The sequence below is a fragment of the Hylaeus anthracinus genome, unplaced genomic scaffold, assembly GCF_026225885.1.
Source record: "Hylaeus anthracinus isolate JK02 unplaced genomic scaffold, UHH_iyHylAnth1.0_haploid 11985, whole genome shotgun sequence".
In the NCBI taxonomy this organism is placed as follows: domain Eukaryota; kingdom Metazoa; phylum Arthropoda; class Insecta; order Hymenoptera; family Colletidae; genus Hylaeus; species Hylaeus anthracinus.
In genome coordinates, this window is record NW_026534333.1 from 10,656,483 (window position 1) to 10,800,661 (window position 144,179).

Consider the following 144,179-nt stretch of genomic DNA (forward strand, 5'->3'; position numbering starts at 1 on the left):
TTTCGCGAGAACCTTGGCCTCCGAAGTTCGCGTCGCTGCGGTTTTATCAACGGAATTAGCGACATAAAAGATCTGAGAAATTTCGTTGGCTTTGTGACAGAAACAAGACTGCGATAACAAACTTGCGAGCTCGCTACAGAGTTGCACGAAGGGACAAGAGATTCTCGCGACTCGGTTCTTTTTAATTAATTTAAGTTGAGATTTCAAGGCTTAATTAAGCGTTGGATGAGATTAACATCGAAGCATTTTTTTAATTTGCAATTTGGATCATCGTCTTACTTGTGTTTTGATTTTGAATTCTTTTAAGGAGATAGGCTTTTTTCTTTGTGAATAAAACGTCGAATTTTTTGGTTGATATTTTTAGTGCTCGAGGTTTTTTTAAGTATTTCTAACAAACTGTATTTAAAAAATTATGGCGTTACCGTCCTGTTAGACTGATCAACATGTATCGAAATTGTGCATACGTATGAAATATATGTTTAGCTATGACGTGAACTAGCATATTTTTAATGTCATAGATATTACAATTTTTTGCAGAGCACTAAAAGAACAAATTTTGTGAAAATAATCGAAAATATAAGTTCAGAGTGCTGACATTGTGCAAATTTTTATTCAATACGTTTTTCCTGAGTATACACTGTATAGCCACATCTATAATGGATAAAACAAAATCATTTTTCATTATTTCTTACAGTGGAATATTCTACGTAACTTCGAAACAAATTGAGCAAGACAGTTGTACAATTCTAAACCTTTCTGTCGATTACTTTATCTACAAACAAATTATAAAAATTACCACAAAATCGATGAAGAGAAAAATGTACCGATACAAGCGCATTATTCGGATAGTATTAAAACTCGAAACTGATTAAACAAAATTCCTTACGGACGAATTGAAAATGACATTACGTATATTTCGAACTGCTGAAAAGAAACGAGCACTGTTCGAATTACCAATGAAATACGCACGAGACACGAAACGAGATTCCATTCAGATACGGAATGAAATTTTCCTAGTTATTCCATGCGACGGATTAAAAAGTTTACTTTGAAACAAAATTAAATTCCACGCCGAAGGAAGATAGATAAACGTTCCTCTGGTTCTCGAATACACGGTAATATCGCTTGGACGAATTTATTTCTTGTGTGACTTAATGATGAGGTTCGCGAATGACCGCGTGTTTAACAACCGCCCAACTAGCGCCTCGATTAGAGTCGAGACATCCGCAATATCAACAGTTCTCAAACATCTTTGATGCCTGCATTCATGTAAACTGCCACACTGCAACGTTTACTCAGACCGGAGCTTATGTAATCAGAAGTATGCGAATTGAATGCGGTCTCGAAATACTCCGACCTTATACCTATGTAATTTTACCTTCAACCATCTTTCTGGAAGTTTTAAAAACAGCATATTAAACGTCTGCTATCGTAGCAGTGTTTCCATTCCGTAAAGTAAATTATTTCAGGTGATGATAAAATGTTGATGGGAAAACGAAAGATCGCGTAGTGCGAATTTTGTATTAATCAATTATTATTATCGTCGACAGATGTCTATTTAAACTCGTCTTAGTAAAATGTCTCACTATTTGCGCTCCTGGAAAAATAAAACGAAAGAATATTTTGATCTTCGAAACCATTCTGCATATGTTTATACTTCAGATTAAATTTAAAGTTTCGGTTCTATTTATTAAGATAGAAATTGTAGGAAATTTATGAGAAGGTATACGAATGCAAAAATATATAAAGCATCAATGATATACATACATGTTATACCATTTACAAAAAAAAAGCATACTATTATTTAGGTTACAGCTCTTTTTTCTGCGTCTGAGAAAATATTAATTTCCATAAATATACGGAGTCGAGGCATTAGATATCATACCAACAAGTTAAGTTAAATAATGTTACCTTTAATTAACTTCGTCTGCTCGGAAGAAATAATGAAGATTTCGATATCATTTTTCATTGAAAGACATTTATACCATGGTAACGTGAACATGCTAATTGCCCAGATATATTCATAGACGGTAGAGCGTGCGAGAATTTCGACGTCGATGAATTCCTTCGTTTCCTGGCGCGTGAAACTTTCCAGCGGGTTCTACGATATATTTTCATCCTGATTCGCAAGCTACAATCAACTATCATTCGAATCCGCCACAGTCCATCAGTTCTTCTCAGTGCGGCTTGAGCCCCGAATAAAAAATGTGCTATCCGTCTGCACGGACCCTCTGTTTTTCCCTCGTAGTTCCTGCCTATATTCCGGAATTTCCGGTAATGCCGGTACGCTCCACCCTGCCCCCGTATCTCTGCCGAACTTATATTTCACTTCCAACTTTTTTCCTTATCTCGTGTATTCGGTGCCAGCTACCTGCGAGCCAGCCGTGTCGTCTTTCTATTCGTTTCATTTACCAGTCACACTTCATGACACGATAAAGTTTCTTCGTCCCATGGATACACCCGTCCCCGTGATCCCGCGCCGTTGCTTTCCAGAAATTCGAGTTTTATTGAATCGGGAAACGGTCTCGACAAAGGAGGGCGAAGCAGCGCGTTCAGGTACTCACGCAAAACGGAAATGGCTGACTTTATAAAACGATAACGAAGTGGTATCGATTCGCGTATATGAGCCCGCGTTGCAGGGATTCTTCTGCAGGCTCTGTTTTCAGTTTATCAGCTTTCGCTCGACGTTTACGTTCGATATTAAAAATTATATGCATCTCTGGCAATAAATCTAGCCGTGCGAGCGGTAGAGGCGACTGGAGCCAATCGGAAAGTTTCTGACGAAATAGCTTACTGAGACTTCGTTTTATATGTTCTCCGTTTGGTAATGGGATTTAATTATAGACAGATGTCATCAACAGAGCGTTATTGATTTGACTTCATAAATACTACTGAGACAGTTATAAGTACTTCATAGCAACTATTCAGTTAGCATATCAAATGTTTAGTTGTATTTTTGATTAGGCATCTTCATTCGGAACCACCATTACACAGTTTTTACGGTTGACATTTTCACGTTTATTTATCAAGATTAATTCTGTGCAATTGTTTTCTTTATACATCCCAACGAATATACCAAAAAGATAAGAAGGTATTGGACAAAAATGTTCGATGTATAATTGAATAAAACATTTTTATATTATTAAGAAATTGGCTTTTTATTTCACAAGTAAAACACAAAAAACAAAATTACTATTCAAACAACCCAATGTATAAAAATTTGGAGACACGTGGAACAAGGTACTATTAGACGTTTTAAGTAGATTACGACTGTGTCTGATCAGACGTGCGAGTTGAGTAAAACCATGTCAGGTTGGAAGTTTTAAGTAGAATACGAACGTGTCTGATCAGACGTGCGAATTGAGTAAAACCATATCAGGTTGGAAGTTTTAAGTAGAATACGACTGTGTCTGATCAGACGTGCGAGTTGGGTAAGACCATGACAGGTTGGACGTTTTAAGTAGTATAAGACCTCGCGTGGTCGGATAAACTGTCTAGTAAGACCATACATGATCCGACGAGAAGAATCAAGTACGTATTATATTTAGACTAACAAATGAAAAATAATGAGGTAAATAAAATGTTTCGACAAATGAAAATCCTGCGCGGTATTTGGTGTTTAACGTTTCATATTTAATATCTGGTATTAAGGAATTAGTGATTGATATATGGTTTCTTATACTTACAACTAGTACATGATATCAAGCATTTCTTGTTAAGTATTTATTATTTAGCACTTGCAATAAAGCACGTACCATGTAGTATTTGATATTTAATGTATATTGTACAGTGTTTTATGTCTGTTAGTATTAATCGTCTGGTATTTAGTATAGAGTATTTAAGACCAACAATATTCCAGAAGTTATAGAAGTTTAAATTAAGACATTATACCGTGTAAAGTTTGCGAGAAGCATTAAGTGAATGCAATTATGCAAAATTTGATTAACTCGTGGACTATTATTGAATACTCGAATTACATAGGGTGTCGAAACATAGAAATTACACGGAAGTAAAATCCGAGTGAGATAATAAGAGGAAGTAGAAAGAAGTTCTTCCTGAAATAATTGGAGTTTCCAGAACTTTCGACACAGCGTTAGTCAAAATTACCGCGGTATCCGTTTTCAATAACGACGCGTCCCGCTTTTAATATCCACAGACGCGAAATGCCACGGGCACCGCATACGGAGCATTTCAAGGAAAGTAAAAATCAATCGGCAAAACAGCCCTAAATCATAACCGAACTGAATATTTGAAGTTCGTGGCATTCCACCCAACATTCATCGGCATTTTCCAACCCTCTCTCGACGTTCCTGACTTGCAAAGCGGCGACGCCGAAAGATCGATCGCCCCCCCCCCCCCCCCCCCCTCTGTCAGATAGTCAGACAGTCGATCATTCTGTGTTTCGATCTGACAATTCCCGGCTCGAACAAATGCCAGCTAAATTGCAAATTAGCCTTCGTAAGATGTAATCGAGGGACTTCGTCGTTATTAACACATTCACAGCTTCTGCTTCATTTTAAAATCTATTGACGATTGCCTCGTATTGTAATTTCACGTCAAATTTATATGCGTGGAAAGCGGACGACTTTATTTAATATTTAAAGAGATGGCTGACTGTGCTTTCATTTCAAGGTTTTCGAATATTGTTATATTTACATTAACTGTGGATTATGTATTTTATTTATTACCAAAGAGGATATATAGATGAAACTTTGACAAAATTATAAACACTGAAATTAAATAAAAATATCGAGTTAATTAAGAGGAATTCGCTTTTTTCTAATACAAAGATAAAGGACGTCTACAAATGATGCAATTATCAAATTCTTTATTTTCATCGTGAACTGCTAGCACTTGGAATTAAAGAATTGGAAATACTACATTGGAATTGGAAATAAAATTGGGAACAATAAATTACATATGGATAAAAAGAGTTGTACTACGCAGTACAACGCCATTTATATGAACCGCACGGAGGAGGAACAGTTCATGTAATCGGATTGATTCGTGTTATATAAAAGCGATGTTTGGAAACAGTTCAGATAATAGAAGTCCGATAAAAGTTCGCTGAATCGATAATCGACGAAAATTTCGTTCGCTTGTTCGCTTCTAGGAACTCGTTGAGAAACACTGGACCAGTACATAGTAATAAACGAGGCAAACACGAGTCGCGAATACACAGTCGTTGAATACGAATCTGCCTTCACTCGATTCCTCGGTCGAGCGGTCGGCGATATTCCTGGCAACGGGCTGGCGGAGAATTTTCGAAAAGCAAAAGTGAATCGCGGTTGACCGAGTCCGCACAATTCTAATCGACGTGTAGCATCGATGAATTCGTCCACGTCACCGGAGTTCCGTGGACGAGCAAAACGATAAACCCCCCCGACCAGTAAAACGCTCGTCCCGTCTCGTCGTGCGCATCGCGCCTGCCATTATTATCAAACCCGCGACGGCTGCACGCTCGCTGACGATTTTCATTTCCTCCTTTTTATTGGCCCGTTAAAAGTTACGTTTGCACCACCATTTATGCCTGATTAAGGTTTAACTCGATTCGCGTCCCGCACCTACGGGCCGGCATCCAACCCCTGCGCCACGGCTTTCATCCCCTGTTACCCGATTTTAAACGCAATCCAATGGATGTCATTTAGCCACTTTACGCGCGAGATGTTTCCAGTGGCGCGGCGAGAGGTGCAATTTTTTAACACCAGCTGATTTACTTTGTGATGGTAGAGGACACGGGGCGCATTTCTGCGCGAGAGTGGCGCGAAAGGGAACGAGACTTCTTTGTGTACATTATTGGGGGAAATATTGTAAATTGCAATAATGTTATTTACTTCGGAAGCTACGAACTCAAAATATTGGATGATTGCATAAGTTCGTGCTCGATTGTCGTAGACGCTGCTATTACGACTCCGTTGTTTTTGTTTGGTTTGGTTTACCCATTGAATAGTATAGTATCACGTGCAAAATTAGATTGTAGAAAAGAATGGCGGCTACATAATTGATTAATAAAATCAATTTCCTCGTTAAATTACGAATCGAACGACCAACGAAATCGACGAACCCCAACGTTCGGAAAATCTGCTGCAACTTTTCGCCTTCGAGCCAATAAATTGCAATCGATCGACCAACGAGAATCGTTTACCATCAACTTTCGGAAAGTTCCCTTGCGCGGCGTTAAATGTCAAGGGGAACTCCTTACTTACTATTAATATCCCGGTTCAATTTCCAGATCAGACGGTCGAATTTTCGGAATTTCCCGGTCGACGTTACGCCCGTAAACATTTATTTTCATCAGAATCCTATTTTCGTGGGAAACTACTTTTAAAAGCCGGCCAGGTAGAAACGTGACAGAGAAATGGAGGAGCGTTGTGCGCGAAAGTGCCCTAAACAAAAAAAAAAAGGAGGAGCGGAGGGAGGCAGCAAGCCGTTAAATGTATTTTCCTTCACTTTGGCGTCGAATTCGCGGTAACGCGATACAACGTCGTCGACTCGGGATTCCGCGAGGGCGTTTCTAAACAGAAATCTTCGGTCGAACACCGATAACCTTTTAATACGGCAATCGTCTATCCCTTTCCACGGTGACTAGAAACCGCAGCGTTAGCGAAATCTCGTCGGGGATCGGATTTCTCCTCGGATATCCTGATAATCACCGCCATAATTGAAGCGCTTATTTTTAAAACGCCTGGGAATGGCCGTCCAGTAGAGACTTTCTTGTCCCACGAATGATTTATCAAGCTTAAATTATAGGTCGATCTGTTATACTAGCAATAATTGGAAAAACCGTGTTCGGAATGTATGGAATACAAAATTTAAAAAAAAAAAAGAAAAGGCACAAACAATAGTAAGAGACGAATGGAACAAACTGTGGACCTCCACCGAAAGAATCGAAATCCACGAGATCGTGCAAGATTTTTACCAACCCACAATTTAAGCAGAAAAGAAAGAGTAATCATGACTAGACTCAGAGAAGGCCACTCTAATATAACACATGAATTCTTAATGAAGAAAACAAATCTTCCACGATGCGATCTCTGCAAAGATGATACAACGAAAATATAAATGGAAACAAAACTTGGCTCTGACATCATAAGATAACGTACGAAACACCATCAAATATTTGAGAGACACCAACTTGTTCCACAAAACGTAGTATATGCTCGTCGCTAATGACGATGTCGATGGGACGTAAAGCCTCTATTTAAAAAGAAGAAATAAAAAAAGAATAGTATTCAAACCTCTTTCTTTTTAATAATCCAGTTCATTATGTATACGTATAATATATAACAGACAGTCTCATAAATATTCGTACCCTCTGTGTCTATTAAAGAAATTTATGTGAAATAAATAACAGGTTTGATGTTTCCGAATCAATTTTTCTTGTAGATATTTATAATGAAAGATTCATTTGGAAATACCAAATCTGTCATTAAGTTAAGACAAATTTCTTGAATATACACAGAGGGTACTAATAATTACGAGAATGGTTCTATACATAATTATTATACATATTATATACTATCTTTCTTTCAAATTCTTTCCATTTCATTCACCGTTAGATACCACGCGAGAATAGATATATTCAAAATTTTGTCCAGAAAATTGCTGATAGTTGATTTTCCAGAAGTTCCAGAAAGTCAAACAATTACACACGTTATCGTCGACAATCGAATCAACGATCGCTATCGACGCAAGGAAAAATAGATTCTTCGTTGCGTTCTAAAAGAGATAGAAGTCGATGCGACATAAAACGATCGCGTCGTCATACCATTCTTCGCTCGTTCATTGTGTGTACACGCGACGTGTGTGATATTAATAATAGAACTGAAATAGGCGTAATGGCGCCTGAAATCAATTATGTCGAAGAAAACTGCGAAGAAAAGAGGGATTACAGAAATGGTAGAAACTTCAAAGGGGAGCAAAAACGTTCCAATTTACCCTGTGCTGGTTTCCATTGACCTGAATTCTTTGGTTTTCTGCCCGCGCCTACCACGCTCGTCTCCTTTCCTATCGCTGAGAAAAGTTTTCACCGTCTATTGTGCCTTTTGTGTCCCACCACCGCTATCATCGCCGCGTATTTTGTTTTTGCGATTCTTTCCTTTTTTTTTTTCAAACCTACCCGCATATCCGCTGACAGGTTCCGCGAGCACGGCAACAGGAAAGTTCTTCTCCCTTACATTCGTTCCTGCCCCCTTTCCTCCCCCGGCGTCGCGCTTATCCGAGGACATATTTCACTGTTTACCCTCGATGTTTAACATTTTACTGAATCGCGGAATATTCAGGTCGCGTGTCGAATTCTTTCCCTCCTTTTACGCGAGATGGCGAGCGTCGAGCGTCGAGCGCGAATTTTTACCACGTATTTGATATTCGATGCGCGACATTTTCTTTCTATGAACGCGTTCATTTTTTCTTTTTTTCTTTTTTGCCCCTACCGTCTGAAATTACTACGGAGAAATACCTCTGGCTGTATGGAGTTGAATCATCGGTAAAGATAAACGAGCAAGCCTATAGAGGTTGATACTTTAATGTAACGACATTATTTCTGTTCAAACTGAAATTATAGATGGACGGTGTAGAAGCAGAGAATTAATTTTTACACCTAATAATTGTCGAGAATACTTGTAGTTTGTTAGAAGAACAACAGTAAGGGAAATTTGTTGGCTATTGAACTTCGTACGTATACATACACCTCCGCTCAGAAGTATGTGAACACTAAATATCTAATAACGGTTGCAAATCTATCAATGTCAATTATATTATTTATCTTTCGATATGTTTATGTGGTATTAGGGAAAATATTTTATTAATATTTTTTTTCACTATCACATTAGTAATGATAAAAAGCTTTAGAGATGACTAGATAATGTTAACATTTTTTTTTACCAAACTTGGATACTATTAATTCGTTCATTGTATCCGAAGTAATATTATCTCATTTATTTTGTAATAGTTCGCCATAAATGTGTTTGATACATTGAACATATAGTTCCAATATAAAATTGAATATGGCAGTCAAAACATTTAATATCATTAAATTGTTAAATACACATTCAATATAGAATTTAACAACAAAAGTTGTATACTAATAATTTACGATGTATATTAATTATTCATTGAAGGTAGGAAGTGTCCACATATTTATGAGCGATGGTGTAAATTGTAATGGCCATCAGATTGAGACTATATGTATGTATAGAACATGAATATGTATATAGAAATATGTATATAAATTTATTATGACGGAGATCAGTTTGACAAATTAGAGGATTCGTAATTTAGCCTAAGAAAATGACGAATAAATATTTTTACTTAAACTACAGTTACAAACGATTGAATGTAAAGACACATATAAAAAAAGAATGTAGTGCTACAAATGTAATAATCCTTGAACCATTCATCTTCTTTCGTTGTCGTTTCTTTTTTTAACAGCACTAACAGTGAAGTTATGACTCGTTCGACTTATTCGATCCACCATGTATAATGTAACGCTAGACGGTTGAAAATGGGTGAATACAATTTCATAGAAGACACTGCTACGCCCATATCGATGCTCATTAATACATCGTTGGCCATCGAAATAACGTTACCGACGTTCCGCCGTTGTAATTATCGTAATTGGACCTCGCAATAATTATTTATCGGTCGACATCCGTTACGCTCGATGTAATCTATGGAAACGTATCATCCCCAGCTATTTCCGCGGCAAAGGTATAAATAAATAGCCTGTATTCCCACGCGAAAAAGCACGTCGGATCGCGCGACCGGTCGGATGCGTTTCGTTCGTTTGACGATTGATGCGTTTCACGTGGTTTCGCGAAACGTGGCTAATTCTAACCAGACAAATGGAAATTGACGTTCGAGTAGCTTCGTCTATTATCGGAATCAATATTATCGGGAATTACAAATCAACTATTACTACCTTCGGTACCCGTTCGCATTTAGTGGTTTATGGTAATTAATTTCCCACCGTGCCGCCGAATTGCCGTGTATCTTTTTCTTTCGACTATTAATTACCGGCCGTCATGGCTAATGCGTGGGGAATTAATATAACGCAAAGTAATTCAATGATCGATGTTACACTTTCAGGAACAGCTGTCGAGGAGGGCTGTTTTGGAGACAGCGAGTCTTGGAGGTAACGAGTCAAGAACCATTTATAATTAACGCCATGGCCGAGCTGACGTTGTTGGGTATATAGGATGACGTTTCGAATAATATCAATTAAAAATAACATGAATGCCAACCAACAACAACAACAAAAATACACGGTGATTTTTCAATGTTCCATCTGTGTTTCATCTGTGTTACAGGTTGAGCGATACTCTCGAAGGCTAACAATGCCAGAATAGAACAAGATACGATCTATAACAATAATGGAACTGGCACATCTGCCGTTGCGAATCCGTATTTTTGAGCTCTAATGTTCGACGCGTCTAGCGTAAAGTTTAATTTGATAGGATCCACGGTAGAAACTGACCGTTTCCTTTCCCTCCCCCCGTCCCGACCTTTAGTAGAGTTAATGTTTTACGCTCGCGAATAATGGATCGCGCAATCGTTATCGGAAATACGGGTACCATCGAATATTTAAAAGCCAACTGGAAACGTTGTCTGATGCTTGAATTGTAAATAACGATTCGAGCCCTTCATAAGGATTCATTACCGTTCGTATTTCTGGCTACACGTTCAAAATTACAAATTCAAATTTATTTCTTGCGTTACCACAATTCAGAACCTCCGATGGAGGGTTTCTTTGTTGTGCTGACGTTAATTCTTGTATATGAAGTAATTGTTCTCAATTAAAACATTAAGAATTTAATCGAGTTTTTTTAGAAAATCAAAGTGCATCTATAGAACGAATTTTAAATCGGAGCTCGAAATCTATGAAAAATGATTCGTGCTACGTAAGAGATTTTCTAATAATTACAGTGTGGATTTACACATTTTCAATAAAAACGCCTGACTTGCCTACATTTTATTTTTTTTTTTTCATTTCAAAAATATTTATAAACTCCTCCAAGAATTGTAAGATTATTTCATCTCGCTGATAAGTTCTTTGTTTTCGATTCGAAGAATACCATTTGTGCCCACGTTGTGGCAGTCGTGGAAGCACCGAGGTTACAGCTTGTTTGATTTGTTATCATTGGAGAGCGTGGTCTTGCATATCGTGTCCTCGGGGAAGGACATCGACAAACAATGTTATCCTTGCAACAATGCGTACCAAAATGGTCTCTATAAACGCCCGAGTATATTAGGATAACGACCCTAATACAGTGATTGGTTTTGTGTTAATGTAACATTCGTGGCGCAAATCGTTTTACGTAGATATTATTAGCAGAGATTAGTAAACCCAAGTGTCAATGTTTATTGATAATTAACTGTCTCGAAGAACCACGAGATAAATACGAAGTGTTGTTATCACAAAATATTACAGTACCAACAAATGATGCCTCGTCAATACACTGCGGATGTTTATGCAAATTTATATCTTTATAAATTCAGAATGAAGATTTAAATGCAAGTATATCTTACCTTCTAAACAGTGTAAAGCAAATTTTATTACTAACATTTTATATATATTTACGTTCGCGCACACCCCCACACATTTTTCCATATCGTTACTTGTTATAAATGCATTAACATCAACAATCTATCAATAATTCAGTCGCTGGAGCTACCCCGATTTTTCTCTTTGAATTAATCATAATAAATCAATTTTACGAGTCGCACAAGATGGATTGATGCGTGAATGAGTAAATATCGAGACTCGGGCAACGTACGATTAGCAGAGCAATTAATAACCATCGTAATGGTTAGCTCCGCGGTTAGGGGAGGCGAACGAAGGACGATAAAGTTTTACTTACGAGCGTCGTGATACCGAGAAGCGTTTTGAGCACATCGTATACGAGGGAACGATTAAGGATGCGCATTAGACGGTCGTCGCTCGGCCGCTTAATAGCGGGCCATCGTGGAATTCATTAAGCGATTGTCTAATTAAGTTAATCGACTCGGGGTCGTCTTGCCATCATAAAAGTCGCGTTGCGCGCCTCGATGCCGCCGACCGACGCGTTTCCAACGACGGAGTTGTTACTTTACTTGCGGATAATGGCGATAGAAGTCGCGACGCGGATTATTTGATAGGGGATAAGGAGGAATTGCGTGGCTGGTCGAATAAATCGAGCATATTATTCGTTTTCTTACTCGTAACCTACAGGATACTCTCGAATTCATGGTATAATTGGAAAGGGGATGATTTGGAGAACAATGTTTTTCATACAGGACTTTGTCCTTGAAGAATATTAGAGAGCATTAGAATTATTACTTGTAGAATATTAGTGACAGTATTGCTTACAGTATTATTTACTATTATTTTTATGGATTATCATACGAGTATTCAGACAGGTGCAGTTTAACAGTGTTTTATTAGACGTAAAAATTAATTCTGTGAAACGAACACATTCCAAAAGAGCATAATTGTAAAAATAAATAAGTAAATGTTTCATTATTACAAAGATTTGTACTTTAACGTAGAAGAATGCCGACAAAATATTTTTATTTAAACTGCAGTCATAGATGACCAAATATAAAGGTGTATAATTAATTTTTATACGTAATAATTTTCAAGTTCATTTAGAGTGTTAAGAAAAATGGACGATATTAAATGACTACTAGACTCCTGAATCTACTATTATTGTTACGTTATAACAAAAAAAGGGACACTAAACAGAAGATACTACCGAAGATCATACATGAAAAGTTTAAGATAACCCTAAAAACAGAAAGAAAGTACGCGAAAAGAATCTCGTATCGACAGTTTGACGTACAACTTGAATTGCAACGTTCACGATACGAAAATATTTCTCGATACGCTAACGACAAAAGTACCTAGCGGTCGGACGAGTTACATGGTTCACCCGGTATGTACGGTAGTTTCCATTTAAATACCTCAACCTATATAATCGCCTCCCTCGGTCTCCGTCTCTGTTCACCGTTATGACAAAGAGGGAAAGGCAGAGCGCGGTCCAATAAATTAGTCGGATGCGGTTTACTCGTGTGCACATCGGTGCATTTCGTGCGGTTTTATTGCAACTGCATTGGTTTTTTTGCGTACGATTGAAAATGCACGCCAATTCTTTCCGGCAAAAGTTATTATGTAACTTCGACCGTGTTTCCAGCTACCAAAGTTTTCCCGATGATTTATCGCACAATTTTATTTTTTCACGGATCTCCACTGAATTTTCCATATTTGCAGAAACTGCTTCCCGTCGTACGTTCGAAATAATTTTATTGCCAGGAACAGAGTGATAAATTATCTCAATTTATTTTTTTTTTTTTGTATTTTTTACGCTTGGTATTGCTTGTGGGTACCTTAGTTTGCTTTGGTTAGTTTTAAGGCATGCGTGTACGAGTGTCTGTCCTCTGGCAAATAATTATTAATCATTTGTTGAATTCTTTTGTTTGTTCGTAGGTCCATATTGAGCTCGTAACATCGTGCTCCGGTTCGGTCACTATTGCTTCATGTGATAAGTGTAGTGATCAACCATGTGATTGGCCGAGATCGGTTGCCGTCCTCTAGTGGATCTGATTTGAGAGAGGGTCAATCGACGCCTCCGAGGAATCTTCTACTCTCTGTACGAGTCAGGCAAAGTCCAGGCTCCCGGCGCAGCGCAGCTCAAAAGAGCCGTCAGGCGGATGCAAGTCGTGTCCTGGACTCCTGACGTTGTGCAGAGAGTAGTACTCCGTTTCGGGACTCTACGACCCTCAGACATACCTGGTGTCGCCAGGGCAGGGCAACCCGACGCGGTGCTATCTACGTCGTACACTGTAAGGTCGGATCTGGGCCCTCGGCAGCAGGTATGCAGGGAGTAGAGTACTGGCGGAGACGTCGATCGTCTTTCTCTCGAATCAGACCCACCAGAGGAAACGGGACTGATTCAGTAAGTTCATTTTCATGGTCGCGTCGTGTTGCTCCTCTTAGTTCAAATAATTATTTGGCAGAGTTAGACTTTGGATATCAAAGGGACTTTGTTTTCTTTGATTTGTACGGTTTCGTACTTAGTATTAAGCTCGTCAATTCTATGTAGAGTATGCATCTACGTATGTATACTCTATGTAGAGGGAGATCGAAGGAAGTTTGATTCCTTCTATCTCCGGGTCTCCAGTCGCAGCAACCTCCACGTGGTGAGACCTGGTAATCGATATTATTCGTGACGAACAATCCTTCGTCGCGAATAATACCGAGCTAATGACTGCGAACTTGTAATAAGATCGTTAGATATAAAAAGTGTATAGTGTAAAGTGCAAAGTGTAAAGTGAAAAGTGTAAAGTGTAAAGTGTAAAGTGCAAAAGTGAAAGTGCAAAAGTGTAGTGGTCCGTAAAAGAATAAAGTATCCGGTGGTATCGTACATTGATCCGTTTTGAACTCTAACTGATCGCAGACATAATAATAGCCCCTTAAATCGTGTACTTAAATATAAAAATACTACTTTTTAATAGTTCTCCAAATAGTATTAAAACCCGTATTTAATTTAAAGGAGAAATACCCGGTGTACCTCATCCCACGACAAGATCTGATCGATATCAACGAAGATACGGACCCGGGAATCGTAAAATCGAAAGGAAACCGAACCTCGAAGCCTTTTAACCTCCTGGTGCCGTCGGTTGCCCTCGCATTTCACCATTTGTCGCGCGAAGAACCAGGCGAAAAGGCCAACGAATTATTCGAAGCTCGATTCATCTAGAATGGATGCGATTCGCACGGTACGCTACAGTGTTTCCCGAATTCCTGGGGGCGCAAATGGAAACTGACGTTCGAGTAGCTTCGCATCGTTGCTATTGGGATTATTGTCGCGGGCGAAAATATCGCGGGGACGCGCGCATCTGTACGCTCGGGTGTGATTGAGCCGATTGCTGTGTTCGAATACAATAGCGGCACGAAACTATCACGAAAACGACCAAAATAAAAGAAATAAAGATAGGAGAAAAAAACAAACGCGAATCGAACCAGTGGCGAAATGAACCTCGCGCCATTGTTATTAGTCGCTGATCCGACTACGTTTCGCGCTTCCAGCGTGTCCTTATTATCCAGCAACATTCCCTAATGGCCCGTGTTTCGTTACGTGCCCGCAGCTCTGCGTCTGATTTTCGATTCCCGACCGTTTTAATTAAAAATTTCCAATTAAACGCGACATATAATTAGGAACGATCGCTTAAATTCGAATCACACCCGCGCGGCTTTAATAGCCCGCGTCGGATTTACGAGCCGTTTCAAAGCGGATCACTCGCGATCAGGATCCCTGATCGTTGCCGAATGCTTATTACGACCGTTGCTTGTTCGTGCTTGCCGTCATATACAGGTTTAATTTAATGTAAAAGAAACGACATTATTTTCTGGTCTTCCTAATAACAATCTTTTTGATCTACATATTTGAGACACAATTGTTAGTGATTTTCATATTACTCAGTCATATTTATTAAGTTAAAAGATTTAAATTTATTGATGTTCAAGTCAAGATTTGCACTTCAATATTTCAATATAGTAATTAATTACAAAAGAATTCCGTCCACAAAAATTCGATATTCCATTCGAAATACGTGGGAAAACTTTCTTGAATTTTGAATAAGATTACTAGACGAAAAAAGAAGATTCATTATTTACTTTCATAAATTATCCGACACATTGAGTTGTAATTTAAATTCAAAATTGAAATTCCTCTGAAATGACAAACCCTAATACTCATGTTTCCCAAAATATAAGTGTGTAACCTCAATCTCCACTAATTGCTCCTGGCAGATGTAATTTTTATTCTCTGTTTATTATCCATCCCAAATAGTCGATGTCTTTTGGAGGATCCTTGAAAAAAATCGTTTCGGAATGAACCGAGCAACAGAAAACGGCATCCAGCGGATCGATGCCAACACGGATGCTTCCGGCAAGGCTTTTCTTCCTGAAACTTTATTCTCCTCGTTGCCGAGGTCGATGGAAAAATTGCTCGTTAAATTAAATTCCTGCGGTGGCTTCGCTGCACTGCCTACCGACCTGACCTCGGATAAAATTGAGCCGGCTTCAAATTGGTACGAGCCTCCTTTCGCGGCGTCGATACAATTTTGTTTTCCCCCGTCAACAATGGAAAGGCGATTTTCAACGTTTTTCGTTACTCAGAGTTTAAAGATATTAGATCTCGAATAATAAAGGAATTATTATTGGGACGAAAGTGTTTTAATCAGATGAAACTTTTCCATGGTAAACTTTTCCATATAGTTTTACGTTACCCACTGTGCAATCTCGAGCCATAAATTGAGAGCAATTTATTACTTAAGATCTTCTACCGACACCGTATACAGCAAACAATTTATCGATAAACCATTCGAGTTACTTGGACCGTGAAATATATAAATTGTAACTGAGACTATAAATTTGGACGCTCATAAGCGAGAGCCATTTCTCGTTTAGCGTATTAAACGTTTCCAGTTCGTTGGAAAGTTGATGCATTGTTTAAACATTTTCGCCTGCGTTGTACAACATACGATGCAACGAATAATATAGTGCCGAGATGAAACCACTACACTTACCTTTTAATCTCTTCACACCCTTGGACACAAATGTGTGACGTTTAGTTTTTTATAATTATAATTACTGTCAATAATAAAAAGAACAAAAATTTGATAATAACAAAAACAAATCGTTCCTGAAGAGACTAATAAAAGGATGTATAATTGGATATTGGATTCTTTCCAAGAAATATGTAGTTTCTAATGTGCTATATTATACGTTACGAACAAATTTTCAGGAATGTCCTGCTTTATTTTTTAAACAAAAAAAAACAGATTGTATTCCTACATACAAACTGTGGATATTTATGCAAATTCATATCTCTATATAGATAAATGAAAATCAGAAACTTAAATTAAAGTATGTTTCGATTTCCAAATGTCATAATATGAATTTTCTTTTTATATTTTGTATATTTATGAATTTGTTCAAGTCGTTGAATATTTATATTTACATTTGCCATGAATGCATAAATATCCACGGTTCAGTAATTATTATGGTTTCAAAATTAACGTTGACTCACCACAGCTGCCACTCAGACTTCTTTCCTCTTTTCTGCACGACGAGTTTTCGTTGATGTAAAATCATCCGGCTGGGAAATGCGGTCCAGGTGTTAATCGATCAGCAACAGTCGAAGAGCAAAGAAATGGTAACGATTCGGCTCGCTTCAACATCTGCGGTCAAAGGTAATTTAATTAACGGAATTGTTAAGCAATAGTATAGCATCGTAACGTAAAAAAACTAGCGAATATTTATTTATTTTATTTTAGGTTCTTCGCGTGTGTTATTCAAAAGAAGTGTAAAGAAGTGTATCAATAAGTATATTTTTTATTAAAATTAAATTATGATTTTGTACGTATAATATAAAAATACTGTCACTTTCATATCTGTTTGTTTTTTAAATTTTAGTTGAATTAAATTGTTTACTTTAAATCTAAGATTTAATACAGATGTGTAACCTAGGTTATTATTTTGATAATAAAAAGTGATATTAAATTTGTTGTTCTAAAAAGAAAATCCACGATCTTCTTTTGCAATAATTCGTGACTCAAAATTTATCTCTTGAACAATTGCAATCAATTTGAACTACGAGACATCTCTTAGTTGGCTGTGAATGGGTTAATAATACCTCCTAGTAACTCTCAAGATATTATACAAATAGAAAAAATTTTACTGTTTTTATTAGTGCAAGCTATTACAAGCTTGCAAGAGTTCATTAATATTAATTAAAGATTCCTTATCGATCACTCCTGAAATATATATTCCAACTGATTTTTCCATTTCCTTCTCTTAATCTCTTTTCCTTTCCTCGAAACCGCATTAAAGAATCCTAACGATAGACTTAGAATAAAACTAGCCACCTCTAATAACGCCCATAGAAGACCTGAAACTTTATTTTCCACTTTCTGTCAAATACCACAGATTCTATCGAATAAACGAGTATTTAAATTCCACCTGAAGAAGGTTTGCCAAGAATTTCCGTTCATCGAAAGGGGTATGTGAGGAAGGTGACGTTTAAGAGGCAGCAGCTTAACAAATTAGCAACGCGACCTCTTCAAGACTCTGGACTTTTCATTCGACGGAATCTTCAGGCTTTCAACGCGTCCCGGGTACTCGACACGAAGAATGAAGTCCGTATAAAAAACATTCCTGAAGATGTCCTTTGCACGTCCGCCACGAAATTCCACGACGCGCAGGGCGCCCCGACGGCGAGGCTGGCACTCGGTTGAATTTTTCATTAAATTAACGGCGCAACAGGTCGTGTATGACCGCGTCGAAGAGAATTGTTTAAATGTTGCACGAAAGAAGCGACGCCGATCTTCCTTTTTTTTTTTACCCTCCCCTCCGCCCTCGCTTCTTTCCCTGGCGTCGAATTAACGCGCAACAGGTGAGTCCGCTCTTTCCGCATAACTCACAGAGACGGATATTTCGAATTTTTTTCACCGTCATTCTGTCGCGGCGTCTTTTTACAAAATGAATGAGCGAGCCCTTCGCCAAACCTCGCTAGGAAAACTGCGCTGCTCGAGAAGGCTGTTGCGCCTTGAGATCCCTTCGCGACCATTCACGTCCTAACTCGACGAGAATGCCATGGCGTGGGAAATAATGTTTCGAGAATACTTGTACGAGCACCGTTTATCATTTGAGACATTATGTGTCATGGGTGGACTGCGGATCTTTATGAAAAATAAAATCTTCGCGAAATAAAATAAATAGGAATTTATTTTATTCTGCAAATATTATAACATGAACTTTACTTTCAATCTTTTTTATAATCTTGCATGTTGTTTGCATTTTGTAGTTTCTTGCACATTCAAATTTCCTATAAATGCATAAAGATCCGCAGTCTAGCCATGGGTTATCTGAGAATGTATCAAAGGGATCGAAAAGTGATCGAAATTTTATCAACATTTATTTGTTAAAGAAATCTTAGAATCAACTAATCAACGAAATAATTTCCATTATTTTCTAACACTTTGTGTCGGCGTAAACGCAGTTGTTCGATTCCTTTCTTAAAAAAGTCCTTCGATTTTTTATTGAAAAACTTTTTCAAGTCGAAGACATTTTTATTACTTTTTGGTCCTCCTAGTATATCTGTGTTGAATTTACATTTAACCCTTTATGGATCGAATTTTTTTTTTCTGCAGACAATTGAAAGGCATTTAATGTTTCAGGTTAATAGTACTGCTAACCGTCATCGATATTGTTATAGGTTATCAGAGACGTTATGTAATTAAATCTATACGTCTTCTTACGAAAAATAGTAAAATTATTTGGTAAAATTTTGATATAGAGTCAGTCCCATAAATATTCGTACCCTCTATGTTTCGTTATACATATTTATAATGAAAAATTTCTTTAATAGACATGGATGATACGAATATTTATAGGACTGACTTATTAGTGAATTATTAGAAATACGTATGTAATCATTGTTCTTTAATTGTTCTAAAATATTTCTGTTCATCCTGTTTACCGACTAACAACCAAAATTAATGACACGTTAAGATTGATCATGTAAAAGTTAATAAATGTTCGTTACACGTACAAAATGTTTCGTAATTTAAAAATATGAAGACCGTGCGCAAGAGTGGAAATAATACTGAGAATACTTATCGTTAGAGCTTGCATAGACACAAAAGTAAGAATACCATGAAATGATCGTTTGTTTACACGGTGCTTAAAACGAGCAGAAGAAGGGAAAAAGCGTCTTCTGCTCGATTGAGCGTGTACTATGCGTCTCTTGAATTGAAAACCCTTTTCTGAACGTCTTGTACATACATAAATAAATAGGTGATATTCTTCTTGCAAAGAACAGTCGAGAGGATAAACCGAGAAATCTCGAGACATTCGCCAGTAAAATGAAAACAAATGTTCTCGGGAAAGGAGATGAGCCGAAGAAACAACTCCGAAGGGATTGAAACGATATCCGAGCAAATTTTTATATCGAAGTCAAAGGAATATCGACGAACCGTTGCCGCGGGATAAGACGTCTCAGGGGTTGTAATTAAAAAGGAATTACTGGGCAGACGGGGAAGTGTTTAAAGGATCAGACTGTGGGGTAAAAACTCGTGGGAGATTTACGGTATTCTTTAGCGTAATTAAATGTCTATTGAGAATTTGAAAGTAGTAGCTACGTATAAAAGGAGCTTGAGATACTTGAAAGATTTAAATGGAACTGAACAAATTAAAATAAACGTATTGTATGAACCAATAGTACCAAAATAAGAGTGTATTGTTATTTTTACGAGTTCATTGTCATTCACGAATTCTAATTATTTTCTAAATATTTAATAATTCTTATTATTTCTTTAATAAGTATGTCACCTTCAGGATTAATATTTTTATTTCCCTCGTGGAAAGCCCAGTTATCCATGGGCGTCGTATTAACGTATTAACACGATTAGTATCATTTTATTGTACATCTTGATTTGCATCGCAATAATAAACTGACTACTACAAATTTCATAAGAGCCCAGGTACAGTGCTTGCATAGTTTCCGACTCTCTGTAAGGAAATCCGTAAATAGTCCTCCGATAAGGGCGCAAAGGTTGCTTTCGTTCGAAAATTGAGCTCATACCTGGGAAAGGGACGACACCGGAAATCGAAAAGTCGAAAGATCTCGGGGGTGGCCAGCAACAATTTGCAAATCCAGCGACGTAAGTACCAACAGGTTTCTTCTTACGCGTACACGCGTAAAATTTTTCATTCGCCAATTTTCGCTATCTCCTCTTCTCTCCCCATTTGTCCCTCTTTCTCTCGCTCTCGCACGCGCATACCTTTTACCCCTTCGCGATTCTCCAAAAACGATCGAGCTTCGTCTCGTCTCGTAGCTGGGTGCAACAGGTAGATACTTAGTATCCTTTTACGAAACAAAATTAATTTCCTTGACGCGATGGCGTTTACCAGAATGACACCAGTGAAAGAAAGTAAAACGTGAAACTCCACCCACCCCGAGCCAATGATGTTAATTAAAGCACAAAATCAAGGGAAAATCGAAAATTCCTGCGACGTTACTTTCACGACACATTGTGAAGACTAATTAGAAATTTAACTATAATTCATGTTACTTTATTTCGATCTACTCGCGTACCATAGAAATTTCACTAAATGATACACGAGTGAAATATAAAATAATTTATATAGAGTGTCATTATGCCAAAAAATATGAGGACGATCGAATGGACTGTTCATATAAAAACTTGCAATTAGCTGGCAATGATCTTATACGAATCTCTAATTATTGTGACCAGTGCATATGTACCAGGATAATAAGAATTTTTATAAAGTGATCATAACGAATCATGGACATTTCAGGAAACAAGTTTAAATAACATTCTATTCGACAAGACTTTTGTAAAATTAAGAATTCTTACAAAGTACACAATCCAATGGTTAAAAATGAAAGGAATATTGTTTGTCTTTGTGTGCTCAAATGAATTACCAGATTAAAATCGACATCACAAATTAGAATTAAATTTCATCGTTTTGAATTTGTTTCTCGGAATACTCGTAACTCAATTTAATACCAAGTACTCAATTTGATATAAATTAATAAGTACATAGAGATTCTCGACTTTCCTATCGGTTCAATAGAGAGTTACATCCATATTCAATCGAAGGCACAAACTAGCTTTTCAAATTGAACGAAATATACAGTAAAGCGTGTTACAAAATGTTGAAAACAATCTACAAGGATAATTGAATGAACTAGTTAAATAATTGCAGTATTCGAATAGGACATGCATAAATCAATAACGTCGTTTAATTTATGCACAGAGATTCTTTATGTTCCTATCACTTTAACGACGAACACACTAATATTCTACAAATAACAAGTAACGCGAAATTACGGAAATAGTAATGATAATCCCTGTAGATATTCCAATCTCTATGAAATTTAAAATATTTTCACTGTTTCCAGAACCTTCGTTCGTTTCTCAAAATGGATGCCACACTAATGCAACGCGAAATGAAATTCACTTTCTTTTTCGATTACTATCACTATTATTTTTCCAAATGTTCACTTTCACCCGATTTCAAAGTCTCGAATCCTCTCTAAACTTGCGCTCTACGTACCGCATTTCGTCAATAATCTTTCACGCAATACTTGTAGCACTTTTCCTAGAGCACCCACGAATATCGAATAAAAATCGTAGAAAACATTAACGAAAATCTCTGTCCCCGATAGAGTACCAGCAGCCGTAATTTCCGGACAAATAAAGGCAGCCAGTTAATCGAATGACACCACGTCGAGCGTATTATTACAGCGAGTACGTTAACAGCGGAAAGGAAGTAACGATTCTATCACGCCCGTATAAAAGTGACGATAACGATGGAAAAGGCAGAAAAGGTGTCGATAAACGTTGTAATCCAGTGGTGGCACGTTCCTGAACAGGATTACCGTCTATAGACAGAAATGACAATGTTCAATATGTCGGTAAGGTAATTTCCTATGAAAGCAACGTGCAACAGGTAGAGAACTCGAATCGAGGTCGGAAAACTCGAATCGCGTTGCTCTAGAGCAAACGGGACTTCGGAACAATGACGAAATTCCTAATTGGCCGGTTGCGAACGATGTACGAACCGTGTTAATCGTTGATCGCGTTCAATCAACACTTTTGTTGCCTAGAAATTAATCGTTGCCTCGGTGCGAGACATTGTTGGACTAATCGATTTACCGAGACATTCCTTAGTCGCGCGTTTAAACATTTTTTGTCGATCAGAAATAATACTCTTTGAAAGACGACGCAACACTTTGAATAATTTCGATAAAGGTTCGTAACTGCGTGGTAAAATCAATATCTGCGAAAACATGGCGTTGAAGAAACATCTCCGAACGTCTACATACCGTCACAATCAGCTCGCGATAATTTTTTCCAAGCGTTCAACAACTCGAAGTCCCTCGTTTGATCGTATCTCGTCACTCGACCAGAACTCGTCTCGCTCGGTTACTTCCGAGAGGCTAAAAGAATTGCTCGAAATGCGACGGAAACCCAGTTTGCACCGAGAATCAAATGACCGTGCCGGGTGGAACAGATCAGCGCGAACCGCTGAAAAATGAAGCCCGTCGACGTTTTAAGTGAAACGCGTCAAGCAGCGGTCAGACTGGGAATCTCGGTCCAATATTCGGTATCGATTTTTCGCAACGCGTGCATAACCTCGTTTTCAGCGCACGCTTTGTAACACTTTCGACGAACGAGCAGCCATGATTTAGAGAATTAATATACGTAATTGGGAATGAAATCGGTGAAATCCCCTGGCAAAACGAATCCAACGATTTTATGGTAGAATTTAACGCGGAGTAACGTTGAATGCAGACGAATCTAGGTTCTTTTTGGTCACAATATTATTTAATTATTTCGTTGGGAGTTGGCGGAAAATTGATCGTTTCTTCGGTAGCAAGAATATACTTCGCTAAGGAACTCTCGACCAGTTGTCGAGATCCTTGTCGAGCAGTAACACTTTGGAAGAAGTTATGTAATTATTAATTGGTAAGGACTAGCGAGCAACGAGTGAAGTATCGTCTGAAAAAGAACGTGTCGTTGTTACTGCCAGGGAAATTATTAATTCGTCAAGTTCGCTGGCTTCTAGGTTGGATGATCACAGAATGTCGGGACGCGGGATGATTAGACACGGAGCGAAAATTGTAATTAAACGCGAATCGAGACGCGATTGATCAGAGAGCTCGATCCGAACAAGCGATTTCGAATCTGTCAGACGACGTTCCTCTTTCCCAGAACATTTCAATTTCACATGGCGCCCAAGCGACTGCTAATCAAATTTATAATCGAAATCATAGTCTGGCGTAAGCATTTCTTCAATTATGTTTATGTAGCTGTGTAATACATTGAATAACACGTAATGTAGCACATAATATTGGCCAATAGACGTTAACGGAATCAAGCAAAATTAGTCAGCCAAAGAGTGATAGAGAAACTGTTATCCAAAAAGTGAGCGAAAGGTCAAAGACGAGGGTTGGGTAAGATAAAAAATAAAAGTGAAGCGAAACTTACTGTTTAGAAGAAAGTAATTAAAATAGAATTAAAGCACACAGGCAAATATTCTGTTGATGAATGATACAGGCTATCAAATATCAAGCTTTTTTCTTTAGATTTCTTATTGCCCGTAGGAAGCGATGAAAAATTTCCATGCTCGATATCTGTTCTATATCTTTCATTAATTATTTACTTCCTTATGTTAATTCCCTACAGGCCAGAAGAAATTTCAAAGAAAATACTCAATGCTCGATAATTCAAGACACCATGCAACCTTCGTTTTGGACGTATGAGACATTATTTTGACATACCGAATAAGTTTTTTTCCAAAATTTGACATACATCCAACCCTCGACTTCTATCCCGTTACATTTCATTCTTTCTACGACTCTACAACTCAAAACAAAATAAAATGAATGCTCGTAACAGACTATAATTTGTACTTGAAATCGGATCTACGTCCCGCAAGCAACCGTCTACGGAATATTGACTCTCGATTGAAGAAATTCAGGGACGAAGAAAAGGAGGATGAAAAGAGAGCGAAATCGAGAGAGAAATGGAGACAGAGGCACGCGGCGGTGGTAAAGCGTTTTCTGAAGACATTGTTACATGCCCGTCTTTTCCGTTCCTCTGTGCGCAGAGATGCCAGGCGATGCGTTTCGTTGCACACCGACTCGCAACGATCGCGGTGAACTGTTATTTTTTTTTTTCGTGCGGCTGCCATACTTGATTTGGAAGAGTGTCGTGGCGGAAAAAAAAAAGTGAATTACGAAGTGTCGAAGGACAATAAGACAAGAAAGAAGAACCGCGCAGCGATCGCAGAGGTGTCGGAGGACGTTCTATGCCTGTCTCTATCTCCGTAGGTACTGAAGCGCAGTTCGATACCAAGAGCGGTTATATTCCTACCCCTACCTCCGGTATCCGAGCGGTACGCATCGCAAGATGGCTGGCCATGTTTGCAAAATGGCGCTTGCGCGTGCAATTCCTGCTTTAACCTCCCCTAGCCACCCCGCTGTTACCCTCGTTCTCGTTTCCCTTCCTTCCTTCTTGCCGTTTCGTCCGACACAGATAGTGATGGGCCCGATCCCAGCTCCCGGCTGCTGTTTTCTATCGATCCGCGGTCCGGCATATTTGCGAATTTTTCAAATTCATTTTGCTCAGAGTTAGAGAATTTTTATCCGTCTATTTTTCCTTCGGATAGCCACCAGTTCCACGGTGAAATTTAATTGCAATTATACTCGACCTACCGTGCAACATTCGATGTTATTTCGCTTTATTGCTCCGTAGGGATTTTGGCATAGTTTGCGTTTGTTTCGCTTTTAACCTCCTCGCGCTGGGTAATAGTTAATTTATTTTGCGTGATACGTGGCACGTTTTGTGTAGGAAAATTTATTTACCACGGATGTTTCGATTCGCGATTGTGAACATTCTTCCTATCTACGCTTTCATATATTTTTGTTAAGAACGTTGAATTTCATTATGCAACTGTTAACACGGGAGACATACGTGTTAATTAGTAAAAGGATACTTCAAATGCCACGAAATTTCAAAAATGAAATTGTGCGTTTGAATGGCAATTCAGCGCCGATTCAAACAGTTTTCCGAATGAGCGGAGAATTCATACCCCGGGGAATAAAATTAATTAAAAACCAGACAAATGGACGAGATTCGTCGCGTTACGTTCCGTGCCGAATTTTCCAAATTTTATTTTGTCTTTATCATTTTGTCTATATCAACCGGATGTATTTCGATTATGTCCATACTCGTTCAGTTTATTTAATGTACATCAATTCGGCAAATAATTTCCAGTAGTCAATAATTGGCTTTGAAAATTCTCTAACAGAAAATTTTAATACAAAATTAAGCGGTTTTCGCGTATTGATCCGATGAGTTGCATGGATGTGTGTATTACCTTAAGAATGTTAATGAGTATCGTACAAAATTGTGTTTCAAATAATTATCAATAATTTATGGATTAGACTATATATATATTTATTTTTTCTTTTTTGTAACAATATACTTGTGTTTTAATATCCTAGCAATAGAATTTTCTTTTCTTTTACTTTTCTTCTCTTTAATATAATTCCGTATCTGAGCCTTCTCAAAATGTCCCAAAAGAAAGTGACTTTGGTAAATGGGGCCCGTATGGGACTAGAGTAACTCCTTACCCACAAAAATCATCTTAATTCTTATCACAACATAGAATTGCTTAGGATAACTCTCCAGACGTGCGCCGTTGCACTGGTAGTTCGAACAAATGTAGAATGGTATGAATTTCAATTTCAAAACGGTCCCTTTGTTTTTATTTCGGCTTGTGTGCCCCGTTTTCTTTCTATAATATCGTTTATGTAAAAATATATCGAAATGTACTCGTTACTTCATGCGATTGATCTCGTAAATTCATCAAATTCTTTCAATTTTATTGTAAACATGAAACTTTAACTTGACGTTAAATCAAATTTATACGTTCGATCAATAATCGACTGTTCCACGATTTAGAGAATTGTATCGATAAGAAAAAGATGCCTGCGTCCAAAACAAAATCAATTACAAACCATGGCTCTCTGTTATCGACAAAATTAAAAGGGCTAATTAATCGACACGAGATACGTTCAAAGGACATTTATCACGCTCGTTGTACGCTTGCAAACCTAAAATATCGATTGAATAAAACGTACATCGATCCCAGTTGAATCACGTTTGATCCCATCGCTAACAGACACATCCCCTGCCGTTCGTCTACCGGTTCGCGCGACCATCGTCATCTCTCTTTCCTTTCATTCGATCATCCCGATCCCTTCGCTCTCCCCCCGCGGCCGTACCCGCCCTCTTCTTCCAATTCTTCGAACGGCCGATCTCCAACAACCCCCTCGCCGACACCTCCTGAAGCACTTCGCCTATGATTATTTCGCACTGTTATGGAGTGTCCTCATTCGACCAACAACCGAATGCTACCCAAATATTCCTCTTTTCTACCGCGTGGATTTTAATCGATGTTTCGTCGTCCGTGCTACACTTCTCGGAGAATAATCGGAAATACGTGGGACAGGGAGAAACATTTCGATGGAATCTTTCGTTGCTAAAAATGTTAAGGCTACATTTTTAGAAATATTTTACACATTTATATAATATATTTTTCGACTGGGGCGTTATATTAACTATCAGCTCTAAATCGCAGATTGAACTACGAATAGTAATTAAGCTAGGCTGCGCTCGTGAATTCCAACGTGTTGGCGATAACTTTTGCACTGCTAAACGCGCTGCATTCCAACTTAGCAAAATTTTATGAAAAACTGAGAGAGTCCGTGAAATATATACATTATTTCATATAAATGCAACATTTCTCTGGAGTAAAGCACGGTAATCTGTGGAATAATTTAAGAAAGCTGAGTAAAAGGGGATTCGGTATGACTCATGTCCGAGAACAGTGTGGCGTGAGACTTGGAATAACTTCAATAAGGAGTCATACTACATGGAAGAATCAATATCTCTGGAAGCCAATGATGTAACACCCAGAAATTTATCTGTGCTGCACTACTATAACGTACTGCAATATTCGATACAATAATCTCTATTAAAAAATTGACATTTCTTTTAATCTGTCCGAATTTCCTTGCATCTTTGACAGTCTGGCAGAAATAGTTTAAAACAAAATGAAAATTAAACAAATTCCTGTTCATAACACTGTGCTGCACTACTTTCCAATTAGAAATAAATAATCGTGCCGCTCGCTGGACTAGGGCCGAGTAAACCACTGAAAAATGAAGTCTGTCCGAGTTATAAGTGGAACGAGTCAAGCAGTCGTCAGACGGCCTGTTCAAGTTCGTGACAAATTTTCCAAATCACGAAATACGTATACTGCAATCTTGAAGTGAGTGTGTGTTTTTTAATTATGTTTAACCTCTTTTAATGTTGAACATTTCATTTTTTCTGCCAGCAATGAAAACAAATTTCTCTTGGATTTTTTACATGCTTCCTCACGATACTTTATGCATTCATATTGGGAATGTATTGTTCCATATTTTATTACACAAAGAGAAGACGAAAAAATATCTCTAATATTTAATTTTAAGAGCTAAGTGTTAATGAAAACAAATCTGGATAGAATTCATAATTTGGATGAGAATACAAAAATAAGTAATACGACAAATGATAGATTCCATAGTTTCTAATTGTCTCGAGACAAAATTTTTGTCCTGTAGACATTTCCATGTGAATTGAACGATTTAAATTTCAAATAAATGATGTCTAGCAGAAGTGTTTCTAATGATTCGACAAACGGAATGTATCAATTGTTGATCGATCGAACAATTAAAAATTTCGTTTCGGCTCGTTCTACTTGCCAAGTACTGAAACTGACTTCATAACTTGGCGTTAATACGCTCGTGCAAATTTAAACAGGACACGAACCCGATTCTTGGAACAGTAGCCGACGAATATCTATCATTATTATGGGACATCCTGGCTCGATCGATAAGCGCTACAGACAAATTCTTGTCCGCGCGCGATCATTTTTATCGCGGGCTTATTACGAGAAAACGGCACGGATTCAGCCATTTACAAATACGGTCGGGCATGTCCCAGCGTTTGGGTCGATGTTTGAACATTGGTTTGCGAGTGGACCAAAATTGGAGCTATCAAATCCAGGTCTGGATTCCAAACGGAATTGTACCGTAATAAACAGAGTTGACTTCTCGCAATTAGACTCGTAAACTTTTTACTATACGCGAAGAACAGGTTTTTCCAATCGTTCCAAAAATTGCCGTCACAACGGAAAATGGTTGATGGACTCCCTATTTTCAATAAAATTTCTTGAATACGTGTATTCATAAATTTCATGAGTTTTATATTTTTTCAAACGATTAGGGCTGTCTCCACAAGGAAATGTAAATGTCGCAGTTTGCATAAATTATTGTGGAAGAAATATTTTTGTAATAAATGCGTTACTTCTCGTGCACTCATCATGTGTCTATTGAACATTGACTGTTTTGTTTCGCTTAAAGTCAGGTCTGAAGGGGTTAAGCAACACGAATAACAAAAAGAAAATTATATTCATTCGAAAAATCTATTCTTTGTTCCAAAAGAAGAGAGTACCTCTGCAACAGTCTACGACAAAAAAAAAGTCAAGTTCGCACAAAAAATAGTATTATTTGTCCCTCAGGAAGAAAGCACTACCTTAACAACTTCTGTAAAAAAAATTATATTCGTACGAAAAATCTATCCTTTATCCCAAAAGAAAAAAGGACTTCTTTAAGAGTCCACGACAAAAAACAATTATGTTCACACAAAAAATGTATCGTTTGTATCAAAAGTACTCCCTTAACAGCTGATTGCTAATCGTATCAACTACGATTCTCTGTAAAATATCGTAAACCAGGCGTCTGCGCTCCCCCGTTCGCCTCTAGTTACCAAATTTTTCCAGCATCCGGCGAAACGTTCTGTCTAATAATAATTCCACGATGGAATCATAAAGTGTCCCAACTGTAGCAGCGAGCAGATGCCAACGGCAGCCGCGTCTCTTTCCGTGTGTACGCGCGCGTTCCCGTTTGTATTGTGCGCGTTTCGACCGGGCACATCGAGCACAAGGGGATTCATTAAGCGCGCGTGGACACGCGTGTACGTACTTTGTCAGTCCGTCGGGATGGATGCTTGTGACGTTATGATTAACGCGGTTGCATTTTGCGCATGAGACGGCCGCGATTGCGAGCTGAATCGATTAAGCTTTTCGCGAGCGTGATCCTTGCCTGATCACCCGGCTCGTTTGACGATGTTCGAAGCCGGGTGGGTCTAACGGTTTCCTTGAGTAGGCGTTCATGCGTGTATTTTGTATGTCCAATTTTGATGCGCGTGGTTTTGACTTGTTCTATTCTGTTGAGGCGCTTGTCCTAGGATATTTAATATCGAAAATAATAAAGTTCTGAAGCCAGATCAAAATTAGAAAATATGTTTGGGAATATCAATGTTGTAAATATGCAAGGGTATAAAAGAACAAGATTTTTCTTGCAAGGTAGACGATGTACAACCAGAAACAGAATTTCAAGTGAAGTGAATTCAGCGGTCGCGAATGTGTTAAAGTATTAGAAACCATTGTAACAAATGACACCTTCACCATCGTAAGTCCCAATTCCGTTACCCTTGAACGCAACAGATTAAACCTTCCGCGTGTCGCGTTCAGGAAATTCGTGCACACATGCCAGGGTTGCCGAGGATATCGACGTCTCTGCCTCGTCTTCTCTTTTTTTTTCTCCGTGTTCTTCCTTGCGGATCATTACACCAGACCGGATATCCAGTCCGAGAGGATCTCGGAGGCTCACTTTCCGGAACACAATTAAAGACCGGATGCACGAGACCCATCCCCGTGGAAAGGAGGGCAGCCAAGGTTGCACGAACAGGGTTCGGAGGGGGTGAGTGCAATGGTAGGACGCCAGGAGTGGGCGAGCCGAGTTTTCTCGACCCCTTAAATTTCGGCTTATACCACTTGTTGGCGGTGCACACGAGCAACAGATGACACTACGTTCTCCGCTCGTCTGCGACACCCTCATCCCGTCGCGTGGATTGTAATTCGATTTCTTCCTTTTTTTTTTTTTTTTATTTGTTCTACGCGCATACGGAATCACGGAGTTTTGTTTGTTCTAACAGTTCGCGGTTCCGTTCGTACGTGACTGAGAATCTGGAGGAAGACTCGTCAGGACACCCTGGATTTCTTTGTCGATTTGTCTCTGTCACTCTCGCTCCCTCTAGGGGAGAATTGGCGAAATTGTACCATTTAGGATATTGTATTCTGCGTTTGCAGCCGTGGTTCTGAATTTCGAGCAAATCGACGTTGGTAATTTTAGCTCGTGCTTTGAGGGGTTTGATGATTTTTAAACAGCAGAATCGAAAATGTACAGTTCGTTAATCTAAAATATTCTCTTATAGTATTATGTGGATCGATAAAAATAATCGTAACGTTTAAAAGAGTAAAAATGTCATTAACTGTAATATATTCCCTAGGAATTCACGTTCTCGCATTTAAATATTCGTGGAAATTAACAAAATGGTGAGTATGTACAGTTTTCGATCGAATTTCGGACAAAGAACTGTTAATTTTTTATTTACATTGTGAAAAATTGTGAGGTTCTTAGATATTCAGAGTCCTAATCTCGTAATAAATATAGTAACATCTGTAACCACTCGAGTCAACAAGAATGTTGATATTCATGAATTTTTTTCTGGCGTGTAACCTTAAAAGTGTCATTCCCCCTTAACAAATGGAAGACAAGCAACGTTAAATCCGCTACTTATTTAATACGAATTCGAACGCAAATTATAGATAGATTTTATATTTCTTCGCAAGTGTATGTCACTTGAATCGAATACACGGAGTTTCTACTCGTCGTCTATTATTCGAATAAATTTTGTCCATACTGCAGCACACTAATTTTCCGAGTAACGTATTAAGTGCTTAAACATTGTCTCCGTGTTAGCGAACGTTGGCAAACATTGTCGCCGTGTTAGCAATTTAGCTGAGGGTTTGCTACGCAACAGAGACTTTTGAAGGAAATGTTTTCTCCGAGTATAAAGTATAATTTGTGTGATTGCTTATTCAAAGAGTTGTTTGGACAGTGGCTCCTCTGTTTTCACGTGCTCCGGGTGTAACGATATTCTGTTATCTTTACGTTTAATTTTTGCACAACGCATAGAGAAACAAACTTTCCTTTTCCATTGCGTATTCGTATTTTTCACGAAATATCAATATATAGAGAGGCTGTATACATGTATATACAACGCTTAGGCGAGCATTAGAATCGATACATATTCTAATGGGGTTTCTTCGCAAGCAAAAACACACGGTTGATTCGTCTCAAATATAGAGCATGTACATATGTATGTATTTATTTAATGCATCTCCAAGAGGTTTGCATGGCCCCACTTCTGTTTACAAATTTCTTACACCTTATTCTTACTCTAACCTTAAGTTCCTTAAGTTAACCTTAAGTATCGTAGTCTAAAACATAGAGTTTTATTATTATTTACATAGTGAGTATTTATAGCCTTGTTCCCACGTGTAATACTAACCTAAAATATACAGAATCAACAATTAAATGTTTATGCCTCCCTATATTCTCTCTAGCTACGATTTTATAAAAATCCACACCAGCAGATTTTGTACTTAAGAATTTCTATCCACTTATTCACTCCCAACGCTCAATGCAATTAATTTTAATTACTTCCCAAGTTACACCGTCACTCTACCTGTTCACCAATTCACCTCCTAGGCATACACGACTCACTAAGTCATACACGAAGCTTAGACACGCATAACAAAATAATAATAATAAAAAAAAAAAGTAAACTTTGCAGATGAATAACATACATTCAACATTCGATAAAGAAAATCTATTTACTACCGATAGTTCGCTTTTCATTTAAAGATTTCCTTCAACGTCGCCACTACCGATAGTTTCTTTTTCATTTAAATACTTCCTTCAACGTCCCCAATTAACTCACGCTCCCCTACGTAATACTCCCTGTGCCCAAAACAGATTCACGGGTACGAATATTACGAACTGTGCGTCTCGCGACTGCCCGAAGTGCCTCGAAGTTGTCTCGGAACTTATCGGCCGGTCTAATATTTTCAAAGTTATTACCCTCCCACCCCCGACCCCCACTCCACCCCCGCCTCCTCAGCTCACCCGTCCTGTAGAGCGTTAATTCGCCGATATCAACTCCGTTCCGCGTCGCAGCCAAGGGACAAGTAACGGTAATGTCGTTATAATTACCCCGCAACCGGGAACTTCAGGCTTTGAATATTCAGCAAGCGGAGGCGGCTAGTGGTTTGAGTCAGCGTATAAGCCAGCCAGCGGGCCTTTTAATTGATTCGGCGAAGTAAACCGTGGAAACCCCGCGTGCGGCAATAAGATACTCCGTGAAAAATTGGCAGAGGAAGCAACGCGGCAGAAGGATAGGGCGGGGTGAGGCGTCGGGTGGGTGTTCGGGATCGTCACAAAGGGTTTTCGATCAACCCTCGAAAGGACGGTCATCTTCTTGTGTGCGGGCGCGGTGAAGTAAGAGAATCGGATCGACGGGGAGGGAAATATCGACGGAGGAAAATTATTAAGGCAGCGCGGAGACTGCGTTCCCATTGAGACGAACGCAGATTGTCGCTTTAAAAGTGATACATCCACCCCTCCTCCCGTCAAAGGGGAATGTAAAATGCAGGGAATGGGTAGATCGAGCGAAGTTCAGGGTTCGCCTGTGGCTGCGACATGAACGGGAACATTTATGAAGGCTTGGATTATAGAGGTTTACGTACAAACGTCGAGGCGTGTTCTATGGACGAAGATATGGTAGAATATTCGGTACAACGGATAGACCGTGGAACGTGATCGGTAGATCGCGGATGTTTATGCAAATTCATCTTTTCGCGGACAAAGAGAATGTTATGAATGTTACGCGAGAGCATCGTTTGTTTTCTAAACGTTACAACGTGTATATCGTTGTTCATATTTTATGAACGTGTGCATTCGTCCACGTCAGTTTGAACTTCTCTGTTGCTAGTAGGCTGATCGAAATTTTTGTGTTTAACCCTTTGCACTCGAGGCCTTTTTTTCTGGTATCTACCAGCAACTAGAGATGTTTCTTAGCGTTCTATTGCTATGAATTCTAAGCTATCTAGATTTGAAAACAAGGTCACCTTTACCTCGCCGATATTCATTTTATTGACACTTCGAGCTCCAAAGGAATTAAATCTGAACTAATGAATTAAATATGAAACCTAATGGTGACTGAGAGTCACCTCTCGATTGCAAAGGGTTAATTGTTGAGAATAAGCACTATGTGTTTGTATTTGCGGTGCAGTCCCCTCCCTAACAAAGGTCAGTATTATCTGAGGAACACACCAGTTTATTGCAACCCCTGAGCGTCACGGTGTTTCCGAGTCTCGAGTCAGTTCGCATCGATATAATATTGTTTGCATGTACAGGACGGAGCACGTAACTGAATAAAAACTTCGGTAACTCGTTAAATATCGATTTTAACGAAAATTGCTCTGGAAAAATGTATCGATACGTACGCAAGACCGTTTCGTTGCAAGGCGTATGCTTCAAATAGAATGCAGCACTATCATACACTATCTTAAATATTGATTCCAGAAACTTGATTTCATCGATAACAATTACCGCATAAAGTAGCATGACTATACTACAGGGTACAACCATGCGCGTACCTCGGTCCCGACCGAATTAATAATAGAGTTAAAACGTGCCCGCCTCAAATTTCAATGCATTATCATTCAAGGGAGTGAGCAGTGAACGCGCTAGAAGTTATACACAGCTGGTTCAATAATTAGTCCCCGCTTAGATAATTATTTCGGTCATTACTTCTACATTAAAATAATTTAACGATGGGTGCTCTAATCATTTGCGTCGTTAAACGCGACTCGACAAACAAGTCGGTGATTTGATTTAAAGAAATTATCAGTGAATTCTGCAAACAGCGAATGTAAAACCGAATATCAATGCGTAGAATTTTCTTGAATTCGGTATGGAGTAACTGGTAGTAAGAGAAAATATATTCTTCGACGATAATTAAGGGGAGAAACCATCTCGTACGCGTGAAAATCATAGATATTGGTTTTTAGCAATTTGTTTTTCGAACAAATTTAATTTAATGGAAGATTTGTTTGCCAAAAAAGTGGGAAAAAGGTAGTCGCTTTCGAGGGCAAATATTTCGATTGATACCTTTTATATACTTTACTATCGAAATAAATGCTTAAAAAATACGAAAAAGCAGCGGCTTTCAATGCAACCTCCTAATACTTGGCATGACGGACTCCTCGAGACCCATCAGACGAGATAAAAAAAGTGTTTATACCCATTGAATCTCTGGAATAGGCATCGATTGATATTAAGGTCTTTCATATTTAACGGTAATAGAGTGACATCGAGCATTTCCGCAGTCAAAGTTCGTTATTACCCACCTACTGAGCGTCCGATTAATAATTAAACCGACTGGATAATCGGCTTGGTTTCCGATACTCAGCCTTTAGAGTGGTCGACTGGACCACAGAATCCGATTATGATCCGCGCGATAGCACGAAGAGACGATGAAGTCGACGGTAATGGAAAGATGGAAAGGGCTGAAAGGACGAATCGGGGAAGGATCGAAAGTTCGTATCTGAAGTGGGTCAGTAACGTTCGCTTCAAACGGCTTCGTTCCTTTCCTCTCTATCTCGCAGTCACTTGGTGCAAATATTCTTGTCCTTGATCTCGCCCCTTTGTGCCGGTACCCTGGGTGAATGATGCGATCGAGTATGTGCGAGCGGCACTGATGCATCGTCGATTAGCTCTCCCTTTGCGGGGGCTCCGTTTTCTAAAGGGTTGTAACATTTTATTTCACGATCGTGGCGTGGAATTTCCTACGAAGCGATCCGAGTCTGTTAGGACATGAATTTGAAGAGTTCTACACCAGTGTTTCTCAAGCTATCTACGAGCACACGCCCCGTAGAATAAAATATATTAACGAAACTTCATGGTAAAATTACGGAGTTTCTTATTTTTTTAATATAATTTAGAAGTGGACTGTCAAAAATGTTAAATTAAAATTTAATAGCTGTTTACTAAAACCATGCAAGACAACACACGTGGAAAAGAATAATAAAAAGAATAAATGGGCTTGGATTATTCTTCTTGGAATTCGTTTAAAACGACACGATAACAAATTGTTTTTTTCTGTAAATAACGCCAGTGGTTATTATCCTACTTAAGATCGTAGTAACTACTAAAATAATACATATAAATTCATAATTAAATATTCTAATAATACAGCACAGTAACATCGTCACACGATTCGCACACATCACGAGTCAATATTAATTCGAATTCGTGTGTAATTTAAAAAGAAAATTAGTCCCTAAAGAGATCATCTTCTCAACAGTATCATAACCCTTTCATGAAAATCAAAGCAATTCGCAAGCCTTCTAATATTATTCGCGAATCCTGAATACACGGACACCTCGGCCAGAATTTGTTCTATGACGTTGGTACGGTATAATGAACACGTTATTAATCTTGAAGTAAGTAATTTCACCCGTCCCTGAAATGACGCGCGAGAGATTCGTATGAAATACCGCGGTTGCAGAAAATGCTGGAGAAACCAGGGCACGACGGAGGGTTGGCGATGTTTGATGAAAAAAAGAAAAGTAAATCGAACTTCCGGAATAAATTGTTTTCGCGACGCGCTACAAATTTTACTCGATCCGATGGCGGAAGTCTGTCGAGCATACGTCACCGTTTTAAATCGCGATCGATTGTAATCATTCCGCGCGCTAGCCTCGCCGATATTTCAACACGCTCTAATTAAACACGCGAAAGGAGACTTTAATTTCGCGGCTACGCTCGCTGATTCCGTGGCGGCCCGTAACGTTTGCGACGTGCTTGTTTTTTTTTTTTTTTTCAGGGGATGACACGTCGGTGAAAATTAGCCGAGCGCGAAAATTAATAAGTTTGCAAGATAGTATTTTCATACGTTTCCCCGACGTTGTTTCGCGATCATTTCATTCCGCGATCGTTGGAAACGTGAATGCTTTCATGATTGAAAATGAGAAAATTAATTGCAGTCGAGTATTGTATAAAATACGAGTTGTTTATTTCGAAAGTTAATTTGTTTCAAAATTGAAATAATTATCGATGCTAAATTTTGAAAAGATTTCAACTCAAAGGCCAAACTTATTTTTTCCCGGAGTTATCAAAGTTATGAACGTTTTTTTTTTTCTTTTTTAGATAGACCTGCATACTTTTAACCTTTCTATATTTATATGCTTTAAATATTCAGTTTCTAAATTTAAAAATTTCATATCGCCTTTCCCTCCGAAGAGGACCAGCTTTGACTAATAAAAATGTCGTAGAGTATTCGTTACTTTTACCAAGAATGTTTTCTCGTGCAATGAAAAACAAAATTGGTCTACACCTGCGTCACGTTTCTTATCATAGAGAATGAGTAATAATTTCCAAGTAAACGATTCGTGGAGGTGCAGCGCTGGGATCGAAATCCAATATGTGGTATTATCGAAATAACCTAATTTTTTGATTGCTTCGTCCGCTATCCAGCGAAGCCACTTCAAAGCTACTCGAGCGCCTTGGTCTTTCTCGTCGTTAATAAAAAATCGATTGCTGCTTTCACCTTATTCCCTCGCGTCATTCCTTCGCACGAAGGAATCGCTGCAGGAAAGCCTGTAATGTCACTATGTGCCCCGCTGCTTTTCGTCTGTTTCGAAATGGCCTCTCGCTGGGGGCTGAGTGGCTCTAAATGCGATCTATTTACGTGGCAATACCTAAGGAATGCCCCGACGACTAAATTACTTGGGGTCCCGCTGTGACCTAATGCACGTCTCAATTTTTATTTCGCGATCTTTTGGCACGTTGCTATGGTATCGCGAACGAGTCTTTGTTACAACGATGGCTGAACCTGAGGAATCGAGGAGACTGAAACTTCAAGTCCAACATTTTAAGAGGGAAGCCTATTTATTAACCTGTTTCATGCTCTGTGCGAGTATACTCGTGAAATTATTTTGTTCTTGTCGTGCTCGAGACGAGTTAAATCGCACGAGCTTATAGTTAATGAGTAGACTGCGGATCTTTATGGAAAACAAAATCTTCGCGAACGTGCGTACAAAAAATTAAACCTAAATATTAATTTGTTTTATTCTGCAAATATCGTAACATGAACTCTACTTTCAATCTTTTTTATATTCTTGCATATTGTTTGCATTTTGTAGTTTCTTGCACATTTAAATTTCCTATAATGCATACGAATCCGCAGTCTAGTAATAAGGAAAGATTCTCCAAAAGTGCGCTTAACGAAACATGCATTTCTAGTTATACAGCGGAATCCCCGATACTCTAATTCTCTATTATTTGAATACTCTGTCATTGAAACTTCCCATTAAACGAACACTTATCGATTACTTATTACAATAATAACCAAACCAAGAACCTTAGATGCCTCAAACATGTTAACTATTGCATGTGAAATATTAAATAACCGTTTTAAATAGTACGTCAACGTATTCGAGTAATCGAACTCCTACCATTCCTCGCGATTTTAACAAAACAACGCGCACAGTTACCGAATCGATCGATACTCTCTAATTCGTGTTGCGCTTCATCGCGTTTTGAGCCGGTTATGAAGCACTTAACGTTTACGAATGAGGCTGGCGTGATAATTCACGTCCATTTATTCTCAGTGTTGTAGAGTCAGCGTTTAATAGCGCATTCGGTGAACGAGCCAGAAGTTAAACATATTTCGGCACTCGAACCACGAAATCCGTGGCTAAACGCGCGAAGAGGAAGCTTATGCGCGTACGTACCGGGAACTCTGGGGATAAATTTCCTTGGCACACCTCTGACGGCTGTTAACTCCGAACAAACCCCCAGTAATTCAGCCTTTAAGTCAATTAACTTCTTCGTTAGCGACCGCGCGACGGATGATTAAGGCGCCGTGTAACTTGCCGCGATAACTTTCTGTGGTTTATTTGCGGTTTATCTTCGTTCATACGCGCGTATTTCGACTGCCTGGATGCCCGATAAGGATGTTTTCCCTTCTGCCAAACTGCGTGAACAACATTCGTCCAAGAGAGTGCCCTAATTTATTTACAATAGAATGAAAGCAAACGTAATGTCGTAATAACATGTAGTAAAACGAATAGTTGATATAACCGAACGATAGATAATAATATACAGAAAAATTCAAGGCATGAACTAATAACAAACGCACAATTTTCATTGACGGAGTGTTTCCAAAAACACAACTGACCAACCGCATTTACGACACAATAAAAACAAACATAGCCAACGAACGTAATGTTATGGAAACATGAAATAATAAGACATTCGATAACGAAATGATTGATAACAACACACAGAAAAATCCAGAGTACGAATTAGTAGCGAACGCGCAATGTCCGTTAGCGTATCGAGTTTCCAAAAACATAATCGACAGACCACAATCAAGATGGATTCTTCGTGCAATTTGGAAGTTAGCAAATGAAAGAGTAGAAACGCGGTCTCGCGGTGCTTCAATTACTCGAAGATTCGCCCTGAAACAAAATCACTGATTGGACGAGCCAGAAGGAGACTGCCGCGTAATTTCCTATCGGGGCGAGTACAGTCTTCCCGCCCCGGTTAAATGACAGATTCTCGGGTCTGTCGAAATGAAAAAGTTCGCCAGAAAGTTTCTACCACGAAGCGTCGTCGGTCGATGAACCAAACTACGCCGAGGACACGAATCTCAGATACGACGGCGAAGGAAACGCGACGATGGCGGGGAAAAAAAAAGGAACAGAAAATTACAGACGAGAATGTGTACTATCACTTGAGAAGGCTCTTCATTTGTGTCATCCACTTCCGTTTTCTTTCGCTGTTTTCCACGTCTCCTCATTCTCGTTTCGACCGCCTTCTTTTACGATCGCTTGAAACTAAAACGAAACTTCGTTTGTACCTGGGGACGAAACATCTTACGAGCTGGACCACTGTTTAATCTGCCATAACACGAAACGATAACCACACTACTGCAGGTGAAATTCGAAATCAGGGGACTATTCTAGTGTAACGGGTCTGAAATAAGGAGACCATTAGGATTTTCTGTGTGAAGAATTATGCTATAGATTGTTTCAGAACTTTGTATGTCTGTATGGTGAATTTTTTACAAGATCGTGAGGTGACGTTAAAAGAATCGCTGTCCATGGTTGCCATGATGTAAACAGTTCTATAGTTCTTTAAAATAAAAAAATATACCCGTATATTTCACTCCGTACACCACTTTAGTTCGAAACGACCAATTTTATCATTGGATAAAGTACACAAGAAAAAAATATTTTTAAGCAGTCACACTATTCTTTCTGAATTATTCGGACTCCGTTACATAAATCAAACAGTACGAATCACGTCACTTCAAATTCTGTTCCTAGTTATAAACAAAATTACGAAAATCTTCTTACTTTATACACTACATATTTACAACATTGATATTTCGGAACATATTTTGTCATTTTTATCTTCGCCCTGACGATACAAATTTTTACGATGTCTAGCTTCACAATTTTATTACTTTCGTATTATTTTATTATTTCGTGCTCGGTATTAGCCCTTTGCACTCGAGAGGTGACTTTCAGTCACTATTAGGCTTCACGCAGCAAATCTACAATACCTAATGTTTCTTTAGGTTTAATTTCTATGGAGCTCGAAGTGTCAATAAAATGATTGTCGGCGAGGTAAAGGTGGCCTTATTCTAAAATCTAGATAGCTTAGAATTCATGGCAATAGAATGCTAAGAAACATTTCGAGTTGCTGGCAGATACCAGAAAAAAAAGGGCTCGAGTGCAACGTGTTAGAAACTTAAACTATCTGCCGGTCGCAAATGTGTTAATGATTAAATGGAAATCTACACCTACCCACGAAGCATCATTTATGTACGATATATGCAAAGACGAAGCTCGCCACGCAAACACGAATTTCTCTCGCTACCCTTTCGATTTTTCTCCCCTTTCAGCGTTCGATGCACAGCTTCCTCCGTCACTCCTTTAAATTCTTCCCCCCGGTTTCCCTCTATCCTCCTCCTTGGTCTTGCCTTCCTCTTGGCCGTATAATCCGCAAATTACTAACCTAACCCCCGCGAGCGTCTTAAAGACCAATCCTTGTTCGTGGTAGATTCAAAGGAGGTAATACCCGGACCAGACTTGGCAAGGATCCGGCGGGGAAAGCCTCGAAAGAAGGATGAAATACTTTTCTCCTCGCTATCCGTTTCCTTTTTCGTCCACGAGCAACCACGTACGCGTCTTCCTTTTCGTCGCGAGACGGGGTCATCCGAAATGCCTCTGCTCCCCTTTTCGACGCTGCTTCGGCGAGCATTTATCGTACCGAAACTACGAAATTTTGTTTCAGATTGGTCGAAATGTTATTCGAGAACGTGCCTCTACTCGACTCGAAAAAAATTCCTTCGAGAAATGGCAGACGGAATCGCTCGAAGGAATCGACCGCGCCTTGGGAATCGTCGAAAGAAGAAGGGGACTTTAATCCTAAGCCAGAACTCTTTAACTACAGGCTGCATCCTAACACGTGGGAGCCACTTCGACGGTGGATCGAGGACACGATAGCAATGAAAAAAGTTTATGCAAACATACGCTCCATTTGGCATTGGTCCCGAGTCGCAGCTACTTTTGTATATCCTCGACCACTCTCGATCACGAGACTGCGGATTTTATGCACTTATGGCGTGTGCAAACGTGACACACGTATGCCAAGTGTATCGAAGGATATTAATATTATTATATCAATTTGCAAATTCGTATTCGTCTAAACAATATTTAATTCTTGTTTCTTCTTTTAAGATCTTCAGATTAGGAATTCTTTGAAATGATCGCAGATCGTTAAAAAAATTTCAAATTTCATTTAGCTCGTTATTAAATAGAATTTCAAGTGACGCTACTTTCTCTATTACAGAGAATTCTTTTAATTCGTGAACGAATATTTTCTGTTTGTGTCGCACTTCACAACCATCGCGAGAATAAAAACAAACTTACAGAAATGGATAGGACATTTCGTGATTTTGCAGAAAGAAAACAACTAAACTACCGAACTAAACTACGAATTCTATAACCCAGACCGAATGGCGTACTATCCCTGAAATGGATGGCATCGGTCGCCTCGAAACACCACCGCCATATGGCGTCAGAAGCAACGCCGAACGTCGGGAGGCGTTGCACTTTTTTCCCCTCTTTCTTTGCTTTTTCCTGTCTATGAAGCCCCGTCGAACGCATCCAATAAAGGTAAGGTTAACGATGGATCGTTAACTTAATGAACGATGGGAACACACCGTTAAACACACGCCCACACGTGCGGAGAGGAAAAATGTCTGCCGAGAAATTACAGTTGACAGACATTGTCCTCGTCATCCTCGTCTGCGGTAATGGCCGATCGAGAGCACCTAGCGATATCGATCATTCGTCGACGTTCGAAACGTCTTCTACAGGGCCAAATATCGTTTTATCTTTCTTTATAGAAGATCGTCTGAGGAGGTATTTTAGTCTAGAACTTTCAAAGAATCTGTTTTCTTTTCTGTTTTTGTCATTTTCTCGTAATGTATACAGTGTATACAGTGGTGTCCAGAATAACAGATTGTGGGATTGTAATATTTGTTAAGATCCTTCTTAAATTCGAGTACTGGCTAACAACTTTTTAGTAAAACAATGGAAAAGGAAAGAATGGTAACTAGCAATGAAGATAATAACAAGGACTGTTAACTCGAAAAAGAATGTGCGAGCTACGTACTTCGAAACGGCCTATACAAGATCACCTGTATTATGTTTAATTCGGTATCCATCTGGAATACCAGGACTAGGTCCCGACACCTCGCACGACCCATTTTAAAGAGCCATAGTCACTCCCGGCAATTATTGACGTCACCGTAAATCTCCTCATTAGCGACCGCGCCCCCTTTATCGATTACTTTGCCTTCCTCTTCAACGAAACGCGACAAATAAAACGACCGTTCAAGCGAAACGGCGAAAACGAAAATAGAAAATATTTTATCCATTAATTTATCACCGAGTTCATTATGAATTCATTATGAATTCTAACGGATATAATATTGCGCGAATACTCGATGACGCGGCAACGAGCAGATTTCACCGATTAATATCAGAAGTTTATCAAACTGCGAAACGACTTATTAAGTTATCAATGCTATTATCGGGTTCAAATTATCGCTGTATGGTATCGGATATTAGCTGTCCAATAATCATGCAAATCATTTCGAATAAATCATCGACAGAAGCAGGAGGACAGCCTTCGTTATGTAAACTACTTGAGCGAGCTACTGAATTTCCTATAAATACTTTTTAATAGCACATTTATGTTTATTCTCTATATTGATAATCGTAGATTTTGCAGCAGCGTATTTTTGTGCTAGATTTGTCGCAATTTCCCTGAACGTTCAGGTTTCTTTCGACTATAACGCATTTGGTATTAATTGATTAAATGTGAAAGGGTGAAATAAATTTTATCCAAAGTTTCGTCGACCGCAAGATCGCGTAAAGAGCCGATCGAGGTGGCGTTTATATGATTGCGCGATAAATTTCGTCTGTTTGACGGAGCATTCTCCCCTCGGTGTCGATATAACCGATTTTACTGCCTGGTGGAGTCGAGATCCTTTTCATTAAAGCTTTTACTGCCCGCTAAATACGCTGAAACGCGGAAAGTTGGGCCAGAGAATCGGTTCGAGGGAACGGAAAGAGGGCCACGGGAAGAAACACGGAATAACACCGTAGCGAAGAACAAGGACGGAAGGGGAAAACGAAGCGAGGGAAAATTGAAAAACAGTAGGAAAGAAAGAACAGGGGAGAAAGATGCGTATACCAAGAGACGAAGGAAGAGGGGGAGAGTATCTCCTTGTTCACCGAATATTAACCTGAATCACTGCGCAACACTCTCATTCTCTCCCTCGCCATCATTACTGGCGGCTAATAAAGTCCCAACGAGTGCGTGCAGCACTCTGTTCCATAAGACTGCGCCAAGGTTCTCCGTGAAATCGCTTCTCGCTGACTCCTTTCAAAGCGATTCGAGGCTATTCGCGAAATATAAAAGACACCTCTGACTGGCTGGCGCGCGAGCGCGTGCAATTAGCAGGTGAATGACTTTCGGCTCGACTTGAAATTGTTCTGCCAGAAAGTCGAATCCCCTGACGTTACGTACCATACTTTTTTTTGCCAGTGACGAGCAGAAAATCACAGAGAATCTGTGCTGAGACGAGAAGTTTACTTATTTTCACGTATCGTATCTTTGTGTATGTCAAATTAAAATTGCAAGTAATGAATACTATTCGACTTTTGTTCCTTTCACATTCCTGTATTTGTGTCTCGGTAATGGTATTCGTCATTTTTATTTCTGGAATTAACAAGCAATTTAAGCTTTTGAAAATTAAAAGTGGCTGAATTAAGGAATATAAGAAATAAAACCCGATGATGACGACTTTTGGACCAAAAAGGTTTAGAAATACTGGTATAAAGTAACCATCGAAACAACGCGACTCTTTTCGTTGGAGTACGCTCTAGATACGTATTATTTAGAATTGTAAATGTAATATTATTCAAATGTGTGAATATAAAACTACAAAAATTGAGCTAATGTGCCAATTTCATCCTAAGGTAATTTCATATGCAAAGCCTCAATTATCCTCAGAAACATATAACATATCTAGAATTACAAATATAATATTATACATTAATATGTACATCATATAACATTATAGAAATGTGTAAATATAAAACTACAAAAATGAAGCTAATATACCAGTGTCACCCTAAGGTAATTTCATATGCCAAGCTTCAATTATGCTCAGAAACAGGGAGTTTTCACCGTGAGCGTGACAATTTAATATGTTGTATGTAATAATAATAATAATCGTAAAGCGGCATCTTTCCAAGCGGCACGGTTTAATCAGCATGACAAGCGTTTATCTAAATGAGATGCATCGTACCGTGAACTCCGTGTAATTTGCACGTCCTAGCGCGACGCACGGCGATGCATTTGAATCAAAATTTTCTATTACAGCGCGATACGACGCAGAATCGCATGAAAAACATGTTGCGCGCGAAATACAGCGATAAACAGACGCGTGGGTACATTTGCATGCTCTTCTCGACGCGATGAAAGCTACTTTTTGTGAAATTTCCATGAGCGAACGAGGTAAAATGTTGTTTTTTACCTTTCAACGTAAAACCAGTTTAACTATTCCATCGTGCTGTTGTTCCATTTACCAATTACCTCGAAAAGTATTTCGCCAAGTGTCTAAAAATTAGGTTACTTTTACCAAAAATGAATAATAGCTTGTAAAACCAGTCGAACTATTCTATTATTGATTAATAATTATTACAATGTCTATTAATTTTTATTTACAGTAAAATATTAAAATAACGAACTGCTTCCACTGTCCATCATACACTAACTTGTCACAATTGACAACAACAAAATTAAACTGATTCTACTAAATATTTTGCAGACATATTAGTAACGCGCAGCGTAAATATTACAAAATGAATATATTTATGAAACGATAGTTCCCTTGAAAGAATAATTTTGTTCGATTACAAGTATCGAAACGTGGCATCGTAAGGTACAGCGACGCGTTCGTCTCTGTCAATTTATCTAGCAGACTATGCCAATAAATAAACATTTCCGTGCCAAGAACCCCGAGGGCAGGGACGCTAAGCGCCAAGGACGGTATTATTTCGAATCGCCAAGACGTTCTTTGGATTTTTAAAGAACGACCACTTTGTGTCAGAACGTGCCTGAAGAGAGTGAGACGAGGTCGTCGTCGTCGTCGTCGGTGTAGGACGTCGAGAGGAGGCCATAGGCGTCCAGACGGCGACGTCGTCGCCGGCGCCTAGCGTCGTGCTAACTAGCACCCCTAGCGCACACACCCACGCTTTTATTAAACGTCGCCCGTCGGCTCGCAGTATACGTTTCCCCTCATAAAATTGAACATGGCGTACATACCTATACGCGCGGGAGAGCTCGAAAGAGAGCCTGAAATCGCAGGAAAAGGAGAGAAACGCCAAGAGTATGAGAGAAAGTGTTCAGAGAAACAGGCACAAAGAAATAGGTACAAGTACAAATAGAGCATGAAAGTCCGACAAAGTGAAGCGGGAAGGGAGGAACGAGCGTGTGAAATAGCCGAGTAGAAACAAAATATTGAGTTACGATTTCTGAATGTTCAATCAAGTTCATCTATGTTTCGTATTCGTGGAATACAGGCAGTCCCGTAAATACTCGTACACTCAATGTCTATCGAAGAATCTTGGCTAAATTAAATAATAGTTTTGATATTACCAGATGAATGTTTCGTTATAAATATGTATATGAATAAGCTTATATTGGTATATATTTACATGTACATACATCAACGTATTTATACAAACGTACACTTGGAAACATCGAACCTACAATTTAAGCAAATTTCTTCGATAGACATCATATGCAAAGCCTCAATTATCCTGAGAAACATATTACGTATATAGAATTATAAATATAATACATTAATACGTACATTATATAACATTATAGAAATGTGTGAATATAAAGCTACAAACATGAAGCTAATATACCAGTTTCACCCTAAGGTGACAGAGGGTACGAATAATTATAGGACTGACTATATCGTGGCGCGTGCGCTGTTATTTGTCTGCAACGCAAATTTTTAATAAAGGAGAGGAAATTGTACGCGTTGAATTACAATTTCTGTATTCACGATTGAGGGGGTACTCCTTTTTTTTTTTTTTATCAGTTTCTAAGGAATATTCGTGGATTTTTTGTAGGCAGAGTACTCGACTTCAACTTTTAGAATTCGGTACGCTTATTTATACGCATATAAATAAGCGTCACTCGCGGAGGATGTATGTTATCGTAAGGAGAAAGAGAGGTCAGTCCTGGATTAAGGGGATTGTGGTATTATGAGTAAGGGGGACGTGGACGGTATCGAGTGACATATGCTTAGTCGCGGATCTTACGAAAGCTGACTGAAACGTCTGACCCACTACAACTCGTAATTCCTTCTAGGACACATCTCCTCTCTCCCGTCTCTACACAGTGTCCTGTAACATGTGGAATCCACTTGAGATGTAGATTAAACACTAAACGATTCAACAACCAGCCTATTTAGAAGCAACCTACAAATCGAATAAGATATTTCTCGTAAGGGCTACTTAAAAAATGAGGTATACACCGAGGCTCCGACTAAAATGATTAATAGAAAGGATCATGTCATCGCTAAATAATAAAATATCACCAAATACAATGAACGATCTAAGACAATCGTTCCTTTCCTCTGGCATTTATTTTCCATCACAAAAAGCCACAATAATTTGAAGATACAAAAGTTAGGTGGGACACCCTGTAAATACCGAAAACACGGTCAACCCATTCACTGCCAACTACGAGATGTCTCGCAGTTCAAATTGATTGCAATTACTCAAGGGTAAAGTTTATAGCTTTTCGAGTCATGAATTATTGCAACAGAAGATCATAAATTTTCTTTCTAAAAGAACAAATTAAGTAACAATTTGTATTATCATAATAATAACAGGCAGTTAACGTGTTAATAGATTCCTATGAATCGATAGAAATAGCAGTTATGTCCACTAACGTTTCGCTGTAACAAAAGTATTCCTTGCTGGTCCAAACCCAAAAAAAGAATTACTGGCAACGTAATGCAATAAGAGCGCGGGGGATAAGAATAGGAAAAGCAGGTAGAGCCACGAGGCAAGAGAGAGAAGCATAAAAGCGTGAAAGAAACGGGAAAGAGGGTGACAGGATGGAAGAGACGTGGAAGGAAGGGGGATTAAAGTGATCCGGTGAGAATCAGGGCGGAAAGACAACGTGAGTTAAGAGATTTATTAGATCCCGGATCCGAAGTATTTTAATTACGGACAGAGTAACGCAACGAAAAGCGAAATTATTTTCCCACGGCAAGGGCGCGGGAAATAACGTTAACAGTTAACGAGTAGTTTCGATATCGACGTTCCGCCATCGTAATGGGGTACTCGCGACGTAAGGATGGTAAAGTGGGTATTAAACGCAGATAGAATAGCCGGGTGAAGATAAGGGGTAGGAATTCATGGTGCAACGAATGAAATGAGATGTAAATACGGTTTATTTTTCAACGGTCCACTATTTACCCCTTATTACTTTCGATGCACCGTAAAAGGGAGCGTCGTTGGCCGTTGGAGGGGATGCGTTTCGAAAGTAAATTACGCGGAAATATTTCCGGCGTACGTGATACCATTGCGTGGAGGAAGATCGTTAAAGGCTTTGCGAGACCGAATACAACGAACGCGTTTGAAAGCATCTTTAACGCTAGCTTTACGAAGATTTCGTATCAAACTTTTATTACTGAAGTAATACTAAAGTATTACTGATGTAATGAAATACCAAAGCAAGTCCCAATTTCCAACGCGTTACCATTTACTTAGACTTCGCTGGAAATCTACTTAAAATAGCAAGAATCGGTCATCGTTAATCACCGTAATCGGAAATTTCCGTTCGAAAAATTTCCCCGTGGAACGTTAGCCGTGTAAATATTGAAATTTCATCCCACAAATCATGCGAACGTTTTTCCAGCAAGAAGTTCGCCTTCAAACGCGCCCTTTTTCCCTGGCCACAGAGCCCCACGCGCTTTGCACGAGCCGGAATATATACATCTTAATAGGAATGGACAGTAAAGGGTGAACTCCCGTGCAAAATTTATTAAAACCCTCCTCTCTCTGTCCGGTTAACCGTCCAGAAAGCGGCGAGCGTACGTGAATTAAAGGCAACGACATGCTGAACATGTCCTATATCTGGTGTGTCAAAGGAACCACCCAGCGCAGAGTTAACAGGGTTAGATCCCGTCCCCGTAAAGTCGCTGGAGGCCCTCCAGTCGAGGGTAATTAAAAAGAATGACCACGAACAAGCTGACTAAATTTAGAATTCGGTGGCGAAAGCGCTCGCCGAGTTCCACGGACACCGATCGATCGCTGCTATCTAGGACAATTCTTCCTCGAGATTCGACATCGATTTTTGACCCATTGTGAAACGTCTGTGTCTGCCTCTTATAACAAAAGCGATCTCATTTTCGTGACGAACGATAAAGTAACAACTGAAAGTCTAAGTACGTGTCACTTTTCGTGATTCAGAAACGGGGGTTGAGCTTTGATAATTACGAAAACTCCCACTAATCCTTGTAAAAAGCCTCGATAAGTCGAATTTTTGCTTATTAAACCTTTCATAGACAAAATTTCGATAAGACGAAACCACCATTACTCGAAGATTACAGCTCTTCCATTGATGTTTGTATCGCCGAGGTTGTACTGTACGTTTTTTTTCTCTTTTACACGTCATATTCTTATCCCGGCGTTCTCTGGCACCCCAGTTAAGGATGCCAGAAGTCCTTGAAGGCCCAATGGCCCTAGAAGAAGCTCGGATACCTCGGGTACGGCCAAATCCGTACTGCAGCTGCGGCCAAGAACAGCTACAGCCCCTGAGAGCAACCCTTTGCGACACTAAATACTTAACAACTTCCGTTGAAATACTATAACTAACAAGAATTACACGAAATACCATTCTTTATCACAGTATTTTGCGAAACATAACGTCAAGCCAGAATTACACAAAATACCAGTCTTCATCATCGTAATTTGCGAAACGGCACTTTAAAGTTAGATGGGAGAGAGTAATTATATTAATTAAGAGGGTAATTAATTCGAAAGGTTTGGCCGATAGCGATAATAAATCATTCTTTGTTGACCAGTACATATCGTTAAGCCCTTCATGCACAAATGTACGGATACGGTTACAGATCTAGCGACGCTCGTTCTGTTAATGGCATAATGGAATAATAAATATCAAGTACATTTCATCTGTGCTCGTTAAACTGTTTCTGCCTCGAGTAAATTAAACTCGTCTTCCGTAAGTTTAGTATTGGAAATTTCAAATTTAAGAATATCGCTCATTCGAACTATAAAAGAAAATCCATAATACTTGAGAACAAAAATGCAAAGAATCGGAACGTTTAAGAATTATGGCAGAGTATTGATAAATTTTAACAGAATCCAATGATATTTGCAAAGCAAAAACATACATGCTCTTATAATTATAACTTCCATACAGGAAATCACTAAACTAGTAATAAAATCGCATCAACTTTATAAAAAAAAACCCTATTTAGAAGGTTAAGTTACATATTAATTTTTGTAGTGAATTAATATCAATGTAAAAGAAACAATCATCACTTTCAGAATGTACTGAATTTATAAAGTCATTTCATGAATATTACTTATAAATATGCCTTATAATATGAAATTATCTTTCTTCAAGCACCATGCATATTCGCCTTAAAGTTCATTAATGCATCATTTAGTAACTAAAATCGTTCCATACATTTTGATAACTCAACACCATTTTCATCAAATTACTGAAGATGCTATCAGAATCCTATTGTAACAAGAATTGAAACAAAACGTTTAACATGCTTACCATTTCTTTTACTGCTGGTAACTAGAGATAACTAGAGACCAGAGGATCCGTACTGCACTCTGCTGGTCTCTACTGCAAACTACTGATAGCAATGTTCCTAATTCAGTGAGGACTTTTTCTATACGCTATACGACAGTTTAGATATTTTATACTCATTGACTAAAAGATTATATTTTACGTTATATCGTAACCTACTATATGAACTTGTGTGAATTTGTGTGCATCATGAAATTTCGATTAACTTCATTAATTTATAATAAATGTAAGAGCATTGTCCTTCAAGACACCAGAAATTATGCGGGTCATAGCAAGTGGCAGAATATTAAACATGATAAGCAGGCAAAAGATATGGCAAGATCGAAATTATTTCGTATGTTAACTAACAAAATGAGGGCTACGATAGCAGGTGTGTTTTTTTTAAATACGACTGAAAGTACTAAAATTAATTCAGAAATATGAGTAAAATTTGAAGAAGAAACATTTTTGATCGTGTTCAATGTAACTTTTCACTATTTAGTATTTATTTAAACTAAATCGAATTTTCAATGGGAGGAAGCTTAGTGATGAAAATAAAAGTTTATAATTTTTCTTTCCAAGAGACCGGAGTTTCAGATCCAATTAAAAATACGAAATTGGCACAACTTATCAATCAAGCTAGAGGTGTAGATATGCCTTTGGCTACCATAAACTCAACTTTAAATAAGATAAAGAATAAAGAAAACTTTCGCTTTGAGATAATCCCAATTCGTACTCCAAGTAAATGCACATTAGTGTTACACATTAACACTGACAATATTTTTAGAACAAAATCACATATTAATGGTATAATAAAAAAATTCAAGTAAGTATTTTGTTCCCTTACATTTTGTTTTAATTTTCAATCTACTAATTTTGAATAAACAGTTCTAAATATGTAGATGCTTCAGCACTCCAGATGTTTGAATGTCTAACTATAATCATAGCTTCGAAAAACTGTAATTTAGATCAAGCAGTGGAAGATGCAATCCAAATTAATTCACAAGATGTTGAAGAAATACAAGACGATGATAAAACATATTTTCAGGTATAGGAAATCAATTCTTTTAACTATTCACATTTCATTGTGTTAAATTTACATTTTTGTTTTTGTTACAGTTCAAATGCGAGTTTCTATCGTCTGATAAGAGTAAAACCCAGCTAATGAGTTTGGGTTATTCTATAAGTTCAATAGAAGATACATGTATAGCTCAAACTACCGTTGAATTAAACGAGGACGAGCTTAATAGTGTAAATAAACTAAAGGAAAAACTTATACTTGTAGATGGAGTTGAGAAAATAGAGGATAACATAGAGGAATCTTAAATTAAAATTAATCCTTTTAGGATGAAACAAATATTTACTAAATTGTCAATCCTTTCTTGTAAATATACTTTATAAAATAATTATTATTGTCTGTAAAAAATTAGCATCGGCTCAAACTAAATAAAATATTCTGTATAATTACAGATCGCCTGTTTATTCCATGTTCATAATAAATATTGTTATGAATCATTTTACATAAGTGAAGTGATATTATATACAACACATTTTAAATATATCAAATTTTATATAAAAAGCCTATTCACTCCTTTATTGTATATCAACACCATACCCCTTTATTTCATGTACATTAGAACCTGGAAAATGTGCAACAGAGTTTCTATGAAAAAGAGATCTAAACAAATGCCTTTTTGACATTTTTGCCTTTTCACTCCATGAATTAAACGTTTCATTTTTTGTAGTATTCGGTGTATTGGCAGACGCATTTGTTACTTGGTTTACAGATTCTTCTTTTAAGGATTCCATATCATGAATGGAATTATCATTGTCTGGAATAGACTCATCCATCGATTCTTTATGTTTCTTTTTCTTTGGTTTTCTTACTTTAGGAGTAAGTTCACATACAACATTTGCATTTTCTTTATCAGAGATTTCCTTTTCGAATTTCGTATTTACAATTTCCGTACTAAACTCGTTTATATCTACATCAGCTTTCATTTTCTTTTTCTTTTTTGATTTTATCGTTTCTACTTCTGCCTTTTCAACATTATTTGGATTATTAACTTCTGTTTCAATTCTAGAGATTACTTCTCCGCGTTTCTCTACACTTAATTCAATATTTTTCTTTTTCTTTTTCTCTAGCTTATAGGAAGTTTCTTGATCTTCCTGATTATAAAGTTCATCTCCTTTCTCAAATGTTGTCTTTATGTCTGTATCTACTTCTTTTGTACTTTTTTCTGTATTATTTTTACAGGTAGCAACAATTTCTTCTATTTTCTCTATCTTCTTCTTCTTTTTCCTTGCCTTTTTGCTTGAAGGATTTTCTTCTGGTATGGAATTATCAAGTATATTCTCTTTTTGTTTATTTTTCTTAATTTTAATTCCACTTTCACCAGTTTCTTTATCTTCCTCTGGAATTTCTACAATTGTTTCCAGAACAGATCGACGGTTTTCTTTTCTCTTTTTAGAACTTTTACTTTTTAATTCATTAATTTCATTGTCATGTAATTCTTCAGACATTTCTTCAATATTTAAAGCCTCATTAATGAAACAAGATGATACATTACTATGAAGATTATCTTCATGTTTTTTTTTCTTTTTAATTTTCTTATTTTCAACCTCAAATTTATCTAGTGTAGCTCTTTCTTTCTTCTTCTTTATAGAATCAGTATTATATTCTACATAATCATTGAATGTTACTCTTTTTTTATCATTTATCTCATCATCTAAGTCTAAAGCAGAATTCGTAATGCCTAGTTCTGTTCTAGATACTTCAAATTCCTTCCTACTAAAAACTTCGTTAGGTGGACCTTCTAAATCTAGAGCAACATTTATAAAACCATTCTCATACATACTCTTATTTATATCACCGTGTTTACATTTTTTAGAATTATAACTTGATTCATTGTACTCAGAAATCTTTCTTTTTTTAGAAGATTTAATTTTGCTACTAGAATTGCAAATATTTTCAGGACTATTTAATGTTAAACAAGGATTTTCAAAAGCATACTCGCAAGTATCTTTTGTTCCTTTCATTTCCTTATTGCTATGAGATTGTTCTTTGTTAATTGTTGATACAAAACCAAATCCAGTATACTCAGGTTCACTTTCTGAGTTGGTATCTTCTTGTTTTTTATTTTTAGGCATTGCAGAAAAATTCTGATATTTTTTCATAAAATAATCAGTCATGTTACCACCATTTATAGTGATAACACCACCTCTATTTTCTTGAGAACCAACTGAACTTGGTTCAGAATTTTCCTGATAATTACTTTCATCCTCTTTAATGTTATCACTTATGTTCAACTCTTTCTGACCAAATATATTGGCTAGATCTTTTGAACTGTATTTATTTACATCTTTTCCCCTTGTGAATTTTTGATAGCTAATAATAAGGATTTAAAAGTAGAGAAGTCTATACATGTATATATGCTTAATGATTATTACACAAAGTACTTACTGAACACGAGCTCGACTGAACTTAGATTTCAACTCCAATGATTTTCCACTTAATTCACTTCTAATTTCCTCTTTTTGTATTACAACATGACTTTGACTTCTTTGTAGCTCTTGTAAAAAGTCATTAAAACCATCTTGATGTTCTGTCCATGCTTTATCTAAATGATCTTTCTTAAACCCAATACCTGTAACAAAAAAAAAAAAATCTCAAGAATTCAGTGTATACCAAAACATTGAAGTTAAAAACAATAAAATATCTAATACTCTAACCGAGTGTAATAATTTTAAGAAATAGCAATGATTTTTCTTTTAAGCAATTATAAGTTTCTTTTTCTAAGTGTCACTTCCCGCGTATAGTAAGTTTCATTTCTAGGTTAGGTTTGATACATCCATGATAAACTTTATAAAGAAATCGAACCATTTGTAAATGTACACATTACCCGCAGTGTCTTCTTTAACGGACACGCGCACGTGCTCGGTAATTCCCTGTTCGTTTGCTCCAAGTCCTTTTCCACTCGTCCAACCCATTTTCTCCAACATTTTCTGCCCAAATTTGTTCGAGTCTGTAAAGAAATATCCACACGTTTGCTGAATTACATTTACTAAATATCTGTGAATCGTACTGTGCAAGTGTAAGTTTAAATGACCTCTGAATTAAATGGATTTAAATGTACGCGTACCTTCGCACCATTGTTTTCCTCGCGGGTTCAGTGTCCATTTTTGTTTTCGGCGCGGTTCTGCGAGCATCGACATGTTCACTGAACTCTCGGATTGACACTTATTTAAAGTCACGGATCGAACATCTGTCGATCAGTTGTGGGTACTTTTGAACAAGTGAATTACTTTCTGGTAAATGTTTCACGAAATCAAAGAAATTTTGAGAAAGTTTCAACACGACTCGAAACAAACGAGCAAGGAAAAGCAACAAAAAGCAACGAACGTGGTCTTACTGTGGCCCTACGACAGTGTCGCAAGTGACACGACTCTGAACTAAAAACGGTGCAACCAGAAAGACCACTGCTCACTAAGCCGCTCTGTGAGCGGGTGAGTTTACAAATTTCTCGTTCAAACATAGCGACTTTTCCCTGGTATCTAGCTATCAATTAAAACGAATTTGCACTGAACTATATTAATACAGGTAACACTATATTATACTGGTTTTAGTATTAGTGGCGCCATCGGTGGAAAAACGCCCAAGTTTGTAGTGAGAATAGTTCGCACTGTTAGCTGCTAAGTAGCGCCACTGACTAAAGAGTCGATAATCTATTGCTACAATTTATAAAAATGATAAATTTGGCATATTAATACATGCTCTTACCATTTTATTATTCTGTACATTTATTATTCTATTTAAATTGAAGTTACCTTTAAAAAAAAATTCGTGTACGTTACGTTTATTGCAAATAGTGATTATAGATATACAGTCTAAATTCGTAGACCCGGGTACATATGTAAAAGCAGATATTGAAACAATATATTGTAGTGTTATAAAGCAAAGAATGGTATTAATTATGCATTTACGAAAAATAAAGAATAATTTATTCGAATGTATTAGTGGCGCTATCTTATAGAAACGGTAGGAACTATTTTCACTACAAACTTGGGCTTTCTTCCACCGATGGCGCTACTAAACTAAAAGGTCGATGATTATTGCTACATTAAATAACTATTTGTAACATTAACAAATTTTACATATTAACTAATATATTATAGTGTTATAAAGCAAAGGTTGCATTAATTATGCATTTATGCAAGAGCTTTCTGTAAAACTACTGTAACACAATTAAATGTAGCGCCTAAGTTGTGCGCGTTTACAATTTTCGATTTAAATTTGAATTCTTACAGTGTATCGTTTTACAAACTTAGCTTTATTTTACTCAAAAACATAAAATTCCCGTAAAGTTGTTACTATAGTTTCTCTAACATATGAAATCCATCACGTACACAACATTATGGTTCACTACTCATTTTAAACGGTGTTTGTACTTTGAATCGAGATTATAAATGAATGCGAAACAGTATTATCAACGTCATCATGCCTATTTACCTTTGAAAGATACCGTAACTTCTTCGGTTCCAAATAAAGCAGACGAGGCGTAAGAAAATATAAGAGAGTCTGAAATCGGAATCGTTGATAGTGATCACTGCAGCTCTGAGTCACTGAATCTACCGAACAGTATTTTTGAACTACTGATGTTTTCGAATGCTTGGAATGACTTTATCGATTAATAATTTTCCACCAAGTAACATCAGATTACAATTACAATTACCAATTTCTTATTTTTTAATATAATCCCAAAATCCTTCATTTTCATTCATACGTCGATTACAAACTCTTTGTTTATACGTTATTCCAGTAACCTTTTGTTCACGCTATAGTTTTATTTTAAACATTTCAGTCAGACTATTTATATATTACACGTTTTAAATTTAATGCAAATTTCTTACTATTACTCACAGAGTTTGAAAACGACTCATCCCAAAGCTCGTTATAAAGATTGCAAGTGTATGCAAATTCTCTGCGTTTACCAAGCTCTACTAACGTTTACACGTTATTTAGCCAGAATTTGTCCTATGTTTTCGTTAAGTGTATTAAATGGCTCCTTCAGCACGTGTATGTTATCTGGTTGGTAGTTGAACCGTCATTATCAAGGAGCAAACGGGGGACTGCGGCCGATAAGGGCCATCTTCCGTTTGTCAAGTAGACGCTCGTCAAGTTTTCATTCGTTAGTATTGCTCGTGCTTCCGTTTGGAAGGTCTGCCGCGCTGGCTCGTTGCCCGTTAACGGTACGCGTTTACTTTCGTTTACCACAGAAATTTTGCCGACCTCGAACAAATAAAAAGGATCCAATTTCTATGCAGCCTTCTATCGTACTAACTGAAGCGCCCTTCCGGTTCCGTCGTTAAGGTACCTCAGAGATGGGTGAAATTTTATTCGAATAATAATACCGAGTAAAACCAAACGTAGAGATATAACAGACTGACATCTATCGTTTACTCGATCCAACAGTTCAATTTTTATTCGCCCATCGCGAAATATTTCATTCTGTAATTCAAATGTTAAGTTTCATTCAACTGAACATTTTTATCCAAACAAAAGTTGTATCTACTCTGTAGTAAAATCATTTCTTCCTGATTCGAGCTCGTAATTTTGGTTGCTTTTCGATATATTTAACCGAAGACATTCTTGAAGTACAATAGTAATTTACGATTGGAGTGATCTTATGTACCCGCGAGTCTGGTAAAATAGTAGTGATGTATCGTGAAAAAATGACGGTGCACGTAGCTGTATCTTTGTTTATGTTGCGATATTGAGAAAAATTAGAGCCAAGGTATTGGAGTTTTTGGATTACAATTAAAGTGGAATTTTGTGTTTAATATCATACTAACGCTTAGAGGATCGATTCTTAATGATTGTGTCGCGAAGATGATTACGACTATGCAGTGAATGTTTGACAACAGATCTAAGGAATGTTTATGCACTGAAAATGCGTCTTTGATAATTAGAGGCATACGAATTTTATCAAGAGAAACATGTTTTATCCAAGAAAACAGTGTCATAACTTGTTTTCAAAATTGAAATTCTTTTTCGATCAATTAAAACTGCTCTCGCTATCGCAAGTAGAATCTTCATTATGTGAACATTCTGTTATACAAACCGTATGTGATACGATTAAGAAACTTAAATGTTGGGAGACTTACCATTATCGATATAAAAGAACAGAAATGAAGGAGCACCCGTAAGTAGATAGATTATTAGGTGAAAAATTTCGAGACTTTTGGATCCATAAATTTCATTCATTAATTTCGTTAAGAACGCAGTTTTAAGCATTTCTTTTTTATTCTATTTGTATTCACTTTGTTTTACTCTTTCTTAAATATTAACTAAAGTACGGTGCTAACCACTCGTTGTTCAATTGTACAAAAATTCTTCTACCTGAACACTTTTGTTCTCCGAATTCGGAAGATACTACTATACATCGAACACGTGTTTATTTAATGACGTTAAGTAAACACGTGTCGGTGAATGTAACGTTACTCCGAAATACGGCGACACGTGTTCGTTATCTGGATTCTACTATTGGTACTCCTAGTTCGCTGTTTATGTAACAACACAAACCACGGTTCCATAATATATTCTAACTGCGCTAACCGTATAAGGAGATTTTCTGATAACGAGGTTTGTTAAGAATTTAGGAAGCCTTTGCTATTACAACGAGCATAAGGTCATACGTAAGATGCTCTCACAAACAGTCATTGGGCTCACAGATCAAATTTCATAAACTATTCTATGTAACTATGCAGAAAACTTTATAGAGATTATAAAATTGTTAAATTATAAATTATAAAAAACATTTAACGAGAAATCTATAAGAATAATAATCGATGGTAGATGTTATTTCTTCAGTACGGTACGTTAATTCATATAACTTGTTCCAGATAAATGAAATGTCGTACTGTGTTACACTAGCAAGTAATGATAAGACGAATGAAAATAATTGTGTGGAAATATGTATAGATCCAGTTTAGTAACTAATGTTGTATAGTTAAGCACTTCAATAATTATATTCTCTATTCTATTTATAACTATTGCACCGCTAATACGTAATGTTTACATGGAATCCCTTCATTCAGTTATTAATATTCTACCGAAATTCACAATTCAGGGAGAGTCTTTAAAGATGAATTACGTTTAGTGCCACTCTTCCAGGACGTCGTCGCGTATGTTAATCCTTCGTTAACAGTTTCCATAAGGTCACGTTACTTTTCACATTTCAAAGAACGGCATATATGAGATATTCTCCACCGAAATTGTGAACGCGTGTAATACGTAAAATTGTATAAATAGAAATCGAATGGCAAGCATAGAGGATTATTTCGAACCCGAGTCCACCGTATACCGAGCTTACGTACTTAATAAATGCTACCGGCACGAATACACAGGTGACACAAACGAGTTTCGCCATACTTTTCCGTTAAGTTCCCAAAGGCACGGAGGTTGGAGGACGCGTCGTACGGAAACATGTTTGACCGCATAAAAAAGTCTACGGTTTTATTTTCCTCTGGCACGGATTAACCGACCGGCAGTGTCTGCTTTCAGTTGAATATCGAAGGAGCAGGGTCCAGCTCGACTGCCGGGAAAAATGGACACGATGAAACCCGGCTGGTTCAGCGAAATCAATGATCTGTGGCCAGGTGTCTCGTTGTCACTCGAGGTTGTCGACATACTCCATCGGGAACGGTCGCGGTATCAAGACGTGATGGTGCTCCAAACGTAAATATCGATTGTGGTTTCATGGGCAAAATTCTTATTCGGATAAACGAGCTTTTCTAATCATTGACTCGACATATGTCACGATCTAAAACGTAATATTTACGTTTGACCATGATTTAATAGATCGAACGAAAATGACCGATTGTTGTATGGTGTTTGTATCTGCGATCGATTATCGTCGTCTTTTTGCTTCGAATATGGTGAATAAAATCATTAAATTAAATAAATAAAAAGGGGAAAAAGTGGTTGAAGGGTGATATACAGTGTCCCCATTTGTCATCACAATTCACTTTCTGTTTTAATGTGGTAAATAAAATTGTGAAATAAAAGATGTAAAGAAAATGAAGAAATTATTCGATGAAAATTGTACCTGTTCAGAACGTTATATGGTGTTTCTATTCGTCATCCATTACCATCACCGTTTATTTTCATTCTAATATAGCGAATGAAATTGTTAAATTAAATAAATGAAAAGAAGTAAAAATGTTTGATAAAATAAACGTGACAAAGAAGCTGAAAAAAAAAAGAACGGAGAAGTTGTTTCGAATAAAATTTTGCCCATTTCTATTATAGTTCTTCCTTCGTGTCTAAAACAAACGGCTTTGAATTTCGGGTGACGTCAAAGAAGACGAAACATTTGCTCGTAGCTGACCTGCTGTTTTATCTACGTCGCTCTTGGGTTAGGGATCTTTGACAAATCCCAACAGTTCCTTCGAATCTCTGCCAGTATCAAAATGAAAAAATAAGCTCTGATTAGTGATAACAATTAAAATGTATCGAATAATTTGCTTGCCACCGAGAGTAAATACAACATCGATTTTAACGTATCGTTCTTGTTTGTGCATCCTTATCAAGGGAAAATAGCCGTGTTTAAAAAACAGATTAGTCCAAATAAAACGTATAAAATAAAAGATTTATATAATGCCATACTCACGTTAGTAAATGAAAAAAATAAAATGAAGTATTCGAAGATAAAACCGGGATCCGTTTCAAAAACCTAAAAACAGTTTAATGTGACGTGACGTTAAAAATAAAAAGACAAATTAATATGATCGTTACCGTATTACTAAGAAATATTTGTAAGATTGGACAAAAACGAAGCAAGAATAGAACAAAAGGAGGAATTAAAAGTTTACCGCAATTAATAGCTTTTATTTCTCTGTGTCATTTTTAGCAAAAGTAGCTATCGCGTTTCTATTGATTGCTTTCGTATTTTTAATAGATTCTTTAAGATGTAACGAACGTGTACCATTAATACAAATTTATTTTGTTTAAATTCGAAATTTTAAATAACAAAGTAAATGAACCTGAGAAGGAAGCACAATTAACGAATGGCAAATAATTTATAATGAAGAAACAATTGTTTCAATTTCATATATACAGGAAATCACATGGAAAGGCCCTAATTTTAGATGGTATCATACAATGCACGGAGAGAGACGAATTTTCATATCAAGAGGCGATCGCCTTTTTACCGCTGTGCAGCCATCCAAATCCAAAAACGGTAAGATTATATATTTAAACGAAGTTACTCGATATTTAAGGTGGCCGAATAATCCATTAAATGCAATAAATTCAAATTTGAATGTTAAATTTGAATTTAAATGAATTCATCTGACTTAACTTCGTTTACTGAATTTCGTGGCAGGTTTTAATAGTTGGAGGTGGAGATGGAGGGGTTGCTCGGGAAGTCGCGAAACATCCGGACGTAGAAGGGATCGTGCAAGTCGAGATTGACGAAAAAGTATTGGAGGTTTCCAAAAAATACTTGCCTCTGTTAGGCACAGGACTGGATCATCCTAAGGTCACTCTTAATATAGGCGACGGCTTTGAATTCTTGAAGAAACATGTGGGACAATTCGATGTTATAATTACGGACAGCAGCGATCCTGTCGGTGAGCACGTCTTTGTTATTCGAACAATTATTTCTGTACGTCCAAATAAATTCTACTGTTATAATCAATTCGATGCAACGCATTCGCAAAAAAAAAAAAAAAAAATAGCGCAAGTATTTCTGATCTCAGACATTCGTGAACAAAAATGATTTAGAAGTTTTTACGTTTAGGTCCAGCTGAGTGTTTATTCCAAGAATCGTACTTCAGCGCAATGAAAAATGCGTTGAAACCTGGTGGAATCGTTTGCAGTCAAGCAGGAACTGCATGGGCCAATCTCGATCACGTAACTCAAACTCTCCAACACTGTAAATCGGTGTTCCCGGTTGCATCTTATGGAATCGTGGCGGTGCCAACTTATCCTACAGGACAGATTGGTTTTGTCCTCGGCAGTTTGAGTGCCGTGAGTATCAATTTCCCATAAAATTAACAAAATACATTCCTGAAGCTCGATATCAAATTCAATTTAACCATGATCAATGAATCAGGTATTCGAATATTTTTTTCTTTCGGTAGAAATCGAAAGTTGATACTTTACATTAGTGCTTTGTAACTATTTTAAACTGACAACACGGTTACAAAAAAGATTCTTAGTTTTTCAAGTTCGTGACGTAGTTTAGAGGGATATTAATAACAAAAATTTAATTTTTCGAAAACGTGCGAAAATGAGGACAGACTAACGTAAGACCTCTGTTAATGATTTATTTACATTACTTTTAAAACTATATCTGTAAACATGGAAATAATTCGTGGTCTTGCTCAAATTGACTAAAACCGCAACCAATATGATATTAACTATTATTAAGTATTCCGGTGAAAATATTAATTTTCAGGAAACGAACTTCAAAGAGCCAAAGAAAGTTTTTAGTAACGTCGATCTGGATAAAATGAAAATGAAGTACTACGACGACGAAGTGCATCGAGCTGCATTCGTTTTGCCAAGGTTCATAAGGAAAGCATTGTACCAAATAGGTGACAACTATACAGTTTGCAAGTTGACCATAGAGAAAAAAAGGGCTGAATCTGATTGAATAAGAATATTAATTAAGACAATTGCATCATTGTTATTACATTATCACCAGCTGCATCGGAATTGCACGGAATCGTATTCACAACGATTAATTCATACTGAAACGAACAAGCTAGAGTCGTCTAATTAGCTAAATTAATTAATCGAGTGACTGTATGTATTGTGTAAGGCAATTCGAGGCAATGAGAATAACATAACAACAAGGTGTTAGAAATTCTTTATTACCTGAATGTAATAGGGCTAGTATGTATATTTGCGAACTTCACTGTAATATAGTAATAAAATAATATTTGTTATACTGATCAGCGTTTGCTGCAACTTAATCATAATAATTAATAATAAGAATGAAGGAATAATAATATAATATAATATTACAACTTGTATAACATTCCGCTATAATAATATACGCATAAGATTAAATCGATTGTTCGAAAAGTAACGATTGAAAATATTCTGTGTATATATTTGAATTGTCAAAACAATGCTGCAAATGTTAAAACTGTAAAGACGCCATCGTTGCTTGCTTTCTCTTTAATACATTAACGATATACATAGAATATATAATATATCATCTATCGCATAATTGTCTTGTATAATTCATTATCTCCGTCATTTATGTATATATACTTTCTTATATATCATGGCACACATCTATATAATAGGTATACGTATATAAAATAAAAATACGGTTGGCGATCGTTCTCAAAATATATGATACTAAATGCAATAATGTGTGTACGTGTAAATACACGCATACACGCACACATATATACATACACGTCGTTACTTTGGAAAAGTTCGATAACAAAAATCTGCTTTTCTTCGTTTCTTTTGAGACGATCTCTTTTCCGAAATAGAATTTTCCCGTTATTTTATTTTTATTATTGTGATCGTACTACCGAACATTAGTAAAGCATTTGACTTTTTGGTAATATTGAAAAACTTCTACGTTCACTACGAGCACGTGAAAAAAAAAGCGGCATCTCATAACAAAATAACACTCAGGCACTTTTCGTATTTTTTTTTCGCTTTTTAATAATCTTCCATCGTTCGCGAGGACACCCGAACATCGCGTGGAATACCTAACGTCTATTTACAATTATATCTTCGAAAGGCTAACAATAATTGCACTAATCGATCACTTGGAACAGGCCTGTTCTTCAACCTTTTCACCTATCCTATAAATCTCCAAGCTTCAGTGACTTCGCTAAAATATTTTTCTTTAAAAGCGTATATTTATTCCAAGCTTTGAACCTTTTTGACGTTTCTTCAGTAAAATTATGCAACGGTTTAACCCTTCATTAGAATTCGTTTGAGTTTTTCAAAGCTTCAGCTCGGATCCTCCAGCTGGAGGATTCGTGGAGTTATTCAAAGCACCACACTCTTTGATCATTCGAATTCTGACAAAATCCTGGTAAATTGTTTATAACCGTATCCTCGAAATGTGTTCGTGGGCCTCAGCCATTTTACTTTCAAGTTGAGTTGCGTTAAACTAACATTTTCATTTCTTTTCCGTTACCTCGTAATCATTTAGTTCCTTACAAACTTGCGAAAAAGCATACTTCGTGCCGTAATAAAAATAAATTGATCGTTATCTTTTTTACAATATAATACGTACTCCACCTTTCCCTTTCTCGCTGTTCCATCGATCACTCCTCAACCATCGCATCAAGTTTTACTCTATCAGAAGATTATTTTTATTCCAGCATGTTCTACGTCTCATTCATTCGGTACGCTATAATTTATAAGGTGTACATGTAAACTGTTCGTCGCGACTTCGCAAATTCAATTCAATTCTGACACTCCAAGTAAAAAATGTACGTATTCTATTCGACAGAAGAATAAGAAAATTCGAAATGAATCACGAGTGATGGACGATGCAAGTTCTCACAAGAGATTATTGAAGTCTTGGTCGATTAAATTCCATGGAATTGATTCTGGGAACAATGAGTTCCCCCACTTTATCTTCGTATAGAAATAAAAAGAACTCTGAATTACAAAATCTAGACGAATCTCACGATAGAACTGCGAAAGTCGTGGCAAATATTTGCTTTTTTTTTTAATACCCTGTACAATATTCCACTCGCTCGTTAAATATTTTTGTTGTCGGACAGCTCTGACTGAAAAAGGCTGACGTTCGATTCGTCGATGAAATTATAGAAAACGAGCCATCGTCGTTGAACGGTTGACGAAACACGCACGCAAACAGCAGGGAACAGCGAAACGAATATGTGTAAGGTAAAAAATACAGGCTCAAGCGAACAAATAGCATCCAGAACTAACAAAGGCAGGCTTAAAGATTAATGTTAATCCCGAGAAAAAAGAAAATGTTAAAGGGGGAGAGGATGAAAGCGACCGAGGGTCAACGCCACACGGTCTCGGTAAGTTAATAAAATTAAATGATATGTTGCTTCTCTTGTTAATCCGTGGCCTTAAACTTAAAATTACGATAAATTAGAACTAAATTAAATCGGACGTGGCTTCACTGCGGCGTTCGACGGTTTCTAATCGCGTGTCAACGGGAGGGCTTCGCCGATTTACAGCACGAAAGCTGTTTCGTTGTTGGTTGAACGAATATCTTTCTTATCCGTTACGTCGTTGTAAAATATTCTTTCAAAATATTATCAAAAATCAGGCGGCCATAGAAAAAGTTCTATACATAAACTCTTTGGTCGATATATAAATTTTTTTTTTCATAGTAATTCATCACTATAAATTACCAGCGACACTGTTAATAAAATTCTCAAATACATTTTAAAAAAGTTTCTCGAAAGTTAAAACATGAATATCAAATTATATCAAAAGATCAAGAATTGTTGCTTCGTATTTATACACGATTTCTTCATAAAAATCAGATTGTTAAACGAAGGATCAATCTTGCCTATTACACTAAATAAGTGTTCATTCGATAGTGAGAAAATGTTTCAAGTTCACTTGGGTGAACGGGACGGTTATTGTCCATTTGAATCGAGCCCATAATTCTTCTCAAAAAGGCTAACTTCGAAAGCACGCGTTATTTCTATCTAAGGACACTTCTCTATCGATTATCACAAAGATTATCATACAAAGGCGCCGAAATATATTTTAAAACGCTGGAGGCGAATCGTTTTTTAATTGACCTGATCGCTTTACGCGTTTAATCGTATGCTTTCAAATGGAATAGTTTAACTCTTCGTACCTTTGTGTTTAGGCAATCTCGGTTAATTTATTCCTTCTCGATTTCACTATACTACACGATACTACAGTATCAATATTCACTGACGTTAGAAAAACGAACGGGGCTCAGAAAAATGTGTATAATAGTTAATCCTAATTCTTCCGTGCTCCTTAATTTCTAATATCGATTGTCTGTCAGTAAGCAGAAAGAACAGACTAAATGAAAGGTTACCGAAAAAATGATCTCCGGATGCATCAATCGTAATATAAAACGTTGAATGAATACAAAATTTCAAACGTTTCGTATTCGTACGATATTCGCTTATACCCTCTACATTTTAAACGAGATCAACTACTTTGATTTCAAAAATCTCTGGCTTCTCAAATTACTTTCGTCGTTTCCGTATCGTCAGAGTAGATAAATTTCAGAATTACTTTAAAGTTGCAAGTATCAATTCTGTCTCTAAGCACGTGAAAATATGTACTTGGGTTAATATAATACGTTCAGAGTAAAAATAGGCAGTTAAATATGACAATATTTAGTTTTACCTACTCGATCAACGATACAATCAGCAATCGTGATCTGAAATCTCGTCTCCTGAACGTTTTCATGCCCAACCCCATCGATATTAATCAATTCCTAATCTCTTGTTATTCGTTAATCGATCTCGCCGCAGCTTGTCCTACCCAAAATCTGTCTATATAATAATTAATTACCATCAGGGACGCTTCTTTCCCTCTATTGTACAGAATATTACGAAGATCCTACGAGCAAAGTAAATTGCTCGATCGTGCATCAAACAACAATTAGTGATGCGTCCTCCACACTGTTCCGTTAGAAAGAACATTTGCTATTCAAAGACATCTTTATCAAGATGCTCGGCTCTCCAACTTTCTATTCCTAATTACGTTTCCCAGAATCGAAACGTCTTCGTGTCCGACTCCTGTCGACTGGACATGGTCGTGGTAACGGTTTTCTTCTCGGTGACCTTGTGCGTCGTTGACTGCTTCGTGGTGCGCTCTTCGTGGGCGTCGTTATCGATAGCTTTGAACGTAGACATCTCGTTACCAGAGGTCGCGTACTCTTTGGTCTCCTCCGTAGACACGAAGTTTGAACTAGAGGTCTTGCCAGGGGTGGAGGTGTAAACCTTCGTTGTGATCGTCTCCATCCTGCCACCAGGAATAACTTTCGTTTCGACGTTCTTGAAGGTCTGGTTCTGAGGAAGACCGCCGAAACGCTGTGCCTCTACATGTTTGTCGGATCGGAAGGTGCTCATGGGGCTGTGCCCTGAGAATCTATCCACGGAATCACTGTAATATTTTTGCTCCTGGTTCGGGGAGTAAGACTTCCGTTCGTAAGATCGATCGTCGGCGGAAGACTGTTCTTGGGAGTATTTCTCGTAAGAATGCTGCTGCTGTTGCTCCTGGAAAACCTTGCGCGTGGGCGAGACTGAAGAATAGGTCATGGTGTGTACAGGTGGATAAGGCCCTTCCATGTGTTTCCTCTCCGTGGTACCGTAACTCTCTTGATTGATTTTTCTCTCGATCGAGCTGTATTGTCCAGGTGTGCTGTCCGCGACAATTTGCTTGTCCATGGAATAAGGGCTATCGTTATACCTCTTCTCGACCAATCCGTACTGGCTCTCCATCGTGGATCGATACTGATTATCCTTCATCTTTCTTTCCAGGGTACTTTGCGTGGAGTGAACCTTCTCGGGGCTGACGAGGTCCTGCCTATCGGCAGTGAGTTGACTGATGGTGTTCGTCGCGGATTGCAGTTGCTCCAAATTGTGATTCATCTGCGAATTAGGATCGTAAGCTCTAGTTTCATACCTTGTCGTGTAACTTTCGTAGCCGCTCTGATCCCCTTCCGTGTCGGTGTCCCCCATGTCCGAACGATTCTTGTATTTGGCTTGTCGAATGGCGGTGAGCCTGCCTCTGGCTTCCTCGAGTTCACGCTCGATGCGTAGAACCTCCGATCTGGCGTTTATCTCCTGCGCGATTCCGCCAACCATTCTGCGATTCAGAATCAACGAGCGATCTTCTTCCTGCTGGATGGCCTGCTGCGCTGCTCTCACCAGGTTGTCGGTAGCGCGCTTCACAGCGTTACCTGCCGCCTGTAGACGCTTCGTGCTGTCGCTATCAGGGTCTGCTTTCACCTTGCAAGCCACTAACAGCTGTGCTGTGCTACTGGCGACCTGTTTCGCGCTGGAGATTAACTTCTCCTCGGAGCTGACACCCTGTACAAGGGCGTTCGCCGATTCCACGAGGCTGTGGGTCGCGGCTGCGACCATTCTCGCGGCAGAGATCAATCCTTCCGACCACTGGCCATCGTCGGAGCTGGTCAAAGGTGTTCGAGAGACTTTTCCTGTCGCTATCAGTTCTCTTTGAGCCGCGCTCGCTGCTTTGATGAGCGCTGATGTCGCGGCTGCGATCGATTTAGCCGCTTCTAGGATCATCTCGTCGAAATTCATGTCCTCGTTGGCCTCCTGTAAAATGAGAGATGAACAAACGAGGGCATATATTATTTATGTTGCGATCTTACTAGGTCTCAAATATCCTTAACAGCCTCGAGAGGGTATTCTAGTCTAGACTTAAAAAGAAATTTATTATTTGTTGACATTTTCTTAAAGCGTAGATCTTTAAAAAGATATGCGTCGAAGGATTTTGTTAAATTTAGATAATTAATCGAGTTATTAATTTAAAGAGAACGATGTATCTGATATGAAACAGTTTAGTAGTACTCATTATCTATCTTTGATAACTAAGGTTCGTAATGTTCCCAGTTTTTACATTTCCAATACTTCTTAATAGTACTTAGACACTTATATAATGAAAATAATTTAATTTTTTTCACTTCGAATAAACAAAGCGGCTGACACAGTAGCAACTATGCTTATTAAAAGGAACTGTACTGAGATCACAAAAATAAATACATACAAAAATAATTCATTATGTATTTAAAAAAAAAAAATTGAAAGAATATTTGAAAATTGACGTGATAAGCTAGAATACCACCTTAAGGTAAATGCATCGTGGTTCGTAATAAGGTAACTACATTACTATCCAACACGTTCCTGTGAATCTTACCCTACACGAACTTTCGTCGATTCCTCTGACCGCCATAATAATATGTTTGATTCCTGGTCGATTATTTAAAAAACAACCAAGAATATCAAACATATCTTACGGAAATCAGACTTGACCTTCAGTTCTTCGCACGATGCTTCCATTTCTCTTTAAATGCAACAAATGCATATAATAAAGAGAAAAAACAAAACTTTTTCTATAAATAAATGGTGTCGTGAAATGAAAACTAACTCCACTAAAAAGAATACTCGAAGCATCGATCTATTTTAAAATCCTCTCATCAGCGCCTGTAATAAATACCCTAGTACACATTTCAATAGAAGAAATACTACAACGTCATTTAAGAATTAACGTATGTATTAAGTTGTCCTAAAAGTTTCTTTCACGACTTACACTCGGCTGTTTTGACTAGCAGTGTTTATATTATCATCTTATCTCTTAGAAGATGATGTTACGATTTCGAAAATGAGATCTCTAATATTGAGATTTGAGAATCAGCACATCAAACATTATTGCTGGTTGATTCGCTGCGTGAAATCTAGCGGTGACCGAAACTCACCTCTCGAGTGCAAAGAGTTAATTCCCTAAAGTTGCATAAACATAAAGTACTGTGTATATTTTACATAGTGACAAAAAGAAAGAAACTTTTGTTCCAGCCATATCTAACGAGTATTTAAAAAGGACCGCTAATGACGACGTCGAAGAAGGCTCACCTGTATGCTTCTCCTTGGTCTCAGACTGGCGAGTTTCTTAGCAGCCGCATCGATGCTGGCGGCAGCCCCTAGCAGCTCGTTCTCCGCGATGACTTTAGGGTCGTCAGGGTCCACCCAATCGTTGCCCTTCAACAATTCGGCCACTGCCACCAACTCGGTGACGCTCTGGGCGATCTTCCGCGAGATCGGCGGCAAAGTGTGCTTGGCGTCGCCAGATCTTGACGCTATTTGGAGAATCGCTTGCAAGAGCTCTCTGTAATTGATCGCTACGTCGTGGCCAGCCTGAAAGGTCCTGTCCCTCAGCTCGGCAGTTTCCGCGCAATTGTAAGCAGCACCCTTGCAAATCATCAGCATGTCGCTGATTGCCTTTCGTCCCATGTTAGCAGCCGCGATTATGTCGTCCTGTTTGCAACTGTTTCCAGCGGACACCGCTTTCGCGGTCGAGACGGTGATGCTCTTCGTGCAACGGACCAGATCTTCGGGGGTCACGTTGGTCTTCTGCATCTCGGGCATGTTGAGAGCGCGGATCTCTTGAGCTATGGCCTCGATCGTCGATTCCAGAGCCCTGGTACCGCGCGTGTGCTCGTCTTCCACCGCTTTCACGGTTTTCAGCAAAGACGTCACATTGGTCACCATCACCTGAAGACGAAGAAACGAGACAAATTATAATACGTTCTGTCGATGTCAGTGACAGAATGCTACAACGACATATCGATAGTCTGGGTACTGTTTTCAATGTACTCATCGAGGACGAATTGATGAACTAAAAATCACATAACTCGTGGGGTTGTTCGTGTTACTGTTACGGATATTCTTTACTATCGAGACCCAGATTACGTGACTTTTAGGGCATTGTGTAAATTTATAGAGATGTAGAACATTTGTTAAGGGGTTAATGCGCGCTTGTTATAAATGCGTATAATTACGTCGGGCGTGCCGTTTCGACAATTTGACGATAAGATTCTGCTATACGAGAACTTTAGTTTTGAAAAATTAATTTTGTTAGCGTAATTCTAACAGTGTTGTTGTTGTTGTTGTTGTTGTTACATTCAAGAAGAAACGTTGGAAGAGGTTAATTTTGTGCCACTAAAGGACAGAGCATCAGAAAATGGAGAAGCATTACGTATTACAGTAAATTGTTTCATTTTCCTAATACCTAAATTAATGATTTTCTAAGTGTATGATTTTATAAAATTTGATAAAATTTGATAAAATTTCAGATTTTTTTGACATTGTATTTTACATGTATCACTGCAAACAGTATACAATACTCTTTTAATATTTTACAAGTGGTGAATGATTTACTTATCAAATATAAAAATAAACGACTAGTTGCAATGTAAGAAAAATTTGTTAATGTACGAATCTATCAAATTCTAAAATTTACGTTTTGTGAGGTCATCGTGAAAAAAAAGTTGTGCATAAATTAATTGTTTTGTAATTAGTTAACGAAGCATTAGGCACGGTGCTATTAATGGTTAATACACGCACGTTTGCAACTGGAATGTACGTACCTAAAGATGGTTCGTTTTAAAAATTCTTGCCACGGATGATTAATGACTCGTTTAAAGGTATAATGTAAAAATTCGATGATTTATTTTGTCGTTACAAAAAAAAAAAGAAAAAAAGAAGGAAAGATGAAGTATGGTACAAAGTACAGGCTGACTCGATATCGTGAAAGTAATACTGACACTGAAGCACGATACAATAGTTTGCGTAGTAAAAAAAGAATAAAAATGTAGCAGAAGCGTATCCTATCGCTATCATTCGATTATCATTAAATCCTCGAGAAAAAAAAAGGATCTATCTAAAATATAAATGCTTTTATAATGAACTTCAAACAATTGAAGAACTGTAAAATGCAAATTTGCGTACAAATTCGTCATCAAGTTCTCGTTACAATTAACTGTCACTCTAGGTATTAGAATAATCCTGTCTAGCTGAAATAGTACATTGAAATCCATATTTTCTACTTAGAAAATAATCAGCTATCGATACAGGATTATTTTTACCCTTTTGGTGCTGTACTAGGCGACCATTACGAGTCGTAGTCAAACTTCCAAGATGTGTGCTGCTATATGAGCAAAAATAAAATACCGTTTAAATGTGTTCCTCAAGCGGTTGAATTATGTACCGTTTAATCGTGACAAAAACAATTTCTTTGACGGAGGATACGATAACGTTCGTTCAATAGAGAATTACCAGACTCGATGTAATCGTTCGCAAAGGAAAATAATAATTTGAAGCTAGCTAGTGCACCGAAAGGGTAAGGCTGCAATGTTCGATCGGAGTCGCGACTCGAGAAAGAAAAAATCAAGGCTTCCGCTACATGAGCAACAGCAAATCGGAAATTCGCTGAGACGGTTGGTCGCTATCTGAGGCTGAGAGCAGACGTATCAGTTCCTCCTCTTGATCGGACACGAACCACTCGGACTCCGAGCCGCCGGCGTCACTCAGAGGCATCAGCTGCTGGTGTAGCTGCTGTTCTAACACCTATCCGAATCGCCCAGACCAAAATCGTCAATGAAACTCACATTAAAGTCCACCGTTCGTGACGAATGTTTTACTACGTAATCGCGTAAAAAAATCTCATCATCATCATCAACAAGCAAACAAAGCCGGAGATTCTCTTTACCGGCGAAGCAAACATCGGTTTCTGTATCGCACAGCGTCTACATACTTCCCGGTTAAGGAAACACAGATCGAGTATGTCACACACACGAAAGAAAAGAAGGAGAGTGCAAGGTGGACTTTAATAACGTGAACGTGTTCATTTGGTCGAGGCGAATGACGACGTACGCTGCCCTTACGAGGCTCGAGAAGATCGGCAATGCCCCACGAGCGAGATCGCCGAACCTTTTCTCCTCTGTATCTATCTTTCTTTAGTGGAACGTCAACGAAGTCGGTTAGAGGCGATATCAAAGAAAAATCTATCGATTAAAGTCCACCCCAAAAAATAAATTACAGGGAACTGGTTCGTTGTTAAGTGTAAAGTTCGGATTCGAGACACTGTTAGGTTTGCGGGCGGGACTTTACGCTTTCCTGCGTCGTTAATCCCCTCTCTGTTAATGTGGTTTCTGCTACTGTTAATGTTATCTAGTAAAGCGTTTCCCATTCTAAATTCTAACGCACATAATCATTACCAGCAGTTCATTTCATTCGCTGACTAATTATTTTTCTTGATACATCAAATTTAAATCGACCTCGTAGGGCTATTTTTTTCTTGTACTTTCAGCAAACTGCGATAAATGTAGCTTTCAAAGGTAGAAAAGTATGATTAAAAAAAGTTTCAACAAAGCCCTAGTTTTATTTCAGTCAGAGATTTTACAATTAGTGCATTTCAAGTTTAACGCGATGGAACCTTGACTTGTTTGGTATACACGACGAAACCTTACTTAAACATTTCCTAATTCCAGACTGGGAACGAGAGTAACGTTTAGTCACACACAAGTATCCTTAACAAAGCTCTACTTCCTGGTATCTCGACGCTGCCATTCCGTTACAGGCCTCTTCCACTCAAGCGTCTCAGTATCGGTTAATACCAAGCCAACAACAGGAGACTCCTCGGCCAACCGCAACAACGAAGTAAACACGAATAAAGCGAGAAAACGCAAGCGACAATGAAATCAATTACCTTTGCAGAGTCCTTCAAGTGCGCCATGCTCGGATCGTTGATAGGCTTTCCGCTAGCCGCTTTGGTGGCGTGTATAAGATCGCCGAGAGCAGAAGCTACATCCTTCACCGCGTTTATCAACATTACTTGAGCTTCGGGATTTTGACTGCCCAAACTGGCTGCTCCATACTTGACGACTTCAGCAAGTTGAACGATCGTCGATACAGCGTTCTGCGCGGCAACTGCCAACTGCTCTTGCGAAGAGGCTGCGCCCGCCACGAGTGTTTTAGTGTCCTCCACGAGAGCCTTGGCCGTTTTCAAAATATTCTCTCTGTGATCCGCGAAAGTGTCGCCTTCGTTCTCCGCGTGCAAAGTTCCAGCTGTGGCGAACATGATCGTGGTGTCCAGATCACCGATAATGCCTGACACGGTGCTGGCAGCGTTGATGCAGGCTTGCGTGCCTCGGGAACCAGCTTGAAGAGCGGCTAGCACCTGAGACACCTTCTCTGTGACGATTTTGCTGTTCTCCGCGACCTCTCTCTGAGCGTAAGCGTCGCCTGGCGACATTTGACACGTTCCTGTAGCTCGAACGATGTCCGCGCAAGCTCGACCAAGTTCCTGAACACCTGTGCGAAGTCTCGCTGAGACATCCGCGTTGGATGCTGCTGCAGAAGCGCCGGAAGTGTCGCGGGCCAATTGAGTGTACTTGTGGGAAATGTCCACTGCCAGGGGACCTAGTTTGGCTACGTCGGTGCTGGACTTTGTTGACTGAAATTGAGAGAAAGTGGAGGTTGGTTAGATATCGTTGGGAATCTTTCACTGTATCGAATGGAACTAGTTTTTAACATAACATAAATAATATCTTATTCCTTATATATATTTGACAACATCCTCCCCTGAGAAACACCGGTCCATCTACTCACCATTTCTTGCGCCAGACGAGCAATCTCCTTGGCAGCTTCCACCATTCTCGTCTGATAATCCACGTAAGAATCAACCGTATCGATCGTAGACATCCTGTGATCTTCCAATCTCACCATCGCCCGTGAGATAGTATCTATCAAGCCGGTAACGATGCCATTAGAAGTCGAAATAGTCTCCAAAGTGTTCTGCAGTTCTTGCAACGCATCCTTGGTTGACTCGACGGTTTCGTCGACTTCCGTGTGCAGGTTGACCGCCTTTGGATTGCCACCAGATTCCTTTGCTACGCAGACAAGCTGCAGAGCAGACTCCGCGACGGTTTTCGTTTGATCGAGCAGCACCATCTGCTGCTTCGAGTGCACCATGTTTGACGCAGCACCGATAGCACCCGAGACGAGGGGCTCGCAGTACAAGGCTACCTGATTAACAGCGTGCCCTATATGCTCGGCCTCGTATTTCGCAGCCGTTCGAACGGGCTCCAGTTTCTCGCGCAGTTCGCTAGCGCTGCTCTCCATCTGATCCGTGAATCCCTGTACAGTGTTTTCCCGTCGCGGAACCAGAGCTTGGGAAACGGCGCTGAGAGACGCGGCATCCAGTTCTCGAATCCTAGCGGACAGCTTGTCGATCGCGGCGTCGCATTCCTTTTGCCCGGGCGCTTTGTCCCGAATAGAAGCAACCAGAGACTTGATAGAATCGCTAACGCTCTTGCTGTGGTTGGCCAACAGCTGCCAAGTAGGAGGATCTTTTGGACTGACCGCCAGACTCTTAGCAGCACGCACCATTGCGCAAGAGCCATCGATGATGGCTTTTCCGGCGCTGGTGATAGGCTCCTGCGCAGCCCTAGCCGCGATGGAGATCTTCGCCGGTTGACTCGCGAATTCCGAGGATCCTGCGAACGTGCAGAGACTATCGACTGCGTCCAGAAGTGGTTTCGTGGCCTCCGCGCACTTTTCCCTGTTGTTCTCGTAATTGTGATCGAGCGCTTTAATCTCCTTCACCAAGACGGAGGTGGAGTTAGCGACGTCCTTAGCCGACTGAACAAAGTGACGTTTTGCGACCGGGTTGCTGGTTTTATTCGAAGCTTCGCGACAAGCGTTGCAGAGAGCACTCGTGTATTTCGCGATCATGGTGGCCGCTGAGACGACCTGTTGTTCGGTGCTCGTCGGGTTTCCGAGGTTCTGGCAACCGGTGTGAATAGCTTGAGCCGCTCTCAAAAACTGTGCTTGATCGACGAGACCTGGCTTCCCAGCGACAGAGGTCGGATCGCTCACTCCAGCCAGGTACGCTGCCTGAGCTGCTGCTTCGATCAGTCCGCAGATGGACGAGGAGACCCCTCGAACAGCTACCGAGAACTGCTCGTGTTCCGACTTCTTCGCGTGATTTGCTATGCCTGTCATTCCATCACCAAGACTCTTGCTCTTTTCCATTACGGTTTCGAGGCACTCGAAGTACGATGCGTCGGAAATCGGTTCGCTGGGGTTGTCGAGGAGCGACTGCATCGATTGGATGTTCCTGATCGCGTTGTCGCATTCGTTTTGGCCAGGTGCTGCGGAGGTACATACATCTACGAGATAGTTGATGGAATCTGTCACGGCACGTGCGGCAGCTGATAGCTGATTTTTCGCGTTTGGCGCGCCTGGGTCGGCTGCTACCGATTTCGCTGTCACCAGCAGCTTACTGGACGTCATGCTGACATTCTTCAGGGACACGACCATCTGGCTTCGAGTTTCGATCGTTGTTTGACCAGCCATTTCCATTCCAACGTCCAGCAGGTCTCCGAAAGCGTTGGTGAATTGTTTCGAAGAGTTTGCTAGCTGCACCGGGGAACGTACCGACGAAACTACGCTCGATGAAGCGTCGTTCAAGTTGGCTGCTGCGTTGTTTAGGTCGCTTTGTAATTGTCTGTAAAATTAAATAAAAAAATAACTGTGTGAGAACGAAGTGAGCTTTAACTTCGTTCGAAAGCATAGCTGAATGTATCTACGAATTGATTATAAGAAGATATTATTAAGAATATCTTTGTAATTAGGGGATTATAGAGCAAATGAATTCGTTAATTAAAATGATTATCAGTTACAGCAATTGTTCCTAACAATTGCGGTAAGAGAATTGTTAATAATTGAGTGACTTTAGATAAAAGTTTGAAATTCATAGATCGAATTGACTGGCTCGGTAGTTTAAATATTTAAAAAATATCAAATATATTATATAATAACCTTTACTGTAAATATGTTTTAATATCTTCTGTAAGGTGAAATTTGTAAAATTACATTTACCACAAATGTCTAAAAGTGTAAGAATTTACTATTCAATATTATCTTCGGTAATTTAAATATGTGTCAATGAATGATAAGTACATGATACACAAGAACCACAAAGTGTAACGAGCTATCGTTGTATTACTTGATAAAAATACCTTATCACGAAAGAACTTACCCATAGCTCTTATTTGTTTGCGGGAACTCGTTCATTCCGAGAACCTGAACCATGTCATCGATATTCTTGATCGCTTCGTCGACGTCCCTCTGGCCAGGTAAACAAGAAACGCACTTGTTCAAGGAATTCGACACGTCTTTAGCAGCCGCGACCAAATTCGCTTCGTCGTTCTTCAGAGCGCGTTTGGCCTCCTTGACGAGACGCAAAGACTTTAAAATTACGTCGTCAGCCGTCATAAGAACTTTCTTTTGCATCTCGGGTTGATTCGAAGTAGCAGCCACTCCGCGAACAGCGTAAGTGAGATCCTTGAGGGCAGACGCCGTTTCCCTTGCAGCGCTCCCGGTGTAATTCTCGTTTCCTTGCTTAGCAGCGGACAGAAGTTGCGCCATGGCAAATCCAACCTTCTTCGATGTAGCTCCCAATCGAAGAGCGGTGGACTCTGTCGTTTCGTCTGGCAAGGGTCTCAAAGAAGCAGCCTCTACAGCCCTATAAAATTCTCCCAACTCGTCCTTCAGGCTGCTGATCAGTTCCTCGGCAGCGTCCAACTCCAACCCACCGCAGGCCTCTCTGGCTCGCGTTACCGCTGATCTCAAGTCCGACAAAGAGGCGCCCAATTGTTGAGAAGTGTTGTTCAACTGTAGAGCGGAAGCTTGATCGGTCACCGTCGGTAGAACCGCCCTGGCAGCCTTCACTACAGCTGTACCAGGTGGCAAGAACTGTTCGGACGCGTTGATAAGGTTCAACTGGGCCGTGGGATTATCCGGTTGTGCTTGGGTACCTTTCACACCAGCTACGAGATTCGGTATATGCTGGACCATCATTTGACACTCCGCCGCTAGTTCCTCCTGACTGGCTAGATTTGTATTGTGATGGGTAACTCCTGACGCAGCGACGATGCACTGAGTGGCGGTAGACGCGGCTTGTTTCGCGCAGGCTTCTAATCTGGTGATTAATTTCCTTCGCAAAGCTGGAGTGGCTGCCGCTGTGGTCGCTGCTCTGAGTTCTTCGGCAGCCAGACGCAACTGATCTTGCATCTTCGCATCGTGAGGACTACTGGCGCACTGTCTCGCAGCTTCTACCATTTTCGCGGTGGCGTCCGCGAGCACCTTCGCCGCGGTCAACAGTCGACGTTGCTGTTCCAAATCCGTTTGTCTCTCCGCTTCGCCCTTGATGCTCTGGATCAACTGCGCTGTTGCTTGGCCGACCACCCTTGCCTGCCTCACCATCTCGCCAGCGTCGCCAGTACTGGCGAACAACTTATCGGTGGCCACCAATATAGTTTCCACCGCTCCTTCCTGGATCGTTTCCTTGGCTCTTTCTCCCCTCGTCGCTGTTTTTATATGATTCAACAAGTCGTTCAGCGTTCTGCTCACCTCGCTGGCAGCTGCGCTCAATTCTTTCAAGAGGTTCTCGTCGTTGCAGGTCTCGTTGCACACTTCGACCAAACCCTCGACCGCCTTGGTCACCTCGCGAACGGCGTTCATCAGCTGCGTCTGACAAGCTGGCGAATGCAGGGTGGGAGCGACAACCTTTGCGCAGGCAACTAATTGCGATGTAGCAAGAGCGCACTGCGTAGCGGCGGATATCACGCGATTCTGAGTCGCGGAGTCTTGGCAGGTGGCTGCGATGCTTTTCGCTTTGAGGACTAACGCGGCAGTCGAATTGGCAACGGCCTTGGCCAGGGCCAGTAGCATGTCTTGGAGTTCTCGATTGGAGTCGTTCTCTTCTCCAATGGTCGTTAGTACTTGATGGGAAGCTTCACCCACGCGAGACGCAGCGTTCAGGAGGTTCTGTCTTGGCTGAAATATGGAGGAGGATGTAATTAGTTATGGAGAATTTCTGTTAGGTAGAATCGTGTGTGAAGTATAAAAATTGTACGAAAGGAAATAAACGAATCGATTGAATTGCAGACAAGGTGCTGAATATATTTCTACTCTAACATAAATTGGTCGATGGTTCAGGTATACGTGCTGATAAGGAAAGAATTAATTCATCGTGGGCCAAATTGACCCAAAAATGCGAAATCGAGACGGTGTTACATAAACTTATAATTTAAATTCTTTTCCTAAAGCAGATAAAGAACTGCAAAAGCGAAGAAACCTTTTAACATGTGAAACGGTTTTTTTTTTTTTTAAGGTAACAAAAAAAGATGTTGCATTCACACAACTAAAAGACAATTGTAAAGTGTTAAAACAGTTTGAAAAAGCCAACAGTTTCTATGATCTAGGGCATGAAAAGAAAATAGAAATACGAAGAGGGATTAAAAGCTAATATTTCGAGTTCTTGCGTCTACCTATGAAGCTGTTCAATATTTGTGCTTACGTATCGTTCGTAGGTAGAAGCTGTTATGTAGAAAGGCTGTACAAAAAGGTATAGTTTAAGGTAGAGTTTTATTCAAGATTAAATTATCGAGTATCATAGGCTATCGTTATTTATAACAGTTCTTAACTGTTGTAAGACTATTAAAATTCACTGAAAGTACTCTAGTAGTTACTTTCCATCCATTTTTCTCTTCCCAAACTAATTACTCGACATTCTGTCAATATACACATACATAAATTGCAACAAACCTTGTCGAAGCTATGAAACATTATCCCTTTTCAAAGATACGAAACATCCCTTCAGAACTTCTCGTTTCAAAGCCTACTCCACCTTTCATGTGTAACGATATTAATCACTCGATGTACGGGCTTATCAAACGTCAAATTTCCCACAAAACGAAGGAAAGAAAAAGTAATAGCTTCCCGCTAAAAGTATCGACTCGACAAACAATCGACTGGCACAATTGAGAAGTGATCAAACACAATACCGATCCGACGCTTGGAAAGCTCGTACGTAACATCTCCATCGACTGGATAGTAAGGCCCACCTCTTTGGTTTCAGGCTCCGTGGCTTTCAGTAAGTCAGAGAAAGCAGAGCAGAGCTTCCTGGCGGCATCCAAAAGCCTGTCTCCGGAAGTATCGTCGTCCATGAGAGCAGCGATCATTCTGACGCCCTTTGTCATCTCTGGCAGGTTGCTGGTTATCGTTGTGATCGCTGCCCCCACTGCAGTGTGATCCACGTCGTCCGCTGGTCCAGAGGTCAGGGTGACGACCTGAGCAGTAGCGGCGTTCATCGCCGCAATTTGCGAGCCGACGTTCTGTTTGTGCGTGTCTATGGTCTGCTCGATCCATTTCAACGAGGCTGGGTCGGTTCCCAGTTCAGGAAGTTGAGCCTTGCAGGAGAGCTCGGTCTCCGCGATATGGATCACCTCGTGACCAGCTGTGATGGTCGATAATAAGGCACGTTGTGGTTCGGACAGGACGGATGTCACCTTGGTTTGTTGCACCTGATTTTAATTAAGATTACATTGCATGACACGTGCTGGACGAAACCTGTAGGACTGGTGTAACGATTATAGATACACAGTGGCAGCCATCTATCGAGTATTACGTGTCTTATAGATTGAAATTTCGTAGATTCTTTTATTTTGTACGAGATAATTAAATATGTGGCAATTGTAGTCCTTGCGAGCTTGTAATTTGATTTACAATAGACAGTGAGCTTATTAAAGCTAAGACTCCTTTTGGAACTAAATGATAATGTTTAGTTTAGCGAAGAAAGACGTATTTATAAGTGTATGGCTGCCAGTGTCAGAGACGATGATGAGTCATACACGTGGAATAAGTCTTAGGTCCTATAAAAGGATAGAAAATTGTAGACGACAAAATTGAACAGTGTAGTTTAATTTCTCGTCCCTCTGATTATGAAACTGGGATATTCTCACAGTAACCAAGAGGGACCAGTTGATTTTGTTTCGATTTCAACCTCCAACTGCGTGACTCATTTTGTATAGGGATGTTTAATCTTTTCACACAGTTTCATGCACTTCTGTTGACTTCGAAGATTTTAATAAGAACATTTCACAGAAAAGTGCAATACAGGCAAAGGAAGAATTTTAATATTAAAAGTTACTTTTCTTTCACTTTTCAGTTTTACTATTCAATGAGCTTACGTGACATGTGCTCGGTAATGGCAAAAGATTAAACCATCCTTAATTTAACAATGTTAATACTTCTAACAAATAATTATTTTTTGAATTACGAACGTGTCGAAATAATTTAAAGTGCATAGTGAACGCAGCTATATGCCACACGAAACAACATTTATAATACAGACTTCACTGACTAACAGATTTAAACAACGTACAATTTCAGTTGTGTAAAACATTAGGTTAAGGCAAACGACACAATTTTATGCAGTTTGAACTTTAAGGTGTGATAGCACAAAATGTACGCTACTTGACCGTCTACTGTAATGAACAGAAATACCCGAAAATTTTTACATCATGTATGTAATGTCGAAGGTTCTTACAGATACCATTATATTTCAATGACTTCTGTATTATACTGATATAAACAAAATATAATCAAACTAAAATGACGAAATTTCAACTTTTTTTTTAATAGCCAATGTAACTGAAAATGTTATCGTCGTGTACCTACTCTGTGTCCGCAATAGAAGGCGCCTAGCATGAAAATAAATTGAACCGTCTATTAGTCGTTTGCAAAATTGCTTCAACGTACAACGAAATCGTTTAATCATTGATTTCGAGAACTTAAATATATCGTCGATATTCGCTGCGATCCTTCAAAGACGCTCGATCTAAACTACTGCTACAACATAGCAACGAGTAGCTCTTGCTGACGTGAATTTTCAGTGTACATCCGTGAGCTTTGTATTTATATTCCTTGAAGAAGTAATAAAACATCGAATTAATAGTACGAATACATGATGTAAAATAAAATATAAATATTAATAGTTCGAGAGGTTTATGAATGCTCATTCCACGCGATAAAGATACAAGAATAGTAAAATGGTAATTGTTTATCGTTGTCAACGACGCTTCAAACGAGGTACCACTTTCGAACGCGTGGGAAACACTGAGATGTGACGCGAACAAGAGCCCCTTATGCTTTTCGTAGATCTTACCATCGGTGGAGCGTGAGCGATGTTCACCTGGCCGCTGACAGTCGTGTATTGAGCACCGCCCATGTGCCCGGTCCCATACGGTCGAGCCCCTACAAACCGTATCATGCAACTATCCGAGTGGTATTTACAAAGATCGATCGTCACGATCGATTGCACGACACCGAGCAATCTTAACAAGAAACTAGATACCCACTAATAGACTCCGCGATGCGAAGCGAAAACATTTATACGGAAAAGCTTTCGAAGGCTGACGTGTCGTTTAAATACAAAACAAAAATAAAAACGTGTTTACGTTGTATGTACAAAATCAACGGGACGGATTCAAACGTGCAAGGATCGCTCTGGCTTCTTTCGTTTCTTTTGCTCTGAGATACTGCGGCAATATGAAAATGCAATGTCTTATATCTTGTACGTTAATAATTAGTTTATTCTGTAATCTGGTCTGCGTTAGAGGAAGAGACCTAATCAGAGATTATTAACGTTTAGAACGTGGAAAAATGAAGAAGTGGAGTGTTGTAATTTTAGGTGACGCCTAGAAGTTAGTATACGATACAAGACACTGCTTTTCGAATACACAACATATAAACAAATATTGAGAATTATTTACCGTCTCCTCCAACTCTCATGACCGCTGGTATAGCAACCGACACTGCTTCTACGTTTCCTTTACCGATGTTGCTCGTTTCGTGTTGCATAATAGTTGCTCTGTCGACAAAATAAAACGTGTATATATTTTTCAATCTGTCTTCAAGGGAGGCTCGATTTCATCCAAGCTAATGACTTTGCATCGTAATTATTATTCGTATGATAAATAAAGCAATTTAAATATATCAAAGTACTAATACTACAGCAAAAAAAGAAAGAGTCCCATTAACTTTGAAGATTTATGTGCCCCGGTAGTTCGGTTATAACTTCTCTGCCGTTGTCTTAAAAACTCTTCCATGCTTGTGAATACTCAACGAGAAAACAACAGCCCGCAACATTCGACAAACACGATAAGACTGAGAAATCGAAGCCAACCAGTAGGCATCGATAATTGTCCCAGCGTACTCTTCTCTGGCGTTTCAATTAACGAATTAGCACGTAAAACGAACACGCGACATACTTTAGCGGCGAGACGCTATCTTCGACCATCGTTGAACCCTCATCTCCCTCGATGCCGAAGTGATCCTTGGCCTTTTGCTTCTTCAAAATGATGTCGATGTAACCGGAGATAAGTTGAAGGATTTGCTCGGCTTCCGTGGTCTGCACGCTGTAATAGTGATCGGAATAATCGCCGAAGTCGAGTGTGAACGTGTTCGGGGATGCCCCCCATCGTCGGACGGTAGTCAACGGCCAGGTCTTCAAGATCTCCTTCGTCTTTTCGTCGAGCCGCAATACGGAGTCCTTCGTGACTCCCAGCAAACGAGGCACCAATTTGTTCTTGCCCTTCATCTTTTCTTTCACCAGGAAAAACGTGACGCCGTATGTGCTCAAGGACCTAGCTGTCTTCGTATACAAAACTTTGGCGTCGAGCTCGGAAAGCCCGACGTGCTTCTTGTGCTCGGCGAAAACCTTTTTCTCGATGCCTTTCACCTTCAAGTAGGACTGCGGTAGAAATTCTTTGAGGCTGCACAGAAAACAATACAACGGTAATCATTACAGAAACGATGCGAGCTTGTGCGCTGTCAAAATTAATTTACGTATACCAGGAAGAGGACGTTTCTTTGTTGAAATTAATTTTTGAGAATCGTTTGAGACACAGTCGAACTTGTATAGTATTAAACGAATACTATAGTGTGGAGAACGTTTCTTATATTCAAATGAAACTTTAACCATACTAAATATTTGTAAAACATTGTATATACAATCAAAATAGATTCCACATACTTCTGTTTTCTTTTCTTTTTATTAATTTTGAATCCATTCTTTTATTTCAGTGCAATAATATGCTACATTAGTTATACGTTCAAAGGGTAGGACGTGACGATAAGAAAATTAATTTACTAATGAAAAATCACCAGTCTTGGATTTTGAAAACCAACGTTGAATTGTTCTAACATTCACATAATCTTCTGATAGTGCTACCGTTATATTTTCAGCGACTTTCAATATCCTTTTCCAAAATTTACTTCAAGATTACTTAAAGATTTACTTAAAGATTAAATTCGACAAAAGTTGAAATTTCATGGTTGAAAACTTACTCGAGGAAGCCTGGTTTATGTTTGTCTTCCTTGTGGTCGCCAAATTGAATCTGACATTGTATCCCAGCGAAAGTGCAGGCTTTTTCCTGGGTAACTGGATGCGTGCCGTCTAGAATCGCGTCTCTCGCTTGGACGTATAGGAGAGATAATTGCACCGGATCTCTGCTGTCGATATTTTGATCCGAGAAGAAAAACTTTCTGCGTAGAAGGACCGTCTCTGACTCGTCTATACCTTGCTCTCGCAACGTCTTACTAGGATCGATCCAATTCACTGGAACAAGAAACAACATTTTTCTGACGAATAGAACAATCAAGAAAATAATAATAATAAATAAACCGAATCTCTAAAGCGTAATGCGGATAAAAGGGTTTGAGCATTTTCCTCGATGAAGATTGTTCAAAGTATCTCGCGAACTAATTATATTTTTACTACTTTAGTTTACGCAGATTAGATCGGTGTCTTTACCTTCGTCGTCGGTCTTGAGCTTTTTCCTCAGCTGGTCCATTTTCGCATCGCGCTCGCCTTTGTCGTCTTTCCTTCTCTTCAGGGTGAGCGTGCCGAAGTTGCCCGGTTTTTGATTCTCGGTTTCCTCGTCGGCCAATTCGCGCACCAGCGAGTACTCGTCGTGATTCGTGATGCCTATCTTCGTGCAAATTACAACCATGAGATTGGCGACGGCTTGACTATCATCCACTAGTAACGTCTTCAGCGTTCCATCCAGCATGCGGACTCTGAGAGTCCGCAGTTTACGCCGGTACTCGAGAAGATCGCCGTTCCTTAGAATGTAATAATCGAGATTCCGTCCTGGCTCGAGCCAGACTCCTTTCTTGACATCCTCGTCAGCAAGGAATAGTCCGTAGTCCTTGGCTATCGATCAAAGTAAGAATACGTTACCATCAAGCCCGCAATCTTCTACATATCATGTGTAACATTCAACGCTTTATCTATCAGAACCCTATTCGTAGACTTTTTAATTCAATCATTTTAATAATAGGTCGTTTACTTGCAATACCAGAGTTATATAGTAAAATCTAATTTAATATAGTAAGATCACGACGAGTATACTCGTCCAACACAGCTGACTGGTTAATATCGGTTTCGATACAGTATGTTCTAAGAAAAAAAAAACATGTAAACTCGGGTATTCTTGTGCCCTACATCGTTGCGTGTTTTAGGTAAAGGTAGGAGCTTACGTTGGCCCATGTTACTCGCTTCAGCGAGTTTCTCTCTGATAATACGGCAAGCGTCGTAAACGGATGTGCTCGGGTCAAATTGCATCATCTTCGTGGCGTTTTTCTCCGGGATGGAGATACGTAAGGATAGGGTGGCCATTGCGAATACCTTGGGTGATCTTCTGCGTGCACGAAAACCACCGGAATCACTCGACTGAAAAGCAAAAAAGTAAACCTTGGTGAACGCTATGATTTTTACTCTATGACCGCGATGTTACTTCGCGCGTTAGCAACGCTTTAAATTTCAAAACTTAAGTTTCAAAATGTCTACTTTCGTTTAAACATATAAAATTATTTACAAATACCAACAAAAATTTGACGATGCTTTCGTTGTCTCTACGCATTATAATCAACCACTGAGATATCTTTAGATGCATTGTAATATCATAACGAATTAATAAGGACAACTCAAATTGATCAATGGAATCATTTTTTATTTCATGTAAACTTAGCGATCACGGCTATATGCGTGTTTCACGAATAATCTAACATCGCATATAATAAATACGTGACATTTACTGTTGTTATTACTGTCAATAAATTTCAGTCACGTTTGTTCGCGATTACTGAAGCTGGAAACGATAAGGACCGTCATTTTCGCGACACCTACCACGCATAGTTGGCACATGAACGTAGACCGATTTATGGTATCGCGAAGAACATAAAGGACTTTATACGGATATACGATTTCGAGTTTACTGCTGAATCATGTGCAACAAGTTGCAAGGGATTGAGCATTGTGCTTCGCTCTGGGGTCACCGTTCTATCTCTGCGCGTAATTGTACGTTATCGTAAAATAACAGCCACTTCTTGCCGGCGGTGTAAATTGCGTGCGATATGAAAACTCCCCTGCAACTCCGTTTCGCGGAGCAATTTGCCCAATACAATCTCGCATCAACGCCTCTTTCAATTTCGACACGGAAGGTTTTAAGGAGTGTACAGGGTGTATGCGTATTCACGCTTCACTTTCAACGTTTACCTTTGGTAATCGAATGAGGATTTCTGAGAAAAAATGTCCTGTCGCGGAAAATCATTAAGTATGGTACAGCAGGTGGCGGTCAGCGATCAGTAGGTTTAGTTAGATTTTCAATTTCTCCAACTCTTGCGTGTGCGCAAAGTCTGTACATTTTTGATTGTCGAAAGAAGTGCAGATATTTGGGCTGACAACATTAGGTGTCTCGGTATATATTGATCTGTGGTATGATGCATTTACTATAGAATTTGCCACACGATACAGTGTGGGATCCAAAGCACAGGCGTAGAATCCACCCTGTCAGGGTATCGGACTAATAAAAATAAATTGTGATCGGCTCGTGCCTAATTAAATCGATCCTGGAAAACGAGTCTTCTCATTTGCACCCCGTAGGGCGAAACACTGCCATCGCGCAGTTTATTTGCATCAACAAGTTACGAGTAACTCCCAAACGTTACGCGAATAAATCACCGTAATGAAAAACAGCTAGCGAATTTAACGTTTAATTGCGAGCAAATTATTGACTCGACGCATGTTTCGCTATCGGAGCCATTTCGTTTTATTTTATAACAATGAAATTCCAATCTGTGATGCAATAAGCGTTGATTGTACATTTTTGTTTCCCTTGCATAAAATGATTCGAAAGTAATGAAACACTTTCAAAAATTTATTATTCGCGATACGAATAAAATTCTGGAATTAATCATTTTTCGAAAAATTACGAATATAAATTTAATTACCAAATAACAGACAAAAGTCTTCGATTCTGTTTGAATCGCGCTGGGTATATTATTGTAAAAAAATTGATGAGTATCCGAATAGTTGATGATATTCGTCAATTTTTTAATCGAACCATTAAATATTCACTTCTTCCTTGAGAAATATTTCATGCTCTGTATGACTTAATTATAATTTTATTCGAGGAGTAACCGATCAAAAGTTGTTTACAAGAACGTTGGTTGTGTTTGACACGAGGATTGTCATGGTAAAGATTTGATACTCGAAGAGTTCGTTAATTTAAAGTTTATTTCTTTCATTTAAGGTTAGTCGAATATGTTTTATAAAAAAAAGAATGAATTCCGTCATGCGAGAACGAGAGGACCGCTTTAGTTATTTTAATTGGAAAGTTGACTAATTATAAAGTTTTGTTCTTGATGGAATAGTTCAGCCAGAGGAGAAAGACATTACCTGCCGCTTCCTGCGGAGCGTGATTCTATTAAGAAACAGAAACTAGGAGCAGGTTAAGGAATCTAATATTAACGAAGCGGTGTCGCTCAATTCTACCGTAGTCCTGGCGAGAAATTTAATTTCCAAGAGAGAAAGGTGTCTATACCTAAAATGCAATTCGCAAAATATTTCATTTCTCGGTTACAGGATTCGTAAAGTTAAACAAACAAATATATTTATACGTAGGTAGCTTCTTCCAAAAATTACCACGAATAAATAATAAATAATAAAAAATATAATGATTCCAGAGGCACAAAAATATTTAGCAAATTAAATTAGCAGTCTTCTCGAAATAACTCATATTTTTACTATTCAGCAACGGTTCGACTGGCGAATCTCATAAACATTGAGTACGAATAATCGTAAAATAATAAGAAACAACAGCTCGATGGCAAATGTATGCAAGCTTCCAGAAATAATCTATCAAAATGTCACTTCGTGATCGTTTGATGATGAAAGATCTATTTCTGTTTCGTCTAATCGAGTTTCCATGAGAAAAATATCTGTCTAATTCTTAATATATGATAGACAGCCACGAGGACGATACACGATATATCAAGCTACACCCCGAATTCGACGAGAACGCCAATTATAGACTGTTTCGTTCGTTTATTCGGTTTTCTTACACGGCTCAACAGAGGGTGGAAAGGGACCGAGGGTGGTCCACACACATAAATTCGGTGCAAGTACACCCTACGCCAATGTGGACTTCCACCCATAGACGTTGCCAGGCAACGCTGGTCTCTGACTGTGTCAAACTCAAGCACAACTACCCCAGAACTACCCCTTCTTACGAACCCAGCTTTTCTCAGTCTCTCTCTTTTCATTTCCTTTCGTCCCTATCTCTCCCGTCCGTCGTTGCTCCCTTGTTTTCTCTTTCCACTGTATTTTCACCTTCCCCAAAGTTTTCTACTCTTCTTCTTACCTCGTCACTCCACCCATCTACTTTTTTCTGCTTTCTTCTTCTATACATCTAATTTTTTCACCTTGGCTTTCTTGCGACGCTCGCCGCTCTAGCTTTTCCTTTTTCATTTACGGTTTTCATTTTCACGCGACTCCTAACTTTTTTAAATCTTCCGAGTATAATTTTCCCATCCATATTCCGCCTCAGCGGTTTGTCTGCTTCGTTTTTAATTTCGCATTCACAATTTTATTCGCCTTTATTCGCCTGTTTCTTTGGATGCAATTTAATAACCGTGTTTCTTATCTTACGTATACTCAGAACTTAATTATTAGTGGAATAAAAATATGTGATAGGTTATGGAAGCAATACGGTATTTTAATAAGTACGTAAACAAAGTAATGGATACATTTCTGGATCGTACAACTGAATCGCAAAATGCAAAAAGTGACTGGATTTGATGGAACTTGGTATACAGGGATTTTGGGGGTCGTTGATTCTGAATCTGAACTAAAAATTCAGAAATTCAAAATGGCAGATCCAATATACCAGGACAAAATGACTAGATTTTTATGAAACTTGATATACAGAGGTTTCGGTAACTTTCGTACAGTCATTTCATCCAAAATTTTTTATCAAATTCCACGATCGTTATAAAATTTACTCTAACGAGCGATACAAAGTTTCACTTTAAACAAAATTAAAAGCTACACGATCTCCAAGAAGTGAAATATTCTTAAAAGTAGAGCACTCTCGAAATAAACGAGACGCACAATTTGACGCGCAATTAACATCGGTCAGCTCGAAATAGCTCGTGACTGTACAAGACAAACGACTCAAAATTTGAAGTCACACTTTCCACGACCCGGACGTTTTGCGTACACGCAATTCCTTAAGGCATTTGTTCAGGTTAACGACGCTTGTCGAGGATGTAAATAATGATTTGGACGGGTGTCGAAGTGCATCGCGACTGCATAGATGCACTCATTAAGCTGACCCCAACTGCGTCTAATGAGGTCATTCCTCGCAATACGTTCTATGGAAATTGGAAAGTGACGTGCGGTTGAATGGGGTAACTTTGTTAAGCGTTGAATCAATTTCGCGGTAAAATGGCATCGGATCGGATAATGGTTCACGAGGGTTTCTCGATTTTACTTCATTTCTTCTGCCCGCCTATTTCCACGATCGCTCTCTAGGAGTTTCTTGAAAGCACGGAGAAGGAGCTTTTACTTTGAAGTCATCGGCAATAACTTCATCGGCAGGATATCACCAATATCAAGTTTCATCGATGGTGTGCATTGTAAAATAATGTCCACATATTAATTAACGCCCTGTTGATCTCCACGAATAAACAAAGAACTTTCTTTTACACCTAATACTTTAGAAGATTTTACATTATTACTTGCAAATGAATGATTCACAGTTTTCTCCGTTTCTAAGCATCTCGCGGCGACGCATTTGATTTTATTTTCAAATAAAATTTATTTCTACAAAAGAACGTCGCAGACTTATGAAACAACCCGACATATTCCGAGGTTTCGACTTTACACGTACCGTGTACAGTCTCGCTCTCAGTCCTGCCACATAAACCGGAAATTCTGCCGGGCTTCTAGCGAGCTTCAAGTTTTTCAAGTAGACCGAGCGAAATGGTCACGACTGTACTCGAACGACCATACGAATGAATATTTTAGAGCCAGTGTGGAAAAAATTGCTCGCTAAATGAAATGTACCGTTTCATCATTCAAAAAGTAGGTCGGCGATATTTTTATCCCTAAGTGAATAAAAAGGACGCTGACGCGCGAAAAGTCGGAAAGTATTCAAAGAAGAATGTCAAAAGAAGACGCGGCAGACAATGGTTAAACGTTCTACCACGGTGTGGAAAATATCTTTGACAAATTTCTATTGCGTAAATTTCTAAAGATACGAGGAACTCGTACATGTTCTTGAACGTGAACGTATCTTCCACGAAAGAAACGAAGAAAACAACTGTGATAGAAGTGAAAAAATTCAATATACTTTTCATGCAAGATTTCTTCCTCTTCCTGCCTCCTTAAAAGGTACTCCTGGTGTGACACTTTCGAAGAATCAAGTTTTTCTATCATTTTTCCAAAGTAAATATATTTACAAATACACTGTTAAAATTCAGAGAAGTTACTCGAATTATTTCCAAAGTGATAGACGTCATAGTGAAATCAAGTACGTGTAAAAGCTTCAAGGAGATTCTTTAACGTTAATATAAATCAATAAATATGTTTTACAAAGGTCATACAAAACTATTCTTACGCTATTCTTAAGTATTAAATGTTTATTAAAATCTCTATTAAATGTCAAAAAAAAAAAAAAATAATAAAAAAAAAAAAAAAAAAATTTCTTTAACAATGCTCAATTTTTTGATTTGTCAACACCAGAAAATTCCCTTAAGTGTAATTTCTTCGTTTCTATTGATCGATCATTAGTACAACTATTTATCAACGAGGACCTGAACGTGAGATTATGATTTGAAATTGGGTTTCGGAGACAACGGTGGTGGTAGTAGCTGCATTATCACAGGTTGGTGGTACTTCACCGACCTGATTAGAAACAGAGATAATGTTTAAGGGACAGAAACTTTTGGCTGCATGAAGTCAACTCCACAACGGTGAAGCTTGCCGAACACGATTCTCTTGCCCCCTCGACGCCTCTGCGTCACGACAGCCTGCCTCTCCAAATATGACAGACACAGAGAGTGTGCAAGTTTCCATTTTCTGTCTTTCGAGCACAGAGAAGTGGGGCGCGGGCGCGAATAGTGGGGATTGCCGTTCGGTGACCTTGAACGGTTAAAATTTCCTGTCTTGAACGCAGCGTATCAAGTTCTTACAAAGAGACATCTCCAAGTGTGATGAAGATACCGGAAGTAATCAATGTTAAAGCATCGGATCAATTCTATTAAAGAAATACTGAAAGTATATCGAATAGAACCAAATGAAACTGTTTAATAGGAATAAAAATGTACAATTATTGCAAAATTCTTATAGTTTTTCCTACATCAATAATTTCATAATTAACGTAAGTTCGCTGCAACAATATCTGCCAAGAATGCGTTAATACATCCATAACTTAATTGATTATTTCGTTTCGACTCGTTATTTCCTGAATCGAAGATAAACGATGGTATCCATATTATACACATAATATTTATGGTTTCTATACTATGAAAATCGACGTAGACGATTCCCCAATATTGAAAACCGTGTCTGCTATGATTAGCGGTAAAATAACTGTTCTCTAGCTGGAAGAATCTTTCGTCCCGGTTATAATGCCTCGAATTTCGCATATGAGACGTGAATGATCATATTGAACGTTCCATTCCTCTGCCTAGCACGCTCCAAACGTCGAATACTGGGCAAACAACCTACAATAGCTCACCGTTACCGTCTTCACCCCTCGTGCCTGCTCTTGTATACACTTTTGTAAATACACAATCTGAACCAAACTTTCCATTCACGAGTTTTCACCTCTGACTTCATTCCCGTTTCCTGAGCTCACCAAACCGTCAGCGCTGAAGTCAACGAAAGTACAGTTTACTTTATAGTTTGAAATAATTCCGAAGAAAATTCCAACGCCCAATTGAAGAAAAAAGATATCAATTCTTTCTGCGATAATTTAAATTTGTTAATTTTTACGCGTAATATTATTCGTCGAATATCACTCCATAATACTAAAACTACGTTAATTCTTTGAAAATAGAAAATGTAGGGATAAATCAGTATGCATCTAGTTCTCTATTCCACCAATTCGTTTTTTGTTGAAAAATTCTTCCTCTTTTTCTTCTTAAGAAAAAAGTCAGAGCCGAAGGGATCAAAATGAAAGAAAAGCAAACATATAATGTAAATCGCGAAAGATGGTAAAAGATGGATTTATCTCGATTGGAAGAATATACAAAAGAGGTATGCAAGGTTGTTTTGTTTGCCCCCCCGATGAAAGACCAACGAGATTGCGGAACCACTTACAGCCATTTACTTTCGATCGCTACAGTACTTTCTGCTCTTTATTCTCGGCGAACTTAAAGTGTCGGAAGCACCGCCGTCAGCTTTTTTAACTTCATCGTCGCCTTATGAGCTTCGTCTTTTCCCAAACCCGCCCTGCTTGCGAGACAGGCAATCCCCTCCCCCTCGACTCTGTTCTCGACCCCCTTCGTCGCGAACTAGCTCGACGTGTCGTGGCCAATGACACGGTGGCCCGAAAATGAATTTGCAGGCAGTTGAAAGTCTGTTCGTGAATTGTTTAAAGCATTCTTCGAAATTGTGTCAATAGAAAGGCTTGAAAATGTAAGAATAACATAAGAACGCCTCCAAAACGTTCCTACTATTTTATTGATAGATTTCAGCTATGTTCAGGTATTGGTAGATATCCAAAGTAAATTCAGTCATTATCAACAGCGAAACGTAATTAATATTTTCACTTCTAATTTAAAAACAATTGTCTCTCAATTTGTATCAGAAAATATATAACGGGTGACGGTCAACTTTGTTCCGTTGTAGGCATTAGATTCGTATATTCTTATTCAAAGTTGCGACAATAAAATAAATACTAATAAACTATAAATATAATAATAAAAAATAATAATACACCGATATAATAAAAAATATGCCAATTACAGTTTGATTAGTTTCGAGGATATTTTTATTTTAATTTGCGATGCAAAACTAAACGAATTTCCTTTGTGATAGCTATCGATACGATACCGAAACAATTTTGCTCGTCTAAATATTGATTCCGATGGCACAGTTTTTCTTTTCACGTCCCTATACCTCGGGCACGAGTTCGTAAAGAATGACCCCAACCGTAAGTACGGCCTGTTGGAATGACTTATTAACTTACACCCCTCGGGGAAACCGACGCCCCACTGTTTATCGTAGAAACTTTCAGAGGTCTTTCTAATACTCGGCCGAACTTTTTTATTTTCAATAACGCGACGGTACGCGAGACGAATTTCGTATTTTCTTTCTGTAAGAGACTGAATCCACAACGTCATCATCGTTTTTTTAAAAAGGAAAGTCGAGAAATAGTTACAATCAACCGATAAATTGCGATAGACCTCTTGGGGAAATGTTAACTGCAATTTTGTTTGTGATATTCTGAAATTTTGTTTCCAGTCCTACCATTTTCATATTTTTTCAGATATCAACAGTATCTACTTTAAGAAAAATTGTTGTTTTTTTATATGAGATATACCCAGTGGTCACAAACTTCTCAACCAGTCACCTATGTTTGTTTTCTTTTTGCAGAGCTCATTTGTGAATGCTGTAAAATCTAGTAACACAATAGCAATTACATTTTGTGGCAAGTTTTTCTTTGTTTATAGACCCAATAAAATATACTGAAGGTTTAAAGCAATTTATTGCATAGTTTCTTTATAAACATTCTCCGAATATACCTTTCCCAGAACTGGTTTCACAATGATCTACCTTCTTAACGACTGCTGGCTCGCTTCGTGTAACTTCTAAAACATCTAATCGAAATTTGGAGGACTCGAAGAACGCCGAAAAGTCACGAAACGTTGAATGACGTAGACGTTAACTGCCTTCGATTTCAATGCAGCCTTGTCGCGAAGAGATAATTAACTATTCCCAGAAAGCTGCTGCGCCGGTTCACGTTCATTTTCCTCTGTCGCTTATGAAGCTGCGTGGAAAATTCTATTGCTACAGTGGCTGAACCTATCGTTAGATCTTGTAACGTTCTCGATTCAATTCCAACCGCGTTTACGCTGACGGCCGTCTGTTAAATACAATATAATCATCGCTCGATTCGTAAACGTCACTCGAGTATTTATCGCTGTCACGCTTTAACGAAGTCTCGATTAACGATCGACGGGAACAACCGCGGACAGATGAACACTTTATAAGGCAGAAGACACGAGGAAATGGGTGTATTCGCGCGTTACGCGGTTCAGAGGGATTAAATTGATATCTGCTATTTACGTAGAAAGATGCGATCATTGATTTTGTTCGAAACAACAATTTTATTCGGTGCATGTATTGAAATCACGAGAAACGGTCAATTATTTACAGTCGTGATTATCGCATTTCAAATAACACGTTATTTTATTTTATAATTATTTTCATAACTATAATTACTTTCAAAATAACGTTACTTGAAATATTATGTCAAACAACGTATCATTTTATGCCACAATTATTGGATTTCTTTGTATTTTCATTTACCATAAATGCATAAGCATCCGCAGTCTAATTATCATGGTATCCGATAATTTTATACAGAATTACTGGGAAACTGAATAACTCGAGAGTTACAAATAGCTGACAAGAAATAAACATAATCCACATTACCAGCAATTACAGTACTGCTGTTATGTAAAGTAAATGCTCCGATGGCTAATAATATAGATTTTGTTTATTTATAGCGTTCAAGTAATAGCAATCCCTATGATGCATTCGCTAGTATTCCATGGAAACAACTAATTCATTATTCAAAAAAATAAGATGAGAAGTTAATAAAGAAGAATTAACTCAAGGACTCATTTATGTCTATTAGTATTCGATTATTGTTTGTTTGTTTAATATAACGTAGTAATTTATCACAGCTCGCATTACAGAAGTAAGGAGTACATCTCAGTCGAAATTACTTAAAAGCAGAATGCAGAATGTCGTTACTTTTTCATGAATAGAAATTGCACACGGTATACCGATACTACCTCGCGAAGGATTCACTTGTGCTCGAGATGCACATTTAACCTCTTAATGTTTGAATCTGTTTACCTTAATCACAGGGTATTTCGTGCGAATGATGACGAAGAACTTAATGTCAACTTCAAAGTATAATATCCCTACTTCTTCGAGTAAATGTGCGTAACATAACTGCACGTAACGTTCTCTTCATCACCGAATACCAAAACAAATTAACAGAGAAGAAAATGAAACATGCTTCGGTTTTCATACGTTTATGTACGTTTTAGCAAACTGTAAACATTTTGTAATATATAAAAAAAATCACATTCATGTGGTGTTATAATTTGATGGTTCTCTTCAATGTGGTTACGTACAACTGTATGTATTAAATTTTCTTCGAGTTGACATTGAACATTAAAATAAATTACTTTTAGGAGGAAATGAAGCGTGCTTCAAGTTTCTATGTGCTTATGTACATTGCAATAAACTGTAAACACTGTAGTATATAAAAATAAACACATTCGTGTGATGTTATAATGTTGTGGTTCCATCTGAAATGCGTACGTTTGGGTTGATTCGCTGTTCAGAACTATTTTTAGCGTGTTTAAAACTATTCGTGAACTCTTTTGGTTTTATCAGAACTCATCGAATAGCACCCCTATGTGTGTATGACGGATTCTCGCATTCAAAATTGTTTAAAAAATTATCCAATAGCTGTAATTGACAGAACCAGTGGTATTAATTGTTCAGAAATTATAGAACTATTGAAAATGAAGTCATAACTCTTTGTTATTTATGAGCTTTCACAAAATGGAATTTGTTTTATAATACTCAGCAGTATTCCGAATATAAACCCCATGGCTGAAATATGATACGATATTTATTAAAAGTGAATTGTGAAAACGTCTACAAGAATCTAAAAATATCGAATTATTTTATCAACTGCGATTAATTAGTCACCCTGAAATATAAATCTCCACTGAACTCAGATATCGTAGGCACTCGAGATTTATGCAAAGTGCGCTACCAATTTCTACAAATTCCAGGATAATATTGTCCTAAAAAAACAATAAAACAGGGCGAATGGAAAACGTGACAAACCCACCCTGTGAACCGACGACAAGAGCTTGGAAATTCTATCGATGCCTCTAAACGACAACCAACAGTCAACCGCATCGACTCACGATCGTAACGCAGAAATAGCAAAATTCTTTGAAGGCTGCCAATTTCAATCACACCACCGATAAAACATAATAGCGATATACATGTACCTGGCGTGCCGCATCTCTATAGAGGATCCACCAGGCGGTGAGAGGTTAAACACGTCCACGGAGCACGCAGAACTCGACACGATTCCCGATTTACTGCGAAGCCTGAGATCGTTCGATTAACAAGGAACGCGTATCGATGCTGCGATCCAATTCGACTGATCATCGAAAGCACGCGCACAACGACCGATCAGCTGAATTATAGGAAATAACAAAGAGACCGAGGAGGACGCGCCGTTTCACTGCCGATCAGAAACTGAATGCGTCGCGGTCCGAGTTAAGGCTCGAATGTAACCGAGAGAATTGTTGGGAAACCACCCCTCGTACCGTACGGGGGATGGTAGGGTAACGGAGAGCCGAAGAGAGAGTGCGAGAGAGATATAGAAGGAGAGAGAGTGAGAGAGAGAGAGAGAGGGTAGGAGAGAGAAGGTTGGAGAGACGGGGGAAGGGGAGACGAGACGACAGAAGGGTTCTGGTAAATTCACATCGGGGATGTTCGGAGCTTCTGCGCACTAGTGCCCCAGTAACACACCCTCGTAAACCGGCTGTGGAAAATTCGAACGGCGTGCGAGATGGAACAAATTCTCTGTTTTCTCGGGGAAACTGTGAGAATTGGCAATGGACAGTTTTACCCCTCGCTACGATATTTTCGTGGGACTTTCAACGAACGCGCTTCGAAAGCTCTGTCCCCTATCTAGTTTTATAATGATTGGAAATGAGGTTTCGCGTGTTTCGAGATGAATAAAACTTGAATCTTTGAAACGATCGTTGCTTTAGTTGAAGGATCGAGTATCCGGGGGTAAGTTTAAATTTTTAGATTTTATATACGAATATTTTATCAATAATCCTGCGAGAAAATTTTGGGAGATTTTCCGTAAAGAAACGTATGCTTCCTTGTTGTTTTCATACAAACTACAAATAAACTTTAACGTGTACGATACGTGATCCGTATTGGCTTTCAGAAATAATTACTTTCTCTAATCGCTGCTTACTTTTCACGTACAGTAACGCGAATTTTGTCTAATAAACACGTAGAATAGATAAATAAAAATCGACAAGAAAACAGTATCAATCTTAGCGACATCTGAAGTAATTTTAACTAATATTAGTTATAGAGGTATGATAAATGAAAGAAAATAGTGCAAAAAAATAAAATATATTCATTATTTTGTAATCACATATTTTGCAAAATTGTTCAGAAAGTTTTGCAAGCGACTGTACTTCTAAAATAAACCAAAATTATAACCGTTTTCCATCGATAAACACAAACTAAAAATTCCACGATTCCATCGACAAGTTTAAATCGACCTTTTAATCACGTTCAGCGGTAGCATGATCTCATTAATCAAAACATAAATGGGAATGGTCCTGTTTCATCGTACAGCGCATCCCCGTAATAACTACTTTTCACGAAAATCAATTCGCAACAATCATCGCGGTGGATAACTACCTCATAATCCCTAAATTTCAGCAAATTATACTTTGAACCCCTCCCCACCCTCCCCGTTCTCTAGGTGACACACAATACGGCGCATAATTACGATTTGCAAAGCCGCTAATTGGGTACAAAACCATGGGGTTCGGTTGACAGAACGACTGAAACCCACTATTCCGATGTATCCGGTCGAGCGATTAAATTGCGGTTAAAAAAGATACACGGAAATCCCTCTATTGTGACCATTACCACCCTCTGCCTGCGTAGCAGTTCGACGATTCCGAAGAAGGGAGCGAAGGAAAGTTGACCCTCGCATTATACTATCTGATTTCCAGAGCTCGGAGATCTGCTGTCACAATTTACCCTTGATAATTGAGTTTCTTATCTTGATTGTTTCACGGCGATCAATTCCATGCTCGGAAAATAATTTAGTTCGTCCGTTTGCCGAAGTTATTTTCAATCCCAGACGGGGCTTGGGTTTGATTAAACATTATTCAATTATTTACCGCGGCGCAATGTTTGTGACAGTTGAGACGCCAACAAATACCGATCCGCTACTGAATCTAACCCAATCCTAAACTAATGGATAGCAATAGAACGAACTATTTAACTCGATTATTCATTATTTCCTGTTCTTTACTTTTTCGTAAATTTGTGAATAAAAGAACCAAACAGACCATTTCGTCGTAGTTGATCTTTAGTAACATCTTTTTGAATTTTTGTTGTGTGTTTCTATTTTGTCTTTAAGCATTATTTTTGTATTATTTCGTATATAATCACGGTCGACGACAATCTACTACTGCAAGAGCAGTGCCATCAATTCAATTGAAATTTCCTGAATCGTGAATTATTATTTCGTAAAAGTTTCAAACCTCTATCGCTCGATGCGCTCGACTAGGAATTCAAGAAAATAAATGTCTGCAAAATTATCGAGGAAATTATGCGGAAATAGCCCCTGGCATTGTCCAACAGAGAAATCTAATAACGGTACAAATTTACCCACTTATAATTTAACTGATACAACAAATAATTTCTTCTTCTAAAAAAAAAAAAAATATTACTATAAATTTTGGTAACTTATAGAACGGTAACCAACGGTAACACAGAATGGTAACCAAACGTTTTTGAGGCGAAAGATAATAATTATACCACCGCGAAGTATCGTAGCCACGTGGTACAGGTCAAGCAATTCTTACTCACCAAGCGAAACGCATTTTGCACTCGTTCGTCTTCGATTCTCTCGGGACCAGGAAATCTTGGTCTCTTCTGATGGTTAAACGTAACGGCACAAAGCTACTTGAAACTTTGGAAATACTTCGGATTCTCCTTGTTCGGGACGGTTTGCGGAGCGCGTTGGACACTCGTTTCAATATCGAAGCAAGGAATAAGGCGAGGAGTTTAGCGAAATATTCGAAAGGCACAGAGGGACGGACGAGGTTTTTCGTCGAGTTTTGTTAACGATTAAAGGAAAAATGGGATAGGTTACAACGACACTTGTATATTCGAATTAAGGCAACGGGTGCGAAGCCAATAAGCGAAGTAAGCTCGAATGGTGAAACGAATTTCGATGATCGATGTTCATCGTTTATTTGTATTTTTTTGTCTTTGAATTTTCGTTAATCTCGAGATTGAAAAGATCACAGTTTCGTTAAGGCTCTAACGGACAGTCTACGGGCCACGAGGCGAGTCGTAGAGTGTCGCGAAAGGGTGAGAGAAAGCGTTGGTTATTGTCACGAAGTCGAATTTGGACGGCAATTTAAGGCACAGGAGATGTTTTCCGGACGCGACAGCCCTGCATTGTGCACCGAGTACCGATTAATGACGGGAATGAAAATGTCTCCTTGAGATGAGAACGCAACCGATGCGGGCAAACTTTGAAAACGAATGCGACGGATTTCTGTATGTTAAGAGAAAAGATGAAAAATATCCGAAAAACATTGGAAAACACCGTATCCGCGACTAACGAATAAGAGCAGACTATACTCGCTACAGAAACGAAGGACACGACTTGAATTTCAAACGAGAGTCGAAGCTACAAAGAAACCTGCTGGCAGGAAAAAAAGAAAAAGAACTCAAAGAACTCGACGCAAAAATCAGAAAAAACAGAAATGAAACTCGTTACCTGGAAGTAATAGCAAGATCGAAGAGGAACCAACCACGCCAGAATGTTTCAGCAGCCGACGTGCCGAAAAGAAACGTTGCGATCGTAACGAAAAACCGCGGAGAACTCGACCGACGTGCAACTGTTTAGAAATTGAAAAAAAAAAAAAAACGTTTCACCTCCGGTCAAAGAAATTGGAGAACTTAAACTGTCGACGCTCGACAAGAAAGGAAACGGAACCGAACGACTCGTGAACTTGCGACTTGTTATAGTTGGGATGCACAGGCTCGACTTCTACCGAGGGTAAATCGGTATTAGAAAAAAAAAATAAAAAAAGAACAGTGTACACAGAAACGCGCAAGAGAGAGAGATGAGAATAGAAATGAAGACGGAGCTGGGGAACGAATTTGGTACTGGTGATGCGGTGTGTCGAGGGGATGATGCAAGGACGAGGGCTAGGACGAGAACAAGGATGTTACCCCGACGGCTGTCGCCAAAGAAGTGATAGGTCTGCGGCCTTGCGCGCGGTACCCAAACCAAAGACACCACCGGAGGATGCACATGCGCTGATACACCACCGTGAACCCGCCACGGGGATTGGTCCAAGCTAATGGTGGTAGTTGTCCTTCTACCCCCACCGCGTTCACTCGCATCTTGCAACCCCTCTCGGGTATCATCGCACACACATACTGGGATAACTCATCTGTTGAAATTTGAGTTAATGGCAGTTGTCTTTCGTCTCTATCTTCCTCCTTTTCTTATAAAGAAAAAAAGAAGAAACATAATTCGGATTGAGTGACGAAAAGTTCTAGTTAATTAGTACCGAGAATACCATGGCGCGAGTAATAATTTTAGAATTAATAAGGGAATAAATTAAACTGTAGCTAACTATTCGAATGGTAATACTGAAATAATAAGATTGGGAGATTAATATCAATTTTACTCCTTATAGGTCGTGGTTTTGTTAGTTTGCCTTTCTCTTTCTCCTTGTTTCATTAAAGTCATACTTCTTTATGAACTGTGTAACTAAGTTTGAAATTTTAATGCAGTTATTTGGCAAATCTTAACTAAGACCTTCGATGTCAAAGTAGAGCGCTGTAATAGTGTATTCATATCTATTCAAGTATCGATTTTGATCTCGCCAGTTAAAGGATGACAATCTTCTCTGACTAAGATAGAAAGGTAAATGTTCCACCACGACGAAAAGGAAACATCGGAAACGATACTTTCGTTGCATGTATCCATTCATCCAATTAATCTCTCGTCGATCACGAACCGGCTTTCAGCGCGGATCGGCAGGAAATTTTCATAACAATTTCCGTAATTTTCCTGGGGTCGAATTTAAACAAGCAGGCGGACAAAAGGTCCGACGAAAATCGAGCCCTATCAAACGAGGGGGCGCAAAAGGGATGGTAATGCGAGTCCACGGGAGAGAGATCGCCGAGGGTGGGAGAGTGTCACTCAGAAGCACGACGTGTAAGAGAATGGTCACCATCACGGGGGGTGAATTGAGATGTACAGGCAATTTATGCAGCGGCACTTTCGTTCGGAAGTCAGGGAGTTGACCATGAATCCTTGCAAAACAGCACGGGGACGATAACACCTTGGTTCCTTGCTCACGAAGCAACGCGATATTTCCTCCCCAAAAAATCGATTTCACTCTCAATTCTTCTTCCATTCCTCGTTACGTTACAAATTGCACGATTCCGTCGAACACGTTAGACTTATTTAGGGTTACACTTTATTACCAGCGCGTAGAAAATTAATCGTTTGCAACATTATAACCCCAGAACGACTTTTGAGGTTTCGACTGTACCCACACATTTCTAGATTATTTAGAAAATTGAAAACTCGGTAATTAAACACTAAAGAAGTCCATATCGGAGTATAGTTTCTGAAATCAGAGTAGGTAGAATATTTGAATATTTCTTAGAATTCAGAATGGTAAGAGTAACAGGTAAAGATTACAATTTGTTAAATTTAAATTCACCCTTGTGATAAAATGAACGAGCCTACATAAATTATCGATATTAATTATTGTCGCTATATTGTGCTAACTGGATCTCTTTCAGCTTCAAATATTTTCATACTGGATTCTCTGATCATGAACAGAAGAATTTGAAAAATACTGTTTCGTTTAATGGCAACGTAAAATTAGTTTTACGTCGATTTCATAAATTTGCTTCCATTCATTAAGTGGTTTAGACGAAAGCCACCGGAGTGTCATGGCACAAGGGATGATTCACCCTTCCGGGACAAAAATGAATTAGTTCCGGAGAAGAGAGACGATTGAGGAGTAAACCGGTATAATACTCCCGGTGAATGAAGTAAGGTCTGTTTTATCTCTTGCTTGTGAGAAAATATTGAATCGTCATTTGCCTCGAAAGCTAGGCAACCCTTTCGTAAATGTTGTACAAATACAACGTGAAATTTAGAATTTCAACGAGACATTTGCAATCCTCTCAAGACCTTAATTTTACTTCAAACTTAGACAATATTATAATCGTAATATATAGTTTGATAAAAATTATATTGAAAATGAAATTATATCAACGTTTCCTTTTTGTCTAACAGATTTACCTCAAACACTATATCGATTGTTTCATCTCTGTTAAAATAATTCTTCTAACTACATTATTTCCAGCAGTTGTCCAATTAAATTCCTATTTAATTTAGACGTAACATAAACAAACCACTTAAAATTTGTGCAAGTATGCTATCAATTAACTCGACTGCGAATGGATCGCAAAGGGATGGCGGTGTTCGCTAACCAGTCGAGATTATCGATACCGTGCACGCATCGATAAAAACTGGTGCTGCATAAAATTCTCACCGAAATCAATGAAAAATCAGAACGGCGAGAAAAGGCTATCGAAACGTTTTTAAAAGAGTCCACGAGGTGAATCGGGACAATTGCAAAACACGACAAGGGTGGATATGGTTTATTCTGTTAGACGCGGAAGCATGGGGGATAAGAGGAAGAAAAAAAAAAACAGGAGCATACAGGGTGGTTTCCTTCGGGGACAAGGCTAAGAACCCCGCTGCGAGTGTCCCTCTTCCTCGGTTTTTGTTCACTCCTTCCGTCTCTCTTATTTTCTCGATTGGACTGTCCCTCTCGGAGCCATCAAACCTTATCGTGGTAGCGTCAATCACTCTCTCCGTATACGGTCAAACTTATCGTTCGATTAATCGGACTGACAATGCGCCTGTCGATCCAAGTTACCACCGCCCGAAATCCATGTGGACCCCGATGCAAAATTTTGTTCCCCAAAGTGCACTTTTGCTCAACGCGAATCTTCGCGCGAATCGCGCGAATTAACTGTACTCGAATGACAGAATAATTGAGGGAAGTGACCAAAGTCGATCCTCGATCGATTTTTCTTACGACCTTAATATTAACGACAAAATTAAATTTTCAGTGTCGAAAGATTCTTTCATTCTTTCATTCTTGAATAGGTTTAGCCGTTACGAAGTTATGCGTGAACATAGCCAAAATATATACCTACCGAGACAAACATAATCGATCAACTCATTCACTTCCAACTACGTAATGTCTCGTGGTTCAAATTTATTACAATTACTCAAGGGATAAGTTTATTGCCTTTCGAGTTACGAATTATTACGAAAGAAGATCGTAAATTTTCTTTTTAAAGCAACAAATGCAATATCACTTTTTATTATCAAAATAATAACCTAGATTATACATCTGTATGAAATCTTGGCGACCAAGGCAAAACGCTTTAAATTTGCTTGACAGTGAATGGGTTAATGAGGGGTTCGGCATAAGGAGGAGGGTCCAATTTTGTTGGATTTATAAAAATACACACGAATCTCTCGAATCTCGAATTCTTCTAGGAAAGGTAACGATAAAAGTTCGACTAGTGCAAAAGCGTAAAAAGGAAAGGCGAGGCTAAGGCCTCGTAAACCCAGCATCCTAACTTCCGCCTCGTTGTCAGCAAAACCGGAAGCGTTATAAAGGTCAGACATGGAGGGTACTTGCTTGTCAGCGAATAACTTTGTACAACAGCTCGTATCATCGGCGCCAAAATGTCTGGACCATTGCTATTGGCTGCACGTTTAACCTCACCGAGATTCGCGATTTCTGGGTGGGTGTCCTGATTCACAATAGATCAATGTGTCCGGACGTGTCTGCGTTACGATGTTCGAATTACGAGACACGGTGGAACTCAAAGTTCTGTTTTGCGTATTATCTCGGCCAGTGTATGCCACTTTTTACACCACTGCACGATTTCAAGAAGCAAAGATCGCGTTAAGCCATCTGTATGAAATCTGCATCTAGACGAAGCGAATAGTGTTTCTTCTTTCCAATGCGCGTTACTCCGTTTCATCCCAAACACTACGAAATTATAAAAAAATTTGGAAATGTGATAAAATCGCTCTGAATTATTTAATCGTGGCAGTTTTTTCATCGAACTAAAAAAACAAACATATCGAACGACACGGGTTAGAATTACAAGTGATTACAAGTGATTACAAGTATTGCAATATTTGTGCCACTATTAAAGAGTTTCTAAAGATGACCATTTTTCATTTGTCGCGATTGAATGCCATGAGTGTACTCCCCGGAGAGTCTCCGAGTAATAAAATAAAGGCTTTTCATTATTTATTCCAAGTTTATTCGTGACACACCCACGGTCTCGTCGCGACACGCCTTTTGGGAAGCACTGATCTAACGCGCACGATAATTCGACGAATTTCAACACGTAACGCTATACCGAGTAATCGGAAAGTAAATGTAAATATTTTTCCATATCTAAATATCATTTTACGTGAAAAATATCATCACTGATTTTCGACGTGGAGCACGAAAAAAGTTCTATTTCGTCGTGTTTTAACGTTATACTCCGAATGCCAAAATATTGCACGAGTATCACGAATACAAAATTTTATTAGCATTAAGTGGATTACTGGTAACAATTATTCCAAGGAAATAAATAAGGCATTTGCACTAAATACTGAATACATTCATCAATTATTGATAAGGAATGTTCGATGCATTCCTGATTACTGAAAACTCTAAAAATTCAGTTCAATTACGCGATGTAAATAATATAATTTAGAACGAAACGTTAAAGGAAGTCACGAATCCATTATAGTAGTGACCAGATCCAAGTATATCGCTCGTTAGGGGCGACGCACGATCGAAACGAATGCAACTGCAGGCTGCAGGTCGACAGATGCGTAGATTGCACCAGCCACAAACCGGAGAGTAAAGATAATTCAACGAGATACGAGTGAATCAGTCGATGGAGATCTTTGACGTTTGCTGCCGTTTGCGACGGGTCGTTGGAGGAAGATCTGCTTGATTTATGGAAAGTACCATGTGGAAAATACGGGTGCCGTTAGCCCATTGAATCATCGCGCAAGAAGATACTCGCGATTATCATTTATCTGAGAATGGTATTAGAAAAACGTTGTTCACATTCGATTTTCATTTAAAAGACGAAGAAAAGACAAAAATCAGTGTTCACTATTCCTTGAAATTTCTTCGTTAATTGTTTCGTAACTATTGCTTCAGTTGTAATTATACCTAATACCTGAATACTAGATTTATAAAACAATTTTTCTTATTTCTTCCAAATGTTGTATCATTCACATAACGAATGAATAACCATCTGATAAAAAACTTTAAAAAAGTAAAAAAATTACGCCAAGTACATGAAAAAGTGGAGGACTTAAAGAGTAATCGTAGAAAAATAGAAGATCCCCATAAAAAAAACTAAAAGAAAGTAGAAAAATATGTGAAATCGAAATGAGCTGCCAGTGCACGGAGGTGGTTTCCAGCACGGTGCAATGGCGACACTGTGTAACACAATATAAAATTTCTTCCAAAAGTTGTATCATTCACATAACGAATGAATATATCTATTTGTTTCGCTGTATAATTATTTCGATTAATTTGTACGTCGTTTCATCTCATCTTCTAACAATAAGTTGGAATTTACACGTTGCCCACCTACGTTATTCGAACGAACCCTTATCCGGAATAGGTCCAACATTGGCACATGCTCTACCAAATACCCAGTCTACCCGAAGTAGCCCATAAAATACGAAGGGGTGCGCAAAGGTGCATCCCACCCCTCGCTCATCACGGGATGCCTATTCAAATTTTACGGGCCATATTTGTCGCAATTAAGTATCGCGTTTTCGGGCTTATGAGCCAGAAGTATTCCATATTGAGTAAGGGAAGCTTTCGGCCGGGTGTCTCGCGAAATACGGATAAAATTTGTAGACTGGGCGCGGACCAGGTTCCGTAGGGGTAAGTTTATGGGAACGCGGGGGTTGCAGTCACTTTCACGATTCGTCTGACTCATAGAAACGGGGAGGGATGGAAAGAGAGATAAGACAAGCGCGAGAAGAGGCGCGGAAGGGTGCAGTTTTACGAGGATCCTGACGAAAGACCGAATCCAGAATGCGATTTGCGAATCGGAAGCGGGCCACTCGAATGATTCGTACTTACAGTTTCGTCGTTTCTTTCTTATGGCGCGGTCCTTCCTATCCCTCGTGTATACGTGTGCGTGCTATGAATTGCGGCTTCGTTCGTTGTCAGTTCGTTCCTCAGGCCTTTCTGAAAACTGACCAAGATAAACCGAATTTAACTTATTTTTATTATTACATCTGTGTTTGATACTATTAAGGGGGTATTCGAATTCAGAACTTTCGAAAAGTTTGTTTTTGTTGGTATTCTTTTAATATTTTCAAAGAAAATTTTAAAGAAAAAAGATTAAGACTTTTGAAAATGTATCTGCCAAAGGATTTTGTTGAATTCACGAAATGAACGAAGTTAGGGGTGTCCAAACAGGACGTGTAATCCATGTAATCCGTGTAGGACCATGTAATCACCTGTGGCAATTATGAACGTATTTTCTTCAAAAGAGCCTGTAGAAGATCACTTGTGCTGCGTTTAATTTTGATTATTTTCACCAAACATAAATTATATATATCCCTGATATATAAATAAATATATCTGCAATAACACATAAAGAAACTCTTAACGCTATAGACTAAAGTATCCCTTTATACTAAATACAGTCGTGCACGAACACACCTCGCACTAAATTTCTACTTTGAAAACAGTGAATTTCACTAAAAACTATAACAATCCGAACAATGGTTTCTTTGCTCGTCAGTACAATATATGTATATTCCAAGCGAGTCAAGTATCGAGAAAACTTTACGATGCAAAAACGTGCATTCCTAAGTCGCTGCAGAAAAGCTGAAGTTACACGAGAGAAGTGGTTCTATTCCGTCATGGAAACGATCGGAGAAGCTTGAAGTAACGATCCAAGTAGAGAATATGAGAACAAAAGTGACGTTTAAGAGGGACAGACGACTCACAGCCCCAGAAATTCAGTCGAATATGAATACTACCCGAGAAACTCTATTATCCGTGAACATGGTAAAGCGTAGATTAGCAGCCTGCTGGATTGCATGGTCGAGTTGCAACACGGAAACCGCTACCGAGGGCACGGAATAAAAAGAAGCGACCACAGACAGCTAAGAGCCATAAGCATTGGTCTTTAGAAACATGGAAAAATGTTTTATGGAGCGACGGTGTCGAAGTTGCAGTTCCTTCGCGCACTTTCGACCTAACGAGACACAAATGTGTAATGATACACCGAAATCGAGGTCGAGCGTGGTGGAAGTTTGATCATCTTCGAGGAGTTCTAGTCGAGAGATCGAAAAAAGTGATATTCCAAGAATTTTGTTTGAAAAGGTATTTATTATACCGAATCTTTTTACACCGAATCAAGTAGGTCTTTGCTTATACGCTTATATATATTTTTGTTTTCTTAAATATTAATTCGTCGAGAAACTACAACCGATTCCTGATTATGTAGTCATGGTTAATTAATTTGTCAAAAACGTTTCAATTAACTCCAGCCCGACCTACCCTAGAAAGATGTACCTATTTAAAAAAAAAAAAAAAAAACTCCTCGTTTATACTGTTGACATCCACGACGAAGCCCGAGAATTTTTCAGACCACCCCCGCACGTATAAAAATAAATTCCATTACTCTTATTTCGAGTAATCGATCCCTCGCGCGGTTCGTTAGATTTGAAATTCAAAGCTGCCCGCGCGAAAAGAATGCGGCCAGGATTTGAATAACAGATGCAGAGGCATTAAATTATTCTCGGCCGGTGCAAAGGGAACGAAAAACCATATTTATAAGAATACGAGCATCGCAACGAGCGCGCATTAGAATAAACGAAATTCGTATCTCGTCCGGGTATCGGGTGTGTCGACGCGCGACGTCGCGACACGTGACAAGGGGAAGAACGAAAGGAGCAAAAAGTATCAAAACCCGAGAGTTTGCGGATCGGCTGAAATGTCAGAGGGCCAGAAAACTCCATTTTGGGAGAGAGGGGAGGGGAACGGACAAGACGGCGCCACTGAGATTTTCGCAAAATTCGAAACGCTCGTGCAAATAACGAACGAAAACTACGGAGAAGCGCGATTAACGGGTAGAAATACTTAGAAAATTAATCAAGACAAAGGAAAATTCATTACGGTTCCAGGAAAAAATAAACAAAAATAATAACAGCAACGAAACAAATGATCCCGTTCGCGGGATACGGAACGATATACGCGTGGAGTCAAATAAAATTCGACGGAACAAGAAACGAGTAAAGAAGATAAAGAAACGAACAAAATGATTTACCGTATGGCGGAGCATTTATCGGAAACATAAATATGCTACTGAAATCTTTTTACTACAAACATTTTTCTCATCGTTACGGCACGGTGTTATATGTATATCCTTGATAGTTATTCATAACTTTGTCTCGTAGATTCAGCTTTAGTCGCGAATTAGCAAAATAAGAAAACGTATCATCTAGAACTAAGTGGAAACTGAGAGATGGAGAACAAAAAATATGACGAAGAGAACGGAAAGAAGACAGAATGTACCGGAAAAGTACCGGTTACGCGGCAAAGCACGAGGGTGGAAGTAATAATAATAAATGCATTTCAAAAGTCACAGAGGATACACAGAAAATAAAGAGAAACAACAAAATGTACGTAGAATACTGGACAAAAGTGAAAGGCAGCGAGGAACTGGTGAACATCGACGAACCTTAGCGAAACGAAGGACCGCGTGCGACAAGGGGAGCGGGTGAAAGTAAATTAAGGAAAAAGCAGGTGGAAGGTAAAAAGAGAAAAGGGATGTAAGGGCGGCCACAGGCGGAAAGGATAAATAAAAATCAAAGGGATGAAATAGAGACGAAAGTAGAAAAGAGTTTAAGGAAAGCACAGGGAGATAGACAAAGAGGGAAGACGAGAGAATGGCGAGGAGAAGGGAAGAGAAGAGCTCGAGAGAGTCGAGAGGGGTGGGTGCTGGCGGCGTTATGACGGGCGCCGGGGGTGGCGCCGCGACGCTTTGGCGCCTCCAACGCCGAGACGCTCCAGTGATGTTGGCTCCATATACTTACACATCTACAACCATTCGTCGCTCTCCCTCTTCCACGATATTCACGTACACGTAACTACGTGGCCGCAATGAGAGTACGAGATTGTATTCCTCGCGTGTACGCGTGCATTTTCTTGTCCTCTTGTCCCGCCCCACCCCCTTTTCCCTTTCGAGAACCGCGGGTCCGCGGTAGAATTAAGAAAACACCGAAACAAAGCCGAGATCCAGTCTCGATTTCGGGTCGGAAAGGTCAGCTCGTTGCCAAGGTGTGACTTGGACTTTAGGGTGTGGCCATATTCCGAATTCTTTTACATACTGAGCGGAATTTTGCTGGGAAAACTGATCGTTTCAAGTTCGACGCAAGGTCACGACTAGACTGGGGAGGTACTCGTGCATTCATGTCAAGTGCATATGTTCGAAAATATACAGGGATGTACGATAGAAATGCATAAATACAGATCTGTCTATATTATTATCTATATTATTGAACAGCGTAGTGTACGAAATTAGACAAAATCAAATTAACGTTTAGTACTCCTTTAACCTTCATGATACTGTTGACTCTTCTTGAACAACTTGTATATCATTTTTTAATTTTGTCATTCGGTCTCATACAGTCCGTCTACGTGTTTTAACTCTCTTTTTCTTCGACACTATTCTTTCTTTCTGTCCGCATAGCCCCAGATATGTTCAATAATATTTAGACGAGGACTTTCAGATTCTCCTCTAAATCTTTTAAATAATTTTTGTACAATTCTATTATACGCATATATAATATACTACTACACATACAGCACGATAAGAAATATTAACATGGATTTATTTAAATGTAATGCAAAGTCATTCTTCACAAGGTGTTCTAAAACTTTTGCACAGTACTGCATATACAATATAAACAATAGAACGCACGTTACAACATTTGTAACACAAAATGAAGGCCAAGTCGAACGACGAATGGAAGGAATCTCCCTAGCAATCAAAGATGGACGAAATTATTTTAAGTTAGTTTGAATATCATAATCGGATACCCTTTATACTTCGAAAGATAAACTGCAAATTGTATTTAACTATTATCGAGTGCAAGGTCGTATTATCTACGAGCGACTAGGATGGATAGGAGTACTTAATATTGATGCATCCTGCAGATTGAGCGTTTAATCGATAAGGTTTTACGCTCAAGTGATGCTCCAATAGTCAAGCGAGAATTAGCATTAATGATAGAGCACGCAGAGCTCCATGTTCGTGTTTATTAGGATCTCTGCATAATTTTCTTCAACCGTATTAATTTACTAAAATTTAACGACGTCGAAGTAACGCGACGACGACGAGGAAATCTTCATATTAGTGTTCAAAGAGTAGAGAACGAGGGACGAATTTTAAATTTGGAATTTTTTACAACAATAATTTATTTATATTTCATTTTAAAAGAATTTCATTTTAATTCTAGAAGACTTCTGAAGAATATTAGGAGAATAATAACTAACTCTGTTTCCTTTCTTCTTTTTTTTTTTTTAAATTGTAACTCGAATTCCAACCATCGTTACTACAGGGTTAATAATTTTGTCGAAGGTCCTTAAAAGCTATCCAAAACTGCAAAAGTCGGTATACCGTTCCATTTACAAAATTGGGGGGCGCGCCTCCCACCCTAAATTTGGAACGTCAGCAGCGGTATCGCATATATCACAAAAAGAGCTTCGGCGAAGTTTAAAATACCAAAAAGAATTGCGTAGCTGATAGTTCTAGAATATCGTGTTTACTCGGCGTAAAGAATATCGTGTTTACTCTGCGCCAGCAAACGCCGTTCAACTAAATCGATAAATTAATTAATTAATAAACTTGCTAAATAAAATAAATGAATTTTTAAATTAAATAAATTCATTCATTTCAGGCAAAGTTATTATTTAATTTTAATAAGCCAGAAAAGCAATAATACGTTCATTTTATGGGATAATCTAGAGGGGTGGTACGTGATAATATGTTTTTACTCAGTTGCCATAAGATGAAATATAAGAGACAAATATATAATAAAACCTAACCCAGATCGCCGCGCTCATAACGCGGTAATCTCATAATGGACATGTTGCACACGTACCACCATTATGGAAGAATCGTAACGGCTGTAAATCCGATCAATCAGCACGTCCCGTTCCATCAACTCCAGAGCACCCTTCCACTCGATCCCAAACCCCCTTCCCGAATGTCTTGCACGTTTCCGCGAAATTTTGCGATTAATGGTCGGCTTCGACGGCGATCAATAGATGATCTTGACTAGACTTCGTCGCTTCGTTGATTCTAAGTTTCATCGTTTGTCGAAACGATCAACATTGCTCAAAACTGGCCGAGAATTTTATTCGATTTGAAATGTATTAAATTTGTGGTGTGCGATGTAAGTTACACACACTGTAAGTTGTACAGTCCCGACGCTATGGAAATATAAGACTTCCAATTCGACAAATATATTTCGATTAAGGTAGAAAATGGTATACATAAAACTTGGCGATATTTCTTAACTAGAACTCTGTAACGATACTACAACTATTTCAGATTATTATCAGAGTTAAGAAACTGTCCAAAATCCAAATTTCGTTAAATCGTGCTTTTGGTTCGTCGACTTTTTTTTAATACTGCCTCTTCCCTCGCGCGACAAACGAAAGACAAGAAAAGTGAAAAGATGTGCGACGTTTCGGTGATCCTCCTAAAAGGGGAGTTACTTTCGCGTAGGACCGAAACACAAGCCGATACGTTCTACCCTGATCTTGACGCGGTAAAATCTTCTAATAAGTTGAGTAAACATGAAATCATTGTTATTTTTATGCGCATCACGAGAACGTCCATTGAATCGATGACACGGGATGGAAGTGCTCCGGCTGAATGTACGGATAGTCCATTAGATGCGTTGTAACCTAGAACTCTGTAAACAAGGGTGATCTTGGATTAAATGTGACGGACGGATGGATCGTCGGGGTGGATGAGCAGCTCGCCAAGAAAATTGCGATAAGACACATGGCGGAACAGGTGACCATTAACAGGAATTACGAAATGTCTCGGATGGAAAATATTAATCGAGAAACAGGTTCTTCTCCTTCCTTTTTCTTGAACAACTGAACGTTCGTGTACGATGTCATATTTAAAATGTTATCCCGAAGAGAGCTGGAGTGATGATGTTTTAAAATATTCTATTACATTCGTTCTAGCTAGATACAAACGAAAACCACACGTTTTATGAAGTACCAAATAATTAATAATTGTATTAATCTAAAATGGAAGTGAATATACTCATTTGTGTATATGTATATTTTTATGGTATCAAATGTTAAGGTTTTGAGCATTGGTTACTCAGGAATATTGTACGAAAATATTATATTTGCGCAATAGTGGTCGATAAATATGCTTCAAAATGCACCATTTAACGAAATATGAACCAAAAGCACGATTTAACGAAATTTGGATTTTTTCTCATGTCCTTATTTCCTCAACATGTCAATCGACATTTTTTTACCTTTCACGAGCTTCCAAAAATAACTATATGAATTGCTTGGGAGCTTTCATCGTCAACCAAGCCGCGATTTACATCAAAGCCTGGTTTTGTCGTGCAAAAATCTAACGAATGGCACTTACCGCGAAAGTACGCGTGTAATTTATGTAACAGTAGGAATAAAAAATGCGAAAAATCGAAAGCAGATGTTGCCTGATAATAAGAAGTTTATGTAGCAGAAGTAAAACGAAAGTAAATCGACAAGGGACGCAGAAGGCTTGTCATTCATTTCCATTCATTTCCATGCAACGTAAATAGGAAACGCCGAATATCTCTCGTAGAAAATTTCTATCGTACCTACTCGAAATTAAAAGTACTTTTGCTGTAGATTTTTTCACTGAAAATGTAGAACGTATAAGGTAGAATTCTTGAATGAAATAATAAATAAGAAATTAATATTTTCGTTTAGAAATTAATTCTGTGCGTTTACACTCAATCGTTCATAATTGTAGTTTCGGTAATAATGTTTACTTTTGTTACGTAAAATTAGCAATCTTCTAAGTTCTCAATCTAATGTCACATATTTTATTATAAATCTATACATAATCAAAGTCTCAACTCGATAACCATTACAAATTTTGTATATTTATATCTAACAGATTACAAGTGTAGTCTAGTTTACACAGAAGTATAAACGTAAGTCTACGTTCGAAACGCACAGGATTAATTTCTATACCTAACATTTACATGCTGCGTTTAACAGATAATAATTTCATATTAATACTACGAACATGAACGTGCGATGTAATTCGCGTTAACCAGGATTAACCTTGATAAATACGTAATCGATTCCACCTCGTTTCCAATATCATTCACCAATCATCATAATGATTCCATAACGAAGGCGTTTGTTTCCTTCGAGTGGAACGAACCGCAAAAAGGAGACAAATTCGAAGAGGAAAAGATAGGAGCAAATGACCGTGAAAATTGCATGATTAGTCGAAACTACCACGCGCCTCGAAATAGTAAATATAAAAATATCTCGCGGTATATTATTCGTTTCTCTATTTTATCAGTCGATAAATATAAAAATATCTCTCTTGCAAGAGGATTTAATAAATTTAAGACTTTGTCCCACGTGTAATACGAAGAGCAATCTCTTGATCTATTTCTCTCCTTAACAACATGCTTTAATGCACGCGTCATTTGGTTTAGGAAGGAATGCATAATAACGTAACAAGAAACGATAACGATATCATGGTGTAATCAGGAAATAGATAACCGAGATAATAAGAGTGTTACACATCAAACGCCAGGAAGATGAATGTTCAGGTTTTAGCAAGACTTGGAAAACCTCTCAATCTCGTAAGACGTACATAACTTATTTAATTTAGTAACGTAAATAAATATTGAAAAAAGATGTACAATTCGTTAAGTCTGAAGATAGCAAAAAAAAAAAAGAAAAAAGGAAAGTGTTAGAAGTGGCTTCGTTGAATACTTCCACAGTATTTATAGAAACTAAAAATTTGGCAGTTTGTTGTACAAGAATTTATATATAAAACAACCCAGCACTTCAATGAAGAAAGAAAAAGACGTTGCACATACCCCATCTTCTCCTATCACAATCGTAATAAAAAATAATATCCAGATTTTTCTAATATAATTTAAATTGACGATACTGAAAAAATGTGTCAGTAATTGAGACATTTACTTTTCGTTGTTATTAAAATCAAAGAACCCTAATAAAATGTTTGTCGTTCAAACAAACGTCTACCTAACAAAGTGAGATCAATCCAAGCAGCGATTGTAATCTACCTGTAATCGCTAAACAGATCATGCAGAGGTTACACGGAAATCACTTTAAACGTCATTCGATCAACCTTGCCAGCCTCTTCGTCATCGAACAATAGAACTGTGATGATCAATCACGGCGATAGTCGACGGGAAATCGATCGACGGTTCGCGGACGATTAATTATTCGCAATTAATGAAATTTTCTTGGAACCCGAACGAGGCATTCCGGTGGCGGATCCTGCGGTCCCGTTGACGAAATCGGATTCGCGGCGATTGTGGACCGTCGCTGGCAGCAGGCCGAGTTCTGTGCACTATTATGATTTTTCGCAGAATCACGTGCACGCACAAGCCGCCTCGTTAACACGTGCACATCCTCTTCGCGCGCGTTACTATTTTCAAGCGTGCAGCGCGCTTATTGTACACGCACCGGACATACGCGCGCTTCTATTAATACAGCTCGAACCGGAACTGCGTTCTCCAGACACGCATACACGGTGTGACGTAATTCGTGATGGAGCAGAACTTCAATTATCCGATTACGATTCAACTCGTTAGCACATGTTTCACATACACTTTGTTCATTTTGAAGAATTGCGCACTGCAGGGTTAACATGGTATATTATTTAATTCCAAAAGATATTGATCGTAGGTAACGATAATTTTGATACAAAAGGAAATGTGTACGTATGCGTCAATATCTCTCAGGAGTGTAAACTTCAGATGTTTAAAAAAAAAATAATTAATAGGTTCAGTACTGTTAACGATTGTTTCTATTCATCCAAAAGAAGACATGAAGCGAAGATGCTTCAAACATCCGCAAACCTAGAGTTAATAAACCTCTTCGATCAAGTGAGATGCATCTCCCTATAGTACATGATATATCATATAAAATCAATGCATGTTCTATGTTCGTGTACAAATGGTAGTTAATGGGAAATGTGTGTGTATTCAAATTGATACACGCGGCGCCTCGAATCCACACAGTTTGTATCCGATTGAATACACGTGGCAGTCAACATGTTAACCCTCTATTGCATAATGTACCCTATTAGGAACCCAATAAACTTGCTCCGTGTAAATTTTACGCATAATGCCTTCTTATGTCTTCTTATTATTTTTAATACAGCTCCGAAGATTCAGCCACTTAATTGTATTAATTGTTTCATGGACGCATGAATAGTTTAAATTTCGAAGAATAGTTAACAACCGCGGAGTTATTTCATTTGCTACAGATATGAATAAAAGAAATCACACGATATGGATTGTGCAATTGCAACATTACGAAATACAACGCATAAGATCTCTGGGTTACGTGTTCGACTAGTAGACGAGCACTTTGGTTCGAGTTATGCGCTACGAGTCTAGCTCGTTATTTCGGTTGGACGAATTAACCCTTTGAGGTCGGAATTACACACTTCGAGGCGACAAACGCAGGATATATAGGGCGGCCCTTAGCTACTGATGGTCTTAATTTATTTGTCGATTCTTACAGCTTCAACCTTTCAGAATGGTTTTCATGGATGACAAAGTAATTCCAAGTATATGTAAAATATAAACTTGACGGGACGATACGAAAACTTCAAAATATATCTTTATTTCGTTTCATGAAACTTTTAGCTTGGAATTTTAGCCATTTTTTGTACGTTAAGGGGTACAATAACAACGAAATACAAATAAAATCATTATTACTATATGTATGTAATAGCACACCATAGAGGGGTGATATTTCGATCGGAAAGCGTTTTATATTAAATCTTGTTGAAACTATAATCTTGTCGGATATATTTTTGAACGTATTGGATTCTTTTCGAGGGAAGGAGACCAACAAAACGTTGATGCAAAAATAAAGACTGCCCTGGCGTGCACTGTATGCAAAATTTGAACCAAATTGGTGACCCGAATGACGCAGAGTCTCTTCGGGAGACCAGACAAATGAGCACAAAGGATTAACTATCGAGTTAACGGGTCTCGATACGGACACGGCATTTCTGTTAGAACCGACTCTCAACATTGCAATACCACGATTAATCCAGATTACGCGTTTACCAACGATTCTAGTAAGTTGCATTCGATAGGTGAAATTTCGAACCGTTGAAATGATCGTTATTATTATCTCATACAATTTCGTGCTAAAAGATTTTGGAAGACTGATATGATTCTGTTCTTGAACTAAATGAGATTTTCGCTAATTTTCTTAACGCGATTAAATGTATATTCTTTAAACTTTACATGAAACTTGGAACTCGGTATTTCAGTTTTTAGTAAAAAAAAAGTGAAATTTCAGAAGTTTGAGTAATGCTTAGTCAGTGTACTTGAAAAAGTACTACACTGCGGAGCATAATTGTATGTAGTATTACCCACATTTTTTAATGTTTCAAACTTTCGAGTCCCTATGAAGTTTAATCAATTGTTTTCCGTGCTCTTTCATTACATATCTTATTATTCCCACGTCCGTTGACTCTTATATGCTTCAACGTTTGGTGGACAGCATTAATCGAAATTTTTAGACGCATCGATATTTCACGAAATATTAATTTTTCATTCCGAAGGAGAAGAATTTCTAGATGCTATTCGGGTGTAATATATCTCTGGCGCCGAGTGACTCTACATAAAAACTGATATTCTTAATTAAATTTTACGACTACAAGTCCTATTCGGCTTTTATAATCAGTCGAACTAACCAAGATGTTCTCCTGGTAATTGAAAATTAAGTTTTATCTATTCACCTGCTCGCCAAAAAAAGCAAACGTGGATAAGTATTGATACAAAACGCGTCTCTGCGAACTCGTCCTTTACAAACGTTTCGATGTACAAATACCGACTCAGATGTGGAAGAGTTCTTGCAGGATTGGGTCGAAAAAGACCCTCGGTCGCGCGAGGGCGAATAAGACGTTCGAATAGGGAAGCATTCGGATAATGGCGGTTCGACCGTAGAGATTTTTACGATTCAGATGTACGAGCAGTTCAACTTGACGTAATTTTGCCGAACCGTGGTATCTCAGGGCTAGATCGACGAGAACGAGCGAGGCTATCGATGCTCCTCCACTCTCGCGAAGCTTTTTATACGCGCCGATGGGAAAATAAAGATCGTCACTTCGGATAAATTCAATGAAGCCTTAAAGCCAGCTTCTCAACCGACTCCAAGTGGATAGCGATAATTAAATTGTAAGCCTGGCTCAATTCCACGAGAATAAATCTGCGGCGGAGCATCGGTCACGCATCGCGCGAATTAAGAACTCTGAATCCGCGAGTGTTTCACAAACACCGGGAAACTGTTCCCCTGGATCGAACTTGAATCCACCTTTTATATCTAACACCGTGCTTTCAACGCACACGGTGTCCCGCAAAACTTCAATTAAATGTGTTGTTCAAAGATGCTTGAGATATGAAAGAAAGGTACGAAAAAGAGCGAGAGACTCTCAGATGCGCTTTCTACGTCAGCGTTGTTTTTTTATTAATGCAATTGGACAGTTATTAATTGTCGTCTCATCGATCAGACTCAATCTCAAATTTAATGTTAAATTTAATAACAAACAATACAATCGTTCGTTTCTATTAACTCGATCTTTTTTTGAACGTAACCTGCACAGCATTGTGTTCATTTATTATTAATGTTATTTTACTGACAATGTATTCATTCAATACAGTACAAAACACTAATTAAATAAAGGATACACGAAACTTTGACATGACAAGTTAGTGTAACATGGAAAAATCGACAAAAGTATCGGTTTTTCGCATTATTAAGAATGGTGCATCGATGCTAAAAATCTGAAAAAATGGAGGGTATTAATAAGAGTAAGATCTACTTACTGTAATGGTATAGTTTGTGTGTTCTGAAGATTTCGATACCAAATTGGTATTTTTCGCGTATGTTTTGCGTTTTTCTTGTTTCGCGATACTTGTTTCAAAAATGTGTCTCTTTATCTTACATGTTTCAAATTTTTTACAAAATTCTTCAGCATATAATATAGGAAAAAGCGAGCAGTTCAACTTGAATCGGGCGAGAGCAGGTTTTTATTATGTTTTGCCCTTTAAAACATACTTAAATATTAAGTAATGAATAATTTTAATATGAACCGTGGAAGAAAGGACAATTACAAACAAACATATTTCCTCCATTAGTTCAACATGTAACATTCCACACTCATGTGTTATGTAAAAAAAAATGAAAATAAAGAAAAATCTTTCCTTCTCGTGAGCGTAAGATAGTGGCTTGTTAAATCGCTCGCAGATGAAATTAATCAAATAAAAGCGACAAGCTGATGCTCCGTACAAGCATTGAAATGATACAATTATAAAGAAAAGATCGAAATGCAATTCACCGATCGTCAAAGAACGAAATTTAATCGAATGCCGCGGTCCAATAAATCCTTTGGTTGGTGTTAAAAATCACTATAAACTCGTCGGTCAAAAGACCGCAAAGAATCGAATCAATTTCACTTCAGCGATCCACAAAGAACTGGAATTAATCGCACACCTGTGCATGATACGTTACATTTTTATTGGGAACCACAGAGAACTGTACAAGACTACATATTACTCCGAATGATCGGCAGGCAGCAGAATTAGACAAAAGGTAAACAAAAAATGATTTTATTTTAAATGTGATAAAAATCACAAAAAAAAAAGATACAAAATTCCTTGCACTTCCTTCGATTCACCGGAGGGAAATAAAGATAACAAAACTGGTAAGCAACATCATTTACATGTGCTACAAACGGAGCATTATAGCAATATCAGACATATATTCAATTTTATTGATATTTCGGACGAAATACCTATTCAATTTCACTAACTTCGAGAACTAACTTCAGTTTTTACATCTGAACATGAATATCAGTAAATAAAAACGAATGTATGACTATCTAACACCGCAACGTTTAGGTTAGTTGATGAAGCAGAAGTGTGTAAAATTTCTATCCAAATAAAAATTTCGAATAACGAATGAAAGATAAACTTTTTATTCGTTGCTCCTATCATAAGAATTGGAGTTTCATTTATGAAATAAAATATTTCCCGAGGAACAAATAAAATCTAACAGTTGGATCGAATAAACACTACGTTCGTTCCATGTATAACAAATTCGAATACAATTTTGTTTACCCTACGTTTACGTATAGCAGCTAAAGAAAATGTTAAAATGATCGTGAATCGTTAGTAAGGAAAATGTAAATGTGGCAGAAGAACGCAAATTCTCTAAAATCATTCCACACAGCACACAGCAAGTAGGCAAAAACTGAAAATAAACAACAAAGCTGATTAAACGTTAATCGGCAGGGATTAGAGGTTAACGCGTACATTCGTCAGCTCGGAACGCGAATAAATAGTCTACGGTTCGTGGGGATGTGAATTTAGCCAAATGCAAAAACTTAATAAAGTCTCGTGCACTGTGGTAGCAGATGGGTTTCCCTATTTAACCTCTTACAGCCTGCCTATTGATTTTCTCGGGTCCTATTGTTTTGGCACGTCGCGCATTTAACGAAACGCAAGGGAAACGAGGAGAGGAGCGAATACGAGAGATGCGTCGAAACATCGGAGAAAATCTCGCGAAATCGATGCTAAATGCGATAAATAACGGCGATGTTGATGCACGGAGAACCGCGACGAAACCGGAGACCTGTCAATTGTTACGATGATGTTGTGAATCATCTCTATTTCGGGAGCACCCGTTGGGTGGTCCTACCCTTCGAGTTTGAGGTTAGCTCGCCCGTAATCCGCACCGAGTCTCAGACATATACGGTCACACGCGTTAGATTTGAGTACACAGAACGATACGGTTGACGAAATGATCGCGAGGCACGCGTTTTATCGGTCGGAAAACGTGCAGGAACGATCGGAAAAGTCTAAACGAGGACAGCACGCCCATCTGTGGGATATCAACGAAAAATCAATAGAACCGACGACATCATCAGCAACCGGCGTCCCCGTAACGTTATCAGACAATTGAATGATATTGCTCACCGTGAAAAATATCCATAGATAAAGAAAGGACCCGTCTTTCGTTGCACAAAATCAATTTGTCACTTCGGGCACAACCACACGTCCGACAACACTCTTCCCGACTCCGCCGTTTCAGTTTCGAGCGTTCCTGTCGTTTAAGGTCAGTAACGGCGCGCGTTACGAAAAAATTAAGGCGCCTCGAGTGCCCTTCGCGCGACGAGACCCGAAACGAGGTATGCATACTTTTCAAAATTGACAAGAGTCAGGAATGCATCTTTAGAGATCAGATGTGTTTTTAATCTTAATTTAGTTCTATGACTAAACGCTCAGTAGTTGACGCCAGTATTTAAGTATAACAGGATGTTTCTACCCAAATTGCATTCAACTACTAGAAAGCAATTGGTGTTTTTGATGTGTTTTCTTTTAATTCTGAAAGTTTGCATGTGAAACTATATAACAAATTGATTTTCATATCCATTTAACTACTTCAAATGGAAAATATCTTTATTGTGTTTTAATATGATCCATCGAAGTAATTGATATATTGAGTTAATTGTAAACCTTCAAAATGAAATTCGTGTACATTTTAAAAAAATTTACTAAAAAATTTATTAAAAATACTTATAACTGATTAGTTTTTTGAGTAATCGTATAGTAAATTTTTGTGTAAGAAATTTTTAATTGATTCTGTAACAAACGAGCGTTATCTTCAATGATTTATCCGTTACTATGTTTCATACTATCATATTTTTGTATTTTCTTTGAATACTCGGACAGTTCCATACATTTGATTATTAAATATCAATGATACCACGTTTAAAGATACGTATAAAAAACCACGTCATAGTGTATAGAAAATCCGAAAAAATATATTTGAAAAAATATTATTATAATTGAAATATTTAAAAAAAAAAAATTTGAAACCAACTCGGAAATACATGTCCACGCCGAAAGTTTCTTTTCGTACTAACATCGCCATATTAATAATGCTTCAATTCTGAAAAACTTTCAATACCCTAATACAATCGATAGCAATTCCACGAGGGACTCCGACTGCGAAGTACTTCACTGTCTCCGTGCAAATAACTAATCCAAATAAACAGACTTTCCTCTAAAAATAGGAAGATTCGAAACCCACGCGCGACGAAAAAAATATACACAAACGAGAGTCTTACGCGACGCGTTTGCTCGAAAACTTTGAAATTTAAGGTGTCCAGGAAAACAAAAAACGAAAAACATACATTCCTCGACATTGCCCAAAATCGTTTCGGAAGAAACTCATGGAGGAGACGCAATGATCTGAGGAGTAACGTTGGCGAAGTTGTTCTTCGAAAAACGTCGAAATACAGCGAGCGTCGTGCACGGAATCGAGACCGCACCAAATTTGGTCATGCCAGTCTCCTCCATTCAGAACTTGTGTGTTTCGTAGTACGCAATGATGTAACGCGCTTTACGCTACGCGTTCGCCGTTGTATCGTGATTCCATAAAGCGGCATTAAAAATTCATTGCCGTGGAAACGTAACGTATACTCCTTTTTTTTTTTTTCTTTCTTTACCGATTAAACACGCTGAGTAATGCAACACACGTGGAAATGTCGGAATCGGTTCCCGGGAGTCTATGAACACATCGATGACATCACTTTTTTCGTTATCCCTCTAGTCATATATATACATTAACGAAGAGATGTTCGTTTGTACACGAATGAGTTTCGTACCACTTTTAGATGACACGTATCGACACCTTTGCACGTAGCGTGGATACGTTTGCAGAAACTTTTTTGCTCGGTGACATTTTCGCTAGAGCGAACTTGCAACTTTAAGATTTCGTGGCTGACAAACTTCTTACACCTACCACAAAATAATTTCATGGTCAACTTAATGTATAAAAGTATTGTGTTTTAACCATCGCGTTGTATAATGTGAGATTAGAAAGGGTTATATTAAATAGTGTATCTTTGATACCTTGCAATTTACCGTAACGATAGTTGGTTCGTATGAATCTTTAAACATCGAGGAACATATTTGTATAAAAATATCAAAATACCTTATATTTTTCCAGTGTGCGGTGTACAACAATCACCGATATGCACCGGAAGTCCCTTTATTTTAGACTAAAGTCTCAAGCTTGTCTGTTTATCCTCAACCAATAGCTATCTTAATTGCAGTCTAACCATTATTATCTTAAGTAACTTCAACAAATTCTCAAAGATTCATCGTTCACATCACAAACACGAACACGTTCACTTGTTATCAATTTTCTGTTATTTCGAATTCACTTTCAAGCTTCCAAATTCAACCTTCGCTGTGGATCACTGCATCCAATTAAAATTACGACCACTGTTTTTACTAATTAAATATCCACGCAGAAGTATACGATGCATACTTTCTCTATCTCTGTTCCAAAAACCACCGTCTTCGCGTTTTATTGTCACAATATTATATAACGTTGCGAAGTGTGAACAAAAGTGTGACATACAACGCTCTTCCTGTATTTATCTGAGCCCAAAGGAAGTGGTCGTCAATTTCCTTGTAGCGCGGCGACCATTCTCGCCGATTGATGCGCCAAATCAGCGCAGCCTGTAAATAGTAAACCGAGGGGACAACGATTAGAATGCGGCATTGTTTTTTTTTTTTTTCTAATTTACACCCACCCGCAGCACCGCGTGATGCCAGATTCACACTATTCGTCGAGCAACCTAATCGTTCCACATTGGATCTTTCTGGCGTGATACTTACAAAAATAGAATTTGTTTTCATTTTCTGAATGCAAATATATTTAAAAATGCTCTGTTAAAATTTGAAAAGATTATTCGAATTACATTGATGGCTTTTTCGAATGTATTACATACTTCGCATATACTTTGCATATATTGTTAAATTCCAGAATGTAATCGTGCAATGGATTAGGTTGTCCCAAAAGATTCATTCGCTTTATTAATAAGTAATACATGCACAATATTTTATGTTTTACGTTACAACATGAATATCTATGAAATTAGATTGTCTATTTATATAAACACGACCACATGAAATAATTGAGTGGAACTTGCGAAAGAAACTTTCGGGACAACCTAATATTTTCATATCTCAGATACGTTATTTGCACATTCTCCTCATATGTTATTTGCGTGTTCCAACATATTTTAAGTGGACGAACACACGCAGTCCAGTCGTCATAAGCAAAAATATATCGTGAATCATTGAACCTTTAAACGATTACTCGATTGTTCTTCTCGAGATGTTTTCGCTTAAGTGGCGAATTATAATTCACCGTAGGCATCTATTTCTGTTGTTGAGCTGGACCGTACGATTTGCTCTCTCGATTCACCTAACAGTAGATAGACAAAACGCTGACGGACGGTTCGAGTACTCGATCTGAATCACGATTCGAAAAATGTTTCGCGGGTTGAAGACTGTGAATACAGCCTAAGGTTTGCGCATTCCTCGCATTCCACGCGCGTCGGAGGCAGATAAGAAGGCGTTGATCGTTCTTCTCGTACGTGGGCGGTTTTTCTACGATGTCGTCGAGGAGAGAATGCACCTGTGCATAATACGCGAAGCGTAGGCGATGCTCGATATACCGATCGAACCGGTGCAGTAGGTGGACACGACCTGCATTTTAACGCACCGAGGACAACACGTGCGTTTGTGGGATTTTTCAATCACGACGTTCACGGTGAAAAGTTCAATCGCGTTTCCCTATCTGATTCGACATTGACTATCGGAATTTTCGCACCTGCCGCTGCTCGCCGACAATTTCCTACCGTTCGGTCTTCTAAAGGTTCGTACTACGCGTAAGATACGGAAACGTTTGTCCTATAGGGTGTCCCACAAGAGGATACGCGTATTTATTCCACTATTATTCAAGGTGGAATAAAGATAGTGGAATAAAGTAGCGATTATAAATAGCGGAGATTTTTGAATTTGTTCGTTGCTGAATATTACATGGCACGATTGTTCGATTCTATTGTTCTACGATTATAGAGGTCCTATTGTACTAACAAACCATGCTGAGTTAACAATAGGAAGAATAAATTCTCCTATTCCCTTGCGTCAATGATGCGTTAATGTAACAATAAATTTAAATGTTTTTAAGATAAGAGTTTCAGGAACTAGGGCAAAGCAGCATCGAGTCTTTCAATGGACAGCACGGGATAAATCTCTCGGTTCCATCGTCAAAAGGAAGAGTTCTGGCTGGACATTTGCCAGAACCATGTTTGTAACTCAATTTTCACGCATTTCGCCTTTTTTACCGCGAGAGGAAGAAGCATTCCCTCCTGCGGGATACACAGCCCGAGCTACCTTATCATCCGTTTCCTTCGGGAACTCCAAGATGGAGCAAGCACCGCCTATGTTACACTGATAACACGCTTTATGGTATTGCCCTCTGAGAAAAAAAAACAACAGGTGGAAAATATTTTCAAAATTATATAAGGCTAACCAGAGGCTTCAATTTCGTATTAATAATATTGTTAGAATATAAGTAAGGCAAATAGCTATGTTAAGTGTGCAAAGGACGCTTAAGTTTTTTCTTTATGTGTTTCTTTGTGTTTTTTTTCTTTCTCTATATTACCGGAATTATCTAATTTCCATTTTTCCCATCCACGGTGATATTTAAGAAATTTATATTGTAGAGTTCAAATATTAAAGTACTTAGGATCGTAAATAATGTCTGCACTAGTAATGATAAAAGGCTTTTTAGTTAAATAGAAAATATCTGCAAAAGATAGCATGAATATATGATTCTTTTTTTGTGCATAGCAATAATGGAGAACTATCGACAATGCAATCGAGAGTATCGATGATTTTTTACTATCGGAAATGTTTTCGATAATATTTTAGTTTGAAATGTGACGGTAGCGTAATAAGTAACACGAGCGAAATCAGAAGACATTATAATTACAAAACGGCAGTAATAACGTCGAATATAATTCTGAATACAAGAAATTCACGTACCATCCTAACGCCGTCTCAAATTTTCATTCCCATTTTCACGTTATAACGTTGCAAAACATTACAAGACACGTTATAAGAACAAAAAGACGAAATTACTTTACAAAAGTCGAAGTATTGGAATATGGACGCAAATGTACAAATGCAAAAGTATACAAACAAAGTATACAACAATAATATACACGTTGTGGAAACTAAAACATACTTTCATTTAAGTTTCTATTCCATTCCTGTATTTGTGAAAACATGGACTTCAATGAACATCCGTAATCGAGTAATAACCATTATTTCTAACTGTATCTCAAGCACAGATCTAGATTGCCTTTCACTATCGAGAATACAAATGTCCAATATTCGAAGATCGCCAAACTTCGATACCGTATCGACTCGATCAACTTCTCAAAGTACACCGTAGATGCGCAAATGAATCATTCGATCATTTGTCGAAAGATTTCCCGACGACGCGTTTTCGGAGGAAACGGAGAGATACTGTCGATCCTCCACCCTTGCACAACGATAAATATAGAAGTAACCCCCGATGCCTCCTACCAGCTATTTCCCTTCTTTCTTTCTGGACAAGTTTATCGCTCCCTTTGTCCTATTCGCTTTGCGCCCTTTCGTCGAATCGTGCACGCGCTCCTGCGTTCTAGAAAGTTTCTCCATTATATCCGGGAGGAACGATATCGACTGCCCGAATCGGATTGATATCTCACGAGGTGGATACACGGCTGTTCTAACGGATGAATCAACTACTCGAACGAGCGTCTGGAAGGATAACGTTCGACGTCTGAACTGGAATGACTACATAAGCAGTAAATATCTTGATATCTTCCGTTCGTGAATGCTCGAGAAGTCTTCTGGCGTGGAAATTAGTAAGCAGATATACTGCTAACTTCGAAGCTCGTCGTAATAATAAACAGTAATAGAAACGATTTTTGCCCATAATTTCTTTCCTTTTCGTGAACATGTTTTCTTCCTGTCATTTTGAATAGTACAAATGTAAATAAATACACGAATCGAGTACAAAATCTTCAATTAAAGACTGTGAGGAGTCTTTTAACCCTTTGCACTCGAGAGGTGACACTCAGTCACCACTAGGTTTCTTTTAGGTTCAATTTCTTTGGAACTCGAAGTGCCAATAAAATGATTGTCGTTGAGGCAAAGGTGACCTAATTCGCAAATCTCAAATTAGAGATCTCATTTTCGAAGTCGATTTTGGAAGGAAGCATCTCGAGTTGCTGATAGATACCAGACAAAATGGCCTCAAGTGTAAAGGGTTAAAAATTGATTTAACGAACTTTAGAATTTCTTGAATACCACCGAACCGAACATGGTGGTAAAATTTGGACAAATGTTTCGGGAACCCTCTTGTATAACTCGAAACTAATCTCTTAGATCAGCAAGTACTACGTAATTCCCATTCCAGGAGTTGTGTCCCTTCTACCAAGACGACGGTATCCTTCGTAAGGAAGAGGAGTTACCCTGCAGAGAGGAATCCAGCAACAGATAGAGAAGTTGAGGACGACACGAAGAGGAGACGAGATTTTATGGAGGATCTTCGGGAGCCTGGAACCGGGGGTCGTGCTGGCGATGGCCATAAAAAAAAAACTAGACTCCCGCTCCGGAATACGACGGGATAGGATGTGTTTTGCCAAAAGCTGGGAAGCGTCGCGACGGCGCCAGGGGGTCTGGAGCCAATGTCTGACTTCCATCCCCCGGTTTCGTCCCGAATGATACCGGCGAATTTCGCTTCGCTTCTTAACTCTTTCATTCTTATCCATCGTTATCGTAGTTAGCACGTTGATAATATATTTTATTTGTCACTCGACGTACTTGCTATTTAAAATTAAGTGGAAGAAAAGAATTTTTAGTTTGATTTTAGATCTTCCTTTCTGTGAAAATTGGTGAAAATTCCGATCTTACAATAGTTAAAAATGCTTCGAGTTGAAGCTTGAGAAGATTTTAATATAGAATAATGCAAAATGGCGGAGAATAATGCATTCTAATACATAATAATACATAATAATACAGAACGATACTGAATACTACAGAATACTCTACTGCAAAATGAACGCTAAACGTTTTATTTATAAGAAAACCGTATTTACTATTTTTGAATGGCACTTGAATATCCAAAAATCCTTGAGCATAGTGTTTTTAACCGATAAACTCGAGATTGATATTCTTCTATTTGTGCCAGTATCAATGCCAAGAAACAATACGTATTTTTTTCAGCTTCAAGTCAAACTTTCTCCTAATTAAAAAGTGCGTTTTTTCTTTAAGAGAAAATCCATAATACTCTCCCGACATCGAGTTTTGTTCGTTGGTTCGCTAAGATTGTACGCTGCCAAAGAGCAAGGTTCGAGAATAATCGAATACGCAGCCGAGGGAAAACTTGCCAAAATCGTACGAAGGGGTGTTTCTTCGCTTCCCGCTCTGCAAATTCATCTCTATTCTCGATCGGTATGATTTACGAGCAAGATGACGGTAAGTTGCGGACATAAATCCACGAATAAATTCATTTTTCTGAAAGGTTTGGATCTCTCCCGACCTCGAGCATGGTTGCTCCGTCAACTACTATTACACGAGATATTCAAATAAGATGGAAGCTTCCATTTTGCAAGGCGAGGAACAAATGATTCATTCGGAAAGTGTCTTTTGCGAACCGTCTCATTTATCTTGACCCATTTGCGGTATATTTTGAAGGGTGTGCATATAAATTCGATAGAAGATTTACATAAAACGCCATTTTAATGGAATATTCTTTTTAGACTTATCACCGATTAATTTTCTTTGTAATCAGTGATTGTCAAGTCTTTGGATACGTACGTTTTAATTGATAATGAAATAACTTCATTTTTGTTATAATTGTAAACATTTTAAAGGAGCACAAAGGTGCTGGTCTAAATTTCACGAAGAGTGTTATGAATTCAAAGAGCTAACAAGAAAATCAAAAACATTATGGAAGAACGAGTAATAAAGGAATCTATAGTGTTGTTAACAACTCACCTTCAGAATTAATTCAGTTCCTTAGTGAAAAGTCTGTCTCATCCAAATATAGTTAACCTGTTAAAAATAGTGTTTCTAATATTTTATTATTCGATATTTGGTTAATTATTACCTGAAACATTTCAACAGTTGCAAGTTGAGCCATGAAATTTTAATGCTTCGTATCGAGAAATAAGAGAGAATATCGAGGAACAAAATAAGAGTGCGGTTTAATGTACTGAATATCTTAGCTGATTTTTATTGAAAAAATTTTGCCATTAAAAGGCTGGGGACGTCACGTTGTAAGTTATAGCCTCTCTTCCGGGAGGAGAGAGTTCGGTAAAGATCCATGCATTAATTCCTTTCAAATTTACGATTCACAGTCCCCGGGTTAGACATGGGTGACTTTTTATGGTGATTTCGATAGCCACGCACGCTTCACTTTTGCTCTCGGCGAGCATCCCCCATGTATACGATCGAGAATTTGTCAAATCATCCTTGATTGCACTCGCAAGGGTTCGTCCCATTGTGCTCTTTCAGGGGCTCGTGATGTATACGCGTTCCCTTTCTTCCGTCGGCGAGAAAATCGTAAACTATATGAGGTAGAAACATCTAAATACGAATGAATTTTGTTGCTCGAATATTATCGGCTTCTATGTCGAACGACTCTCTCTGGCCAAATAATCTCTGATATGTTCAATAATATTTAAATTAGGTCTTTCGATTAAACAACACTAAAGATTTAATGTATCATTCTCCTTTAGAAATTTCAAATAAGTGTTTACAATTCTATTCTATGTATATGTAGTATATTAAATATAAAGCACGATAACAAGTGTGCATCGTATTAATTATATTTTAGTAACATAGATTTAATTAAATGTAGTGCAAGTTTCCCATGGTGGCCTAAGGCTTCTTCGTAGTACTATATGTATATTAATATTAAAAGTTAACGTAGATAAACGTGTTAACTCTTTCTATTTAGAGACAGTCTGCAACTCGAAAACGAATTTTCTACATTAGTGTATGTTAATCTACGCTGACATTAATTCCTGCATACTATTACTAGGTACATCCAAAGCCAAGTCTCTTGCCAAAATTTGAACATTGCAGACAATCGACAGCATAATAAATAAATTCCAGAATGTAAACACTGAAACTAAAAATCCAACGAATAGACTCTCATGAAATAGAGTGTCAAGGTGACTGTTGGAATATTTACTATAATTCAATCTTTTATTTTACTACAACAATAAATGTACTGAGAATATATTTACAATGCATATGACGGCAGAATAAGAAAATAGAAAATTTAAGATATGGCTTGCCCTCTCAAGTGCCATTGAGGACCCTTTCTATAGTTTCCTAGAGCCTAAACAGATGCGTGAACAAATTTTCATTGGCAAAGTTGAACATTTTCCAGAGAAAAAAAACGTGACAAACACATCGGCAAACTTCAGATTTATTTGAAGCCTAAGGTTTTGCCCATCTCTGGGTTTCAGTGATTCCATTACACTGAAAATTGCACTGTATACAGCTAGAAAGTCTTTCTACCATTTACTTATAACGTTTGTCTGGTAGTCTTGACCAGCTTCTCATAGATCATAGCTTGTGGCATTTACTAATAAAAACAAAACTTTTTTTAATAAAATTAGTATTTTATTCTTTCATTATACCTCCATTTCCAATAGCGACAGTCGTCCATCAGAGTGAGATATCGTCAACGTTGCGAAACAATTAGTTAAGCCAAAATAAAGACTACTTTCCACGATAACGATTAGTACGGAGATTTCCTTTTGCAATGGACGTAGTCTTCCAAATCTCGTCGCTCGCTTTCTGTCAGCAAATGGCGAATTTCCGGGGAAAACTCGTGCGAGCCGCCACGTGCGACTCGCTGACAAATGACACGTCGTGATTCCTCGGTTCGTCAAAACGGATGTGACGACGTATCACCAGGATCGTCTCGTCTCCCTCCCCGAAACCGATCCCAGCAATAACTGTTTCTTCCCTCGTGCTTCGTTCGCCCTTCTCGACCGCGTGCCCGACGTTTTCGCTCGACTGACTTTTCAGATTCCGTAGAATCATCGCTCCCTATTCCCTCGCCGGCCGCATAAAAATTGCCAACGGAACCGGATGCCGGAAACGCGACGGGGCACCACTCCGGCGAGCAACGAAACTCGGAGAACCGTGGAAGCCTCCCTCGAGTTTCTCTTCCCCCCCCCCCCCCGATGGCTTTCCCGGGACAGAGAAAAATCGCGTCGAAGTGTAATTAATTCGAGCTGCTCTGCCTGGGCAAACTCCTCGCTGACGTCGTAAATATCCCCGTTTCGGGTAATTAATTTTCATTAATTCTCTTGCCCTACAAAGTGGAAGTAATTACAAGGGTTCGAATTCAAATTTCCTCCCAGATCGTGCGCACTGTGTATAATTGTAAACGAATAACGAACTGGTTTGTTGATCCTTAATGAAAAACCTTGAAGGTGTATGCCTATATTTTTATAAGGAAAAGAATCGGTGGCACCCTTCCGATTTTAATGCACTTTTGCAAAATAATACGGTAGGTGTACGCCTCTCCTGGAATGTGTAGCGTACTTAGAATAATATTCTCGTTTAAAGAAGATAATTTTCATTAATTCTGCTGTCTTCAGAACTGTTTTCTGCAGAAAATAATTTCCTCCTTGATCGGGCATTCTATATAAAATTCTAAGCGTGAACCGAGTTAATTTAGAATTTCTTAATAAATAACCTTCCTGAATAAAAGCTTATGTTCTTACAATACTAAGATTACTGATGAAATTTCGCGCAATAGACAGTTTTAAGTGCGCGCGAAGTATGAATAAATTTGTAACACGACAATGCTAGTGATAAATTCAACCGACAGCGTCGCGGTGCTTGTAAATGTAATAAACAGATTTAAACGTAGTTGCTCATTGTTTTGTGCCATTACCTCGATCCGTTGCGGACGCGTTACGCGAAACGTTACACGAAATGGAACCCCTGGGGTTAATTAAATCAGCGAGGACTGTCGTGTCGTTTATTCCCGTGCCATTAAAATTATAAACTTGAATTGGCGCACGTGTCTCCTGTAATTTAGCTCGTTAAATTAACCCCTCATCGCGTCAAACGTTTTAACGCAAGGAGTTTCCCCAATGATCGCTAAAATAAAATATTACCTGACTTCGTTCTCTATGGCGGTGTCGTAGGAGCAAAGAACGCGATCGAACGTTACTAAAATTATTGTCTGTTCTTCTAGTCATTAGTTTTACGTTATTTCTGAATATATATTTCTGATAAACGATGCTTCGATTGAGTAAAACACCGAATTTCCATGACTTTTTACATGCAAGTATATTATTCTAATTTTCATCTTAAAAGATATTTGAATCTCAAAACATGTTAACTTTTATACATTCATTTACCGTGATATCTTAAAAGTGACGAAATGTTATACCTGAATTATAACAAAAAAATAATTATAATTCACTGTTTTAATATTTCTTCATCCATTTATGTACCGAACAAGAGTCCCCATGTCACTAAATACATATTTATATGAACGAATGAATAAGACTAATCTGTTAATGCGTAGAAACAGTCATTAACGATACTGAATCTCTTAATTACTTTTAATCAAATCTGAAAGTTAATGTACATTGCAAAGTACACCGAATCTGAAAGGATCACTGTGGTTCAAAAACTTATTCAGATTTAAGAAAACGTTTCTAAGGTGTTCTAACTGAATTTCTAACAAAGTATGAGAATTAATTGAAATACTCAGTTTCCGACGAAAAAATAACTTTCTTATCGATGTAGAATGTGAATCTAGTAGAGACATACACCGCAAAAATAATTCAACATAAACACGGAGAAACCTGACAGACGTAGATATCGAATAAAGCATCGGTTAACAAGCCTCTGGAGGCACAGGAGGTAAGGGCGGTTCTCTAGCAAGCCATATCGAGGGTGTTAACTACCGTAGACGGGATACTTAAATACCCCCCGGCATTTAAATCGCATCGAACATTTGGCCGCATGTTGCATTAGTCCTGGTAGAATGATCACGGATATACAACCAGAGGGATGCATCGTGCCGGGTGTGGCCTTAAGTAATGAACACGTTCACGGGCTGCGAATATTAAATTACAAGTACGATGCACCCCGATGCAACTTACAGGACTTAAAAAAAACTTGGTGAAACTAAAAATTAAAATATTAAGGGGGTAGTTTTTTTTGTATCAGTTTCAAGGCTATATTTATGACTTTTCTACGAACAAAGTACTGGACCCAAGTTCTGAAATTTCTTATATTTAACTTCGAACTTCTAACTTCGAACTCCATAAATAGATCCTAACAGAATTTATTCTTTTCGAATAATAAAAAAAAAAAAAAAATTGGTTTAAATAGGCCTAGCCGTTACGAAGTTATAACTAAAATATATATCAACCGAGGGATACACACGGATCGAATCGATAACCGTTTCTTTTTTCAAATCGGTTATTAAGAAGGAGGATCGTAAGTTTCTTCGAATACATTGAACCCAGGAGGATGATTCGAAAGCACAATGGATATATACGAATAGCGGAAATTGAATCAAGCCATTGCCTCGCATTTTCACGAGTTCCGCGTCCAATTTGTACGATATATAGCCAGCCGTGATGACGTCCGTCCCTCGGTCGTTCTTGCACCCCATAAATATCCAGAAACCACATAAACTGACCGTTCCGAGTGCCCCGGGTCCATCTACGTGCACCGAAATTCTCGTGAAAGCCCCCTGCCGAGCGAAACCCGTGTCCAAGAGAGACAAAAGTTACTTACCCTTGCGGCGAGCTGCGGAGGATACGCCCAACAAGGGTTGCTCAAACTCTAGCCAGTGTATACAAACCACCCCTGATAAAGCCAAATAAAGAGGACACTCCTCGACGGATTACCGTCTAAGTGCCTCGATACTCTTTCCGTAAGTGGTCGCTTCGATTTTTTTTTTTCACTTGTCCTTTCATGGCGTCGACCACGTACGCGTTTCATCTCCTGTGACGAACTATCAGAGTACAATACTTGCAAACGATGTATTCCTGTCAGGTGTAAAATGAAAGAAATGTGTATGAAGGAAGCTCGAATGACTTTGTATTTATTTTTAAATGAACGTACGGGTCTTATTTATAGGTTCTCCGATTCGTAAATTATACCTTATATATTATTATTGATTAGATGTTTTACATGATTATATGTATAACGAAGGGAACCTGAAATACGAATGTCGAACACATGGATACTTTCAAATACAAGCTTAGACCTTGCTTGTTTAACAACTATACACACTATTTAATATATAAATTAAATTTTTAGTGACATAACTATTTTGAAATCCGTTCGGCTGAAAAAGTACTTAACGAAGATGAGCATTAACATAAGAGGAACGGAGAGAAATGGAGAGATCCGAGAACCCCTCTCGGTGACGGAAGACAATTAATAATAATTAAAATCGAATTCAACGTCGACGGACACCCCTGTAAGCCGAGCAAAAACATCGTTGATCTATGCTCCTCGCTAAGGATTATAAATGTCATCATCCGCGGTGCTCCTTCTTTTGCACGATAAATTCTTATTGTTCTTTGCGCAGTGAACCTTGACAACTCGAACTTTCTGTCTTTATTACGGCAACATTTGTTCCTCGGTGCTAAACGAAAATGTGCACGATCATCGACAATTGTCTGAACCATACGTCATTGAAGACATTAATCGTGGGAAATTTTTTTATATTTTGATATCTATTGGTTGTAATAACTAAAAATTAATTTCTGACTAAAAATTAATTTCTGGTTCTATTCGAGAGAAAGACAGGCGGCAGAAGTGTGTGTGGCCTCCGAATCAGAATTCTCTCGCGAGTATGTCCAACATACTTGTTGGCATATAAGGATACAGGAAGAAGGGAGTGATACGGACGCGGCGATTGTCTTTCTCAATATTCTCAAATATCAAAACTTATGGATTTCAAAAAATGGATTGAAAAGAATTACTAATTACTTCAATTTATTCCTCTATGACGTGCAAGTGTTTACTAAATTGTTCCTGACAGTAGTTCCTGACAAATATTCCTTTACTTCGAAATAACACATAAAGTTGATAAGAAAATTGCATCTAACGCCACGCGACTTCGTTTAATTTGCATTTCTCTCTCATCCGGGAAACCGTGTCACATGCGATGCTTCGATAAATCAGAAACTCGGTTTTGCGTGTCCAATCATCGATAGTGCGACTTGTTCGAGCGGATGCACTGTGTACAGGCTGTGACAAATCGAAATACATTCTATCGTCGCTGTACATCTGCGAGGGTGAGGACGGTTATCTTCTAATAGATTCATATAGATATACGGTGGCGTGGTGTAAATGTGGACCAATACCTTACCGCCCGCGATTTATGTAACCGGTCCTATGGAAGAGGATGATTTACCATCGGCGGGGACGTAATTCCACGAGCGATTTGGCTGATCGAATTGCTGAAACGCGTATATCGATTCGATTGATTAAAAGCTTTCGGGGGGCGACCCGATTGAAAGTCATATTCGCCCAGGGTTCCACGCCGTTTTGTCGGAATCGTGTTATCGGTCCTCGTGGCAGGATCAATCCCTCGCGACGAACCCCTAATTTTATTCACACAAGACGACTCGATTCGACTACATATTAAATTGCAGAATATTAAGAATAACATGACGCATAAACATTTTTTAAGATTGAAATCTCTTTTTATTTTCGAACAGCCGAAATTCATGTCCCGTTATATGGTGAAAAATGCTGCGAGGCGATGAAATGGATGCGTAGTAACAGAATAAATATGTCCCGTTACACAGCTATTTTTGAGATATTTTTCAATATATTATGATACATACAGTATCACTCAGTGTCCGATTAAATATTAATAACAATTACGGTTCAGAATAAATATTCATTCGAGACATTAATCGTGAGGAATTTGTCAATATTTTAATATCTGTTGATTACACCAACTAATCAAATTAATTATTAACAATACTTATTATTTAAAGAACGATGGGGAATATGATTATGCTGTGGTATTAATGTTTCGTAAATTTTTTTGTGGATGGATCCAACGATCCTTCGAATCGACATGTCACGAGGTTATTGTTCGCTCTTCCCCTTCTCTACCTCGAGACGCACGTGCGAACCGCGACCCTTGATCGACACAGGTATACGAGGGGCGAGAGCTCATTCTTCGACGATCCATCGGTCGATATGGATCTCGCGATCGCGCGTCCGCGTCTCGCGTCCCTCCTACCTTTGCTTGTGTTGTTTCCCGTAGTTATCGTAGTTTGGTATTGGTTGTGGGTAACTTAGTTTGGTTTGGGTAGTTTTAAGGCATGTAGCTAAGTTAGTTTTAAGGCATGCGTGTACGAGAGTCTGTCCTCTGTCAAATGATTATTAATCATTTATTCAATTCTTTTGTTTGTTCGTAAGTCCATATTGGACTCGCAGCTTCGTTCTCCACTACTGTCACTATTACTTCATGTGATAAGTGAAGTGACCAACTGTGTAACTGGATAGAAAGGTCGGTTGCCGTCCTCCTGGTGGATCTGTTTCCGAGAGGAAGACAATCGGCTCCTCCAGATCGGTTCTCTACTTCCTGCATCACGTTAAGTGTAGTCCCAGGCTCCCGGCGCAGTGCAGTAAGTCCAAAGCGCAGTGAGACGGATGTAAGTCGGGTCCTATAATGGCTCCCAACGTGGTGCGAGGAGTAGAGGACTGGTTCGGAGGCGTCGGTCGTCTTCCTCTCGAGTCCAGATCCATCGAGAGGAAACGGAACTGACTCAGTAAGTCCAGTTTCATGGTCGCGACGCGTCGCGATCTCAATTTAACTTCACTTCGAAGGATCTTTGATTCCTTCTATCTCCGGGTCTCCAGACGCAGCAACCTCCACGTGGTGAGACCTGGTAATCGGTATTATTCATGACGAACAATCCTTCGTCACGAATAGTATCGAGCTAATGGGTGCGAACTTGTAAAGTGTAAAGTGTAAAGTGAAATTAAATTTAGATTAATCAAGCGAATGATGAAACACTATTCAAAATTAATTATACGCGATCGTGGTTCGCGATCAGTTAATTGAGATACCCTGTCACTTGCTTTTCAATCTCTCCAACTCTTGCGTTTGTAATCTAAGTCTGTAAATTTGTTGTTACCTTTCAAGATATATATTGTTAAATACAAAATCATTTATCGTTGTACGACTGACAGTTTTTCTTTTTTCCGTTCCCAAAGAACCCTGTCTTTTTAAACGTTTACACTAGAATGTATCCTCAATGTAAACAGCAAGGTTCGACAAATGTTTTCAGCAGCAAAACAGACTTTATTATGCTTTCGCGAATATCCGAGATATTTTTAAGTCCCCGGTATACTTTTTGTCGAGTTTATCATGCTAATGGGTGTAACGCGCCATTATGTTGCGACGAGGGTTACTCCACCTCTTGCTTACACAGTAAAGTGGTACTAATTTTTCTCTAAACTGTTATTCTAAGGGAGACTATTTTTTCGTACTTTACCATCCCGGTGAATATCCACTTCGTTATAACAACACTCTCGCGCTGTGCAAACGTTAAACGATACTTCGTCTCATAGAAATCACTGGATAAAGGAAAACTTTGTTCTGATTTGAAAGAAGATATTTTTTCTAATCGTTTCAGCTCTTAAATAAAATGCTTGGCGAGACATTATTTTTTTAATTTACGTTAGTACTACGTAAATATTCAAGCATTCATTATATTTTAATGAACACTTAAACAAACAAAAATCGGACTCATAACACCGTCTCACACTTAAGAAAACTAATTTAATTCTCAATCTAATCCTCATTCAATCGTCGTGATAAACTCGCTTCCATAATTCAGCATCCAATGTTTATTAAACAAGTAACTGAATAGAAAATTGTTCGCTCTTCTCGTTATTCGAAATTTCTATCTAAAGAACAATCTTGCTAATGTCAAACTGCCTATAGTCCGATACGTTTCGTTCGAGGAAAGTTTTAATTACGAAACTGCGGATACCCAAGTTCACGGAACGCCACGAAATGGAAAACTATAATAATAACTATACCGCCAGTCATTTCGACAAATCCTGTCCATTAATTCGCGAAAGTATCCCTGGCAATCGTAATAACTCATGGTCATCGCATAACACCGACGGTAGTTCCGCGTCGGCCATAAAACACTTTACAACTTTGCCAATAAAAAAGTTTCAACAATTCACTCCCCTTCAGGATCAATAATAGGCGTTCTCTGATTGGGCCGTGTCGCGCCAATCGAGGCTGGTTGCCGCAACAAGGGTTGAATTTTCCGGATTCTGCGCCACCAGACAGAGCCGCTCATTGGTTGCATTTTCGCCAAAGGGGTTGGAACACCTCCGACAAGGTTGAAGCGTTCCAGAAATGGACGACCATGCTAAAATACGTCGAATTTCCAATTTTTATTGCACCCCTTACTGCGTTCCCTTCAACATATAATGTCTACTGCTACCAACACAATGAAGCTCTGATGGTTTTTTTTTTTTTTTTTTAAATAAATGGAACGCCTCGGTATAAGAAGAACCGTGGTTGTTTTATTTATTATTACGTAAATTGAAAGGATGAGGACACTGGAAGATTTTAGGATACAATATAGTACTACAGCAAAATAGAATGATAGAGGGACATTCTTTTGTTGTCTTGTGTCACACAACTGGGTAAAATCGACGAAAAGTGGGCTAAAAGTAAAGAAAATTTCGGACAGTTAGGGATTCTAGGATACGATTTGGTATTAGTGCACAATAGAACGTTTTCCATCAGGGTCACGCTCAACTATTACACGAGTTGTTAATAAACATATGTAACATTGAATTTACGAAAATTATGTGTAGAAATTTAACGCGGCTGATGCGTCAAAAAATAAACACTCTATTATGTACGCTGAAATATTTCAGTCGTTTTGAAATATAGAAGGGTATAGCGAAGTGTTTTAAAATTATTATGCAAATTCATTAAATTTCAGAAAATTTTTATTGCATAAAGTTCTCGAAGAATATCTGAAGATCTTTCTTGATCTTTTCCAGATATTGTCGTACCCTATGACTATAACAGAACTGGGTAATTGAAATGAAAATAAGTAGGAACTATTTGAAATAATTTCTTTTAAACCGCTATTTTCAATAAAATAACAAACTTATCGTTTAATCTAGACAAATTTCTTCAGCAGACATAGAGGTTGATGTATATTTTTATAAAATTATAGGCATATTATTGTACGACAAGTATCTTTTCCGCGAATTTAATTCACGTACATCCCGATTGCTATGAGATGAAAGTAATAAATAACGTATTTCTATTCTAAATTCTGTGTACGTTTTCGTTTCGTGGAAAGCAAAGATGGTGCGTTTGCCGCATTGCAGGCTTGCATCGGTTCGTTTCATTTTACGGAAGCGTCACCGCTTCGACCTTTATCGAATTATTCGCAAGATTAAACCACGAGCCGTTTTCTCTCGCTCGTCTCGTTTAACTGTGATTGTTACGTAGTAGGTACACGAACATCCTCAAATCTGTAGGAAGTAGGACACCAAGGTTTATCAATCTCGACTTTCGTGACCTAAAATTTACGTCTTTTGGCTACCGAAATGTCCCAAGTCACCCTATACTTCTTTATAAATTGTAACACTACATCCTATTCATGTCATTCTTAACGTTTTTCTTTTTTTGTTTTTAATTATTAAACAGTCAAGAAATTTCAATCGAAACATAAATATGGGGTAATAAATAGTAGTCTAAATGGAACTGCTGATTTAATGGAGAAATACTAAATGTTGCTCGGCGATAAATCGTAACCTGATTTACACAGTTCTGATTAGTCATCAGTTTTATTTATAGCCATAATACTTCACTGTTTTACTCCTCCGTATCCTACGCGGTACTCCGTTTTATATTCATAAGTACTACTTCATTCTTAATTATAAGCTATCTTTAATTACACGGAATATATATTAGACTCATATTTAATACAGAGAGTTTAAAAAAATGGGTCATGCAATCGATAAGTATTTTTGAAAATGATGGGTGATGCGCAAAATACTTGAGATGTATTTGTTGATTTTCATTTTACTTAAAATACAAATATAGTTTCTTTAACAATGTGAGTAGTATGTTCAGATTTTACCGTTATTTTCGATTTTTGACAGAGAACCTTATAATTTTCTGAATTTAAAAAGAACTCCATTGATGTATGATACGTAGAAACCGACGTAAGAAAAGTAAAACATTGATTGTTTATGGAAAGGAGTAAATAATAAAAAAAATTAGCTATATTGTATCTATGGCAAGTTCTGTTAAGATTTACCTTTCCCATTTTCCTTTTACTTTCATAGGCAATATGAATAATAATTTATTTATACATCACCATAAATTCTTCAGTACAGCATCCTCTACGGCGGAACGCCTAAGTTTAGAGAGACTGGATGCTAGATAAACTCCCCTAATATTTGTAACGTGGTGATTAATCAATAATTATTAATACTGTTATCAAAAAGTGAAAAGGAAATGAAGAATGTTCTGAATTCCGCTGATTCTTGCCACAGACACGTTGTTAGTTAATATTTTGATATACATAAAAACATATCGTTTATCGATAACTTGTAGGAACCTGTAACTGACTTAATTTTTCTTAGCCATCTGCTGATACGTTCTATACTTCATCTCGGTTATCACGGTAATGTATCAGCAAATGCTACTCAATTGGTAATGTAAAGCAGACATTGCCAAACTTGATTACTCTCTTATCGAGATGACTATACCTTCCTTGGATAATATATCGACTGTTCTTAGAAAGTACAAATTTCTACTCTATTCGCGTGTAGTAAGTAAAACAGTATTGAGCGAACAGATTTCAAGATGTAAGGGTAGATAGCGACACAGCAATGTACTCTCGTTACACCAAACGAACACAGATGTCGCCAGAGCACTCCTTCGGGGAAGTAAACTCGTACGGTGAAATCGTATGGCAGACTGTTTCCCTGTTTTATCGACACGTATTGATCTTTCCCCTACTCTTATACTTCTAATAATTTGTTCCCATTTCACAATGATTTCAAATAATGTCGACCGATCATATTAACGATAAATCAAGTGTTACACTAATACTTACTTTGAATTACAGAAATAAAGCAGTCGAAGAGAATTTTTGTTGTCCTTCGATCATTAGCGCATTGCAATATCCCGCGAATATTTCACCGTCCGAAAATGAATCAACGAAGCGTTTTTCTGTAATCGGAAATCTGCAAAATTGCAACGAGCGCGCGTGCTCATCGTGCCGGATTTAACGCTGACTTCTCGGAAATGATTTTTCCGATGTATTGAACCGGATAACCGAATGAATCCAATTAAAAATCCCCAGCGAAATTTTCGCGGAATCGTCTGCTTACTTCGCAAACACGATGGAACAAAAAACTGACCAAAATCGTTTGTAGACAGAGCAACGTATACTTGTAAACACAAATTAATATTTCATCGCTGTTTTGAGTTGGATAAATATGAATTATATTCAGTATAGAAGTTGATTCTGTATATTCGATCATTTATAATTAGACTGCAGATACTTGTGCATTTATGGCAAATAGAAGTATGGATCAATTTATAAGAATGTGCATAAATGCAAAAATATATATAATATTAATAATAATATTGTTTGGAAGATAAGACATACTTTCGTTTAAATTTCAATTTTTTTATATGACTCATGTATGCATACTTTATCAACATCAGGTTGAGGACTTATTGTTAGAATAATTTCTCGATTTTTATCCGTAATTTCTTTTCTACAAATGAGAGCACGTCTAGTGTCTTTTTCACCCCTTGGTTTCGCGTCATCAGCTTCGAAGGCCAGACTGTCAGACACAAGTGTGCACTTCACACGTCAATTTGCGTAGCGGTGTGTAAATAAAAAAGAAAAACCTGCATGATAACGGGTTTCGACTTGTTTCCCGATTGTCACTGTAACGACTAACGATCGAGCCGCCGAAATTAGTCCGTAAGACCCTCGATTTGTATGCACGCACTCATTATATCACTGTACTCATTAGTCAAACGGAAATTTGCGGTATGTAATTCAGAGGGATTAAACTAATTTCTTTAACTCTCTGTTTTCGTAATTTCTCATGAAAGCTTTCAAGAAATTTCGCATTATAATTCATAAACGAAATAAATATGTAAAATTCGATGCCTGTATGAACCCATTCGTGTTTGACCAATTGTACCAATTGTACAATTCGACACGTCGGAAGTTCGTACTTAGGACACCAAAACGATGGTAATTCGAGCCCCATAAGGACACGTGTCGAACTAAACCGCGTATCTATAATAGTTTCCGAATTGCGCGTACGCCCTTCGCTATTCCGTCTGTATGTTGGGTGCGCGCCCTATGGAAAACCTCTCGCTAAGGGCGAAAGCGTGACGTTTTTATCTGCTCGTGATATCTGCGACGTGTGTCACCGATACCGCGATTCCTGACAGTATCGCGGAAGAGACCTAGACACTGATTGAAATTTCACGGCGAACGCCAATCGAACGAAGCCTTGTTCCTCGTGATCATCGGATGCTACATATGAACACATTGACAAACTTAGTCGCTTAAATTGTGAAAGTTATTCAAGCGTGAAATTTATTCAAGTTAGTTAAGGGTAAAAAGATAATTCTCTTCGGATAGAAAAATAACAGTTGATACAAAGGTCAGTATACGGCGGACCAAAATGTGAAAAGTGATTCGATTTTGATGAAATTTCGTATACAGGGGCGAGGGGGTGGCTGCTTCTAAATCTGAACTCGAAATTTAGAAATTCATAATTCGTAATTTTCGTATAGTAGTTTCATTAAAAAGCGACGAAAATATTTTAACGGCAAGTTTTAGGTGACTCCATGTAATATTTTCGAATCCTGCGGATACTAGTTTGGCGATACCAAACATTTGAAATGAATTTTGTAGATTGGATTTGACCTGATTTCGCGAATACATATCGATCCCATGACCCAATAATAATCGTTATATCCGTAACAATTACAAGATTTCGTTCTCATAACAGTTTGCAGAACCGAATCCGATATCATAACAGTTTTTCAACCCCTGTCGAACGTCACCATTCGAGTCTCGTTTACAATTCCCCCGTCGAAGGGGTACCGCTATAAATTCCATCCCGGGACGAAAATTATTATCATCTAACGGTCGTTCCGAGCTGGTAACAACGTCGCCAACTTGCGAAGAAAAAAAAAAATGTTGCCACGACCGGGAGGTCGAGCGGACCGACGCGTAGACGCGAAAGAAAGAGATTCGTGTTCCAGCACGCATTAGCGGTAGGCTTGTAAGTTAACCCCGCTAACTGGCGAAGGACACGAGCGCGAAGCGTGGCCCCCCTGTGGGGGGTATACGCCATTGGGGGTGTTCGTTATATTCCGAGTCCTTTTGAAAGGGTCACGTGCCCGTGGCGTTCCCCTCGAGCCGATATCGTATTTGTACAACACGCATCCATTATTGCAATCCGGCTGTTTGTGTGTTTTGCGCGCTCTTTGTGCGGCGATCCTCCGGGCTTATGCCTCGCGCCACCGCCGTCATCCCCCACCGTCCCTATCCGCCCTCGTCGCGCCCGCCTTTCGTTTTTCTTTCCCTGGAACGGCGCCCTCTCGGCTTTTCGCACACTTGTCCTGGCTCCGATTCAACGAAACGCCAGGCCACGTTATTGTGCCGCCCGATGAAACAATGAGCACTCGCGATCGACGGACCACTCGACGGAGGAGAGAAAACCAGCTCTTTCGTTTCGACGGATCACGTGGGAAAAATGTCGTCGCCTTTTTGTTTTCTTTCTTTCTTTCTCTTTTTTTTTTTTTTCGTGCTCTCTAGCCGATCGAAAGGGCGAACATCGATGGCGCGCGCTCGAGAGAGGAGCGCGTGCATCGTGGGAGAAGTCAGGTTTTTCGCGATCTACGAGAAGCGAAAGCAGACGGCGAGGGGGACAGAGATGCACTTGGGAGTCTTCGATGACTCGCGGGTTCACGCTTCGAGGGTTGGATGCTGAGAATGTTTAAGCGAAATCGGTGTCGTTGGTATCGACCAAGGACTGATGGATGGATAGATGAATAGATCCAATAATGTGGTTATTTAGAAATCCAAGAGTAAAATATTATAGAACGTGATTAGTAACGAGTAGGCTGTTGTATCAGACACCTACATATTTTATTTGTTAAATTGTCTTAAATCTTGTCAGAAACAGGTTGGAAATTTAGTCTGGTACTTTTATTTCGCTATCTCGACGCGTATGTATATTAAAGTGAAGGTTCAGAATCTGCGAAGTCGAAGATCATCCTGGATTCGTGTTCAGGTAGGATTCGATTCGATATAATTGTATATATTTTTGTGCACAATGTAACAGCAGTTCCTATTCTATTAAAAAATAACCGCGAAAAAATGATCTCTTTAAAACTCGTTACTAATTTAACCCTTTGCACTCGAGGCCTTTTTTTCTGGTATCTACCAGCAACTCGAGATGCTTTCTTAGCATTCTAATGCCACGAATGCTACGATCTTTAATTTGAGATTTGAGAATTAGGTCACCTCAACGACAATCATTTTATTGGCACTTCGAGTTCCAAAGAAATTAAACCTAAAGGAAACCTAGTGGTGACTGAGAGTCACCTTTCGAGTGCAAAGGATTAATAAATTCCCGTCTATAGAATTTCGATTGGTCTATTTGTTTCTCTGGAAATTATTCCCAAAATACGCGTACTATCAACTGCGTTAGAGTGACCAAGGTCCTTAATCGATTTGGTTTGTCAACGGCTCAATTTACCAGGGTTGGTTCCGGTCGCAGCGAGCCAAGGCGATTGGAACGAGATCACCTCGTAGCCTTCCCAGAGGGATTCGCGTAGCGCTCTCCATGGGTGGCTGTGGGCATTTCGAAGTGAGCTCCGTCGTCTAAATAGCGGAACATTATCCTATCTCCCGGTGGAAGACGCGCGGCCGTGTGTACCTGCTCCGTCCGGGCGGATATCATCTTCTTTCGTGCACGACGGTGTCGTGCTCCAGGTTCGAGCGTAGATGATGGGATGACGGACCGCGGGCGTGTCCGAGTAGCCGATACCGGGCGCGTGATCGGGAGACCTCCCGGGGCCGACCACCCTCGAGGGGCCACGAGGGTCGACTTGTTAGCCAGACACAACGCGGGCTCTCGAGCTAACGGAGCGCTCCTCCAGCGACGACAGCTCCGAGCCGACAATGTTTCTGCGAGGCCCTCGGTACCAGCCGAGAACGCTTTGCATCGGCCGGCACCGTGAGCCCTCTCTCGTATTCCACGGGCTCGTGACTCTGCCCCGGAAGATCGACGATTCGGTTCAATCGTATTGGACCACTTGGAATCACCCGTCCAAGAGGACGGTGAAGTTTTGCTTGCCACCGTGAATCATGGCTGGGGACTTTCGAACCGGTTCGAGTTTGGATGAAGAGGATCGTTAGGATTAGAGAGTGTCGAGTTGGTTCGAATTGGATTTTAGCATCGATTCGAGGCGCATGTCCGTCTCCTGTGAATTTTATGTTCGATTACGAGGTGATCCCAAATATTTCTGAGTGGGATTTAACACCAAACATACCACGAACTGTCAAATGACAGTGTTCAAACTTTTCTGTGCAGTTCTTATATGCAATGTGTAATTTATATACAATTGTTTAATGTATTATTTAATTTAGTACTATGTATTATTTAATTTAGTATATTTTTGCATCCGATTGAAGAAAGTGTCTTTAAGATAGAAAGTGGTATAAATGAAACATTCTGTAGGGTTAGTATTATGTAAGGGATAAGCGTTTATGAAAGGACATTTGTCTTTGATAATCTTCGAGTCGCTCCTGTGTTAATCTGAGATATATGAAGTGGTTGGAGTTTG

At 38.6% G+C, this 144,179-nt stretch overlaps 4 protein-coding genes and 1 long non-coding RNA gene across 14 annotated transcripts in view; 2 read left to right on the forward strand and 3 right to left on the reverse strand.

The window, feature by feature from the left end:
• The window catches only part of LOC128887235 (uncharacterized), a 145,621-nt gene extending 124,861 nt beyond the window's left edge, over positions 1–20,760 (reverse strand). For both annotated transcript variants that reach the window (XR_008459989.1, XR_008459990.1), the window contains exons 1-2: positions 20,625–20,760; positions 17,070–17,220 (exon numbers count right to left, since the gene is read on the reverse strand). This is a non-coding gene — a long non-coding RNA (uncharacterized LOC128887235). The remainder of the gene's footprint in view (positions 1–17,069; positions 17,221–20,624) is intronic.
• A 29,455-nt stretch (positions 20,761–50,215) lies between these two features.
• LOC128887230 (translational activator of cytochrome c oxidase 1) lies at positions 50,216–51,683 on the forward strand. The gene is made up of 4 exons (XM_054142909.1): positions 50,216–50,490; positions 50,682–50,925; positions 50,988–51,147; positions 51,219–51,683. The coding sequence occupies exons 1-4, from the start codon at positions 50,283–50,285 to the stop codon at positions 51,423–51,425; spliced, it is 819 nt and encodes a 272-aa protein (XP_053998884.1). The 5' UTR covers positions 50,216–50,282; the 3' UTR covers positions 51,426–51,683.
• Positions 51,684–51,690: 7 nt separating this feature from the next.
• On the reverse strand, positions 51,691–54,559 carry LOC128887217 (CRISPR-associated endoribonuclease Cas13a). The gene is made up of 4 exons (XM_054142877.1): positions 54,242–54,559; positions 54,002–54,124; positions 53,563–53,746; positions 51,691–53,487 (listed from the first exon to the last, which is right to left on the reverse strand). Exons 1-4 carry the CDS (start codon positions 54,312–54,314, stop codon positions 51,693–51,695), a joined length of 2,175 nt encoding a protein of 724 aa, XP_053998852.1. The 5' UTR covers positions 54,315–54,559; the 3' UTR covers positions 51,691–51,692.
• Positions 54,560–56,134: 1,575 nt separating this feature from the next.
• Positions 56,135–64,049, forward strand: LOC128887227 (spermidine synthase). Of its 3 annotated transcripts, none has more exons than XM_054142906.1 (6): positions 56,135–56,469; positions 58,650–58,836; positions 60,220–60,340; positions 60,485–60,731; positions 60,902–61,131; positions 61,562–64,049. In XM_054142906.1, exons 2-6 carry the CDS (start codon positions 58,706–58,708, stop codon positions 61,757–61,759), a joined length of 927 nt encoding a protein of 308 aa, XP_053998881.1. In that variant the 5' UTR covers positions 56,135–56,469; positions 58,650–58,705; the 3' UTR covers positions 61,760–64,049. The 3 variants fall into 3 exon arrangements, with proteins under 3 accessions (XP_053998881.1, XP_053998880.1, XP_053998882.1); XM_054142905.1 differs by having other exon boundaries at positions 58,663–58,836; XM_054142907.1 differs by lacking the exon at positions 56,135–56,469 and adding an exon at positions 57,828–57,973 and having other exon boundaries at positions 58,663–58,836.
• LOC128887213 (talin-1) lies at positions 61,963–119,793 on the reverse strand. 7 transcript variants are annotated; one of them, XR_008459980.1, is made up of 16 exons: positions 119,312–119,783; positions 105,129–105,243; positions 84,036–84,228; positions 83,308–83,709; positions 82,842–83,112; positions 81,764–82,267; positions 81,266–81,363; positions 80,659–80,747; positions 78,557–79,015; positions 78,010–78,045; positions 75,688–77,486; positions 73,254–75,153; positions 72,352–73,098; positions 68,718–69,356; positions 63,139–67,403; positions 61,963–63,091 (listed from the first exon to the last, which is right to left on the reverse strand). XR_008459980.1 is itself a non-coding variant. In XM_054142864.1 (15 exons), the coding sequence occupies exons 3-15, from the start codon at positions 84,172–84,174 to the stop codon at positions 65,820–65,822; spliced, it is 8,601 nt and encodes a 2,866-aa protein (XP_053998839.1). In that variant the 5' UTR covers positions 84,175–84,228; positions 105,129–105,243; positions 119,312–119,783; the 3' UTR covers positions 61,963–65,819. The 7 variants fall into 7 exon arrangements, 6 of the variants coding, with proteins under 6 accessions (XP_053998839.1, XP_053998835.1, XP_053998838.1 ...); XM_054142864.1 differs by lacking the exon at positions 80,659–80,747 and adding an exon at positions 80,172–80,194 and having other exon boundaries at positions 61,963–67,403; XM_054142860.1 differs by having other exon boundaries at positions 61,963–67,403.
• Between the last annotated feature and the right edge of the window lie 24,386 nt (positions 119,794–144,179).

Bases quoted from the DNA above. Each gene is read 5' to 3' on its own strand.
- LOC128887230 (XM_054142909.1), top strand. From the start codon at position 50,283: ATGAACTTGTGTGAATTTGTGTGCATCATGAAATTTCGATTAACTTCA. The intron at 50,491-50,681 runs GTGTGTTTTTTT...TTTCTTTCCAAG, and splicing joins AATGAGGGCTACGATAGCAG to AGACCGGAGTTTCAGATCCA. The intron at 51,148-51,218 runs GTATAGGAAATC...TTTTTGTTACAG, and splicing joins ATGATAAAACATATTTTCAG to TTCAAATGCGAGTTTCTATC.
- LOC128887217 (XM_054142877.1), bottom strand. From the start codon at position 54,314: ATGTCGATGCTCGCAGAACCGCGCCGAAAACAAAAATGGACACTGAAC. The intron at 53,747-54,001 runs GTAATGTGTACA...TTTTTGTTACAG, and splicing joins CGTTAAAGAAGACACTGCGG to GTATTGGGTTTAAGAAAGAT. The intron at 53,488-53,562 runs GTAAGTACTTTG...CCTTATTATTAG, and splicing joins TTCAGTCGAGCTCGTGTTCA to CTATCAAAAATTCACAAGGG.
- LOC128887213 (XM_054142860.1), bottom strand. From the start codon at position 84,174: ATGGCCACCCTATCCTTACGTATCTCCATCCCGGAGAAAAACGCCACG. The intron at 79,016-80,658 runs GTAAGATCTACG...AATTAAAATCAG, and splicing joins TCGCTCACGCTCCACCGATG to GTGCAACAAACCAAGGTGAC. The intron at 69,357-72,351 runs GTAATTGATTTC...CTTCGTCTTCAG, and splicing joins ACTTGAAGGACTCTGCAAAG to GTGATGGTGACCAATGTGAC.
- LOC128887227 (XM_054142906.1), top strand. From the start codon at position 58,706: ATGGACACGATGAAACCCGGCTGGTTCAGCGAAATCAATGATCTGTGG. The intron at 58,837-60,219 runs GTAAATATCGAT...TCATATATACAG, and splicing joins GACGTGATGGTGCTCCAAAC to GAAATCACATGGAAAGGCCC. The intron at 61,132-61,561 runs GTGAGTATCAAT...ATTAATTTTCAG, and splicing joins TCCTCGGCAGTTTGAGTGCC to GAAACGAACTTCAAAGAGCC.